The following is a 144,179-nucleotide window of genomic DNA, read 5'->3' as shown; positions in this document are numbered from 1 at the left end:
CCAGTCCTCTTCCTACACTTCTGTGACCTGAATGGCACCTGTCCATTTTAGAGTTCCAGAAACTGAGTTCCACAAAAGGCTACTGGCCCAGAGTTCTACAGCTAGTTAGCAACACACCTCAGCCCAGAGCCCTGTCTCTCTGGCCCAGTGTTCTTAATCACTCTTTAAGAAGCAAAGAGAGAAAAGCCAAGAGAAAAGAAGGAACTACATGGAGGCTTGGGGTACAGAGGGCTCTGAACAGTGATTTATGTTGCAACCACCACTCTTGTCTGAGATGAATTTTATTGAGAACCTGCCACCCATATTCCTAGCCTTTTGCTAGGTACCATGCAGCACTTTCAATATTTTTTATAATTGATAAATAATAGATGTATATATTTTCAGGGCACACGTGATAATTTAATACATTCGTATGATTTGTAAAAATCAAATCAGTGTAATTGGGGTATTTAGCACCTTAAACATTTGTCTTTTCTTTATGCTAGAGCCATTTGAGTTATTCTCTTCCATCTATTTTGAGATATGTAATAGATTATTGCAAACTATAGTCACTCTACTAATCTATCAAGCATGAGGTCTTATTTCTTTTATCAAACTTTTAATTTGTTTTTTCTATGTTTATTTGGACCCATTAATCAACCTCTTTGCATCTGCCCCTCACCCCTCTGACCATTTCTGGCCTCTGGTAACCACCAATCTACTGTCTGGCTTCAGCTCCCACATATGAGTGAGAATATGAGATATTTGTTTTTGTGTGCTTGACTTGTTTTACTTAACATAATCACCTCCAGTTCCATCCATGTTTCCATAAATGATAGGATTTCATTCTTTTTGATGACTAAGTAATATTCTGTTGTGCATATGTATCACATTTTCTTTATCCATTCATCCACTGATGAACACTTAGGTTGATTCCATATTTTAGCTATTGTAAATAACGTTGCAATAAACATGGAAGTGTGGATATCTCTTTGATATATTGATTTTCTTTCTCTTGGGTATATACTCAGTAGTGAAATTGCTAAATTATATGGTAGTTCTATTTTTAGTTTTTTGAGGAACCTCCATACAGTTTTCCTTTGTGGCTGCTCTAATTTGCATTTCCACCAACAGTGTATGAGGGTTCCCCTTCCTCCATATCCTAGCCAGCATCCATTATTCCTGTCTTTTTGATAAAAGCCATTTTAACTGGGGTGAGATGGATGATATCTCATTATGGTTTTGATTTGTATTTCTCTGATAATGTGTGATACTAAGCATTTTTTCATATCTCTGTTGGCCATTTGTATATATTATTTTGAGAAATGTCTACTCAGTTCTTTTTCTCATTTTTTAATTGGATTGTTTCAGTTTTTTTTTTTTTGCTGTTGAGATGTTTGAGTTCTTTATATGTTCTAGTTACTAATCCCTTGTCAGATGGATAATTTGTAAATATTTTCTCTCATTCTGTGGGTTGTCTCTTTGTTGATTATTTCCTTTGTTGTGCAGAAATTTTTTAGCTGGATGTAATCACACTTGTCTATTTTTGCTTTGGTTACCTATGCTTTTGAGGTCTTACACAAAAACTTTTTGCCCAGAATGATGTCCTAGAATATTTCCTCAATGTTCCCTTCTAGTAGTTTTATAGTTTCAGGTCTTACATTTAAGTCTTTAATCTATTTGATTTTATTTTTGCTTGTGGTGAGAGTTAGGGGTCTAGTTTTGTTCTTCTGCATATAGTTATAGAGTTTTCCCAGCACCATTTATTGAAGAGGGAGTCCTTTCCCTGTTGTATGTTCTCAGTGCCTTTATTGAAAATCAGTTGGCTATAAATGAATGAATTTTTATCTGGTTCCCTATTCTGTTCCATTGGTCTATGTGTCCGTTTTTCTTTTTTTGTTTTTGGCTTTTTTTTTTTTTTGGCAGTACCATACTGATTTGGTTAATATAGCTTTGTTATATATTTTAAAGTCAGATAATTTGATGTCTCCAGCTTTGTTCTTTTTGTTCAGGATTTTTTTTTTTTTTTGGCTATTTGTGGTCTTTTATGGTTCCATGTACATTTTAGGATTTTTTTCTATTTCTGTGAAGAATATATTTGTATTTTGATAGGGATTACATTGAATCTGTAAATTGTTTTAGGTAGTAATGTCATTTTAATGGCATTAATTCTTTCAATCCATGAGCATGGAATATATCTTTCTTTTTTGTGTGTGTCCTCTTCAATTTCTTTCAACCGTGTTTTGTAATTTTGCTTGTACAGAGCTTTCTCTTCTTTGGTCAAATTGATTCGTAAGTATTTTTTGTAGCTATTGTAGACAAAATTGCTTTCTTGATTTCTTTTTCAAATTGTTTGCTGTTGGTACATGTAAATGCTGCTGACTTTTGTATATTTATTTTATATCCTGCAACTTTACTGAATCCATTTATCAGTTCTAACAATTTTTTGGTGGAGTCTTTAGGCATTTCTAAGTATAAGATCATGTTGTCTTTGAAAAAGGCTAATTTGACTTCTTTCTTTCCAATTTGGGGTGCCCTTTCTTTTTTTCTCTTGCCTAATTGCTCTGGCCAAGACTTCCAGTATTATGTTGAATAAAAGTGGTGAAAGTGGGCATCCTTGTCTTTTTCCAGATCTTGAAGGAAAGGCTTTCAATTTTTTCCCATTCGGTATGATGTTAGCTGTGGGTTTGTCATATATGGACTTTATTATTTTGAGATATGTTCCTCCTCTATCCAGTTTTTTGAGGGTTTTAACATTTTAATTTTATGGAATGCTTTTTCAGCATCTATTGAATTGATCATATGAATTTTGTTTTTGGTTCTGTTAATGTGATGTATCATGTATTAATTTGTATATGTTGAATCATCTTTGCATCCCTGAGATGAATACCACCTGATCATGGTGAATAATCTTTTTAATGTGTTGTTGAATTTGGTTTGCTACTATTTTGTTGAGGGTTTTTACACCTTTGTTCATTGGTAATATTGGCCTGTAGTTTTCTTTATTCATCATGTCCTTGCCTGGCTTTGGTAGGAGGGAAATGCTGGCCTTGTAGGATGAGTTTGGAAGTATTCCCTTCTCTTCAATTTTTCTGAGGAGTTTGAGTAAAATTGGTGTTAGTTCTTTAAATGTTTGGTAGAATTCAGCAGTGAAGTTATCAGGTCCTGGGTTTTTCTTTGTTGGGAAACTTCAATCTGGTTACTCATTATTGGCATGTTAAGGTTTTCCATTTCTTTATGGTTCAATCTGGGTCAGTTTTATGTATCCAGGAATGTATCAATTCATTCTAGATTTTCAAATTTGTTGGTGTATAGTTGTTTGGAATAGTCTCTAATGATTCTTTGTCTTTCTGTGGTGTCGGTTGTAAGGTCTCCCTTTCCTGAAGATGGTTTTGATTTCCAAGGTGTGTAAACTATCACTGGAAAGGTTAAAAGATTGAACCAGTTAGTTAGGGAACAACATAAGAAATAGTCAAAGGTACTTATTATGCCTCTATTCCCTGCAAGAGCACTTTCTTGCTCCTGGAGAATAGCAGTAAACCAGACAGATTGCCAGCCTTCAAAGATCTTACATTCCACAGAGGTGACACCCCAGAACACAAAATGGTAATACATCAATAAGATAATTTCATGTACAATGAGGTCCTATGAAAAAGACAAATTAGAGTAATGTGGTAGAAACCTTACGCAGATAACTGAGAATGTGAGAGTGGAGAGGAACTCTGTGGAGGTGACATTTAAGTTGAGGTCTAAACAGTGAGGAGGGAGCCACGTGAGGTCCTCAGGAAAGGGCATTCCAAGCAGGAGGAACAGCTGTTGCCAAGGCTCCAGGGTGTGAACAGGCATGTCTGAGAGTGCGGGTACCTAAAGATAGAGAATAAATGGGACAGTGCAGGGAAATGAGGCCCAAGGAGCATGAGGGGTCAAAATATATAGGACCTTGGAGGACTCTGGATTTATATTTTGATTGCAGTGGGAAGATACTGAAGGTTTTTTTTGAGACAGAATCTCACCCCATTGCCCAGGCTGGACTTGAGCCTCTAGGGCTCAAGGGATCCTCTCACTTCAGCCTCCCAAGTAGCTAGAACTGCAGGTGTGCACCACCAATCCTGGATAATTTTTGTATTTTTTGTAGAGCTGGGCAACACAATGTTGTCCAGGCTGGTCTCAAACTCCTGGTTTCAAGTGGTCTGCCTGCCTTGGTCTCCCAAAGTGTTGAGATACAGGTATGAGCCACCACGCATGGCCTGGTATTGAAGGTTTTAAGGAGGGGAAAGGAAGGGTTTGGATTTAAGATCCAGAAAGATTTTCTCGTTACTGTGTGAAGGATAGGCTGCTGTAAATAGGGCAAGAGGGGAAACTGTGAGTGTAGCTGACAGACTGTTGCAGTCACCCAGGTAAGAGATGGTGGTAGCTGGAATAAATTTTAGCAGTAGAGGTGGCAAGAGGCAGTTACCCTGGTAATGTAGTTTGGAGATAGAGCTAACAGGACCAATTGGTGAATTAACTTGCAGTTTCCCTTCTGTCATTTATAGAGATGGGGAGAACTTTGGGGAGAAGATTAGGGAGCAGTCATGGAACAATTCTGTTTGGGCCACTTGATGTTTGAGATGCCTTTTATCTTATTATTATTATTATTAATTTATTTATTTTTTGAGATAGAGTCTCGCTCTGTTGCCGAGGCTGGAGTGCAGTGCAGTGGTGGGATCTCAGCTCACTGCAACCTCTGCCTCCCGGGTTTAAGTGATTCTTGTGCCTCAGCCTCCTGAGTAGCTGGGATTACAGACATAAGCCACTGCGCCTGGCTAATTTTTATATTTTTAGTAGAGAAGGGGTTTCACCACGTTGGCCAGGTTGGTCTTAAACTCCTGACCTCAGATGATCTGCCCACTCCGGCTTCCCAAAGTGCTGGGATTACAGGTGTGAGCCACACACCCAGCTTGATATGCCTTTTAGAAATCAATATCTCTCAGAGTTCAAGAATTCAACCAGAGAAGTTGAACCACTAGAACATATATATATGTATGTGTGTGTGTATATATGTATGTGCATATATATATAGTATGTGCATATATATATATGTTTATAAAACCCTTAGATAGATATATCCTGCAGAAGCTGGGGCCCTTTGTCCTGGATCTAAACACACACACCAGATTCAAGAGTCAGAAAAGCTGAAGAAAGATCCCAGGGAAGATAGTGCAGTTGCAGGCCCAACTGCTGCTTCACACCAATGAAGTGAGTCAGCAGATCAGCCATAATATCTGTGAGCTATAAAGTGGATGCTGCTTTTGTGACCTTCCAAAATCTCCCAGGAATCACCTTTGTAGCCCATCCTAACTAAAAATACACAGATGGTCCCTGACGTCTGATGGTTTGACTTACTAGTTTTATTTTACTCTATTAAAAAAAGTTGCCAGCCCATTCAGAACACAGAATTCCTTATGATTTTTGACTTTATGATGGTGTGAAAGCAATACATATTGAGTAGAAAATACTTAGGGTACCCATATAACTATTCTGTTTTTCAGTTTCAGTATGGTATTCAATAAATTACATGAGAAATTCAACACATTATTATAAAAGAGGCTTTGTGTTAGATGATTTTGCCAGCTATAAGCTAACGTAGGTTGGGCACAATGGCTCATGTCTATAATCCCAGCACTTCGGGAGTCTAAGGCTGCAGGATTGCTTGAAGCCAGGAGTTTGAGACCAGCCTGAGCAAAAAAGTCACACCTCGTTTCTACAACAAAGAAAGAAAGAAAGAAACAAACAAATAAGCCAGGTGTGGTAGCTGGTGCCTATAGTTCTAGATATTCAGGAGGCTAGGATAAGAGGATTGTTTGAGCCCAGGAGTTCAAGGCTGCAGTGAGCTTTGATCATGCCACTGCATTCCAGCAAGGGCGAAAGAGCAAGACCTTGTCTTTAAAAAACATATAAATAAGTAAGTAGGCTAATGTAAGTGTTCTGAGCACATGTAAGTTAGGCTCGGCTAAGCTATGATGTAGGTATATGCAGCTATATGTTAGGTATATTAGACGCATTTTTGATTTATGATACTTGCAATGGGTTTATCAGGATATAACCCCATTTTAAGCCAAGAAGCATGCGTATAAGAAAGGGAGTGCTGAAAAATGTAGTTTAGTCTAGCCAAGCTGACAAATTACAAATCCACCACAACATCCATGTGGAGCTGTTGAGTGAATTGTTGGAAATATGAGTTCAGAATTCAGAGAAGAGGTTCAGGCTGTGGGTAGCATTTGGCAGTTATCACAAAGCCATGGTTCATAAAATCACGGAACCATATAAGATCATCTAGGGAGAGAGGTGGACAGAGAATGAAAAGAACAAAGGACAGCACCCTGGAGTACTTCAACATTTAGAGATTTGTTAGAGAACAAGAAATCAGTAAAGAATTTAAAAAGTCCAGTGACGTGTGAGAAAAACTAGGCAAGTATGTGTCACAGAGGTCTAGAAACAAAAGGAGGAAGAAGCGGTTACCTCAAATACTTCTGAAAACTCAAGGTGGATGAAGACCGTGTCAGGACTCTGCAAAAGTAATATCCAAGTGCCACTTAGGATGTCATCCAAGTATAAATACACTACTGATCAAAGGGGTCATGGGTGACCAGGAGTGGAAAGAATCATTCCGAATTGATTCCTGAGTTATTGGTGGGAAACCTCAAAAACCAGTTGATGTTTGAGAAGGGCCATGAAGGTCTGATAGAATTGAAGTATCCATGATGAATGTGATCTGCAGGAGCTTGTTCATCTTTAAACATTTTCAAGAGCAATTTAAAAGTCACAAACCCTGAACCATCTACCCACAACCCACAGAGAGACCTCCCAGTCTCCTATGCATAGCTAAGAATAGCCCACTTGGCTGCAGTTGGCCTGAAATTCTTGCTTTTTGGGTTAAAACAGTTGGCCACTATTTTCAGTCTGACACTCCCTTTTACAAATGAGAAGAGATGCCACTGCTCATTGGAAGCATTCTCACTTATTTGCTGTTGGCAGAGGAATGTGTCAGAACCTGGACAGTAAGTCAAAGAGTTTGCTGAGAGGAATCACTTTGGTTCTCTGCCTGTGGAAGAATCTTGATTTCAGTGGCTCAAGAGAGACAAAAGCAGGATTAAAAGATTGTTAAAAACTTTTAGTTTATTTGGTTTCCAAGTCATCCAGAAATCTTCCAGGGAGCTTTTCAGAGAAAAGGAATCCTCAGTTATAAATAGGAAACACCTCTAATCTTGAGGGAAACCATTTCTGTGTAACTGAAGACTGTATGAGACAGAAGGAAGCAGACCCACCCTCCCTTATTCTAAATAAGTCACTTGGATGTACTTTGGCAAATGAATTTAGCACACTTAACTTCTGTTTGAAAATGCTGGTTTTTGAAGGATTTACAGAATGGCTGTGTTACGACTGGGGGTCAAATGGGTTGTTCTGTTATACATCAGATGTGTACTTTCTTATCCTTCTAGAATTTTGTGGGGAGAGGGTTCCTTGTGATCACTGCTACTCAAAGCACGGTTACATGGGGACTTCCATGGACCCTTGGCACCTTGTCTCTGTGGGCCCCACCCAGCATAAAAAAAAATCAAAAATTCTGTTTTACAACTGCATTAGTATAAAGACAAGTATATTAGGATTTTATGGTAGAACATTTTCTTTGACCTAAAAATGTATTTATTTTTCTTCTGAAAAGAAAATAAAACATTTTTTTGTTGACCCCTGTGTTAGTTTCCTATTGTTGCTGTACCAAATTACCACAAATTTAGCAGCTTCAAACAATACAAATTCATGATCTTATAGTTCTGGAGATTGGAAGTCTCACTGGGCTGAAATCAACATTTTGGCAGGTCTGGTTCTGTCTGGAGGCACGAAGTGGGAATGCTTCTGCCTTTCTGAGCTTCTAGAAGATGCTCATATTGCTTTGTTTGTGGACTCTTCAGAGCCAGCAGATTCACATCTTCAAATCTCTCTCTGACTCTCTGAATTCTGCTTCTGTCATCACATTTGTTTCTCTGACTCCTTGCCTCTCTCTTAAAAGGACCCTTGTGTTTATTTTAGGCCCATCCACATAATCCAGGATAACCTCCCCAATCTCAAGATCCTTAATTTAATCACATCTGCAAAATCTCTTTTGCTATGTAATGTCCATGGTTTCTGGGAACTGGAATGTAGATATCTTTGGTGGGAGTTGGGGCATTATTCGGCTACCACAACCCCTAAGTGTATCCTGGGGCTTGGGCACTGTGCCCACTGTGACTAATAGATAAGCCGTGCCTGCCTTAACATGCCAGTCCAGGAGGTGCTTGCACCAGAACGTAAAATGCACTGCTTCCTTCATTGAGAAAGTCTTACTGTGAAAAAACTTAGCATCTCAGTGTATTCACCTTCTGGTGCCACCCTCTAAGCCCCTAGCTGACTAGTAATGAGTGATTAGTGGACTGATCACTGTAACAAGTTCTGTCTTAAATAGCTAAAGAACTCTTTCTGTGAATTTAATTCCTTGCTTCCTTTCCTGTGAGCATACTTTGTCTTCTCCAAAGTAGATTGTTCTGGTCATGACTCATGATGTTGAGGGGCAGGACTGAACTCTGGTCACTGCTGGACACCCAGTGGGGATTCCGCAGAGTTGACTTCTTGTTGAATGACAGGGTGGGTGGAGGGATGGATGGGTGGATTAATTCAAATTAATGAAATTCAAATATCAAGTGACCCTGGGCCCATCAAGGAAGTTGACTGTTTATAAGCTGGTCCCCAATGGAATTTGAAGAGAGTAAATGAGTAAGAAGCTCTGGGAGCCATGTGTTATGGAGAGGGCCAACTTTTAGTTGCCTGAGTTAGAGGCTGTCAGTGTGGTGGTGTCGGTGCAAGAGTATTTGCAGCTCCATCACCTTCTTTCTCCACGTGCATGGAAAAGGGCTCCCCAGTCTCGCGAGGCAAGCGGTAGTAGACTGGAACGTGGTGGGGAGCTGGGACAGGAGAGGCGGCGGCGGCGGCGGAGGTGGCGGCGGCCTAACGAACACGTAATTTTCTTCTCACTTCATGCGTCCCTCTCCATCTGACATGGCAGGTGTGCTGAGGAGGAATGGTGTGTGAATCGATTTGGAGAGGATCAGTGACACGGCAGCGAGCCGGGGCCGCGCCCCGAGCCATTGATCGCCTCCAAATCAATTTGCACACCGCTCCCTCGTAGGTCACCTGCCATTTCAGACAGGGAAGAGAACAGTGAAGTGAGAAGGAAATTATGCCGGGAAGTCTGGGGACCTTCTTTCAAGAAGGTGGGGTCAGCCTTCAGCTGCCCTCCCATCAGCAGCCTTTGGAGGGGACAGTGCTCCCCAGCCCACGACCCACTCTGCCTTGCTCACCCCCGCCCTGGAGGGAAGGGAAGCCGGAGACTGGAGCAAAATGGGGCTGCTCTGAAAATCTATCAGCCTTGAGCTCACCTCTGGGGTTTGGGCTGCCACAGTCATATCCTAAGAGCTATTTTAGAAAACCCAAATTGCCAACAGTAATAATCTCTCCGCCGCGGGACTGGTTTTCATTTGTGCCTCTCAATGCACTTCACAATTAATTCTCACCAACCTCTGTCTCCCGCGAGCCAGGAGCCCAGGGGGAGCCCAAGGCAAGGCTGAGAAGCTTCATGGATCCCCATCGAGAGTGCAAAGGGCTTCCCCACTGGGAAGACACACATACACACACAAATACACACACACAGCACACACACACGGAGGCCAAAGTCTTCCTCAAGGAGCCAATGGCGCCAATCTTCTCTTTTGAGGGGAGAGAAGGGAAGGTGGTATAGGGGGTGGTTAAGGAACTAGAGGAGGTCTCTGGCTCCTGACATGGCCAATAAGCCTCAGCTGAGGCAAGAGGCATCTACTCGCTTACCAAAGCCTAAGGCCTGACTGGCAAGCAGCTGGTGAGGACACTGTCCATCCAAACACGGATTGTCCTGTGGACATCCTGTCTTCTCTGGAGTTACAGAGCGAGTTGGGTTCATTGCCACCCTCATTGGGTCACAGAAATTCCAATAAGATAAAATGGAAGATGCTACCCTGCCTGAAAGTGCCCAGCACGGTTCAGGACGCCGATGGGTACTCAATAAATGGACACTACAAGTTGACTTAGTCCCCCTTCCCAAGTGGGCAGTTTAGATTCTAAGTACATTCCAGTTGGCTGAGCAGATTTTCCCAAGAAGTAGGCTCCTTACTGTTCCTGATTTCTTTTGTCTACCCCATCAGAAGCAGGATCCTGAACAATCAAGGCAGGTCCAAGAGAGAACTCATGGCAGGAGCAAAGGACATGGAAGGATGCATCTGCCCTGATTCTACAGAAAATAGGAAAACCGGCTAACCCACTTCATGCTTCATGCAAGTCTGAGATACATCTCTACTGCCTTCCCCACTGCTAGGGAAATGCTACTAATGTTCTTGCTGCCCGGCCAGGCCCCTCCTGTTCGTGCCTCAGAGGTTCATCAGAGATCTAGGATAGGGACTGGGGTTAGGTCTTGTATTTTTGGAAGTTATTGTTTATACATTAGTCCTTAAGGGTCCACTTTTGTGTCTGGGAAATGGCCAAAAAAAAAAAAAAAAAAAAAAAAAGGATTGTGACTCAATAAGCTCTGTCTCCTCTGCTCTCCTGATCCCTAAATCAGATGCTCTGCTCCAAGCAGGCAGGTGAAACAGGGTTCTTGAATGCTCACTGCACAGACCCAGCCACATACATGTGTGCATGTTCACACACACATGTGCATGCTGTCACACACACATGCACACACATGTGAATACACACATTCCCTTCTTAGGCCAAAGCCATGTTTTCCCAGCCAAGTTAAATTTTCTCCTCTTGGGGGAGGCTTTCCCAGCCCTTTGCTCTCCCTGCTGTTAGGACTCTAGCTTTTTCCATTTGGCATGCAGATTACATCTACTTTATCATCAGGAGAGACTCTCTAAGCACCTAAGGCAGCCCTGCTGCCTATACTCCTTCCAGCCCAACCTCAGGAGTGCTGAGCTTTCTGCCTCAACATTTTCTGTGACTCTGCAGAGCACTTCCAGGGTAAATAAATAACAAGTTTAGGGTTCAGTTTAATACAGTGCCAGGTACTCTACCAGGCTCTGATGGAGGCGTTGGGAGGAGATCACAAAAAGGATGATAGTGCTGTCCCTGCCTGGAAGAGCTCCACTGGTTCAGTGCATTTACCTTGGCTCCTTGGCCAGATTTAAATGCTCTAGGGGGCCATCCACAACAAGGCCCAACTCTGCAGATACGCCACAGAATCAAGGCTCTGGTGATTGGAAGTAGCTTAAATGTAATCAATTCTAACTTGGTACATGGCTCTAGGTTAAATTTGTTGGAATAATTTGGACTTAGGCTAGAGGATGGGGTGGAGTGTTTAGGAGAGAAGATTGGGTTGGAAGGAGACAGAGCATCATTTCTGAGAGCTTCAACTCTACCCATGGCTTCTAAAATAAGCCAAAGGGTAAATGCTACTTTTCTGCTATCTTTCCGGGGTGAGCATTTTCTGAGACAAACATAATAAGAGGAATTTATTCTATGGTAAGAAGAGTTTGGCCAACGGAGTCAGGACAACGAAGACATTTTCTGTCCTCACCGAGACTGCAAAAGCCTCACCTGCTGAACTGGGTCATTCAAGCTGAAAACAAAATTACAAAACAAAACAAAAAACCCTCTTCCTGACCAAGCATCCTTTGAAACATGGTTTAATTTCGTTTCTGTGACTTGTGGGTTGTTAATGTACTCAGGGTCCCCAGAAGGCAGGGACTTGGCATTTACTTACCTTTGGCTCCAGCAACATTTGCATATGGTACATACCGCAGACTTTTTTTTTTTTTTTTGAAATGGAGTCTCACTCTGTTGCCCAGGCTGGAGTGCAGTGGTGCAATCTCAGCTCACTGCAACCTCCACCTCCCGGGTTCAAGAGATTCTAGTGTCTCAGCCTCCCCAGTAGCTGGGATTAAAGGCGTTTGCCACCATGCCAGGCTAATTTTTGTATTTTTAGTAGAGATGGGGTTTCGCCATGTTGGCCAGGCTGATCTCCTCCTCCTGCCTCGGCCTCCCAAAGTGTTGGGATTACAGGCTGAGCCAGGCGTCTGGCCGACACATTTTATTTAATATATCTTTAAGTTGTTAAATGCTTTGGTTTTGAGTAGGTAATATGTGCACATGGTACAAAAGTCAAGCAAGTCATGAGCTACCCTCCTAGGTCACCAGGGCAGGTACGGTAACCACTTTATTTTGTGACATTCCAGATATATTCCACGCAACTACATCACTAAATATTCTTGATCATGGTATTTTTATTCATTGTACATAGACAAGTCTGTCCATCTTCTACTTTTTCTGCTGGCGCCGGCTCAGTTGCCTTTATTAAAAGTGGTTCTGTGTTCACATAGCACTTAGTATACAAAAGAGAACGCACTGCAACAGTACAAGCAGTCGCGGCCACGATGACACCAACGTTTCCGCGGAGCTTGGAACCACGCTTGGCGGTTCGCACCTCCGGGCCTCCGGGGGCGCAGTGTCCAGCTCAGGCCGCACGATGGCGCCCGCTTCCTGCAGACCCGGCCCACAGTGGCGGCACAGACAAAGGCGGACGCTGGGCCTCCCCCGCGGGGCGGTGGAGGCGGCCGGCGCCCCGGGTGGCCGAGGCCGCCCCTGCGCGCCGAACCGGGCAGCTGCCGTCCGACTCTTTGTCCTGCGCTGCTCGCCCTTGTGCTAAAGGACAAGGAGAGAGGACGCGGGGCGCGGGCGGCTCCGACCAGGCATTCACCCGACTCCGCTCTCTGCTCTCACACCCCAAAGCCCGGCAGGCGCGAGCTGGGGTGGCTACAAGCGCCTGCGTGGGGACGACCCCAAAGGCCTGCCCAGGAAGCTTTCCTCCCCTTCCACACCTCTGTAAAGAATTAGCCCGGAATTCCGCACTGTGGAGGTTTTGCAGCACTGCCCTGATTCTCTATTTGAAAGGCTATAGGGCCAGGGTGTCCCGGGTGAAGAGGAGACACCCATTTAGGTTGACTGCAAACTCGTGAGCTGTTTGGGCCTGGCTGTTCCAAGCGCAGCTCTGCAGGGGTCCAGGAAAACTTCCCTCCTCTCATGTCCTGGCACCCTCTAGTCCCGCAGTCCAGTAGAGTTTACTGGGATGATGCAAATGTTCTGTCTCCACTGGCCAATATGGTGGCCACTAGCCACACGTGGCCGTGGATCGCTTGATGTGTGGCTGAAGAACTGAATTTTAAAGTGTATTTAATTTTAATAAACTTGAATTTAGGTGGTCACATGTGGCTAGTGGGTTTTGTAGTGGGCCCTGCAGTTTTAAGGGCTCAAGTTGATCTGAGCACTTGAATATGTAGTTACGTTGTTGACAGTAAAATTTTATAAAGATTCCCATAAGGCATGGAGCATGTGCCTGTTCCACCCGAAAAGATTCTGGAACTAGGTGTGGGAGGTGGGCTGCGAAAGAAAAAGTGGTGCCAGCTGAGTTTATTTTGTCTGTTTGGGGAGATGGTTAGGGGGTGCCCTGCGTGTGGAGTAACGTAGCATGAGAAAGAAGGTAAAGATGAAATAGGTCCTTAAAATGCGAATGGGACTGCTTAATCTTTGATCTATCGTTACAGAAAGTTCGGGGCTAATCACTGTCACCTATTAAGTGGCTAAGTATATACATCCCACACCTTGGGTTCTTGGGACAAGATCATTCCACCAGAAACAATTTTGACGGAACCTGGGATCTTCTGTGGTCTTATGTGCTCAGGAGGAGGCGTGGAGGAGGGCCGGTGTCTGCACAAGCTTGACCATCCAGCCTGAGGTTATGTTACTGCTGTTTTCTCTGGGCATGTGATAAATATGAAACAATGGCAGTATCGTTGTGTGTTAGGGTGGTGTTTATCTGTGGGATGCAAAACAGTCCTGGGTAGGGAAACTGGGGATTGGAAGTGTTTTTCTCATGAGTTGGAATGTCTTGGTGGCAAGCCAACTTCTCACTCATCATCAGAGCAAAAGTTGAACCTAAGATTCACAAGTTACCTGCAGCAGCAATCATCAGGGTTCTGGTACCTCAAGAGTGCCTTGTCACCTATCTCCTCCAAGAATGTAAACCAATCAGTGACTTCCATTTATTTTTATTGAAAATAAACACGTATACCTTCTTGTAGGTTCCTTGGTCTAGTGTATTGAATCTTTCCAATAAGCAATTCAATTATGTGACTGTTTTCTAAAATCTGAGGTGGATGCTACCTTTTAGCATCCACCTTTTAATCTTGCAGGTAACATTTGTGTGTGTGTATGTATGTGTGTGTGTGTATAGAGGTACATGGTGGGCAAGGGGCAAAGATAGACCAAGAAATATTATATTCTCCTTGGAGATTCAGTATACCCTTTTATCTATTCTAAAGCATCCAGAAATAGACCTGTGAGTGCTGACATCTTATTGCCCTACAGCTGAGATGTCCTGACAAGGCTCCTTGCTCTTAGTAGGCATTCAATAAATTTTTGGTGAGTTTTATGTAAGAAGGGAAAATGGGCCAGGATTCCATATCCAAACTATTGTTGCGGGCTGTCCATCCATCTCTTTTTGTTTTTGTGTTTTCCCCTGGAGATGTTCCCGACCACAAATAAAGAACAAGGGGGAAAATAGTTAAGCACACCTAGAGCTGCGTCCAAACAAAAGAGGAAAGAGACTAAACAAACCCAAGGTTTTCTATTTCTCCCTGAGCCAAGTAATCCCTTTGATTACATCTAATACCTGCCAAAACCCAGATGGTGTGCCCACCCATCTCCCGTGTGATAATGCCACATTGTGAAATCTACCCATTAATATTAATTGTCAGCTAGAGAATCTGTCTGAACTACTAAAGCTTGAGATTGCCTTGAGAAAGCAGGCCCTGCTTTAGCAGGGATTTTAAGATAATTCTCATTCTTTCATTCTGTATCTCACATATGTAGAATGTTAAATAATAGCCTGAGAATGCTTTTCTAATTTCGGCACATGCCTGCCTCTTACAATCCAGGTCTTAAACTGTTCATTTGGGGTCTACACCTGCTGACCAAAATATTACCTTAAACTGCTGTGGGCTTGCCAGTGACATGTAAGCACACACTGTTCACCATATAGAGAGAATTTTAACTCCCTGGGAGCTGTTTGAATTGAATGTGCCCTAGCATGCGATGCTCAACTGTTTCCTTTTTATTTTTCTCCCTCTCAGCAATTGACTTGGTAATCCTTGAAAAGTATTACAAAATCTCAGTTTTTTCAATTATTTTATGGGTCTTCCTGAGGTAGGAATGCAAAGGCAGAAGAGAAGGCCTGGGAAGAGAACTTGATGTGCAGGCAAAGCTGTCGCATGGTAGAACACAGGGACCTTCAGGGGCGCTGCTCCTGGCTGATAATCCGGTCTGTGATGTTTGATTTGGACTGTGATCATGAACATGCCCAGGTCAGCTCCAAAATCCGATCTGTCCTTCCAGATCTCCACAGTGAAATGTTTCAATGTTGCAGTTTCTGCTGCATTCACAGAACTTTTTTTTTTTTTTTAAAGCCACAAAATTTTAGAATCCATTTATGCCTGAAATAGGTATGAAAATTTAGTAGGTGTGAGATTGAGTTTTTCCTCTGGAGTCTCCCCCCTTTATTCTCATGGGTTATGCTGCAATTGCCTTTTGACAGTCATTCTTATAGCCAACACCTTAAACTTTATGAGTAAATGCAAAATCCAGCCCACACAGTGTCTTTGTTTTTGCCAGGAGCATACAGGGCTTGTGAAATGAATTAATTCAATATTCTATGTTCCTCGTTCAAGGAGGTGGCTCTTCATCATATCTTGAGCTTGATGTCCGGCTGTGGCCAGAGCTGCAGCCTTGCTGGGTAACTGACTGACTTTGGCAGAGGGACACCAAGCAAATAAAAACTGGCAATGTTCTGTTGTTTTGGGTACATCAATGAATGTTTACTTCAAAGACCTGACAGTTCTTTTATTAGCAAATATTAATTTCAACTGAAAAAAACCAGAAGACCTTCATGGTGCAGTACGTTTAAATACACATTGAGATAATTTTTAAAACACCTATTGGTATGTAAAGCAACCTTCCTCATGAAAAGAAGTCACTGAACAAGTGGCAGAAGCCAGTTGGTAGAGCTAAATATTTTGATTATTTAATTTATTGCCATTATTTTACAAAACATAAAAAAAAAAAGCAATTGAATTGCAATTTTGTTCCCATTCCTGCCCAACTTTGCAATGCTATTTTATGACTGCTGCCTTTGGAAAGAGATAAGGGATGAGGCAGCAAATGGCTTTTTATAGAGAAAGAGGTGGGTCCCCTTACCTACTTAGTCTTCTGTTTCTACAGGGATGGTAAAGGTGAGTTAAGGCCCTCGGTGGGAGGAGACAGACCTCAGTGGGTGTTCTCAGAAGGAGCTGTTAAATGCTGGTGCGTCTCCACCTCTGTCCCGCCTGTGGATATTTTGCAAATTGTTTCTCTCAGCCTCCTTCGCAGACAGCGTCAGAAGGGAGGCTTGTATCCTGGGAGAGGGGGCTGGCTCCCTCTATCCTTTCCTCCCCTCTCACTCGAAAGTTGCTTTTTGATGCCAAAGATGGGGACAAGTTGTTATAAAGGCACCCAGAAGGCAGAAATTAGCGCTTTTAAACTGAAGGTGAATCACAAGTCCTATTTCTGCCTCCAGGGCTTCTGTTCAACCATTAAAAAGACCCAAATTAACTTTGAACACATCTATTCTTCGCATAAATAAGAGTGGGAGGCACACCAAATCATTTTGTAAAACAGAAATCCTCTTGGAGAGTTTATGTTTCATGTGTGCATATTTTTAAATGCCCAAGATTCAGGTTATTATGGTGTTTGAGAGAATTCGCTTGCAGGATCAGACTTTAACATTCCAAGCTTAGCTCTGAGCAAATTTCTACGACTGGTTTAGAGACCTTTGAAAAATACACTTAATTATAACAAGGCAGCATTGTGCAAACATGCTAGGGTGATGTTTACCCTACCCCATTCTTATCAGTTAGAAGAAAAACAACAAAAAATATTAAAGAGCAAACAAGCCGAAATCAATGTGAAAAGAAAGTATGCTTAAATGAAAAAATATGTGTGTGTAAATAATGTAAAGATTATAAAGTATCACCACACGTAATATGTGTGGTGATTTTTTTTTTTTTTTTTTTTTTTTTTTAAGAGACAGAGTCTTACTCTGTCACCCAGACTGGAGTGCAGTGGTGCAGTCTCGGCTCACTGCAGCCTCCACCTCCCGGGTTCAAGTGATTCTCATGCCTCAGCCTCCTGAGTAGCTGGGACCACAGGCCTGTGCCACCACACCCAGGTAATTTTTGTATTTTTAGTAGAGACAGGGTTTTGCCCTATTGGTCAGGCTGGTCTTGAACTCCTGACCTCATGTGACCCACCTCCCTCAGCCTCCCAAAGTGTTGGGATTACAGGCGTGAGCCACTGCGCCTGGCCTGGTAACATTCTTATTATCATAATTACCTATAAGCCTTACAAGATAGCACAGGGCATGACTGGAACAGTTTCCTAATTGAAACTGTGTTGAAGCTTTCTGATGTTTCCTGTATTTATGTATTTAAGTTGCAGGACAATGAGCCATTTTAAACTTCTATGTAAACCAGTTTCTATCTTCCTTTTATTCTGTGCTGCTTCAAAGAAATCTCCAAAATCTTGCAACATTTCAAATGTTCCTCATGAGAACTCTGGATGGTAAAGTCAAAATAAATCATAAGTAGTTTCAACTAAGCATTAGTTTTCAGGGAACAGAATATCATGGATGGAGAAGGTCAATTTGAAAAACAGTGTGGGGTTTTATAGGAAGTGGCCTTATTTCTGAGTCTACAGGTGTCATCTAAGCTCCACCCCCCATGCCAGTTTATGCGATTTCTTCTGTAGAGGTTACCTATCTTGGGGCCAGGCTAACCCCTGCCCACATCCAACCACTGCCCTAAAGCCAGAGCCCAAGAAGCAAAATTCAAATGTCCTGGAGCCCTTAGGTCTTTAAAATATTAGCTTACGGTTCCCACTCAGGTGGGAATAGAACCCAGGGCCTTTAAGCTGATACCCTAGGGGTTCCAGAGGCTCCTTTACCTCCAGCACGGATCTGCTATGTTCTTATAAACACAAATGAAAATAGATAAATCTCTTTTGGTGTCTAATCTGTAGTATCTGAAACCAAGCTTCCTTTTGCATAAATAAATTGAGGGGGTAAAAACTTTGAAAATTACCTACTTCTTTTCAAATTAGAAAAACAGACATGAAACAGACTGCTTTATTTCATTGCCTAGGACCTTGAAATTTTTAATTGGCTAAGAGAAAGTTATTTTAAAATAATGGGTAGGGCAAAATAAATACATAATTTGATAGTCTGTTAGCAACTCCTTTACTTATTGTAAGCAGAACACTTTCTCATTTCCCTTTGATTGTAAACAGAAACCTAGTTTATTAAGCAGAAACATAGATTTTTAATAAATAAACCACTTGATGCCTGTAAAGCACTTTGAGGGTGAAAAGCCCCTACTAAATGGCAAATATTATTATTTTTATTGCAAGCTAACGGGAGGAAACTAAGCTAATGAATGCTTACAGAGCTTGGAAGTAGTCATCACACTCAAATTGCCACATACTGCAAACTATTAAACTTGTTTCTTAGATAGAGATGCTTTTACATTTTAAGTTGATACTTTTTAATTTTTGCCAAGGATGAAAAGCAATGCTTATGGGCCTGTAATTTAAATAAGAATAACTCAAGGGTATAATCACTTTTTAGTTGAACTAGAAGTTGTCTAAAAGAGAAACTATTTTTGAAAGTACAGCTAGCAAAAGAAGATAAAAATAAAAGACCAAAACTAATTTTCTGAGTTAAATCTCAGAAATATAGCTATTTATGAATATCTCTTCCCTTGAGTAATATCATATGCATGTACCAATTTACATTAAAATAATACCCTAAACAGATAAAGTGAAGCCTGATGTTTCAAGGTTCAGGCTGAAAGGTATTTTTTTTCGTGCCATGACTCTTTGGCATTTGGCCTTGACACTGTGGTGTAAGACACTGATATGTAAGACAAATGAAAGCTTTTACTGTTTGATAGTTGAAATAGGGAAGAATATAAAAATAATACCAAGTCATAATTAAGACTGGAAGTAAGAATTTAAGTCTGATATTCCTAACATTTTTCTAAAGTAAGACTATAGGTATTCAATTTTGATACCATAGGTATTCAATTTTGATATCTTCCCATGTACTATATATTTCTATGTATTACCTAAAATTTGCTGATATGCATGTGAACATGTGTTTATATAACTGGATCCACACATTTTGCTCATTCTTATTAAGAGATTTTATTTAAACAACAACAAAGAATTTTAACAGACACTTGTAAACATACAGTAGAAATTCCTTTGTTTAAGTCTAACACAAATATATATTTTAACTAAATCCTGTAGGAGAAATTTTTGAGTTACTTGAGATTTTCCTTACTAACATGTCAAAGCAGTCTTCATTCTCAAGAGAACTAGGTTCTGATCTGGGATCACAGCTAAGGTGTGCTAAGAAGAAGGCATTTAAAGACAATTGTTTTGTCTCTCCACCCTCCCACCCCTCTAAACACACACACACATTCCAGGCGTTTAAAACTGACACCAATTATGTTCCATGCCCAGGACTGAAAAACAAAATCTCCTCCTGTATGACAAGATTCAGCCTGCAGTGATTTTAGCAGCCAAGATACGAGATTTTTAAATTAGGGCCTTCAGTATATTAGCAGAGCCATATTAAAACAATGCTGGCAGCCCTTATGATGATACAGGGTAATTTTCTAATTAGCAGAAGGCTATTTGAAATGCAGCATGGTGTCCCATTTTTCATACTGTTATTTTCTACTGGATAGAACTAGAAAAGTAAGACAAAAGCCATGAAACTTCATGGTTAAATTTCTGTAAGTTGTTCTCTCCAGCCCTGTAAAAACAGAATCTAATTTTAAAGGATTTTTAATTTATAAAACTTAGCTTTGTTGCACCAGGGATGTGTTAAAAACCAGCTCACCATCCAACCAGTTAACAGATAGCAATTGCTACTCTTTAATCATTTGATTTTAGGTAACATTTAAAAATTTATAATGGCGTGTATTATTCATCCTTGTTTTCTCAATATCTCTATTTGGGTTCATTTTTTAAAAGAAGATTCAGCAAAAGGTTGTGTGTATAGTGGATGCTGAATGAATATGACTATATAGTGGGAAGGCTTAGATATCTTCAAATGTTTCTTTCTAGAGGTAGAGAAGAGGGATTTTCTTCATAAATTTGAGTCCTACCTTTTGGCAAATTGGGTCAAGGGAAAGGGTAAGGGTTAGAGGTAAAAACTTTTGGGGCCCCCACAGGGAAGAATGAATTAGGTTCTTAGACAGTCCAAATATAGAAGCATTCAAAGAGTAGACTTTCTATGAGAAGATTCAGCCATCCTGTGTATGTAAATAGAAATCACTGTCAGAAGCATCATCGTCAATTATGGAGGAGAAGATGGTGAATATTTCATTCCTGGTGAGATCCAAATCACTTCATTTGCATATGGGCCACTTCCTCTGCAGATTGGCAAATAGAAAAATAAGTTGAAGGGCAGAGAACAACTTGCTTCAAGCCACTCTCTAAATTGCCTCCAGCTTTCAATTTTTTCAAAGAGCGTGTCACCCACCACCCCTACTCCAAAACCTCTCATGACTTTCCATTGCCTAGAGATTCAGGTCAAGACTGTGAATAATGACATTCCAGGTTCTCCCCAGACTTGCCCCAACCTCCCTTTGCAGACATCTTCCTGTCACGCAATTGTGCTTCAGCTACACCAGGCAACTTGCAGCCCCCAAACTCACCAAGCCTGCCTGAGCCGCTTGCTCTCGGGTCAGCCAGGACTTCCACTCTGAGTGCTCTTCTCACATCTTCCCATGTAGTAAAGGCCTACTCATTCCTCCCCAGCAGCTGAAAATTCTCCCGCTTTGGGACACCTCCCTGACCTCTTGTCTATTGCCTGTTCCCCAGTCAGACTTGTATGTGAGTCCCTCCCCTGGACTCTGATCCATTCCACAACATGGACCTTTTCTTGTTGTTAACTTGTCTTCGGTTCCCTCAACATCTGACACAGGTTTCTGATACTCAGAAGCACCTGGTATTGAGCTGACTCTAAATAAGGGACCTGCCTATTTCACATTATATACAGTATTCAATATTCTATATGTTTAGGGAGATTGTTTATGAATGAAAAATCAAAACAAAAGTAGCAGTGCCATGTTCAAGGAAATATACTTTGAGTAGAAAGAGAGCAGCTGATGTTCAAGGTCATCTGGAAGCATTTTTTGACCAGTTAGTTCTTCATTTTCTTCTACCCAACTCCAACATGATGAAGTAACTTCCTCATCATTCCGGGGGCCTAGGAATTTACACCCTCATTTTTACCTGAACTGAAACTGAACAGTGACGATGATAGGCATGACAACATGACATCATTTGGCTCACTCTTCCCTCCCCCTGGCAAAGGGTGATTATTGTAGACACAACTTATGAAGTTCTGGCTTTTTGATCATGGTGCCAATGTCTCTTTATAAGAAAAATGAGGCATCCCCTCCTCCCTAGGCAGTCAGAGTTTTCTTCTCTTAAAGAAGAAAACAAAAACAAAAACAAAAACGAAAGAAAAATGCATCATATTATTCTGTGAGTAATAGAATTGGATTTCTTTATTTTTAGGATGCTTGAAAATCAACTTGCATTATCTGTCATGTGGAAGCCTGGGATATGGTTTTAAAAACAGGACACTTACCTCTCCATCAGATCTTCTATTACACCCCCTGTACTAATGGCTCCTGGCTCATTATCTTCATCGCTTGAATGCTTACAACTTGGTACATCCTAGATGATCTGTATTCTGCCGTTTCTTCTACTGGGGGAATAGTAAGTTCCACTGGGTCCTGGATGCCAGACCATCAGCAACTGCTTTCAATAGCCCTCGATGGCAGATCCACCTACCTACTTTCTTTCCCACAAAAAGATAAGATAATTGTTTATCATAATTCTTTGTATCTATATATCTATTTGATAGTTGTGCTTTTCCCTCCAAGTCTGGATTCATGGAGGCTTTTTTTCTCCCCCCCCCCCCCCCCCCCACCGCCCCGCTCCCAGAGGATACTTTGAATGTTCTTACAGGTCTCTGGCATAGTTGACACCGAGGACCAAATTGGGGTTAATGCACAATGCAGTCTACTTTATCATATCAACCCAGGGACTTAGAGTCCTGATAAACAAAGCTAAGCAGATTTGCACAATATGTGGGAAAAGCACTAGAACCTGAATCTTTTGATAGAACATATGTAAGTAATTACGAAAAAAAAAATTGCACGTTTGAGAAGGTGGACTCACCAGGCAGTTGTTGAACTATAAAAATGCATTAAGTGTAGTCAGTTTCTTTTTTAAATTATTCAGGAATGTTGTTTATGTTATCATGAAAAAAAAAGAGGTGAGAAAATATATTCGGCAATTTTTGGTTTTCCCCCATTTGAGCAGATGGCGATTCGTAGTTCAAAATTTGTAACTCAAATTATTTCACATTTTTATTAATCAGTACAATATGTTTTTAAAACAACAAACTGCACTTAGAAATATCAGTGTAAGTTCCCCAATTCTCCTAGTTCCATCAGAGAGCAGTTTGAGAATTAGAGATTTTGTTAGCAATACTGGGAAACAGGGCATTCTAGTTCAGTGTTTCAATAGTAATTATTTTTATTCCAGTGTTCAAAGTGTCTTATATGGGGGAGGGGCAGTTGAAAATAGTACAGAAAATTGCCATGGGGAGCTGTAAAAAGCTGGGAGAATCTGTTTCAAGATGTTTGCTTTTTTGGTAGAACAAAAAGTGCATTTTGTTAGAGACAAATATTTTTGTGATAAAAAAACATTTTATGTGAAGTGTAGATTGGACTTTTAATATAAAAAAGAAATGTTAAGACATTCTATTTTCGGAAGGTTTGGCGTCTTAGAATGAAAGCTGTTAGAACTGCATATATTGGAATGTTCTCACAACTGTTGTCGTCCTATGTTCCTCTCCAAACCTGTTAAATTACATGAGTGTAGAAATAAGGGAGCTTTTTTATTATTATTAATTGACACTCATTTTTAGCTGGCATGTGCTGGCAGGTCTTTCCAGACAAACCTCAGACCGTACAAGGCAGAGCTTCAATCTGAAAGTTTGGGGACTATTCCTAAAGCTCTGTAACATGGAAGCTAGGAAGTGTAATATTAAAGTGATAAACATCTTAGATTCAGTGTAATTCACAGTTTCTTTCATTCTTTTTACTATCTATAGATCTAAATCAAAACAAATTCCATAAAAGAGGGGGTTATTTTCAAGCACATTTTCCTTCAGAGAGCTCTTGAATATTTTATCATATCTATTTCTATACATATGCTATACGTTTCTAGATCCATGCTGAACAAAATCCAAGGTGATGATATAAAAAAAATGAGACTATGACATTAGAATTCCTAGGAGATACAAAGTTAGCCCTTGTAAATGAAATAAACTTTGTTTTGGCAATTAAGGAATATACAGGGATATTAAGTCAAAGAGCAGTATGTCTGAACTATTAAATTGGCTTTTTCCAGGAGGTTATTAAAAATGTATTTCAAATTACCAGAGTGGCAGGAAAAAATAAAAAATAATGACTTAAAAACGGTTACATTTTCCTTCGTTCTTGAGAAGGCATATTAGATTTCATAGAATGTGATTTCTAAGTAGAGTCTTTTCAAGCAAATATCCACTCTAGGATGCACCAGAGGTTCACGCTGCCCCTCACTTCCCCACCAGTTCCAAATAGTAAGAGCTTTTGAGCTGTCACTACAACAAACTATGAATGGGTGAGCACTTCAACTGTTGTCTGGCAATGGGAATATATGGATTTTCCGGGTGTCCCTCCAATTGTGCAGAACCCCGGGATTCAGGCAAGCTCTTTACAAGGTCAAACAAAAACCAGACCCGGATCACGGTGCCGCTCAGGATCAAATGGGGCACGAAGTATAAGCTTATGATGTGAGGATGGAATCTCTGGTGACTGAACAGCGTCTGCGTCCTCAAATGGTTAATTCCCCAAGGCTGTCATATTGCATAAACAGATCTTCCTTTAATAAAATTAATTAGGTTCTGAGCTTTATAGGGTGATGCCCACTGACCTTTACACGCCTATTGTTCCTAGATTCAAGAGAAAGAAAAAAAAAGAGAGGCTGCCCAGTAGACAAGAGAGAGACCCAAGTTGAAAGATTAGAGATCTCAAGTAGGATCTGGGAGGGAGTGGAGGAAGCTAGGTAGCGTTTGCTTTTGAACCGAACTGGGGAAAAAAAAAATCCCCAGGAAAAAACAACAGCGCGGTGGTGGGGTTTTGTTAATTTCGCTTTTTTTTTTTTTTTGCACGCGCCACGAAATTCAGGCTGCGTTTAGTTCCTGAGAAACATCCAGAGTAATTGCAGATTGCGGAGACGCACAGCGTTAGTTCAAAAAAGACCCGAGGCATTGGGGCAGGGTTAGGTGGAGGGCACCGGAGGCTCTGCACAAGAAAAGCAGGAACCTGCAAACCCACGTAGATTTCCACTACACCCTTCCCTTTTCTTCCGGCTAGCCACCCAGCACTCTCCATGGCATTGCATGGCACAAGTTGCTTCTGATAGTCTTTTAAGTTTGCTAAGGGAACTCCTTGAGGGTGGAGTGGGGGCTGGGGTAAGGAATGAGGATCCTGGTCTTTTTCTTTTTTCTTTATCATAAGGAGCTTGAGGTTCCCATCCTGGGGATTACGTGAGCTCATCCTGGGCGCCTCTTGTCGCAGATAATACGAGGCAGGGCAGCAAATACTGCCTGATTTTGTCGGAAAATTTTTTGAAAGGGAAAGAAAAGGAAAAAATCGTCGTAGACCGGATGTTTCCAATTACAGGGGAGCCAGAGAACAGAAAGTGTGTGTGTGTGCGCGCGCGCGTGCGTGTGTGTGTGTGTGTGTGTGTGTGTGTCGGGGGTGGGGGCGCGCGGTGATGGGGAGGGATGGAAGGATGGGGCAAGATTTGGAGAGGGTGTAGGTTGGAAGTGGGAAGAGACGCGGCAAGGCAAAATGCAAGAAATGAGGCTTCTGTGAGGAGAAGAGGAAAATAGGAAAATGAAGCAGAACTAGAAAAATGACAAAGTGTTGAGTGCTGATTTATTGCAGAAGCCTCTGGTCATTTCCATATATTGAAATGCGCCCAAGCGGCCAGTCAGTCAATTTCTTTTGAGCTGCTGCCGCCGCTGCCCACGGGCTGCCCACGTGACTCCCCCTCAGTCAGCCTCTTTACCACCCAGCCCCTGATACAGAGAGAAGAGGAGGAAAGAAAGAGAGTGTGGGGCAGAGGAGGCATCTGTGTACTCTAGTGGGTGATCTGGAGAAGCAGACGTCCGTGTGGGTCTTCGGGAAAGGAGGAATGTGGCCTAGGGAGGGGAGAAGAGGATTTCAAGCTCCATTCAAGTGTTACATCGTTACCTCTCTCTGTTTGGCATCTTTCCATCTGTTTCTCTCTCCTCTATGTCTCTTTTCTCTGACTTTCCTCTTTCCCTCTTTATCTCTCCCCTCTTGATGGTTAAAAAAGGGGTCAGAATTCAGAGATGGAGAAACCCATCTATCTAGAAATAGATAATGAGGATGGGTGTGGAGATGTAGGATATTCAAGTCAGATTTGATTTTGGTATCTTTGATACTATCCATTTCTTTGGTAGATTTTTCTTAAAGAAAGGCACATGTGCACACATGCACACACACACATACACAAATCCTAGATAAAAGCCAGTGAGTTGTTAAAAATGAATTTGCAGCATTAGAGCTGTTAGCATCATTCAGCAAGCAGGAAGCTTGATAATTTCCAGGTGTTGGGGAAAGCCGTTGTCCGGGAGCTCTTACAGAGCTTATAAATCCCTGTTGGGAGGGAGAAAAAAAATCTTCGGAGGTGAATGAAATATCAAATCACAAGACTCCTATGTAGATTTATGATTGCATAAGAGGCTTGATCATTTCCATATACTGAAATGTGCTGTTCTCCTGAGTCTGCCTAGCCCTTCCAGGAGACGAGGCGCTCCGTTCTGCCTTGATCAATGTTGACTATGAAGCAAAAAAGGAGGGGGGGGGTAGTGGAAAGCAGGCTGGCACCAGATGGAGCGGGGTCTCGGAAAAGGTCAAGGTTAGCCCAGGCTGCTATTGAGTCGGTAGCAGCCTCACAGATAGATCTCTGCCTCGAAGGCACCCACTGGGGCTTCTCAAAATCAAATCTAATAGAAAAGGCAGTCACAGAATGAAATCGCTTCATCTGAATGCTAAAATTGTTATTAGGCTACATTAGAGAGATATCAGGCACGTGGTTACCAAAAAAGGGAGCATGCCTAGCAGTTTGTGTCTGAAAGAAAAGCTATGAATATGTTGATAACATCAGTAATGGGCAAGTAGAAGAGATGGATATCTTTTTTTTTTTTTTTTTAATCTGAAGACAGATTAACATATTAAACGAATATTCCCCCCCACCCTTTAGCAGGACTACCTATAATTCTAATTGCTTAGAGTTCTTCTTTGGGGGGGGGGGCAGTGAAAAATCATTCATTCCAGCAATAGTTGATCCTTATTGATCCAGAAGTTTGACTTACTGGGGGAATTTGTTGAGGTTTTTTTTCCAGGTGTGTGCCTTTGGAAATTTATTCCTTAGGCATTACATGAGGGGTTGACACTGGCTGGAAATCAGTCTTTCTGGCTTTGGACCATTGGAAATCTGTTAGAGGACTCCTTCCCTTTCTTCTTCCCCCTCCTCTTTTTCCTTTTGCATTGTTTTCAGAGACTGAACTGTTTCTGGAGAAAATTTCATTTTACAGGCAAACCTCAGCCTCGGAGAATGCCTGGGATCAGACATCCATAGCCTGTAAGGGTAGCCACACTAGTATTTTTCAGACAGTCTCTCCCCCCAATTATCATAATGAAACCCACATTAGCTGTTTTTAACCTACAGCACAGCCATATCTTAAAGAAGGATTTAGTCTTGTAAAATAAATGCGGGCTACACTAGATTAAACATGATGACTGCACTCCAAGGGTTAATAAATTTAGAATTAACAGATCATCCCAGCTTGATACAGCTACTATAGATGATTTAATATGCAGCCTAAGCAGGTTGACAGTCAGCTCACAGATGCAGATAAGATCAAACAGTCTCTTGATTCAATAGATTGAATGGTTGTACGGAGTGTCTAGAAGGTGAGCGACAGAGCATATATGGCAGGGGTTCTGGGAAAGAGGAGCTTCCATTCCAGCTGCTGTTTTGTGCATGCTGGTTTTCTTTTTCTAACAGTTCACCTTCTGTGGCAGTAAAACCTGGAGTAGGGGTTTAAAAATTCTCCTCATCATATAGAGTGATGGGTACTTGTGTAAGTTTTGGGTAAGGAAAGGATTGGTACCTTTAATATCAGGATCTATTTCTAATTAGTTCTGCCTGGTAAAAGCATCCACCAGTTTCTCTTCCTTTCTCTCCTCGTGGGCCCTCAGGTCAGAGCGCAACACACAGGATACAAGATTCCTGGATGGTGCAGATAAAGGCAGGCTCATTGCTGAAATTACATAGGTAATTTCCTCAGTCCTCTACTTTGTTGTAGCAGTAAAGATCTGAATATGGAAAAGAAGTACAGAGCTAAGTTGAAATTCAAACTTCAGTATGTAGCCACGGTGAGATGTTTACACTAGGAGAGAGCTTATATTCCTAAAACTGATGTTAAAAAATAGCAAAATTAGGGAGCGTGGGGCCTTGGGGAAGATTGAGGTGAGTCTAACAGAAAAACTTGAGTGTCTTTCATCAAGGCTTGCCTTAGTGGCTCAGAATCTAGAGTTTTTAACGTACACCTGAGTTTCTTTTGGTAGGTTTAATTTCCTTTTATCTATTTCCACTTTAGAATTTAAATAAGACAAAAATAAATACCCAATTTCAATAGAAGTATATGTGATTTGATGTGATAGACAAGTTTTAACAGTTTTTATGATTTGATCAAGAGCAAAGACTCCTCCTCAACCCATTAGCTTCTGTCATGTGAATATATATTCAGGCAATTTAAAAATGCATATTATGTATTCAATAGACCGTCACAGGTCTGAATTGTAACATATTATTCTGTTCTGTCAGCTACCCCCCGCCCCGCCCATCTTAATATGAAAATCTGTAATAGAATGACTATAGAGCTATGGCCATCACTTTTTCAATGTGCCTAACTTGGTTGTTTCATTTATTTATTTTATTTCATTTTATTTTGAATATCAAAATGTCCAGTCTACACTATAAGCTAATGGGTCACAAAATTTTCTTTTAATAGATAAAGCCATTTAAAGCTGTGTAATATCTGTACATGCTGTTAACACTAACTTTTCCCTTTCTGTTTTAATGTCCTAGTAAGTGGCAGGAAATTCTTCTAATTCAGAATTTGTTATCGTTAGGTAACCTCTAGGAAATTCTTAAAACATTTCATTCTTTGAAAATGCTGTTTGGGATCCTGGTGAGTTTTTTTTTTTTTTAAACCTATCTCTATGTAACATGCATCTTTAAAGGGTTTGAGATAAAAGCAAATCTTCCAGATTTTAGGCTGAGGAATGTTTAAAGTGGAATTGTGGCTGACGAGAGGAACTCTGAACTCAGGTATGGCTGTTCCTGGAGCAGGGGAAGTGGGCATTTATTTCACATATTAACCAGATCTAAATGCTTCTGAATTTTATTCTCCCTTTCTTGGACAACCTATGATTGCAGCAGGGGGCACCACCAACATACGAATTACTTGAAAGTAGGAAGCTCTGGCTTTCCTGTTTCCCTTACTACTTGGAGGCATAACCACTGAAAACAGTTATCTCTCAGAAATTTGCATATTTATAGTGCCTCCTGCAGGTTCCTGTGATTGCTTTACAGTCAGGAAAGGTAACAGAAAAATATATATCCTCCTTTAAAACATGAAAAAGGATCATATAGGAACAGTGACTCTAATAGGAGACTAATCCTTGCAAAGCCGGTAGCATGAAATTTGTTTCCTGAATTTTTTTTTGTTTTGTTTTTGGATTTGAAAGGAATATTCTGAAAGTTACAGGACTAAGTCCCTGATTCCTTGGAAATAGGTATAGGAAAATACTTAATGTTTTGAGAAAAAAATTAGCATAGACTTACTTATTCATTGAATGACTACCTCTAAAGAACAGAAAATTCCTTACAGTTAAGGAAAAGCCATGCAATAGATCATTTAAAACCCTAGTTCCATGGCACATACATTTTTTTAGTTCTCGTCATAAGCAAAGAACAAATGTGCAGTGAACCTCTGGATATAAAAGTTAATTAGGTCTCAGAAGAGGATAGTTTCATTTTTATTGGCTCTGAGTTCCAAGGATACTTTTGATATACCTTTTCTTTCAGCCCTTCTTGACTGACCCTCTTTGTGGAAGCTGTCCATGGTCCAGACACTCAGGCCTGTTTGGTTGTGGATGCCAGATTTTTGTTACTCAGCTTGCTCTCTTGAAAACCATTCCACCAAAAATCAGCACCATAATTGAAATTACACCCAGAAAAATCTAATCTTATCTCCACCTCAGGACCAAGGTGCAGTTAATCTGCTGTTTCACCAGGGGTTTCAGTTCAGTGAGAGATTTCATATACTCTTTAGTTGGCGATACTTGGACACAGGAACATTCAGGGAGGATGAGACTGAAGCTTTAATTCTGAGTCATCCTGCTTCCTCCCTGTATCTTTACCAGAACCTCTTTCTTATTTTATCACAAGTCTATTGTACTTAATTTCCTTTTCTTTTAAAAGGCCGGTGTACACGGTGCTAATAGAACTGGTATCAGCAATCATCAGCACATCCTTCGTGATAGTGGAATTCCATAAGATATGGCCTTCGCTGTATCTTACCCTTTCTGTGCAAATGCCTATCAAAATCAAGAGGATAAAAATAATTTTTCCTGCAATTAGGTTTTATGTAATAAAGATACCATGTAGTAAAAATAATATGTGCTATCAATAATACTGGAGACACAAATGCCCAAACAGCAAGCAGAAGGATTCTCTTATCACCCATTAGTCACCACAGCACTACGTGTTCTTATATTCTACCTCTCAGTGTAACATTAGGTGATCTCTCTGCTTGTTACTCTGGCTGGGGAAATTTTCAGTGAAATAATTACTGCCATCATCTTATTATTTCAGTGCAAGTTTACACACAATGTTTAGGCATTTGGTATTATGTTGAAAAAAAAATGTACCTCAGGATTAATATTTGTTTCCTGGCTGCTGGTTAATCTCATCCCTAAAAAATTAATAAAAGATACCAACTAAAATCAGGATCTTTTTTCCCTTTTAGCATCCATAGTGACAATCTTCTTCCTTCTAGAATGTTTAAAAATTGGAAGTATTGAAGCACTACTTTTTAGCATTGTCATAAATGTATTAATTTTGGTTGTTACTACAAATCAGATATCATGTCAATCTTACTGAGGGTAAAGTAGCTGAAAACACAGTCTGGACCCAGCATTTGAATTTCTTTCTTTGTCACATTAACTTAAAGAGATCTAACCCCTTACATGTGAAGATCAGTGGAAAGAAACGATCCATCTTGGAATTCTGAAGACGTTACTAAAGCTAAAATCATATCATTTTTTTTAAAGAAAGGAGTTCCTTTTTGGTTTGAGGCTGCTTCTCAGTTTATTTATGCTAAAATAAAAGAAAAAAATGGAGAGCTGCATGTTCCTATGAAGGAGAGTTGATTTCTTATAAAACATGTTTTTAAATGAGCATATTTAAAATTTTCTAGAACCTTTAAATCAATACAAGCAGAAGATCTATAATCTTCAGCAAAATCCCCTTATGTGCTTAATATTCAAATAATGTATATGCTTCCCCCTAATATATTTGTAGTCAGAAGCTGAGTTTATTTTAAAAATCTACTAATTTTGTGTTTTCTCCTACTAATTAAGCTCTGAGTTCAAGATTCAATATTTTGAGAAGAGGAGGTCATACTTCTTTCTTCATCATATGTCAAGAGCACATAGTGATATTTCCCTTGCTCCCTGAGCCAGGACAGAAAAAATCACTGTTTGGGGGTGTATGGGAAGGGGGTTGCCCATATAAAGCTCTGTGAGCTTTGCCTGTTGCAAATGAAAACCAGCTAGACAGGTCTTGATATTTAAAGAACGTAGTGTCTGGAGAATCAGGCTCCAGAATTAGTCTCTCAGAGTTACTGTTATGATGCTCTTGAAATTTGGCTCTTTGAATATTTTGCTGCATTTCAAAATCTGAGAATTGAGAACAATAAAAAGGACATTTTGTCTATGGTAGATAGGATTTTGAAGTTCCTGGGAATCTAAGTGGTTTACTTTGTAAGTCTTTGTTCATGTACCAGACATTTTCCTAAGGTTCTACTCTGTGCTGAGGGAGAGAAAGATGAAAATGACAGAGACTGTGCCCTGTAAGCCCTAACATCTTAGGACTTGGGTGATGTGGTAGCTTTTATGACATATATACAAAGATATTATACACACATATATACACAGATATTATATGAAATATACACAGAGAGACATGTAATTGTTTCCCACTGATGGAAGTGGGTGTGGAGTTTATAATATGCAGGTTAAATAGCAGTGCAAATGGCCCATGTTTCTTAACTATTTAAAAAATGAAATAAAATAATTTTCTATTATTGAGTACTTATTAGTGAGCAAACGCAAATACCCATGTCTTTTTCACTGGCAGCAGCAACTGAAAATATATCTGTGGAATTCATTCCTTGATTCAGCAAATGTATTAAGTGCCTACTATGTGTTAGGGAACCAAAATAATGTCACTTAAAAAATGGGCTGGGCGCAGTGGCTGATGCCTATAATCCCAGCACCTTGGGGGACCAGGCGGTTGGATCACCTGAGGTCAGGAGTTCAAGGCCAGTGTGGTCAACATAGTGAAACCCCGTCTCTACTAAAAAAAGTACAAAAATTAGCCCGGCATGGTGGTGGGCACCTGTAATTCCAGCTACTCAGGAGGCTGAGGTAGGGAGAACTGCTTGAACCTGGAGGCAGAGGTTGCAGTGAGCCAAGATTGTGCCACTGCATTCCAGCAGCAACAGAGCGAGACTCTGTCTCAAAAAAAAAAAAAAAAAAAAAAAAAAAAGGCACATTCACAAATACATGTTAGGAACAGTCCATAATATTGCCTACAAAACAAGTGGTAGCACAGAAAGCTCATTTCTCAAAAGTAACTAGTTAAGCCATTTGAAAACATTATAAAAACTGTGATAGTGATAGATGATCACAGGTATCTATGACCAGACCTCATTATTTACCATTCTCATTTAAGGGAAATCAAGTTTTTCTCCAGAAAGTACAAATCTGGTGTCAGAGTGACCAGATCTGTGTTGCTTCACATAGATCCTTGCTATAGGTTTAGAACCCCTTAAATCAGTAATATGAAGCTAGGGCTATACAAAATAGGATAATAGTGTGCATTTGTATGGCTTTGGCATGTATGACTGGTGAACTTTATGTGAAATGCTTGTGCCTATGTATGTGTGTCTTAGTGCCTTAAAAAACAAAACAAAACAAAACAAAACCAATCATCCAAAAGCAGGGACCACATCTTATGTTTGCACAGTGCAGTGCTCCATAAAGAAGGAAAGAATAACAATTCTTAGGACCAGATTCTTCATTTTATAGGAATCTGGAGGTTTAGATAACTGAACTTGTGCAATGATTTTTTTTAAGAGAAAGAGAAAACAGGCGGGTTGTGTGCAACTGGGAATGGGAGAATAGAGAGATTTGTTTATTCTCTACTAAGCTACCAAAGAAAGATGACAGAGGGATAGGTATTTTATCCCAGAAAAGTTCCCTTTGCTGAATTTGACAAGAAAAAAAAAAAAAAAAAGACTTTTGACTATCATGAAAAAAAAAAAAAAAAAAAAAGTCTTAATTTCTAGAGAAGGGACCAGAATAGTCTGGGTTGTGCAGTGCCCTCTGGGAATGACTGGCATGCAGCTGGAGTGGTTATGGGGCTAGGCAATTGTGGAGTTTATGAGACACTGGTAGAGAAGGAACTTGAGCCTGGTGACATGTTTTGATGACTGCTTCCCTTTTATCACCCATTGAATTCCAGAGGAGACCAACTAAAGCTATTGTGAAGTGAGAATGATCAAAGCCTGTGGTCCTCAGTGGTCTAATTTGGTGGTCTGATCCCAGTCAGAGGGAATAGAGGAAAGGAACTGCTCTTCTGAAAGTGGAAAGATTTCTGAACGCACATGTGGTTGCTGCAGAGCTCTTGGTGGGCCTTTCTGTGTGAAGTCAGTGACCTTAGGGGCTGCCAACAACACCCAGCCAAGGCCACATCTTGGTGGAGGGGCCATGAGCTCATGCATTTAAAAACTTCACTTTAGGCCGGGCGCGGTGGCTCAAGCCTGTAATCCCAGCACTTTGGGAGGCCGAGACGGGCGGATCACGAGGTCAGGAGATCGAGACCATCCTGGCTAACGCGGTGAAACCCCGTCTCTACTAAAAAATACAAAAAACTAGCCGGGCGCGGTGGCCGGCGCCTGTAGTCCCAGCTACTCGGGAGGCTGAGGCAGGAGAATGGCGTAAACCCGGGAGGCGGAGCTTGCCGTGAGCTGAGATCCGGCCACAGCACTCCAGCCTGGGCGGCAGAGCGAGACTCCGTCTCAAAAAAAAAAAAAAAAAAAGAAAAAAAAAAAAACTTCACTTTAACTTGTCTGCCACCTGATCTTTATTATAGAGTGGCTTTTCTAAAGCAACAAGATTTGGAGAAACAATGTGTTAGAGCTTCTAACCTTAGCCCATCTTTCATCCTATTTCTACTGCCCTCTGGTGGACATGTTAATTAGAGAAACTGCCACTCCCCAGCCTGTCAGCACTACCTTCTCCACCACCATCACCACCAGTATCATCACTGCCACCACCGCCACCCCTATTGCCACCATCATCATCGTTACCACCACCATCCTTTTTTTCCTCATGCACATAATCAGCATCAGTCACATCATCACCCATAAACATTAGTTTCATATTGTGGTGATACACCAGGTTAATAGTACATATTTCAAAACTCTGGTCCATCGCATAATACAAAGTAAATTCTTCATCAATCTGTCAACAATCAAAGTCAAGCAGAGAAATACATGGTGTTTGTGTACAGTCCTTGGGTAGCTCAGGGATGACTGCACCATGCTATTGCCTTCCAAACAAACCAAGTGATGCTGGGAAAGCTATACCTTTTACGAAATAAGATGTGAATACTAACTCTTATTTTTACCACACAGTTGATAGACAGGATTAAGATGATCTGAGGTGCTTTATTTTTCCTTTCTGGTAAGTTCATACTTTTTCATCAGAAGGTAGCACAGAATGCATACCTCTGTGTATATGTATGAGGTCGCAACATTCCTTGGCATATAATCTTGATTTTTAAGTTGCTTCTTTCTGTGTGTGTGCCTATATATATGTAGGAACACACACACCCACACATACATACTCCAGGACAAAATAATAAAAACTTATAAAATCGCAAAGAGTACTTGTCCAAATAAAGGACTAACCGCCTATAAAATTTCCTTTTAGACAGTGAAGTCATAGCTAGAAGCTGGCAATAAGACCATCTGAAACTACTAAAAACATTCTGAAATGTTCTGGAGGAGAGAGAGGGAGAGAGAGAGAGAGAAACAGGAGAGAGAGAGAGAGAGAAATGGGGGGGGGGGCGGGGAGAGAGAGAGAGAGAGATCGATCCAAATCCAAAAGCTTCCTCAGCTGAGTTATTCTGCCTTTTATAAAACAACTTCACATCTGGACTGATAACTTGAATTCCACCCAGTGCCATTTAAATAGCCTAAGTTATAAACCTCTTAAACTTGGGGTTTATAATAGAAACACTGACAGACCCTTAACTATAGTGCCTCTATAGTAATGAAAGCACAACTATTTCATTATAGCAGTGTCTGGCAGGGCTGCTATAATTAAGAGTCTGTCAGCGTTTCCATTATAAACCCAAATTTTAAGAGGTTTTTAACTCACATTGTTTTAAATCACACTGGGCTGAAGCTGGCTGTACAAAATGTCAGACCAGATGTGTGTGTGTGTGCATTGCTTTTCTTTTTATTTACGAGAGAGAGGCATATAGGTGAAGGTTGTTTTTAAGGTTGGGTTTGAAAAACATGTATTAAAAAATTATTCCCTTGCTAAAGGTAAAAGATGCATGGGGTGGGGAAGCATAGAGAATCAAGTTTGGAATACCTTTTATTTTAGATTGTTTTGATTATATATTTTTTTCCTTTAAAAGTAGTCTCATTTGAGAAAGCAGATTTGTACGTATCCAAAAAGGAATGTTAAAAGAAAGAAATCATTTGATAACAGGTTATTGATACTGGCTTATTTGGAAGATATTTGATAATGTATGCTACTGGAGATGATGGAAATATCTTGTATTGTTACTTGTTCAGCTGCTCTGATATTCGAGATAATCTTTTCTGAGCTCATCCTTGGTGGGAATCACTTTTATGTTTAAACACACTCTTGGAATAGGGTTGCCTGATCAAAGCCTTATTAGTTTTTGGGGAAAATGAATAGAATTTGGATGGTTATGTTGGTTTCATGTATGTGGTGATAGGATTTATTAATTTCTTATTTATCAAATTATTGTTTATCAAATAAATTTATTATTTTTCAAAGACCATTTATTGAGCATCTACTGTGTGCTGAGTATTGCACTAGGAACTCTCTAGTGCAGTACATTCATTGGACTGGCAGCATTGCCCAGCACCTACGTGTCTTTGATGTCAATATTAGGAACCTAAACTGAGCATTTGTCATTTAGTAGTGTTCTAACTAGAACTCTTTGTCTCTTCCAAGGGGCCCCTTACTTATGTGGTAAGACTACTGCTCCCTCTTCCCCATACATTGTTGACTTAGCACACAGCAGCCTCGTCTAGAGGCAAGTATAGACTTAGAGTAGATTCAGCACCTACCTTCCTTCCTTCCTTGCTTCCTTCCTTCCTTGCTTCCTTCCTTCCTTCCTTCCTTCCTTCCTTCCTTCCTTCCTTCCTTCCTTCCTTCCTTCCTTCCTTCCTTCCTTCCCTTCTGCCTTCCCTCCTTCCCTCCCTCCCTTCCTTCCTTCTTTCCTTTTCCTTTGGATGGGTTCATTCAGGTATTTGAAGCGCTGACTGCCAGCTAGCTAAAGGCCTAGGAAACCTGGAGAGAAAGATGCCAGACTAATGGTTCTCCCAGGAGCCTCCTTGGGGGATGTCTGTGCCTTTATGGAAGGTATAAATACTGTCCTCCAGGGACCTCCCAGCCTCTGGGTCACACTGGGAGTAGAGGAGGAAAAAGAGGCTCACCCTCTTCCACAAGCAACTCCCCAACATTTTTATTATTATTTTTTTGAGACAGGTTCTCACTCTGTAACCCAGGCTGGAGTGCAGTGACATGATCTTGGCTCACAGCAACCTCTGTTCCCCAGGTTCAAGTGATTCTTGTGCCTCAGCCTCCCAAGTAGCTGGGACTACAGGCCTGCACCACCATGCCCAGCAATTTTTTGTATTTTTAGTAGAGATGGGGTTTCACAATGCTGGCCAGGCTGGTCTTCAACTCCTGACCTCAAGTGATCCTCCTGCCTCAGCTTCCCAAAGTGCTGGGATTACAGGTGTGAGCCACCGCACTCAACCATCCCTAACATTTTAAAATTCATTTTTCCTTTGTCTCAACAGCAGCCTAGCACTCCCATCCTTGAGAACCCAAAATACAAAGCCTATGCCAAGCATAGAATCCAAACCTAAGTTTTATTTATATGAAGATGACTGCCTGTTCTCTATTTTGTGACCTGCTGATTAGGAAAAACAAAACAAAAAATAAAAATAAAATAAAAGAAATAAAAAGAAGAAAAAAGGCTAACGTAAAAATCAAGAAGGGAATGATTGTATTTTTAATCATTCATTCAGTCATTCACTTATTTATCTTTAAGTCTATGAAGGTGTTTCCCCCTAAAGGCAGACAGCGAATATTTTATTTTAATCTTGTAGTTTCCATCCTGACAGACCTTTTAACCCTTCATCTTCCAGCTCAGCCCGAGTCCCTCGCGCCAGGCGATCCTCAGTCCGAGGGCTGGGACTGTATTAAGTCTTCCTCTTCGAGCTGTTTGTTGACCACATTCACGTTCAGAGCCCTGGAGCTAAAAGCACTTTACACCATAAAATAAAAGCACTGTCTTTTTTTCTAAAAGGTTACGTCTGGAGGCCACGCGGCTCATACTTCATACCGAAAACTACTGAAAGGACTATGAAATCCTGTATGATTTACACTCTCTCACTGCATTAGGGTATAGATCTACTCAACTCTAAAAATACGGTGGGTTTCTAACTGACGTGAATATATGTACATTATTTCAGAAAGTCTGTTAGAAAACTTGTCAACACATTATAAAGCATAAACTAGGACTTGGCTATTAAGTACGGAGATCAGAGGCAGAATATATACTGCAGGAAGTCCTGGGGCGTCTCCTCCGCGGGCAAGATAAAAAGGGGGAGGAGGGAAGGGGAGGGGTCGTCTGCTGGCCTGGAGTTTACACGCAGTGTCGTCACCAAAGGTTTGGGAAAGAGCCCACGGAACGTAATTACCCTTTCAATGGGAGCAGCAACAGCTCCACAGCTCCAAACGAAGTTAACTGAACGGCCAGAAAATAATTTTAACGTTGTCATAAATTATGACTTTCTAAAAGCCACTTCTGGAAAGGTAAATATACTTACTGTGTATCCAAGTGTGCGCATTTAAAGTGACCTTTCACCCCCTCTACAAAACCACCTGCATCATTAATCAATACTTATGTAATATTTTAAAATCTCTTAAAACGACACATCTTTCTTTAAACACACATACAAACCCTCCCCTCCCCCACTTTCGGGCGCTTTAGTGAGCATCCAGCAGTGCTGAGGGAGGGGGTGTCACCGTAGAGGAGGGCACCAGGGGCCGAGGAGGGGGGTCAACGACCAGGAGGGATCAAATGCCGACACACAGCCGTGGTTTTCTGGACTGGGTGAAATCTGGCTGGGGGAGGGGCGGAAGCGGAGGGCACTTCCCATTTCACCCTGGGTATATTATGATGGTGAAATTAAATATATGTTAATCGGGGAATAGTCACTGCTTACCTCTCCATTGGCACCCAGGGAAAGCTGCTGCAAAACTGGCTTTTTAACGTATGTTTTAAGATGTGGTTTCGGAAGGAACCCCCGGAATCTGAAACAAGTGCAATAACATAGCAGACCTACTTGTAACTAAGTGCTTAATTTCCTATGATTTTTTTTTAAAAAAGGAAAATCAATAAAATGTTGCCAGTTATTTATTGGAAATAACCACAGATAGCGGCCCTGATAGGGTGCCGTCGTTAGAGCGCACACAATTGTGTAATGAATTGTAATTCAGAAGACTGTTAAATGTGAACCACAGAACCTTTCAGAGGTAATAAAGTCATTACTTTTTACACTATAGCCAACCCCGAAAAGCTTTATACACACCATTATATATAAATCACACACACATATATATATATTTCCACAACACTCACTCGCTCATTTCTATATCTTCGTCATAGATGGATTTTTATGGATGGGTGGGAACAATATTCAAATCTGAAAAGCCTGGTTCTGAAAGAATCTGGCTCACTATTGTTACCTGAAGGGGCTTTTCTTTTATTTATTTATTTTTCAAAGGCCTCCCAGTTGCACTTTCTTCTTCCCTCTCTTCACCTTCCCTCCAACTGTCCCCCACTTCGTCCTCCCCCGCCACCCCCCAAGAAGACATTCTTTTGGTGACTCCAAGGCTGGTTTAACAAGACAAAAAACAGACTGTGATGGAATAGAGATGCTGACCTGCTCTGAAGAACTCAGTGAAAAGGGGAAATGGTGTCACACACAAGCTACAGAGCTTAAGTTCTAGTGAATCTTCCCGCTTCTTAAACAGAATTTGAGGTCTCACCGCCCCCCGCAAACTGGAGGGAAACAACAACAAACAACAAACCACATTGAGACAATCCCAGTCCAGCCCACATCACTCTCAATGTTGAGCATCAAAACCTCCTTTTCTTCCTTAGAGGGGTCCGAAGCTCCGCCGAGCTAGGCAAGCCAGTCATTTTCTAACACAGTAGACTTGAAACTTTACTAAGACGACACAGGAATAAACAGCCGCTTGCCGGTAGGGTTGCGGGATGGGTGAGCGCGTGCAAGCCCGGGACCCTCGCTTAAAACAATAAAGCCCCCCACCGGGTGGGTGAGTTTCCGGAAACGACACCCCTTAGACTGAAGAGGGGGATGAGAAGACGGGGGTTGTGGAACCGCTCCGAGGAGAGGGAAGGAGGGCTCCTCGCTCTGTAGACACACTCACACATATCCACCTGCAGCTCAGGGTCTCGCGGGCCGTGGCGACCCGCCTCCACCCTGCACCCTCCGCATCTCCCTTGGACCTGAGTTCATTCTCCTCTCCCCCCAGCCCCTTCCCGATTTGGAATCGGACCGCGATCTCCCCGGCGGCGGCGGCGGCGGCTGCAGAGTGGTGCTGGCAGGCAGGGAGGCTGGGAGGCGGGAGGCGCCGGGGGACTTTACAGGCACGTTTCTGAATAAACTTTCCAATCGCAGGGGGTGCTGTTGCTGTACATTTTACGTAAAACTGAAAGTATCCCACGCCAGAGTGAAGCCCGCTTTTTGACAGCGGCAGCACGCGCGTGTGTGTGCGTGTGTGCATTAAAGAGACAGGGTTTTATTTCCAACAGGTCTTCCCTAATTTCCAGGGAACGTCTGCAGAAAGGCGAGAGGGGGCTGCTGGCTCCCGGGTGTGCGCCTTGGCGGGCGGCGCCTGGGGAGCGCGGCGCTGACCCGGGGCGGTCATCTCACCACCGTGGCCTCCCCGCTGCTGCTGCGAGCCTGTCGCTCTCTCTCCATTCCCCATTTTCTTTTTCCCTGGGTAACAGCACAGGAACAGTTGTGCTCTGCCCGTAAGAAACATTTTCTTTCCATCCCTCTGTGCTTTTGCAGTTGCTCTGGAGTGGGAGGGGGTGTGTCCCTCCCAGGGACCCGGCTCGGGGACCTCCCGCGGCGCCGGGAGCACATTCCCAGGGACTGGGACTCCCGGGATTGCCCGCGCTTTGTCCTCGGCCGCTCAGAGAGGTGGACGCCTCGGCGCCTCTCTCGCCCAGGCCCCCGGCGCTCCCCTCCGGGGGCCAGACTCTGGCTCCTCGTTCTTTATTCCTCGTGCTCTCTTTCCGCGACCCTTAGGAGCCGGGGACTCGGCACTTCCAGTTGCATTCAGACCCAGTCGCTTGGCGGGGCGCTCAGATCCCGGGTCCCTGGCTCGGCCTTGGGGGCGCCCTCGGGCCCTGGCCTGCGCCACCTCCCTCTCCCTGGTCCCCTCTTTCCAGGCCGCCCGGGCTCCTGGAGACTCGGGCGCTGCCCTTCCGGACCTGCAACCCTCCAAACTTGGGCTAGATTCCGCGTTGCCGTGCGCTCCCTCCCGTCTCCCCTCGCCCGCTGCGGAGCTGTAACTTGGAGGCTCAGCTCTCAACTTCGGGTGATTTTTCTTTGCTGTCCTCTCCTCGGGCAAAGTTTCCCGAGCGCAGCCGCGGGCTCGGGGCTTTTACTTCGGCCCCTGGCGTCCGCACGCGGGGAGCAAGCGCGGCGGCGGCGGGGAGGGGAAGTGGGTGTGCGTACGGAGGAGGGTGTCCGGGAGCAACTCTACCTGGCTTCCCTCCGCCCGCGCTTCCCCAGCCCGGGGCTGCAGCCTCCCGGTGCACTCTCGCTCTATTTTTTCCTTTTTTGAATAATCTTTCATTTTAGGGCCCGCGTGTGTGGGGGGGAGCAGGGCGCACGTCTTGCTCCCCCCCCCCCCTTCCCCCCCCCCCCGCCCCCCCCTTCTTCTCTCCCGGCCACGCCACCGCCGCGGCGCTCGCTGCGGCCACTGGTGAGCCTGCGGCCCCAGCGCCCCCTCCCCTCGGCCCGCCCCTCCCCCGGGGGCCGCGTCTGGCGTCCGCGGAGCCCCCCGCCCCGCACCTCCCCCGCCCCGCACTGGCCATTGGCTTGTCCTGGTCTCTTTTTCATGTCCAGCCCCTGATGTGTGTCCATTGGTGTGAGCTTCCCCTTCCCTCCTCCCCTTCTCTCCTGCTCGCCCTGCCCATGTTTTGTGTGTCTCTGTCCATCCAGACTCCTGACGTTCAAGTTCGCAGGGACGTCACGTCCGCACTTGAACTTGCAGCTCAGGGGGGCTTTTGCCATTTTTTTCATCTCTCTCTCTCTCTCTTCCTCTATCTCTCTTCTCTCTCTCTCTCTCTCTCTCCCTTTTTTTTTTTTTTTTTTTTTTTTTGCTTAAAAAAAAAGCCATGACGGCTCTCCCACAATTCATCTTCCCTGCGCCATCTTTGTATTATTTCTAATTTATTTTGGATGTCAAAAGGCACTGATGAAGATATTTTCTCTGGAGTCTCCTTCTTTCTAACCCGGCTCTCCCGATGTGAACCGAGCCGTCGTCCGCCCGCCGCCGCCGCCGCCGCCGCCGCCGCCGCCCGCCCGCCCCGCAGCCCACCATGTCTCGCCGCAAGCAAGGCAAACCCCAGCACTTAAGCAAACGGGAATTCTCGCGTAAGTAACCCAATAATAGTAATAATAATTATTAATAATCACGAGAGCGCGCAGGACTAGAAGCAAAAGCGAGGGGGAGAGAGGGGTGTGTGCATGCATTTTTAAATTTTTCACGAGAAAGACCTCCGAGAGTCGAGGTAAAAGAGATTAAAGGGGGAAAAACCCTCATCCCATCTCGAACAATTGCCGTGTATGCACTTTTGAGACAGTACGCACCTTTTAATTTTATTTAATTTTACAAAAATTTGACTCCTCCTCTTTCCTCCTTTCCGCTGCTTTATTTCTCTTTTCGAAAAGGAATGCAATGATTCCACCGCCACCCCCCCCAGTTTTGCAAAATAATGAACAATGCTAAGGATGCGAACAACTCACATGCAAACCTGGGGGTGGGAGCTGGTGGGGAAAGGGAGGTTGCTTCCCACTCACCGTAAGAAATTGGCGGGGTGGGGGGGGAAGTGAGTGAGTACAAGTCTAAAAAACGATTCCCGGGGAGAAAAGAGGTGAGACTGGCCTTTGGACACCAGCGCGCTCACGGTCAAGTGTGCAGCGTGAGGAAAGTAGTCATCCCCACAATAGTGAGAAAGTGGGACTGTGGAAAGGGGCCCCCGGCGCTCCTGAGTCCGCCGAGTCGGGAGAGGGGCCGCGGCGGCGGGGAGAGCCGTGGGACCGGGAAGGACAGGAGACGCGGCCGGCACTGCCGCCTTTTGTTCCGGCCCGAGGTGGGTGTTTGTCCCGCTGCCTTTTGTGCCGGCTCCTCGCGCTTGCCCTCCCGCGCCGCCGCCGCCGCCGCCGCCGCCGCCGCCGCCGAAGGGCAGGAGCCAGGGCCGGGGGAGGAGGCGGCCGGGGGCACGCGGGAGAGGGAGGGAGGGAGCCCGGACTGCTGCCGCCTGGGTTGCCGCTGCCCTCCCCTCCCGACCGAACCTCAGAGGCAGCAAGGAGAAGACTGGCACATAAACAAACAAATACATAAAAATAAAATAAATAAAACAAGGCAAGAGAATGTACAATTTCTTGCCCCCAAATCGAAGCCAAACGCTCTGCCAACCCTTTTCTGTGACGGCCTTCTCTTTGACTCCCCCACCAGCCCCCCTGCAAAAATCTCACAATCTCTAATCCAGAAAAAAATTTACAATCACCCTGTTCCCCAAAACCCCTTCAGTTGCAAACTTAGGGCGCCGGCGGCACGGAGAGGGAGAGAGGAACTCCCTCCTCTTACTATTTTTTGGAAGATTTTCAAAAAAAGTGGAAGTGGATTTTGATTGGGAAAAATCTCGTGTCTGAATGTTTACAAGCACCGCGTGTGCGGGAGCCTCCTGCCAACAAACAGACAGAGGACCGAGCGCGGCGCGGCAGCCCCGGAGCAGGCGGCGGCGGCGGCCTGGCCTCGCCCGGGCCTTGCCCCACCTCACCGCGCCCCAGACCAGCCCCGGATCGCCCACCCGGTGCCCGCCGCCCACCCGCCAGGCACGGCGGCAGGCCACGCAGTGACTCCGCGCTAGCCTGGCCCGCGGTCCTGGTCTGCCCCCAGCACAATGCCCAGACCTCTTCTCGACCTCCCAGACTGCGAAATCGGCTGGGTGAAACTCGGCTTTGCAAAGCATTTTTATTTTGCAAAGCAACTGTAAAAGCGCGTTCTGCGCCTCCCCTCCCCTCTGCCCTGGGTACTCTCTCAGATGTCTCTTGTCCACAGCTCGGGACCGCGAGGAGGTCACCACGTGCTTTCCCTGCCCACCCCCCACCCTGCCCGGTCTGGCCACGAGTCCCCCTGCTCCCCCAGCACGGCCAGGCCAGGTGGCGGGGTTGCCGGGAAAGGGCAGGGCAGAAGTGTGTTTGAGTATGCATTTTGAGGGTGCTGGATCCTGGGACCCCGAGCACTTCACCCTTTGGGGCTTGCCCTGTTCCCCAGGCCTGGCTGGGTCTGAGGTTCTTGTGAGTCTATATAAGAGGTGGTGGTGTTGGCTGTCTCCCGCTGACTGCGCCTGAAAGGCGGGCGGTGGGCACTTAGGAAAGTTTGGCAGCAAGGGAAAGAAAGGCGTGAGGGCCCACATTCCCCCCCTACCCAATTTATGATTCTTACTTTAAATTTTTGATGCAGTTTTAAAGGACCACCTATACTTGGTTCTGTGTTTTTTTTTTAAAGGGGTGGTGGTGGGGGGTGCGCACAGGGAATTGAATTTTTCACTGGGCCCTGGAACTTGTCACACACTTCGGAAGCTCCCCCGCCCCGGCACGTTGCGGGGCCCTCCCTCTCCCCACCCCCTCGCATCCCTCCCTCGCCGCTCTCCCCCGCCCCCCACTCCCCCGGCCGCGCCGGATGCGGATCAGACGCGGCGCGCGGCGGTGTGAAGTTACAGCCCGGCCAGGTACCGGCGGGAAGGAAGGGCAGTGTTCGCAGGACTCGGGAAAGTCAGGCCCTTCTTCGGAAGGATGCAGTGGGGGCTCAAAGGACAGACTGGGGCGCGCAGTCCAGGCTGCTCCCTCGTACCCCTCTCCCTCTTGGGTCCATCTTGGGACACTCTAGGCAGGGAGGGTTAGTTCCCCTTCCTCCTGTCCCGGGGTTAAAGGGCCAGTTTGGGAGGGGATGAGGGGGCTACTTTCTCTCCTCATTTTCTGGGTGCGCAGAGGGGGCAGGAGCCATCCCGGTCCTCAGGACCACCCCCCCGCCCCCCGCCTTTGCTCTGTGGGCTGAATGAGCCATTCGGTCGCTAGGAGGCAGAACAAGATCAAGAAAGCTCAGCGAACTTGAACCTGTACCAGAGCCTCCCCCACCTCCTGCCCGGCGATTCTCGTCCGGGGAGGAACAAGCTTTGCGAGGGTGGGGGTGGGGGGAACGAACGGTTAGGCAGAATTCCCTTTCTCTCCCCCATCACCTCGTATGTCTTTGTTCTTCATTTTGACTTTAAAAATGCTTCTGGCAGGGGCCGCGGAGAAGCGACCGGGCGCGCGGCCGACACCCCCGTGCGCGAGCTGAGACCAGCGCGCGCCGGGCTTGGAGCGGGGTGCAGTTTTTGCTTTCTTTCGCGGCCGGCATTTTTGGTAGGGAGGAACCGGGAGTGCGCGCTCTAGGGCTTCGGGGCATGGCCAAAGAGGGAGATATGGCAAGTTTGCACTTGGTCTCCAGGCTCACTTCTTCCATCCCCTCACCCCCATGGAAAGCACAGACCTCGGTGGCCTCGGCTGGCTTGCTCGGCGGCTCTGCAGCCCGGCACCCCCCTCCCCGCCTCCCGTGGCTCGCCTCGGAGCTCGGAATCACAATAGTAATAGTTATCATCATAATGATGGGGGCAAGCAGCTTCATTAATAATGAATAACCGCAGCCACCTCTGCGCGCACACCCAGTGCTCAGAATTGCGGGGGAAACGCATTTGCAGAGATCCCCCAAAGTAAAAAGTGTAAGCTTGTAGACACAGAATGAATTTCAGGACCCGCACTTGAGGTGTGTGCGGAGATACTGAGACTGCACCAGGTTAACCAGCCGGTTTTTCCAAACCTCACTTCCTTTTTCACCAACTGGCGGGCCCAGGGAACCGTCACCCCACGGCCGAGCTGGACGGGCATGGAGGCAGCAGTCAGGGCCCCTGGCTGCCCTCTGTCGCCGGGCCCCCGGGCCCCAAGACCCCGCGGTCGCTGCTGCACGTGTTCGCAGCAAGCGCGGCGGGAGCCTGCAGCCAGCACGCTGCTCGCTTTGTGCCTTAGAGTCCCTGCGCCCAACTTCACTTTCTGCACGGTCCACCCCTGCCGGGCCCCCTGCCCCGGGCCCGTAGCCCCCGGCTTTGCTTTTGTTTCTTTGCTTTTCCTCTCTGAATTTCAGCCTCCTTTTGCTTCTTTACCCTGTTAAGACAATCAAGGGGAAGGACTTGGAAAGCAAACTTGAAGACACATCTCCCTTTCCCCCTCCCCCTTCGCTCCTCGGCAGCTCTCGTTTCCCTCGCTCCTTACCAACATTTCTTATAAGGATTATTTTTTTCGTTATATTTATTCTTTTGCAACTACACAGAGAGGAAAGAGATCTCAGTCTGCCACCGAGAGACATTGAGACGTTCCAGGCTGTCTTGCTGTTTGAACGTAGAAGCATTTTATTTTCTATTTCTTCCTCCCCTCGTAGAAAGAATTCGCGGCTAATTATTATGATTATTTGCTCACTCCCTTACACTTCAATCGAGGACTCCCTGCTTTGTAGCCGGAGTTTAGGCCGGAGCTTAGAAACGTTGGTATTATTGGGGCGAAGGAGGATGGAGTTGAATTGAGGGAGGGGGTAAAATGGCTGAGGTTAGGAAGGTTTTTAGGGAAAGGGGAATTTGCATTAAAATGCAGAGAAATTATCAGATGCCCAGAAAGGAAATGTTGATTGCCACTGAGAAAAGATGTCAATGCAAATCAGTAGACTACACTATGAGAATTGTGTTTTCATATTTTCTTTGTGTCCCACTTTGTCTGATTTTTAATAATATAGCAGCAATATTAAAACACAGTTTGGTATTTCTCTGAACATCACTAGCCAAATGTTTTGCAAGGAGACCGATGTTAAACGTATTTCATACATCAGGATATAATTCTTGTTAATTAGCAATAATTTACGTTAAGAGCATAGAAAATGTTGAGGTTACAGGTTTTATATCTGTACATTTGATCATCTTGTTATTTTCAAGAACTTTGCCTCCTATAAAATTAATTAGGTGAAATGTGGAGGTGTAATCAGCAACCTCTGAATTACCACTTCATTTCCCGGTTTTGATTGTAAATCAGTTCAGTCACTACATTTAGAAGACTTTAACCAAGTCTGTTTTGAACCACATTACTTTTAACTATTTGATACCTAGGAGAATATTTCCTTTTGCACCTAAATAATATTCCCACTTTTAGAAATGTGTCAGGCCTTGGGAAAAAAAAAAGAATCTTAACGGTGGAATTAAAAATTTTTTTTTTTTGCAAAGGTTCTGTGTACTACTAACTTTGATAAAATAAAATATTTTCCTGAGTCTTCCTTCAGTCTGAAACCTCAGAACTTGCAGCTAATGCTAAACAAAAAAGCCACATTTATCAATGTGTACTTAAAATCCTTAATTCAGACAACAGAAATATTTTGAGAATGAGTTCCCTATTCCTCACTTGGTCAAAATAGAAGCAAATGTAAGAGAAGAATGACATAAAGGCACAATGCAGAAGCACTTCCGTTTGTCTTCTTTTATTTGAAAAGTATGCATATGTATTCTGTATTTATCTTTTGGCCAGTATGTTGGGCAAAGAAACATAAATGCTTACTTTACTGTCTTTATTAGTAGGAATATAACCTTCATATTCCTGTGGTGACCTTATGTTAAATTAGGAGGAGTACCAGAGGCTAGAAATTATGAGATGTCCTACTTGAGCACAGGTGCAGCTAGGCAGGGCTCTCTCAATATTATTTCACCTAGCACATCTGGGAGTTACTCCAGATCTTCCCCCTCAATATTCAGCCTGGGTAGGGTTGAAATAAATTTAACCTGAGTTCACTGGATTTTTGCACTTTATCAAAATCTGTTCCAATATTCTACACTCAAATTAAAATCTATTTTTTGATTCTCTGTGGCTTTAAGTTCATTAAATGTGAAATTGGCAGCTTGCTAAAGAAGGTCAGACTGATTAACTGTTTAAGACTTGTACATTTTCTGCTTCAGTTTTATTAACTGGCAGCATCCTGGATGTGTTTTGTATTTTGTGATTTTTTTTTTCTTTTGATAGAGCAAGCATAAGATTTCATAAGCAGAGACTTACCAACTCTCTTTTCCCCTTTGGAAGGTTAAAAAATGATAGAAGCTGGTAAAGTAGATGCTGGAGTATTTTAATACAAAGTTAAAAAAAAAAAAAAGCCAACAGGAAAAAAAGACATGGCTACCTTGTTATACCATCCGCTGGTGATTATGTGTGCAGAAATAGTCACATAATGAAGCATTTTGGAGCTCATTCAGAAAATTAGTCAACTTTGACAACATTAGGTGAAGTATTTCAAGTCTAAAGAAAGGACTTCTCAGCCTTGCTCTGAAATGTGGTGTTTGCTTGACCATTCTGATTTTTATGTCATGGATGCCACCAAGTACAAACATATTTAGAATATTTTAGGCATTCCGTTTCTCAGAATAAAAAAAAAAATGACTAATTGGCTTATTTTCTTAAGTACTCAAAAGTATCCCATTTAGCTAATGTGTCTGAGAAGTATTGCCAGTGAATTTGGTATTTCTTTGATTTTGTGGCACTGCTGAGAGTGAAAGCAGAAAGGTTTTTGGCAGTGTGAATTACGCTGCGACATGATTATTATTTAGATCCGTTTCATAGGTGCATGCAGTCGTTTTCTTATTACGGCAGTGTAAATGTGGCACATTTTTCGTGTGACATAGTAGCTTTCTAATTTATGAAGCCATGTCTATTTACTTAGGAGTATATACATTCACACACAAAGGGTGTGTGTGTTAATTCACCTCTCCTTTCATTCTTTGGCACAATGGACAACTTAGTGTATAGGAAAAAAGAAACAAATTTGGTTTCTCTCCACTTTTTTTTTTAACCAGTTTTTCTTGTAGTTATTATTTAAACTTCCTTTATGTTCCCTGTGTTAACTATTTAAGTAGCATTCTTTCTAAACTTACAAACCAGACACATTTGTTGCTGTGTGTGTGTGCATGTGTATATGTGTGTGTGTGTGTGTGTTCTCTGGAGTTATGCAAGGAAGACTGTTTTCTATACATATATGATGATTTGCCTCATTGATAAATTTGCTCTCTGGTTGATAACCTTCACATCCTTGTACATCTTGTATACTCACATTTTCTGGGTATTACATAGAGAAGCCTAGAAACACTTTACATGATGTGGTAGGATGGCATGGGGTTGAGATGTGCTTTTCCCCCTTTCTCTCCTCTCTGGCACTCTAATAATTGTGCTTTTGTTTCTCCAACCACAGCCGAACCTCTTGAAGCCATTCTTACAGATGATGAACCAGACCACGGCCCGTTGGGAGCTCCAGAAGGGGATCATGACCTCCTCACCTGTGGGCAGTGCCAGATGAACTTCCCGTTGGGGGACATTCTTATTTTTATCGAGCACAAACGGAAACAATGCAATGGCAGCCTCTGCTTAGAAAAAGCTGTGGATAAGCCACCTTCCCCTTCACCAATCGAGATGAAAAAAGCATCCAATCCCGTGGAGGTTGGCATCCAGGTCACGCCAGAGGATGACGATTGTTTATCAACGTCATCTAGAGGAATTTGCCCCAAACAGGAACACATAGCAGGTAAATGAGAAGCAAGGAGAAAAGCTGTTTGCATGTTTTCTTTTCATTTTCAGAGGTGCTGTAGCCAAGCAGTAAGGAGTGGTGAAGTGCTTTCTCTATTTCTCCATGTGACTGTCCATGACAGCCCTGTAATGTTAAAATAATCATTTCTGTTGCTTACGTCCAGAACACAGAAAAATAAATATTTTCCACCTAACTGAATCAGATGTAGGCAGGACAGGTACACACACCAGACACCCTCTCTCTGGATCTGTCAATTTTGGATTTCTTTTCTTTCCCATCCCCACCTTCTCATTTCGAAGTATTGAATTTTACTACACCTAGTCCAGTTCCATTGTCCATTTCCAGACTTGGTGACGTGTCAGAGGCAAAGTGGCCATATAGGCATTTGCAGTTCAGCTAACGACTTGTTTGACTCAGAACATCTGGCCAGGCCTCCTTAGGGGTTCAGCTTGTTCTCAAGGCTTCCCTGAAGTAGACTAGGCTGGCAGGGTAGTTGGAGGAGGTGGAAAGAGTTAACTGAGCTTCAGGGCTAGCCTTGGATCCATATTGGCTGTCAGCCCGGATGGGGCTGTAATTAAACACAGCCCCGTGGTGGGATGACACCATGACCTTGACTTTAAGATGCCATTTTCGACTGGCCAGGCCAGAGTAGAGAGGGCAGTTGCTGAAGCGCACAGACATGCTTACTCGAAAAGTTTAAGGGCATGTTGGAAATTTCAAAAGGTTGGTTTGACAGGAACGGCTGCTCCCTGCAGCCTGCCTCCTCAGCTAAATGATAAATGCTTCTCTGTGCTCTCTCTTGTCTCTGATGTGGTTTTGACAGATGTATCTTGATTTTGTTTGTGGTTTACACAGCCACATGTCACCCTTACAAATGTCCAGTCCAGACTCCACTGTTTCTGCTATAACACAATGTAAAAATTTTCTTGGAAAAATCCACACGCATATTCAACAGCCCTCCCTCCTTCGGTTAATTTTAGCAGGGAGGTAGCTAGGTGTGTGGGTTTCTCGGCAGCTTAAGGGAAAAGGAATTAAAGGCTAGCAGTGGGACTTAAATTCCCTGCTCTAAGTGATAAACAGCAACGCTATATAGTGACCCTCAAAACATTTTTTGATTGAGCACATTAGACAAAGTCGATACAGATTCTGTGATGACCGACATGCCATGCCTGTTGGTGGATCACTTTCTTCCATCTGCCCCCCACCCAGCTCCCGAAAGGCAAGAGGTTTGTTCAGTTTTAGGAAAGGTGGTGCATATCATCAGTTGATTCACTGGAACTTGTCTCTCTGACCTAGTTTGACCACAGAGTTGAACCATAATAGGTCAGTGGTCCAGAGGGGATTAAATGTCATATTATTTCTCCTCTCCCCCTCTAGAATTTGATCATTAAAACCAAACGTGGCATTTTCTTTCTTTTTTTAATGCTTTCTGTAATAACACTCAGATACACTCCCTTTAGTGAAATGGGAAATCTGCTACTGGGGAAGCTGCATTTGCAGAGTGTATTTCTTGAATCCACCACATTTACCTTATGTGACATGTAGGTGAAGATTTTATCTTCCCTACCCCCCAGTAGGATGTGGGAATGACCATTTCCATGTGTTGTCTTGTGACTGGAAGGAAAATGAACAGAAGTGTAAGGCATGATTAATGAAGCAAGAGCAGGCGGAAGGGGATTTGTCGTCTTCGGAGATCCAAAGCCTTGCTAAATCACCAAATATGGAGTAACACTTGCGTGATGTAACATCGTATTTACATATCGAGCTGCTCGTTTAAAAGACAAAACACAGTGTCTGTCAAGCAAGAATTAAAACCACACTTCTTACTGAGGTCCCAAATAGGTTATTCAGTCTCAGATTAACCAGCTCAAAAATTCTGTGCCTCTGTATTTGGAGGAGGAATCTAAAAGCTGGGGGGAAGGCCTTATGTATAGTTAAGGCTTTTACTGCTATCGTTGTGAATCTATGTAGGGAAATAAAAGATATTTGCTTGAACTCCCTGGTTGTCTAAAGGTTCTGTTTTTTTTTTTTTTTTTTTTAAAGAACAAGTACAATAGCAGAACCTGGAGAAGCCAAAAGCAAATTTAAAATATATTTTGTAGAGCTAATAATCAATTGTTTAACTGAGACGAAAAGCTCTCTAAGATGTCTAAGATATTCAGTGGGTGCACAAAAAGTGCTGCGACCCAGGTGAGGTAAACCTTTCGTGCATGAATAATTACAAAGTCTTGATTTCTTTCATTGTGTTTAATCACCTGTTCCCACCCTGGAACTGGCTGAACATAAATAGTGTGGTCACATCTCAAAGTGAGATGTCAGTAACTAGAATCACGACTTCTCATAATTCACAGTAATGAATTAAGAGTTTCCTATGGTGAAATTACCATTCTACCATTGCACATAAATTCCGATGCTCTGGCCCTCAGGTGCCCCTGAAACGAAGTTCTGGAAGACGGCTCTGTGTGTACCCCCAGCCCATTTCTCTAAAACACGTCTCTGCAATTCCAAGTCTGCTTTTCTTTTTATGATGAGGAAGGAAACAATAACAGTAATCATTCAGTAGATATTTGAATTGTGTCACAAAAAGAAAAGAGAAGCAATGCTTTTGTATTAAGGAAAGAGATATATTGATGAATCTCTAGAAGAATATGTTTGGCAACCACATAAAAGATAGTCATTTAAGCGTGCTGGGTAGGAAAGCCTTTATTAAAGTGATGTAAGTTGGATTTGAGTTCACTGTGAGCCTGTACCATTTTATAGGCAGGAAGCAAGAATAAAACAGTGACAGATTCTTCCTAAGATAAATAAAACTTAGAATTCTGGGCTTTCAGATAGGAGAATAAGGCAGAGTTCTTTACATCTTGAGTAAAATGGTATGCATTTTCACTGTACTCAGGCCTCTCCAAGCTGAGGTTTTTTTTTTTGTTTTTGTTTTTTTTTGAGACAGAGTTTTGGTCTTGTTGCCCAGGCTGGAGTGTGGTGGCATGATCTTGGTTCACTGCAACCTCTGCCCCTCTGCCTCCCAGGTTCAAGCGATTCTCCTGCCTCAGACTCCCTAGTAGCTGGGATTACAGGCACCCGCCGCCAAGCTTGGCTAATTTTTGTATTTTTACTAGAGACGGGGTTTCACCATGTTGGCCAAGCTGGTCTTGAACTCCTGACCTCAGGTGATCCACCTGCCTCAGCCTCCCAAAGTGCTGGGATTACAGGTTTGAGCCACCTCACCTGGCCCAAGCTGAGTATTTTTTAGAGAGGATTCTTTTTACCTGGTGAGTAGATGGGTATGTGCTCCCCCATTTCATCCATGTACACATATGAGCTGTACACATAGTTGTTAATCAGGTTGATTTTTTCATTTTATTTAAATATTCAAAATATTGTGTGATTGTGACCCATTGAGATAACTGAAGTAGTATTAATTTAGCTGGGAATTAGCAGCTTATGTTGTGTGGGCCCAGTTCATCAATGTGTGTGTCAAATATCCACCCTCAGATATCAGCAGCCTTTGACTTGCAGTCAGAGCTTTCAATAGGGGTTTTGTTTTGTTTTCTTTTGTTTTTAGTCTCATATGTTATGATGGGGGAAATATTCATGGAAGATGACTGAATGTGAAACTGCTGTTCCCTTATAGAAAAGACCCAAGCATGATCCCATCATGTCAGATTTAAGGTTTTGGCTTATTGCACATAGGAATCTTTACATTAGGTTTGGGCTGTCATAAAGTTCACTTTTTGAGAGACTAGTGAAAAAATATGACAAATCCTATAAAATGTAGTAAAGTCTGCTCCTGTTCATATGTAACATTTTTTTCTCTTTAAAATCATAACATAGACATTTATATCAGGGTATTTAAAATTATTTGCCTAGACAGTATAGCTGGTATTTAAATAATTATATATCAGACAGATACTCTAAAGAAGGGAGATATCTAATTCAAAATGGAAATACATTAGCATGCTACTTAAAAGTAGATCAAATATAATATGCTTTTCAGAATTTAGAAAATTAACTTACCTTTTCTTTTTGTATCCATTCTGATTCTCTCCTAGCTCAGACTGAACTGGAGGATGTATTTGTGTAACTTGTGGTATAAATGTAAATGAGACTATAAATTATAGTATGCTGTTATGACTACTTATTTTTCTTTTCTCTTTATTTATGTGATTCTGAATAAAAACGACTGACCTCTGAATTTTCAGCATGGCAGTTAAAACAAAAAAACACCACTACCACAAAAACAATATACTGGTGAACATTTTATTTACCTTCAGAATCCAGAGAGTAGAGAACATTGTTTCCTAATAAATACCTAGGATTTTCATAGGGAGCCTATGTTTGCGAGGCCACTATCCAAAGACTCAGGTTCATGAAACTGGGAGTCCTATATACAAGCTGTATTTGTAAATAAGACAGAGAAAGGTTGTGAACTGGCAGCTTGGATGTTTTGTCAAAGTACAATGTCAGAGAAACTCTTTCTAAGACAAATTGTAAATAGAACTGTCACAGTGATTGCATGATTGAGCCGCAGAAGTGTCCTACAATTGTTGGCATTGTCAGGACTTTTGAAAGCTTAATTAAACACAGTGGCCCGCATGGCTGCTAAACTTACTAAGGAAAGCCAAAAGGAAAAAATATATATATCTAAAATGTAGCAGATCCTAAAGATCCCAAACTTCTTTAGACATTACCCTTGTGGTGACACAGAAAAGATGCATTGTGCATTTTCCTAGTCGTCTTTTATAAATAATAGTTTTGAGAATAGGTCCACGTGATATGAAGATCATCCTGTGTGTGATGTGGAGATTGTGTTAGTTTTTCTGTCTCCTGCTGTTACAGACAGTTAATGTAAAAATGGCCTTTTATTGGAAACACAAATATGTATTCACTTCAAGAACAGGAGCAGAGGGGGACAAAGTTTCCCTCCCGTTCTCTGTGTTTATTCTGTGAAAGCTTAAAAAAAACAACAACCAGTGCTGTAATTTCTTAAATCACCCCATTCCTTGTTGTGTTGCAAGTTGTGCCTTTACTATAAAGGATCTGAAATATGTTTTGCACACCTTTCTCTTAGTGAATGTGGCATTTAATTGTGGAGCTGCACATGGACTGGAAAATGCAACTGGGTGTAGAAACGTGCAGGCAGGGTCAGGACAGGCAACCTTCAGCTCAGGGAGGAGGCGAGTTGGATGCATATTAATGGCACCTTTTAGAGTCCTGGAAAATCATTAATTTCACACTGCAGCCTCCATGTAGTTTGGCTAATGTAGGAGTACTAAATTGGGGTACATAACAAACATGCAAATCCTAGGGAAACATTTTTTAGATTTTTGTGATTTCTCAATGAAAGTGTTTAATAACAGAGAATAGGTGAATGGTGGCTTTGCGTGCTGGTCAGTAAGAAAGGAAGAAAGTTTGGCTTTCCTTTGTGGGGAGATATTAAATTTAACCAAAGTAGAAAGCATAGCGAGGGAGATGCACCAAGATTGCGTCACTCGATGTTAATTTAATCTACTTTGGTTGGTCTGTGCACACCCTTTATTGCACAAAGAAATCATTTGACAAAATTTACCCCAAGTCCAAGTCTGTTTTTAAATACAGTAGTACTAGCTTTGTGCAATAAAAAGCACTTAGCATCAAGCTGGACCCAGCCTGGCACCTTGCCACTTTTTTAGCATGAGATTTAATCACCAAGGATCTTTAGTACCTTTCTGCTTGTTCAGATTTCATTTGGGTCATGGCTATGTCAGCAGTGTTGTTATTTCAAGGATTAAAAAAAATATATTCTAACTTAGAGCCCACTTTTAACATTATTTCAAATCAAGCAGGTTTGTATGTTATGTGTCAATTTGGATGACATTAATAAAGTTCATAAAATACGTTCAGCCTATATAATTTAACGGATAATGACTACTATTTTTATTTGTAATACAAATAGGAAATTGACCATTGTCTCCCTCCCTTCTTGGTTGTTTTCTCCTACCCAGGTAAATGAGCATCCTTAAACAGCTTCTTCCTTTTACGACCAGGGTACAGAGCACTGGCCAATATCAGTAAATTTACCTTTGTAATTTGCCACGTAGTTTTTACAACATGACCTAATTAATTTGAGCACGAACCATATTATTGCTGCTGGAGTCATTTTCTGTCACAAACTTAATTTCCAGGAAATGTAACCTGACAAATAAGAATTCTTTAGCTCTCTCCATGTGCTCCTAGAGACCAAAGGCAGATTTAAAATAATAATAATTTTAAAAGTGCCAGCATTATTAAAGCCAGTATGCTTGATGCCAAACTCAATTTGAAGCCAGTAAACATCAGACTGTATTTCTAATCAGTTTTAGAATGTAACGTATTCCATATTGGATTCATTGGAATTTGTCTCCTTGCTTTTTACTGGCCAGCTGCACTCCCTATGCATTTTTAAAACATTTCAGCAAAGGCTTTTGCTGTTCTTAGCAGGGTTAGTAACTTGGGGTCTATTTCTGAGCTCATTCGTCATTCTGCAATGGCATTGAGTTAGGTTGGCAAGGGAAGGATTTGAGGCATGGGGGGTGGTGAGGTCACTTCTGATCCCAGCAGGGAATAGGTGAGCTTCATTTGCCTTTACAATAGGTGCACAGTTACTGCACCTTGGAGGAGCTCTCAGGTGCCGCTCAGATGGGCGCATGTAAATGCCCTGTCAGATGTGGAGCTGGAATATTAATGCTTCTTCCACCACCGCACCATAATAAAGCTGTACACAGCAAGCTTAATATGCAGCTAGTCTGGGGAATTGTATAAACTTAGATAGCCTAGTGTGAAAGACAGCAATGGAAAAATGCTCGATATGCCACAGTTTCCATTCTTGTTCTCCTTTGATCTATAGCAAAATGAAAACATCATCCTTTTCTTCTCTTGGAGTTGTCTCCCCAACTCTGCCACCTCCCAATTCACCACCAGAATTTTTTTGCATGTGCTGGTATGGAGAAATGCAACATAATTTGTTTCATATGGTTAATTACAGGCGTTTGAATATTTAAAATTTTAAATAGCCACAGTTCCAGCTTTTCCTGTTAAAAGTATGTGATTTGAACAAAGGGAGTACAGTGTAAATATTTGTGGTGATTTGCAACACCCCTCTTTCCCCATTAAACACACACACACACACACACACACACACACACACACAGAGAGAGAGAGAAACATTCAGTTTAAATCTAGTACTGATCTAAAGGACTTCTGCACCTTCATTTGTACTTTTTTTTAAAAAAAAACTTTCAACTGGAATTCCATTAAAATATTTCACCATTATATTTTTGAGTCCACATTGCTTGAGGTTTTAAAGAAGATTTTTATGTGTTCATTTAACAGAATCAACAGCTGTCAGAAGCAGTTGTGGTAGATCCACAAAACATATAAAGAAAAATACATGTTTCCTGAAACAAAACACTTGGAAAAATAAGCTGCCAAGAACTGGCGAATTAGAAGTTTGCAGACAGGGAACTGAAGTGTCGTCTCTTGGTTCACCCTGGAGACTGATGTGAGCGGATCTGATGCAATGCTGCTGGAAGATTTACCTGCGCAGGTTGCTCCTCTAAGGCAATGCGCAGTGCACGATTGACGTGTGCACCAGAGCTAAGCTGGGCCTCAGCTCACTCCATCTTCTGCCCTATTTTTTCCCTTTTTGATCTCTTTAAATAGATAAAATACCAAGTTCTCAGAGTGCTAAACAACAAATTATATGTACCTAAAGGTGAGATGATCAGGTTTAAACTTCCTGTAAAAGAGGTGAGAAGGCGCCTTGCACACTCTTTTCCAGATAGGGCTGGCAGCATGTTATTCAGAACTAAATCGGTCTCCGCCAGGGAATTCCCAGTGGGAACCTGGAGCAGGTATGTTGATGAAGGGGATACCTGGGGACCTTTGGTCACTCACAATGAGTTTTTGTTTGTATTCTGACTGTTGTTAGCATTGCCGATGAACAATTACACCTACAATTTGATTTTAGTTTTAGATAGAGGTGAATCTACTGATTAAAAACTCCCATTAAAATAAAAAATGGAATTATGGTGAAACCTGCAAGGGTGCCTTCAAAAAGAACACCGGTGTTGTTGTGTACCTACCTCGCCTTTCTATTTGCTTTTTGAACATTCTAAAAAACACAAGGAAGCTTTTTGCTAAGCATCAGGGCATTTAAATTTATTTATATTCATCAGTTGTTCATTTTCTTAACATGTAATGATGCATAAAAAAGCTGCAAGGAAATCACATCTGTTAATTTTTAGAGAAATAAGGTGTAGCTTGGATTCTTATGTTGGAGCACAAAGCACTGTGTGCCAAGTCTGATCCTGTACGTTTTAAATATAGAGTTTTAATATTTGGCCAATCCCCCCTCTCTCCAAACAAAAACAAACCTCAAAAAACTAAGAGAACCAAACCTGAAGTATTCTCCTTCACCAACTCAGGGTATACCTTGATTTTATGATTTATTTACTTTTAGGGGGGAACTCGTCAGTGAACCATTTACTCCCCATTTTAACTTCCCTGCCCCAGATCTTTTCAGTTCCCAGTTAGAACAATGCATTAACCAATGTTAAATCTTAAATCACATGAGTTTCTCTCTCATACTCTATTGCACCCTAAGATTTAAAAAAAAATTATTCCTTTACATTTAAAAGTGAACATTGGCTACTGAAGAATGATTTAAAGGCTGAAAAAAATTTTAATAATAAATCGTAACCTTCTCATGTTATGTTTTTGTTATGTTAAGGGGAAAAAATCAATAAGGAAAAATTTAATTCTGATAAAGATACTCTTGGATCTTTGAAAACAACTGCTGTCCTTTTAACTAAAACATTTGAGCAGCTTCAAAGACTATGTATTTCTTCTGATCTTGGAGCTGTGTGACTGGTAGCAAGAAAGAAAAAAAAATCTTATTCTACATACAAGTGGATTGCTTAACAAGTCAGCACAGACACGTACTTGTTTGTACAATAGAGATAAAAATTCCTGTATAAAAATAATTCAGCTGCTGACAGCAGGCATTGTTGTTGGACCTGTCTTTTGTGCTTGTCCCAGCTCTGGGCCCCCCTCCCCTCCTATCTGCTTGGGGCAGCCTGCTGCCTGCACACTCCTGACCAGAAGTTAATTGCTATATATTAAGTATATAGGTATTGTATTTAAAGAGGACTATCTCAAGGCTTCCTATATGCATTCCACTTTACTTTCTGATGTGATTGTGGTGTTGCCAGCAGGGGGGTGGCAGGCAAACGCTCTAATAGGGAAAATCACTTGAAGGCAGTTAGGGGAAATTTGGCCTTCAAGTCCCATTTGCTCTGCAGTGTAGCATTGGTTTCTAAACTTTTGTTTTTAATCTAATTCTGATTTACCCTGTCACATCCCATATCAACCCTCGTTGAACTCTACTCATGTAGAGTAACATTAGTGTCAAACGGAATTGGTCAGGACTGTGGACCTGTGGCTCATACAGTTGGTTGTGGATGTGGATTCCATGCAGCTCTGCATCCTATCCTTTCTAATAAATGTTAAAATGTGGCACATTTCTGAACAGCGCCCAAGGATAAGAGAGTTAAGAAATCAGGGAGTAGTACCTGAGATTTTCTCCCTTCTCTTTCCCATTTCCTTGATAATATCCACATTTCTGGTAAGATCAACTCTAGGAGAAAGTCTGAGGCTGGGGGAGAGAGGGGGAAAAGGGTGCGGAGAGAGGTTCTTGGAATATTCTTCGATAGCAGTTCAAATGAAATCCCCACAGCAGAGAGCTTTTGGGTCTAGCAGTGGAGCGGTAAGCTCGGACACGTGGCCTTTCGAAGCTGTTATTCTCAGTCTGACTTGCACACCAGCTGAGATAGGACTTAACATATACTTTCTTGCTTTCACCTGGGTTGGAGAGGTTCGGATTGGGTGGAAGAGGAGTTCATTGGGAATTCTGTCACTAGAATTTTTTAAATGTCAGGAGGTTAGCAAGGTGTGGGTTAGCATTCAAGCAAAGGATTCTTCTCCAGACTAGTAATTGGAAAGCCTGAAAATCCAGGTTCCCACGATACTCTAATAACTGGGGTGGGATGGTGGTGGTGGGTGGACACCACGGCTTTCTGAATGTCAGCTGATGTCTGCATGACCCGTTCACCATGGATTCAGTGTGGCTAGTGCTGAATGGGGGAAATCAGAAAGGTAGATCTCAAGCAACAGGATATGCACTCCTCAGAAGTAAACCAAACCTTGCTCCTCTCCCTCCTGTGCCTCTCCTTTCTTGCTGGTTTCCCTTTGGAAGCAGAAACTTCTAAAATTAATGCCACTCCAAGCCAGTGAAAAAGCTGTTTTTATACCACAGTGGATGTTTACACAGGAGAGACAACTTGAGGGGGAAAAGGCTTTTTGGGAGGGTGGAGGGACTCGAGTTAATCTGTTCTGTTGGAGGACTGTGCAGTATTGCCTATGAGCGACTCTGGGCTGTTTTTGATAAATTACCATGTTTAGAGATAGGTTTGGCTCTTAAGGGCTTAGTTTTATGAACAAAGTCCGTGACGATGTTTGCAGCCTCTGTTTGTCTCGTAGCCCCTTTGGCTTGACTAGAAGCTCTATGTTTAGTTTAAGCTCAGTCTGGAAGATATAACAATTTTGCATTAAAAAAATGAGGAAATCATAGGAAGAAAAACCCTTTGCTTTTTGGATGAATCTTACTGATAATTTGCTAAAGCTCATTTGAATTTTAAGCACTTCTTTAATCTTCAAAGGCTAAATTGCTTTATGAATATGCATGGTGTGGGCAGACTTCAGTTCATTACCTAGTTGTAAATTCTAATGACCATTAGGTCCTTCCAGTAATTGCGAATTGTTTTGCATTTTTGATTGGCCTATTAACATGTACATTCGGTGCACATCAGGCTGGCCTGTCAGCCTGCTGAAGGAGAAAAAAAAGGTGAAAATTGTTTATAGCACCAAGATTCTTAGATTTTCAATCTTGCAAAATTGATGATGTAAAAAAATTAAAGCAGTGTTTTTTCTTCTCAAGATTGAAAGTTCACCAAGAGATTTGACATATTTAATTTACATGATGACTTTGCACTCCTTCATTAATGCAATTTGCATATGAAGCTGTTGTTAATCACTTTTGATCATGTTTTGTGTATTAGCTGCCTCAGTGGCTCTCCTCCTCAGATGCCCCAGTAGAAAGGAGCAAAATGATGCATCTTCTTGCCAAGTTTCCTTTAGTGAATTGAGGAATTAGAAGTCTAACCTTGAGTAATTACATATGTTTTATCCGTTTTCTTTTAACGTTAAGTACAGTTTGTGAACGTGTTGGCTGGAAATTGTTCTCATTTGGGGAGAAGACTGTAAAATTTAAGTATATGATTGAGGCACTTCCAGATACATAGAGAAATATGTATTGCCTGTTTCTGTTCCCCACGAACGTTGCAGGGCAGTTTTATTGTTAGCAGTTTGATGGCAGGAAGCCTTGGCTATTCCAGTGTATTAAGACATCAGGTTCCTCCTTGGGAAGAGGGAAGGCTACAGAACTACAAACCTTTCTAACAATGCTTTAGATTTCTTCTTTAGATAGATGGCTAGCACCTAAAGAACTTGGGCCTGGGTTTGGCTGACTCTTTTATCTTTTAGATCAAGTAAGTTTTCCCATTCAGCTGCTGCTGTGAGCTACAATGTGTCCTCCCCTCATCACCAAAGTATATCCTGGTCTCCAGGCTCCCTGGGCTCCCAGTGTCTCCCTCAAGGTACACGAGTGCCCTGGTCATGAAAACAAGGTGCTAACTAATGGTTTCCAATTTTTGAGACCCTGTGATTTTGGTGTTTGCCTTTGCTGTTGAATAACCTGTGCTGTATTATTGATGTTCATCTTGGGTTTGTGAGTTTATCACTGGTTAACAAGCAGAATCAGAACACTGAAACTGATATTCTGATTAAAAGGAATGTTTAATGAAAGAAAATAAATTGTGATGGAAAATGAACAGTGTGTAAGAAACATAACTCTAATTTTAACCTCCGAGGGACCTAGCACTGCCCTACTGCGACTTCCATCTATACCATGCTAAAAGCATGCTTCAGTTTAAAGTTGTTAATATTCAGCTGGGAAACAGTATCCAGAACACAAATAAATTATTAAGTGCATGAACTTTTTAGGCAGTAAGATGAACTGATGGGGTCCATCTGTGAGATCCAGGGGCTTTTTATTTGTGTGTGTCGAGCGATTCTGCCCTCTCCGACTTCACAGCCTTTGGTCTCCGGCCAACTGCATGCATAATTGATTCCACACGCACTATCATTTTCTTGATGTAATTGCTTTACTAAGATATGATGAAATCTAATGGATAATTTGCTATTTGAAAATGGGCAAAAAAAAAAATCTTCATACTTTATGTGGGACTGAGTGGGCAGTAGAGAAAGGGGTATTCAGCTGACCTGGTATTTAAGAAAACAAAACAAGCAACACTGACTTATGCATGCTGCTTCAGTTGCGTTGGCTGTGGATAGGAAGGTCTTTGTGACATATGGAAGCCAGTGTATAAATCTCTCTCCTTCTATCTTGCATCACTCCCTTCATTTCTTCTCTCTTTCTCTCCTCTCTCTCTCCCCCAAACTTTACAAGAAAGGGATCCTAACAAGGTAAAAAGTAAACAATTTAGTCATCACAAGCCTTATTATTCAGTCTATCCAGGAGTTTTGCCATGTCGGTTTATTTAACTTCCAGGAATGTAAACACTGACACAGCCCTAGAAGCAGCAAGAAAGATTACAGTATTAGAGTTAAAAACATGAGCATGGAGGAGCTGTGCTTTATACTCTGCTATAATAACACTTTACATTGAAACATAATGGTAAGTCAAAAGTGGACTGGAAACTTCTGCTTATATGGAGTACAAATTTCATTCTAATAGATTGGCATAATCTAGTGTACCCAGGGTAGATTGTTATATAATGGAGAAACTGTATAAATGTCAAGGACACAAATAATTCTACAGGAAGTAAATGAAAAGTATTAGAATTTCTTAAGTCACCATTAAATTTTGTTGGTGGGACAGTCTCATTAGCTGCTTCAAAATCATATGGCTTTGCATAAGTCTTTCGAAAATGTATTTTCAGGGAATTTAGACGGTGAAACATTGTTTTAATCCAAACCAGTTCATGCTTTAAATATACCTTTAAAAAAATTGTACGGTTTTTCAAAGTACTTAAAGGGAGTGGAGGGGTAGAAAGCATATAAGTGAATCCATCTCACTGTGGCAAACTGTTTTTCAAGTAAAGTCATAATAATGAACAACACATGATCTGAAATTTGATCAGCAAACATATACTTATGCCAAGGAATTTTCTTTCTTTCTTTCCTTTTTTTTTCTTTTTCGCCATTCACATAACCAAGGTTCTGTAAATCAGTAAACCAGGCAGAGAGTAACTATTGTAAGGGGGAAACCAAACCATAATACCCAGAATGGCCCAGAAGCTGTCCTTCTGAAGAAACATTAATGCCACTACCACCAAAAAAAGAAAAACCAAAAACAAAACAAAATAAAACCTTTTTACAAAACTGGAAATGACAGAATCGTTTTAAAAGAAAAAAAAAAACCACCTTCTGATGCTCAAAACTTCAAACTATTAATAGACCACCAGTGAGATAGACTGTCTTTGTGCCTTGAAATGCAAAATGAGGGAAATAATTAGCAGAGGAACAAAATTCTCAAAATTTGAAGAACTTCTGTGATTACTGGGGGTACAGTGAAAAGAAAATGCAAATTTCTTCCTGATCTTAATTAGATTCGATTGTGCGGTGGGTGTGTTGGATTTGGGGGGAGGGGCAGGGGCAGGGAGTGCTGGGGTGAGGCGTGAGGCAGAGTGTTGTGGAGACAGGTTAGCAGGGGCCTGGCGGTGTGGCAGGAACAAAGGCAGCTTCCAAGGCTGGTGCAGGATTCCGTGCCTTAACCCAGATGCTCATGGTGCCCCAGTCTTGAGTCCTTCATTTAGGTGGGCTTATTTCCCACTGGGTCTGGGGGATTTCATTTGTCTTTTGAGGGGCAGGGTGGACACTGACAGAACAGCTGCCTGGGGAACCTAGGAAGAGGGAAGCAGCCTGTGGGTAACTTTTCCTGATCACATGGGAAGGCTAAGACGTTATGGATCCTGCCTTGGGCACTGGGGTCAGCGTCTCCTGGTGGTGTCTGCACAGGGCCCCCCAATGCCAGGGTACTGCCAAAACACGCTCTTGAGTTTAATGGTAGTGGTTGGTCTGAGTCCTGCCGAAGTGTATGGAGCAAGTTTCATTGGCTGGACTTTCCCTTTGCATGAAATAATAAAAGACCTGGCCAAGGCTTATGAATCTATTTTTGTTTCATTAATATTATTTATTATGTATTTTATTAATATTTTTAGGAGGGACTGCGCTCTTATTTGACCATTTGTAGTTATAATTAATACATTCCGTACTGGTTGTAAAAAGTGTACTTGCATTTAATTGCAAGTCAGGGTAAATTAATGGATATGATTTAAAACAAAACTCACTTAAAATATTCTTGCAGAAAGCAAAGGAGGGGGCAGTCCCAGTATTTAATTTATTTTCTGGGTTAGTGTCAGTGGTGAGAGGGTCGAAAAGGTTGTGTGGGTCCAACGGGATTTGTGTCTGTGTGTGCAGGACGGTGGGGGCAACACACAGGGAGGAGGAAAACCTGGGCCGGAGGAGGGATAGCCAGGAGCTCTTTTTTTTTTTCTTCCTCTAATTTCTGAGGTTGCCAGGAGGGGCTTAAGCAAAGTGGTCAAGTCCATCTGCTCCGGAGAAGGTGGTAAAGAAAAGAGGTTAGTGGCAACAGGGAAGGAGCACAAAGGGAAAATTGTACATTGGGAGCGTTACTCTCCCTGGCCGTGGTGTAGCCAGACTGGTTTAGCAGACAGAATGATAGATTGTTTTGTCAGGGGTCCCAGGGTGCGCCCTGAACTTGAAGCACTTTGTTTATCTTGAATAGAAAGGGAAAAGCGCAGACATAATCGATGTCTAGTTTTTAGGAGCTCGAAAGAGGTAGGAGAACAGAGAAGACTCGGGAGGGGTAGTGGGAGGTGGGGGAGGTGCGGGCCTTGGTTGTGGTTGTCCATTAACAGATGAACTTGGCCGAGGGCCAGGCTTTAGATGAGAGCGTGTCAGGGCCCCAGTGCAGCCAAGCCTTTTCAGTGTTTTTTTTTTTTTTCCTTTTTCTTTCTTTCTTTTTTAAATACCTGCTGACTGTACATCAAATGCTCCCTGGTCTTTTGGCTAAAGGCAAAAAAAATAAAAAAATAAAAAATAAAAAAATAAAGAGACGCACAGCTCATTTTTTTCCCTCCTCTGAACCAGTTGAGGCCAGTCTTTTGGCTACACACGCGGGTTCTATCATCTTTCCTGGCTTGCCATTGGGAAAAAAAGAGTTGTGATAACGCCAGTAACCCGAGGGCCAGATGGGAAGGGTTTGGTTGTGTTCAGGCGACCAGGTGTGAGAGCTCGTGGTGCAGTAGGGTGTGGCGTGGCCGGCGTGCCTGCGTGTGCAGGTAGGAAATCAGTGGAAACTCTTTTTTTTTTTTTTTTTTTTTAAAATGGCTGAAGTTTAACTTGTTGGAAGGGGCCTGTGAATTAAGCTGTCGGTGGCTGAGAATAATATGCAAGGAAGGCTCAGGAAAGGCCAGGGGTGGGGAAAAGGTGCTCTTGCTAGAGGCACAGCCTTTCCTGGGCAGGACCGATGGCAAACCCATGTGTTTGGGCTTGTTTTGTTCTCGATTTTCTTATCTTCTTGGCCTCTTCCTGTGTTTTTTCGTTTACTGTGACATTATGCATTCATATATGAATGTTGGCAAGCAAGAGTCATCATCCCAATAACTTCCTGACATTTTTAGCTCTTTTAATGTGCAGTCTTTGCCCTCCTGCCACAAGTGGCGAAGTAATTGAATTTCCCTGTTACTAACTGGCAGGAGGCATGTTCTAGTTCCCACCAGAGGAGCTGCTGGGGCTAAAGCTGGGTTCATAGAATCCCACCTAGGGGACACCAGGGCTTTCGAGTGGTTTGGGGACCTGTCTGAAATGAGATTCACACAATATAAAATATTTTTCCCATCATAGACTTGAAAATCACCATTGTGCACATCTATATAAAATGTGATAAAATCACATTTACTTCTCCTGGCTGAGGCCTCATAAGGGAGGCGGGATTTTCTTCTCCTTTTCTAGTAGCAAATAAAAACTGGGAAAATTTGGGGGCCTCTGGGTTTATCCCATGGATACCCCCCCAACTCAGCCAAGCCCTTAGAGGCAGTCTTCTCTCCCACCTGGGTGTCTTTGTAACCTGAGCTGGTAAGAAAGGGAAGAGGGACTGAAAGAGGGGAAATATGCCCTTAACATATGATTTCTCTCCTTTCTTTTCTTCTTCCCTTTGATTACACGAAATAAAATGGTTTACGCTGAGGGTAAAGAAGTAATACCATTTCTAGTTGTGTGACCTTGGGCAGATTTCATTCCCTAAGCCTCTGTTTCCTCAATCTGTAAAGTTGGGTGGATCACGGGGCTCGCTTCATAGGGCCTTTGAGCATCCTATGAGAGCACGTGGGGTGCTGGGCTCAGTGCTGGGCACATGGTAAAACATGTCACAAAAGCTCATTACTATTACGGTTATGACTCATGGCTTGGAACTGTGTGCTCCTGGGGTCTCAATGTAGTTCCCCCACTATGGGGTGAGCAGGTTGGGATGAGAGAAGAGCAGGGCAGGTGGGGCTCTAAAGAACTCAGGGCCTCATTATGTTTCTGGTGGCAGTTCCCTCAGTGGGTGGGAGTCCCCTCTCCCCATAGGCATGTGCTGCCTTGTGAGAGGCTTGTGCCTGGGTGTGTGACGCAGTTACTCTGGGTTCAGATTTCTACATCACCGCTAACTGGTTGGGAGAGTCTGGGGGAATCATTTCACCTCTCTGTGAAATGGAGACAACTCAAGGTCCCTTACCTTACAGAGTCCATGTGAGAAGTAAATGAGGGAAAGCACAGACATTACTCGCTCCGGGGGCTGCACCTCCAGAATTGCTGTTGTCATTACCATGTGTCTGACACATTGATATTCCATCCCACAACAACCCCGGAAAGGAAACACTCCCATTAGCCTCATTTGGTAGAGGAGAAAATTGGAGTTCATCAAGGGTTAAATGACTTCACTGAGGGTCCACAGTTGTTCAATCCTTTGGCCTGCGGCCACCATCCTCTTCTACCGCCTCAGTACGTGTGCAGCTTTCTTCGGCGGCACCAGGCAACAACTGGGCAGGAAGCTCTGGTGCTGGACAGTTGTCCCTCCCATGGGTTCTGTGGTCAAGTTTTTCAATCTTCTGGGAAAGAGAAGAATGTTCCCCTCCAGTTCGGGGCATATTGAAGGAGCACAGAACTGTTGGGAAAAGTTGCAATGTAAGGAATTCTGCTTTGCAATTAGTCATTTCCCCATCTGTCCAGAATGAGCCAGAAATCGAGTGAGGGTCCTGAAAAACAGAGGGAGGAGGTTTTACTGTTTGTGTGTGGCTTGGTTAGGAGACTGCAGTGGGCTGAATGAGAAGCCAAGCTAGGACTTTTAAGGAGTGGTGAGACTTGGCCTGCAGCAGTTCTGTATGTTGTCTCTGTGGCATTCACTTCTCGGATTGTACCTTCAAAGGGTGGGGAGAATCAGAATTATACAGGGAGGGAGAGACTGTGTGTGAGTGAGTGTGCATGGCAGGGGTGCTTCTGAGGACGATGGGTACTGGGGGATCATAATCTGCTTCGAGGAGGTTTTCATTTCTGGCTGAACAAGTGCTGTGGTAAGGCAAGTCCGGAAGGCATGCTGGAAACTTGAGGGAAGTTTTGAATGGAAACTGCAGTCAACAGCTCCGTATGATCCGCATGTGGCTTCCCCAGAGGCAAGTTTTCAGCTGCATGGTGGCCTCTCCCAGTCACTCCACAGGCTGCCCTGACACTATTAATATTTGCTGAAGCAAGACCTGAGATTCGTTGCAGATGGATTACACAATGTATTCCAAAAGCAAATGTCACTGTTTTCCTGTACTCTCCATCCTTTCGAATTGGCCGGGCCATCATAGACCTCCACTGATAGAATTTCAGAATCATTTGGTAGTTGAGAAGCGCCTACTGCATGTGGAGGCCCCGTGGGAGGAGTAGAAGAGTTGGCCTCGGCACTGACGAGTGTTGGATGGGAGCTCTGCTCACTTGGTAAGTCCTTCTGCTAGAACCAAGAGAGGCTGTTCAGATCCATCACAAAGAAGTTGTCGCTCACATCCAGGTTGTCTTCTGAGTTTGAGGTAGGATGGAGGTGGCTGCTGAGAACCCATGTGGGTCAAGAGCTCCAAAGCTTCACTTTCACTTCGCACTCTGTCCCGGGGCATGGATGTCCTCAATGGAGGTCATGCAAGCCCTTCCCTCTCACCCCTTCTCTTGGCCCTCTTCGTTGTCTCTGTATACCCCTGGGTCAAGAGTGTAGTGGTTCTCCTTTGTCACCCTGGAGGAGAAGCTCTTAGTTTTATTTGCTGAGTCTCCTAGACTGAAATGATAAAGCTGAAATGATAAAAAGCATATCATGGCCTTAGAACCCTTCTTATTTCCCTTGCTCGCACCCCCTAGTTTTCCTTCTCTTCCCTTGAAAATCAGTGAAAATCAGGCCACATCTCTGATGATGGCCTTTTGTTTCTTTTTCTTTTTCTGTTTCTGCCTTCGTTAGGTAAGCACAAATTTAATGTCCCAAGAGGCAGGCCGGTGACCCTTCAGGCCAAGTGCCTGGATGTGGCAAAGCTACAATAAATATCGAATGGTGAGAGCAATGGAAATTTAACAAAGCCATAACCAAGGAGACCTCAGAGGGGCAGTGGACTGGTTAAGAGGCTGTTGGATGAGCCGGGTAGTATTTCTACTTCAACCTGATTGAAATGTCGACTAAAAATCAATGCTGTTGACTAGTGATAATTTACAGCGTTCCTGGTGCTAAGTAGTTCCCCGCTTAAGAATGCGTTTGCTGGGCAGAGATTAGTGCAGGGAGTTGTGTGTGTCACAATGAATCAGACGCATTATAGGTCAGCCCTTTATTTGTTTCATCATGACTTTTACACAGTTGTCATGTAATTTATGGCTGCTTTCACGTTGTCAAACATTTTCATTGCATCTTCTTCTTTAACACACTCCTGACATAGACACACTGCACTTGAAGGCTTGGTATTGTTTCATAATCCGAGAGGAGGCCTATAAACCATCAAATTACACTATCTTTGGGCTAATCTAAATGCGCTGCAGATTAAAATCAGAGCTCATTTGTCCCTGATGCAAATTATTAAGTTCTAATTATAAATATCCATTTAATTACCCCATACGTTTTTATTTTGCGGACCCTTTTGAGCACTGCTGTCTGCCATGCGGAGGGGGTGGGGGGAGATGCATAGGAGACAATCTGCGTAATTAATGTACACTTCCCAAATGGTAAAGGATAAACATATGCTGCTTTGTTTGTCTTATTTATTGATTGATTAGATGTATAGAGACTTTGGCATGGGCACAATCTGAAGTTGAAATCCTTTTAAAAATGAAAACTATTTAAAAATCTTTTGGGGAAGAAAGAGCAAAATATAGCCAACCAATGGCTTTCTGCTAGAACACATCATCCCAAAATATGGGATTCTGAATTTGATCAAATCACCAGTTTCTGAATTTGATCAAATCTAGATTTTGCAGAAGTTCAGGGTGAGAGAAACCATGCCTGTTTTATATCTAGAAAGTGAAATCATTGTTATAGAAAAAACCTACTGTGGTTAGAAAAAAAACCACATTCTTTTTTCCCAACTCTGCTGCCATTCTCTACCAGAAAATAACAGTATCTGCCTGTAGTATGAAGACCTTCCAATTGAGAGCATTATGATAAACTATTTTTGATTACCAAACACGAATGAAGGAAGAAGATAACATAAAAATTAGTAAAGGCCTTCCAACTAGACATTTACCCTTCTGTGAAAACCATGGAGAAATTACCAAGACTGGTTTGTGGGGAGGGCATTTAAGGTCTTTTGGGCATTACAGATTTTCTAGAACCAAACTTTGACTTTTAGTGTTAACAGAGAGACACTGATCTGAAAACCAGGACACCTGAGTTCTGACCCTTATTGTGTCGTGCTGTGAGATTTGGGGCTCCCTTCACCTGTTAGCATTTGTTTCCGTGTGTTGTAAAGTAGGTAAAATAGATGGTTTGAACTGGGTGGGCCTCTAAGTCCCCATGACGTTCTAGCATAGTATGAACACCACTGACCAGTTTCCTCCCTGCTATATTTTGGAATCTAGTTGCTGAATGGGGCTCACCTGCAAAGACGGCAGAATATTTTCTTGATTTGCCTCAAAGATGGAAGCTATGGTGGAGATTAAGGCTTGGATTCATGATTCCCCAACAGAAAGCTTAAAGGCATCTTTCAAATTGCTGGAAGCAAAACTGAAGTGCAGTATAATGGAATGGTGATAATTCACAGAAGTTTCCAGCCTTACAAGCTTTCTCCATCTTTTAATTGTTGCAAGCTGTTTTTTTGAAAAACTCCAAAGAATGTAATGTGTATTTTCTCCAAGTTTGCTTTTTTGGGCAAATGTAACTACATCAAAATAGAAGTACGTTTTTGAAAAAGAAATAGTTGAATTCAAACAACCAGGTATTTTAAATTCAATTAACTGACTTAATTCAGTGATATTTTCCTCCTTCCTCCTCCCAAAAGCTGGTTTCTCTGTATGGACATAGCCTACATATGCTGAGTCCCTGGAGTTAGGAATTTTTGCTTGTTAAAGGCATCCGATGCAACATGTTTAGAAGAATTCTCCCTCTGTTAGTGTTGAAGACAGCATAAATTGAGGGAAAATGTTCTTTTTTTATTCATCATGTAGGTAAAAGCATATGGCCTGTTCTGGGACATGCGATCTTTGCAATCCATTTTTTAATCTTGGTGTTTACCATTGGCTTTTAGGACGGATGTTTCTGTTTTCCACACTGTCCAGCAAATACCATTTATATGTGGCATTGAATGAGATATGAAATGATGTTTTCAGAAGCATGCTGAGAAAGGGCATTCAAAGTTATCCTTTGGATAATGATGATCTAAAACTTTCTTTTATTATCCCATGTGCTCAGAGTAAGGGGCAAATGAATCAGTTGTGAAATATGTGTTCCTTGTAGGACACAGGCACTCTTGAGATCTATAGCTTCAATAAAAAAGTAATTTATTTAAATTACTGCCTCTTTAATTTATAATGTTTTGGGGATTTTTAATAGGCGTGCTCTATAAGGGCACTGATAATCAGCTGTTTCCGATTTCACATGCTCTTCTATCTCTGGCAAAAAAGTAAAATCTTAAAAAACAAGAAACAAGAAAAAAAAAAAAAACAAAAGCAAGGAACATGAAGTTTAACCCTAACCCAACGCAAAAGCAAATAACAGGCCAAATGAGTGGCAGTCTCCCAGAGGTTCTACTTTCCCCTTCCGTTATTACCTGAAATAAAAGCATGATAACATTCATGCCAGAGATAGGTGACAAAATTATGTATTCAGATATGAAGTTTAGGATTTCATAGCCCGATGTTCTCTCTTCTCCCCCCCCCTTATTGTGATTGTGTAAATGTATCAGCCGTTGTATTGTTAATGTATGATAAGAAGCTGCTGCTAGGACAGTCTTGGCTCACTAATGGGGTCAGCTATGTCACAATGTGATCTATGGATTATATTTACCATGGCATATTTTGTTTGCAAGCTGGGTTGTGAGATGGGAGTGGATGATAACTGAAGATACCCTCCAGTTTTCACACTAGTTCCTGTGGTCCCAAGTCTCTAAAACAATAAAGCACTCCTGATAATGGAGAGGTATTTATGGGAACATAATTGACTTCAAAGTTTTAGATCTCTGGCTGAAGTTTAAGATGGGATAGTCCATGACATTAATATCTGTGCTTAAAGCTCCTATTTGTCTTAAATAAATTATTTAGGGTTTACTGCTAAAACCTTGGTTAATTCTTGAATTAATTCTTGAATTTGGGCTAGTTAAGTAACTTTCCAGGGACTTTCTGTGCCTTGGTGATTCATTTACTTGATTGAGTTCCTGTGTGCTCATATGATTTCTAAATTTATTTCTCAAGTTTTGTCTGGCAATGAATGATTTTGCTTACTGGAGTCTTGTGTGGTACACCTATACAAGGCTTATTATCTCTTTTTGAAAAAAAAATACCCAAACATATCAACACTGTCATCATAAGATAAAGCATATATACATATGCATCTATATACACACATATGTATATACATACTACATATATACATATGTATATGCATGTATGAATATATGTATTGGTTGTGTGCGTGTGTGTGTGTGTGTGTGTGTAGAAAGGGAGAGAGAGAGAGTAGGAAAGTCTTTAGAATTTACCACGATTCCATCAAACCAATATAAAAGTTTTTGAAAGCTGTCCATGTAGAAACCACTTTTCATCAAAATCTGACTTAAGCAAATTATCTCCATACTGTTTATCTGAAAGTCTATTTTTCACATAGCCCTGGATTGAGGATCATAGTGGTTAATTTAGGAGCAACAGTCCCAAGCAGGAATCCTGGATGGCAGGCTGTCCTTTGTGCCTCCCCTGAGTTGAAGAGACTGGTGTTTATTCTTTCTCTAGGTTGCAACACGTGTTGCCTTGAAATCTCCCATCTTTACAGTTCTGCCATGAGTGTATTTTCTGTGACCTGCCTCTGCATCTGGTTAAATGGACTTCAGTAATCTGTACACAGTTACTTCTTACTTATTTTATGTCCTGAAAGATATTAAGTCCAGCAAGCTTTTACCCACAGAGTCTACAGAGAAAACGGCCAGGCAATTTTTGTTTCAATCTCTGTGTCTCTCTGGAGCACTAGTTCCAGAGGCTGATCAATAGGTTTTATTGTAGACCTCACTGTCTCTAAAAGCATTGTGACCTTATCCTGTCTAAAAATAGTATTTGCTCTTGCCTGCAGAACCTTGACCTGTGAAAACCCATTTGGAACATAACTGACATATCTAGTCAGCTGTATATCCAAGACATGCTCTGTGAATGAATTCTGTGCAGAACCGTCCAGGAGAACACTTTCTTCCAAGACAAATGAATTCCAGTTCTGAACACTGGGAGTGCACCTGCTTGTCTGATGTGGTGATGGGCCACATGGTGGGGAATGAGGGAGACACAGGGCCTGTGGGGCAGTCGATGTGGGCAGACTGTCACAGAGACTCTCAGAGGGTGCATTCAGCCCTGAATAGGGCAAAGGACTGCAAGGGGCAGGAGCTTGGGCTGACATGCAAGGTGGCTTTCCACAAGGCCCCTTTTAGAGAGTGTGATTCTCTGAAGCTTTTCTTGGCAGCTTCAGTCTTGAACCTCACTGGAAGGGATCCTCCAAAACATGACCCAGATGGAAAGAAGTATTTCTAAGTTTAAAGTAACTCCCTTATTTGGTAATGCAGGACTTTATTTGTCACTTTATTATTTTTAGGTGTGATAATGGTTTTGCGGTTGTATTTAAAAGAAAAAAAAGTTCTTGTGTTTAAAAAATACATACAGAAGTGTTTACTGATGAAATGATATGATGTCTGGGGTCAACTTAAATAATAAAATGGGCTAGGGAGGCGATAGGGTTACAGAAGACAAGAATGACTGTGAGCTGTGGTGGTTGGAGCTGGAAGATGTAGACTTGGGGACTGATTTATAACATTCTCTCTACTTTTGTAGTATTTGAGATTTTTCCAGAAAATAAAGACATTGCCTGACTGGTAGAGAGCAATATGACCTTGTTTAGTTGGTGTTGCTTCTTCACCAAGGGTTTGGCTCAGAGGAAGCAAGGGGACAAGTGTCATGTGGGCAAGAAAGTACCTGTCAGCTCCAGTAAGTTCATTGTGAAGGGGTCATTTCAGGGTCTGTACTGTGCACTGTCGCCCATTCTCGTGGAAGAACAGAGATCCCTTGGCTTTTTCAGTGCATAAGGCAGAGTCAGATGTGGCGTTTGCTTGAGTTTCAGCACAGGTGCCTCTGTGCATCGTGGTGGGCTCAGGAAGAAGCAGCTGGGACGTGCTCACTTGGCTGGTAGTGTTGATGAAGACAAGGCTCTGGGACCTTCCTTTGGCCATTTGATCCCTGACTATTAGAGAAAGATGGTTAGCCTGAGAGGAGATTGACCACACTCTCAGAAAGAAGGGGACAAAGAACATGTCAAGGGTTAAGCAGCCTTCCCTTTAAGGGAGGACTGGGACACAAGATGGAAGATGAAAGGGAGCAGAGTGACAGTTGCAGAGCTGGAAAGGGGCATTTTGTTCTTTTGGTTAGCAGAAGCCAGGACTGTTGCTGTATGACTTGAAAGCTAGGTCACTGGTGGGCTTCGTGCAGCCCATCACGCGGGAGCCATGGTGGGCCTGGTCTCTGCCGTATCTGCTGCCTGGAAGCTGAGAGTGGCCTAACCACATCATGCTGTTCCCAGGCCCAGGCCCAGGTCCCTCTGGTTTTACAAAATGTCCGCTCCCTCTCGCTTCACACCGAGGCTATTATTAGCAAGTGTCACTCAGTTATCTGAGAGTGGCGCTTTTAGCTGCCATCTAAGTGCCCGATACTTGGGTTTACAGCAGATTAAATTAAATTTTAGGCTGGTTTGGCTTCACTGGCAGTAGACAATGGAAGGCAGCTGTTGTAGAAATGTAACCTGGCACCCTCAAGGATGTGTGTGAGTGTGTGTGTGTGTGTGTGTGTGTGCACGCTGACCACTAGGCTACACTTTTCCTTTTCCTTTCCCCCTCATATCATCCATTTCCAAAAAGTGTTTAGACAAATAGTTTCCCAGACTTGGTTTTATCATGCTGGGTTTACAAAGGTTGTGTACAGAGCTGGAATAATTTTTTCTTCTGTCTACTGTTAGCACATCAATATCTTTTTTCTGCAAAGAAGGGGCTGAGCTTGCATGAAAACACCGGTGGGAACCCACTGGAGAAGGGTATGAGTGGTTTTTGGTTCAGTTGGTGGCTGATCTGATGGGTGGTATAGGCAGAATGTCTGGCTGCCCCTTCGGATTCCTGTAGGTTCCGTAGGCGACCAACATGGGGTGGGGGTGGGGACTGTCTGCTCTTTTTGATGCAAATATCTTCACTCCTTGGTGCTTCTGTGGTTGTGCCTATGAATTTAGGACCTTATGCCTCATAATGTTGAGTCAGAGCAAAGCAGTGTACCTCAAAGGCCACTTATTTAATTTTCCTCAGAAAACTCTGTGAGGATAATTTCTCCTTCTTATAAACGGAATGCAAATGTGTACATTATCCCACCGAAGGGTGATGCTCTTTACTTTTATAATCTAGATTTTTAAAAATTTGGTGGCACTTGATTTCAGGTCCTCAGACTCCAGAATTTATACTCACTGATTAGTAATGCATTATGCAAATAATTCAGTTTACATATCCAAATACTGTTTTGCATCATTCACACCTCATGTCTTGAAAAAAAAAGTGAAATGTTTCCTCAAAATAAACAAAACCTGCAGGAGAGTTTATTGTAAGGGTGAAAATTAAAGAGGCACCCATTTGCCTGGGAACTTTTGAGGAAAATTTTAATACTCCTGCATAAATAATTTTGCAATTATTTTTGATTCCTACCCAAAGGATGTGCCACTCAAGGTATATTCTGTTATCTTTGGCTTTCTGAATTTTTCAATTTTCAGAAAAAGAAGCCATAGTACTACATCATACACACATTTGTGCATAAATATATAGGCATAAATGAAAATTTAGGCCGAGTTATTTGAAGAGGATACAATAATTGCTTGCCAGTGACATGATTCTCCTGCCAGAGAGGGGAGAATAACTAGGTGCAAACTTTTAACACTCCAAGTCTAGAGAGAATTATCCAAGCATAGCCATGAGTTCCTAAGTTATGGATTGGCAAACGGCAGTGCCCTACGAAAACGATCTCTTTGTCTTCACTGAGTTTTTATTGTCATTGGAGTAATTCAAGAGAATACAGGATGTGACCTGGAGCCCTTTCTGAATAAGCACAGTCCCATGCCCACGTGAATTCCTAAAACAGTGGCTCCCAGCTTCGTGTGTCAGAACAGAATTGGCCTCAGAAATCTACAAGATTCCAGTGGTTCCAGCCTCACTCCAGTGGTCAACTTACTGCTGTTGCAAAGCATGTCAGATTTCAGGAGCAATTTCCCTTGTAAGGAAAGAAGGCAGGCAGGCAGGCAGGCAAGCGAGGACCTTATTTTTTTCTCTGCAGCATGAGTGCAGTCACCTTTTTCCTATGATGCTCCACACCCATCTCTCCTTACAGGTTATAGACACATTTTTGGCACTGCGTAAAGTAAGCGTTCCAACGTGTTTTTAATCTTTAACTTTTACGTCATTAAAAGGCTGATGTACTGACTTTCAACTGCCTGGAGACAGTTCAGGGTCCAGCACCTGACAGGTGTAATGTTCTGTGTTTTATGCCTCTCAATATGGAGGTTATAGAATCAAAAAGACCGCAAAATGCCTTAAAGGTGTTGATACCCATAGACAGAGCTTGCATAGTCCTCAGGTTCCCTTTCTTGCCCCGCTTCCACACCTACTTCTTTTTTTGTAGCACCTGTATTTGAAAGGGGTTCCTGGTGTACTTGGGAGAAAAGAAGCTTCTTGGTTTGGTATTACTTACCAGAGACTTCCTGTTTCCTGCTGGTATCAGGATTGAAAAATCCCACTTCTCGGCCGGGCGCGGTGGCTCAAGCCTGTAATCCCAGCACTTTGGGAGGCCGAGGCGGGTGGATCACGAGGTCAGGAGATCGAGACCATCCTGGCTAACATGGTGAAACCCCGTCTCTACTAAAAATACAAAAAACTAGCCGGGCGTGGTGGCGGGCGCCTGTAGTCCCAGCTACTCGGAGGCTGAGGCAGGAGAATGGCGTGAACCTGGGAGGCGGAGCTTGCAGTGAGCCGAGATCGCGCCACTGCACTCCAGCCTGGGTGACACAGCGCGAGACTCCGTCTCAAAAAAAAAAAAAAAAAAAAAAAAAGAAAAATCCCACTTCTCTTCATTTTCTCTCAAGAGTTGAGAGATGTGTGCCATCTCTCTTTTAAAGAAGGAACTCTCCTTTTGCTGTGGATTGTAGGGAGCAGATTTGGTGCTTATTGTGGCTTCAGGACCCACCTTGAATGAGAGAACGTCAGTAACAAGCAGCCCCAGGAAATACGGCTGGTGGTGAACGACTGTCTCTTGATCTTTGCCCATCGAGCAGCAGCATGTGGATGGGGTCTATCCAGCTTGACCTGAACTTGAATAGTAATTGATGAGTCCTTAAAATCTACCCCTGGCCCCCAGGAATGCCTTGTGGCATCCCATCCCACATTCTGATTCTGGATGGACTTTTAAGTGAACTCTGTAATGATGAGTAGGCTCTTAAAACTCTTTCTCAACATTCTCTGCTGGGTTTGTGTGTCACCTCCCATGCCCTCTCTGGCGTGTGGTGATTCTCAGATGTAGAGCAATGCTTCCTGTCTCGTCCCACCATGCCTTTGCGTGTGGGAAGATAAAATTCACATGTGTGATGCCCTCCCATGTGCCATTTTTACCTGGTCCCTTCTGCTCACTCTTTATTCATATTTAAATACAGGTGAGTTGGAATGTCATCTTACAGGCATAATCCTGAGTCTGCTCTAACGCAGACATTTTAAAAGCAAATTAAATGTTAGCACTAAGTAGTAACCAAATTCTCTGAGTCTGCTTCATGACAGGCTATAACACACTGGTATGGAACTGTAGGTCTAATCCTGTGACTCCTTTATCTGTGATGTTTTATGCATTATGGGAGCTCAGCAGACGTTGACAGAGGGAATGAGACAAGATGATTTTAGGTCTAGGTTTGATAGATAAAAAGCTGGGCCAAATATTATATTTTCTTTAAAAAGATAGCTAAATCTCAGTAATTATTTTATTTTGTTTATTAAGCTTTTTGTAGAGACAGGGTCTTGCTATGTTGCCCAGGCTGGTCTTGAACTCCTAGCTTCAAGCAGTCCTCCCTCTGTGGCCTTCCAAATTGCTGGGATTATAGGCATGAGCAAATGCCCCTGGCCTTCAGTAATTAAAGTCTTTTAAAAATTTTCTCTTCTCCCCTAAAATTGGCTTTTAGAGTAAGGTTCTTGTTCCTCTAGTCGACAAGAGTATCTGAGGAATCATAGAAGAAAGTACAACTCTTTGAGCATAGATAGTTTCCTTTGTGGAAAGGCAAAGTGAATACTTACTGAGCATCTTCTATGTAGACATAGACTTTTGAAGTCATATCATTAACCATGTCATTTTACAGATGAGAAAGGTTGAGGCTAACAGGGGAGTGAGTGCCAGAGGCTACTTGCTAGGCAGTGGTAGACTTGGCCCAGAGCCTGGGGCTTCCCACTTTTATTCCTGGCTGACTGTACTAATCACACATGGCCTCTCCATGGCCAGCAGGAGCCAGAGGTGGCCCGCATGTGCTTTGCAGAGGAACTTGCACCCACACTTTCATGGGTGATGACTGGAATGATTTTCTTAACTGAAGCTTTGTTGATGAAGAGCCTGGCAGTGCTAACCTGGGGAGCCCGTGATAAAACCCAAACAACAAAACCACCACCCAATCACCTGTGCTGTTGCAGAGAATGGTCATGTTCCTTTGCCCTTTCATCTTGCCTTGTTCCTTTCTCTGTTTTCTCTGCCCTGTTTCGGGGCTGGTCTTCCTACCACCTTTCCTGCTAGGGCTCCCAAAGTGTGGCCCTTCTGAGGTTTACATGGTGTGCCCAGGGAATAGCTTGGCTTTTTTATCCAGATCATTGGAGATAATGGAGTAGACGGAGTTGGGGTGGTGAAGGAATGTGAACCCTCTCAGGGGCAGATGGGCCTCCAGAATTGGCCAGCCCAACCACTTCCTCACCACCCTAGTTCTATTTTTAAAGACACCTTTCAATCACAGGAAATCCTTCCTTTCGTCTACCTTCGATCCCTTATGCTCCATTTTGAGCCCATTTCCTCTTCATTCCAGAGAAGACAAAGTATCTCATCACCAGCTTTGGGCTGAAATGCTTCATATTTTAGATTCTTCACTCCATTCTCTGACACTATTTCTTCCTAAATAATCTCTTTCCTGAACCTGAACTCATGGATCTATTATCTTGTAACCCATTTATTGTTTTTGTGCCTCTCTTTAGAATCTGCTGGTTTTCCAGCTCTTTTACTCAAACATTGCAGAGTCCAATGGCAAGATACCTTAGTGTTTTCCACATTCTTTAGTCTTATGTCTGCCCTCTTACATCCTGCTTGCTGTTTAAAAAACCAGTGCTTCATTGATGACTCATGCTTGGTGTCCACTAGGAATGCTAGATCTTTGTCAGCCATCTTTGAGGGCAGTTAAACTTTCACTCCCAGTTGTCCTGATGCCACATTTCTCCCATCCCAGGTGCCCCTCTCTGTCCTTGTCCATATTGAGCTTAGCTCTCCACTCCCGACACAAGTTCCCTGACTTCCTCTCTACTTCCCTGGATGACAGTGAGTTACGATCTTGTCTCCGAAGGTGCCCCCTCCCTCTTGGCTCCTCTCCCAGTGACAACTTCATGGAGGCTGAGAAATATAGTGAGTGGCCTTTCTTGCCTCACTTACTGCTCGGTAAGTTAGCTCAGGGGGAGAGCTGTTCATAACTTTACGCTGACATCTGGAGAACAAAGGTTTTGGAAGAGCAGAGCCCAGATTCACTGTGAGCCAGCAGAGCCAAGTCTTTTTTGAGTTTCCAGCAAAACCTGTGTTATAATAATAGGAGTGGGTCATTGTGTTTAATAGTACAACAAAACCTAAGTGCACATAATAAGCACATCTTTTCTGTGTGCTGGGGTGAGAAGAGGTGACAGTGAGTGTGTAGGATGATATGAAAAGCATTACAGACATGGGAAAGCATCTTAGAGCACACAAAGGTGGCATGAGTCATCACAGGCTTATGGCCACAAGGCTAGATTTTCAATCCCTGCTTCCCTTTTTCATACCCTAGTTCAATGAAGACGTAATTGAAGTGGTGAGAAGAGGGGCCACCGCCCTTCAGACTCCAGGGTATTTGTATTCCAGGACCCCTCTGTGGGTGTTGGCCAGGCGGTGCCCAGAGAATATCCCCTGATTGGATCTTTCTCGAATTGACTTGCTCACTTCCTGTTCTGCCCAGCCTGGTTGTGACTCGGTAATCCCCACATTAAAACCTCACAGTGGGCTGAGTGGCCTGGGAACTCAAGTCAGGGGCAGAAATGGGGAAGCTGGAAAGTTGGGTGATCAAGAGTCATTAGGAAGCCCCTGTGTCTGTGTCAGTCTGCTCACATATCTGTCCACCACCCACCACCAATTTCTCCCTACCTGAAAGCACTGGGCTGTGTTTCAGAGAGGTAGCTGGGTACCACAGATATTTATGGAGTGCTTGTTTCTGTATCTGCTTCCAGTGGACTGGACCTCCCCGGGCCATTTTTCTAGGTAACTAGGAAGGCGTGACTCTGTCAACAACTTGGCTTTCTTTGGAGGAGGTGTCACTCTGGGATTAGTTAAAAGGGGATCAGTGGTATTCACATTGGCTCGTGAGTGTGTTTTCTCCTCCTCAAATTATAACCTTTTGGATAGCGGGAGTCGTGTTTTATTTTTTGTGCTTTCTTGGTGCCTCACATAACGCTGGTTCACATGTAGTATTTAATCTGTACTTTGCTCAGGCTGCTTGATTCAACAGAAAAAGACCAGGCTTTGAATGGATCCCCAGTTCCCTGTCCGGGGAAGGTGTGAGGCTGGACAAGTTTATTTCCTCCTTTCTCCCTGTGGAGAAAGTGAAAAAGTGAAAGGGTTGGGGTTGGGATAGCGGGTGGTGTCTTTGTGGCCTTCACCCCATGGTCAAGCAGTGAACTCTGCTGGCAGCTTCTGTCTCGCTCACCTGGAAGCCAGTGTTGGGGGAAAGCACATGGGGGAGGATCCTTAGGTGTGGGCAACACTTTGGAGTTAGGGGGTCCCTTGGAGGTGTGGGCAGCTGGTAGTGGCATTCTGGAAACAGGCTAGAGCCTGTCTCACCAGAGGGAGAACGGCTGAGTTCAGAAGGACTGGGGCCTGCTTTCCTTTGGGTGGCTCTGACTGGCTCGTGGACGAGTTTAAAAGGTGATTTTCTCTCTCTCTTTCTGTTTGTCTTGTCTTTTCTTTCTTTCTTTTTCTTTTTTTTTTTTTCTGTTTTGGTGTATGTGTATTCAAGACCTTTGCTATTTGAGTAGGGAAATCCTCTCTTATCAATGGAATTCACAGCCTCTTATGGTGCCTTACCCTTTCAGTGTGTTATAAAGACAGTCAGACCAACTAGATTTATTTGCACAACTCTAATTTTTTTTTCCTAAGAAGCTCCCCCACCCAATTTAATTTAATTTTTTTTTTTTTTTTTTTGAGATGGAGTCTCGTTCTGTCACCCAGGCTGGAGTGCGGTGGCACGATCTCAGCTCATTGCAACCTCAGCCTCCCAGGTTCAAGTGAGTCTCCTCCCTCAGCCTCCCAAGTAGCTGGGATTACAGGTGCATGCCACCACACCTGGCTGATTTTTTTTTGTTTGTTTGTTTTGTTTTTAAGTATGGATGGAGTTTCACCATGTTGGCTAGGCTGGTCTTGAACTCCTGACCTCAGGTGACCCACACGCCTCGGCCTCCCAAAATGCTGGGATTACAGGCGTGAGCCACTGCGCCTGGCCATTTAATTCTGTTTTTAGATGGCTTGTTCTCCAAGTCTTAGGACTGCCCAGAAATGGGTTGCCCAGTAGGCCTCGTGGCTCAGCACTTCGATCCCACCAGTGGCCGGGGTGGTCCTTAGCCTTCTAGTTCAGTTGTGGCCCTTCTGGGATTCCTTTGCTACCAGTTTCCACCACACAGCTGGAGGTAGCCCAGCCTGGAAGCCTTTCAGAGAGTCCTTGGAGCGCTGCTAGCTGCATGTGCTCTCAGGAAAGTCCGCAAGGAGATGGCTGGTGGTGGCTCAGAGTCCTTGTGTGCTGCCTCAGCCCATGCCAGGCCACCTGTGACTGCCTGCCCTCAAGCCTGTCCTCCTTCTTTGACGATGTAGGACCATGAACCTAGAGAATTCAATGTAGTGGAACTAGAATCCAGGTCTCTTGACTCAATCCAGGGAATTTTGCTCACCACAAGCCAGGAACAGCTTCTCTTCCATGGAGGTGCCTGTCTGGAAGGCAGCGAATCTCTGGCATGTTGAGGAGAGCAGCTACCCTACAGACTGAAAGGTGTTCACTGCGTAGGACCCTTTGTAGGTGCTGACCCAGCTGTGCCCAGTGCTAGAGCTAGGACTCAGTTCTAATTTCCCAGAGAGTAGTGTGATGGGAGGCTATTTCTTTTTCTTTTTTCAGTCCTGATCAGGGACGAATCTGTGCTGTTGGGTTTATTTGTTTACTTTAGGGTGTGAGTGGGGAGATGCATTAGGTAGCAGGCCCTTGGAAGGGTGGGAAGACTCAGAAGAGAGAGGGCAGGACTGGGAAGATCCAGATAGGACATGAAGAACTGCTCCAAAAAGAGAGAAGCAGCAGGAGTTCTGGCTAGAGGCTGACCCAGCACCCACACCCGGCAAAGGGGCTCCCATGGGGTGGCTGGCTTGAGGGGATCTGGGTGCTGGTTTCTGCTGTGGACAGCCTCAAGTGGGGCATGGAGGCAGCATCTTCCGAAGCACCGGCAGATGGCTCCTGAGGGATCAGGGACTCCTTCTAGTGCCACTTCTGGGATTGAATTCCTTGTCCCCTCCTTGTCCCATATTTAGTATCTTGGAGCAGTGTCAGCTGCAGAGACTGGGGTCTGGGGCATGATGGGGATGTACCTGAAACCTAGTGAGAGTCATCCTGACTCTGGGGAAGAGCCTTTCAAAGATGAGAAAGAGAAAGTAATTTACCACCCCCAACCCCTCACAGGCAGCCATCCGTGGATTTTGGTGGGGTGGTGAGTCCTCATGATCCCTGAACCTCTCCTCAAATGGTGACTGTTCTGGGGGTCCTTTCTCCACCTTTCTCGGGGTAACCAGAGGTGGTGGTGTGGTCCAGTGTGACTTGTCAGCTGTTGCTCTGTGTGTTCATTTTTGAGAAAATATTAATCTCTGAGACGTCTAAGAGGTGAAACTCCTTTCTCTATGTCTCTTCCAAATGGATGCCATGTGGGTGGGCAAAGTGGTTGGGTTTATTCATTTACTTTAGGTGTGTATTGTAGTAAAACCTGCTTGTTCTCCTACCCGTCATCAGAGGTGACTCATAGTTGAGACACTAAAAGAGAATAAACCATCTTCATCAGGCTGTGAACGCCGCCAGATTGTGAACCAACTTCAAGTAACATAGGGATGCCTTGATAATTTTATTATTGAAACCATCTCCAATTAGATATGCAAAATGAAGTTTCTGGGGGCTTCAGTTTTCTTTAGACCAAATAATTTAGAGCTGAGAGGAGAGGCAGATACCATCTAGTCTCACTTTTTACAATTTAGCATTGGGTTTGTTGAGCATGTACTCTCTGCAGAGCATTGTGACAGGTTCTGGGTTGGGAGGGGAGTCGGGAAGGCAAGCATCCTCTCTCAAAGCTGACTTTCTCATTTGAGAGGTGAGTGTGTGTAGCACAGGGGCGGGTAGAAGGGGACAGATCCTTTATACTTGAGAGCAAGATGTGCAGCCAGGAAAGCTCAAGGACACAGGCCAAGGGAGGTGAAGTGACTTGCCCAGGCCACCCAGTTACCTAGCACAGCTCAGCCACAAACCCAGATGAATGATTCTGAGTTCCACATCAGCATATCAGGCAGCCACTGTGAGCAGTTCCACGGTGACAGGTGGGGCTCTAGGTGGCTTCCTTTAAAACGTCTGAGGAAAGCAGGCTTCCTCTCTGACAGCTCTCCGGGGTGGTGAGCACAGGGGTTCCTCTGCAGCTCCCCAGCTCTGGTGCTCCTTAGCCTTCCAAGTTGTTTGAATTAAGTTGCAAGCCCAGGTGGCTGCACACGTACTCATTTTGGAGTGACTGTGACGCTTGTATTTCCTGGGAAGCGTTACTGTGTCTTTGGCCAAGTAAGTATTATGCCATGAGCTGGTTCCCTTTCTTTTGCCTTTGAACACCTACATTGCTGAGAGGATACCTTAGTGAGTGTGCCTGGACCACTGGGCATAGCAGAGGAAGCACCTCATCATTTTACTGATGTATTTGAAAGAAAAAAGCTCCCCCCAACCCTTGCCTTCATAGAAACAGAATGCTGAAAGCTTGGAGAAGAATTAATGACTCCCCTGCCCCTTAGTGTCTTACATTACTAGCTGCTTCTTTGCCTACTGCATTTTCAACTTACTTCAGCTTTTCTATGGCTTGGAAAATACGTTGACTGAGTGATGATTGTTTTCATGAAATGGTGCAACATGTAAAGCAATGGTTGTCATTAATAGTGCAGTTATGTAGAGTGTAGCTCTTTGAGTCTTCAGTTTTGAATCAGATTAGCGCTCTGTTAACTTAAAATAGCCCCAAAAAAGAAGAAAGAAAAAAAAAGAACTGTCAGAAATCAGAGGGAAATATTAGCATTATGAAACATGTTAACAAGTGGCCATTAGCACTTTATGTCTGCATGAATAGCATCTTTAAGTGTTTTATTGGTAACAGAATAGAGTGGAGTCACATAGAATGGCATTACTTCCCAAATTGGCAAGTTCTTTTAATTCAGACTTCTCCTTGTTATTGCCTACTGGGGAGCACTTATTCACCTGTCAAAATGTATGCTAGGGTGGGAAAGGGTATTTCAGCTTTTCTGGCTGCATTCTGGGCTCTCAGGTAGAAGGGATATGTCCCTTTACCATGGCCGCCTTCTCTCCCGCCCTCCCCAATGCCCCTGCCAGGAGGAGGGAGAATCTGAAAGCAAGAACGGAGGGAGAGTAATGCCGTGGAGGCATCTGGGATTTGTGCCCGGCCAGTGCCCCTGCACAGTATTGGATACGAGTATGGGCATCTTGGTGTGCCTGGAAACGCAGTTGGCTGCACAGCCCCAGTGAGAAGAGCTCTGAGGAACTGCTGGTGGTTGGCTCTTCCCCAGGCTCTGAGCCCCCTGTCTTTCTAGAGGCTCCACCTAAGCCTTAGGAAAATGACTCCCTTTTGGTTTTTACTGGCTCCTGTCAAGGGTTCCCCCAAACCAGCTCAACCCCTCCATTTATATTATAATGCAAAACCTCTTCCCTCTGGGCCTCAGGGCCTGTGGGGAAAATGGAATTTGGCTCAAACCCAAGATCCAAAGCCAGAGTGCCCCCAGGTTGGGCTGCCTGATAGTTTTATAGATAGGGCATTGAGTGGCCTCCTGGCAGTTTGGAATTGTGAAGGTTTACTCATTCATTTTTCAACAAATATTTTGAACACCTGCCACATGGCTGGGAATGGTTCTTGGTGTTGGGCATAGAGCAGTGGTCAAAGCCTTAAAAACTCCCTGCTTTTGTGGTGCCCCCTTTCTAGCTGGGGAGAGACAGAAGACGCACCAATAAATATGTGAATTATATAGTATGGCAAAAGAAGATCAAACTGCCTGCATAAAAAAAGGTGGGGAATAGGGGTAAGGGGTGCCTGGTGGCCATGCTTTTAAATAGGACGATTAGGGGAGGCCTACTGAAAAGCAAAGGCTCCAAAGAAGTGAGGAAGTTGGCCATGAGAATTTCGAGAAGATGGTTCCAGAAAGAGTGGTAGAGAGCAGAGACCTTGTGTGTAATATACCTGGCTGCTGGAGGAGGAGTGAGGGCCCCTGAGGTCAGAGTGGAAAGGGTGCAGGAGGAGGAGGAGAGGAGACCAGCTGGCTCCTTGAAGGACGTAGAGCACGGATTTTTGGCTCTGACTCCAAGGGAGATGGAAGCCACTGGAGGAGTGATGTCATATGACTTGGGTTTCCAGAGAGTTGCTTTGGCTGCATTTTGAGACTTGAGCATGGGAAAGTGAGGCAGAAGCAGTTAGAAGGCAAATTCCAGGCAAGTGATGGTGGCATGGACCGGGGTGGTGGGGACGTGAGAAGGGGCTGGATTCTGGACATATTTTGAAGGTAGAAGCAGCAAGATTTGCTGACTGATGGGATGGGGGGTATGAAAGGAAAAGAGGAGTCAAGATGGACCCCAAAATGTGTGGCTTGGTGACTAGGGGAATAGAATTGCTGTTTATTGGGATGGGCTAGAAAGGCTGTGGAGGTGCTCAAAGGATGGGCATGTCTGGGCTCCTTCTCCACTTCAGGTCTTCGGTGGATGCTGGACTACTGCCCTGTTGAGGAAGATCATGAGGGGAAAGAGAGTATCCCCCTGATTGCGGCTGTTAGGAGAGCCCCAGTTGATTGCCTATAGCCGAGATGATTTAAGTCAAACTCTAACTGTAGTTCTTTAGGGAAGGCCAGGTGTTTTTCTTCTCCTCCTAATCTTTTTCCTTCTCTATTGTTCTTTAGCTACCAAAGACAACTTAATCTTTTGATCCAGAAAGATGCGCTTTTTTTCTTGCATTTCTTTCCCTTTGTTTGTTTCCTCAGGTCTCAGGTAGACCATCAGGCTGCTGTTAATTGGTGATATTTGGGAATGGGTTGGAAGCTGCATCTTTTCCTGGACTTCTCAGGACTCTCACTACCACGTGTCTTGTGCTTCCACAGAATGCTTTTCTGAGATGTCCGTGTGGCTGTGCTGTGCTCAGGTCCACGGTTAGCCCCTGGCTTGGAATTTCTTCTGGAAATCCGTTGTCCTCTTTTCCACAGGTTCTCCTCCTCTCTTTCCCCATTCCTGGAAAGAAGTGGGCTGGCAGATAGAGCCTTTTTCCTTGAAAGGAGAGTGCAGAGCCCTCTAATGGAAAAGGAAAAAAATTCCTGGAATCCTCATAACATCCAAGCCAGCCAAAGCTGAGACCAAGTAAATTATTGGGGGGTAATTTGCAAGAGCCTGAATCAAACAAATTGCTTTCTTGTTTCTCAGCTTGAATCTTTAGACCAGAAGCCTGTGATTTCGGAGTCTGACGAGAAACAGGAGTCAGTGTTTCTGTCTGAGCCACTTTTCTTTGGAGGAGGTCTTCTAAGCTTTAGCAATCACAGAAGAACCAGTGACAGGTTCCTTGTCATAGGAGAGCTCCTTGGTCCTCGGGACTCAAAAGACACCTTAAATAGCAGTGGTTAGAACATAAATTTAACATCCCTCAAGGTAGGCCTTAAGGTTTCCCTCTGTCCCCTCTATGGTGCTGGCTTTGCCACATGTAGAACAAACTCTTCTGGAATCATAGGTGACCCAAGGGGGAGCTCAGAGAGGAGTCCAGGCTGCCAGTGCAAAGGTCCAGCCCTGTCGCCAAGGAGACCCTCAGGGAAATGCACAGGCCTCCAGCTATTCCCACGGCCCCTGTAGCTGAGCCCCAGCTTCTTCCTGGGCCAAGCTGAGGCTGTTTCCTGCCGTGTCCATCCTCCTAGCAACACTTCTCTTTGGCCAGTTTGCCGTAGTACCTGAGGTAAGTTTTGTCCTTTGCCTGCCAATCAAATACTTTACATCCCGGAGGAAAGCAGAGTCCTCTTCAGAACAGGAAAAGTCCAGTGCGGTTCCACACTGTGCTATTCCAGAACCTCCCAGTGCATTCCTTTGCCAACTAGGTAATGTGCTAGGGATATTTGTCTTGCAGCAACTGGCAACCCCCTGTTTGGGTAAAAGTCAGACTCGGGGACCTGGCTGCAGTGCCTGCTCCTGTGGCCCCTGCAGGGAGTGTGGCCCAGGATGTAATGCTGCACACCCAAGAAGCTTCTCTGTCTCCTCTTTCACATCAGGCCTTCCCTGCGTTCTGAACCAAGTGTGGATGAGTTTGATTTTCCTCCTAGTTTTTATTTGTGTAATTGGTTGTTGTTGTTGTTGGGGGGTGGGTGTCGACAACGCTGGGCCTGTCAGCATTTTAGGTTGGTTCTTTGAGATGAATAACTACTTAGCTGTTTCTCAACTACTTTTGTTTGTGAAAGAAAGGGCAGTAAGCACCGTGACATGAGAGAATTTCAGGTTTATTGTGATTTCTTTTTTGTGTTTGCATCTGTCGTGCTCAGTTAGGGCATTATCCGTAACCCCATAGGAACCAACACCGAAGACCATATGATTTTAAAGCTTTAGAAATCTGCATGTGTAATATGTCTTTTGTGAATTTTTTTTTGTTCTTTTGCTTTAGAAACTGTAATAATAATCCATAGTAATTATCCCATAGTATACTGTCCTTTGTTACAGGAGCATTGGATTAGTGCAAAAACGTGTCCTGTATACAGTTTCAACAGCTTGATTTTACTTCTTCCCTTCGCCCCGCACCCGTTGCCTCCCACCCCACCCGCTTTCTGTCTTGTGCTATTTGGAAGACAATTTCCACATTTCTGCCATATGTCTTAGAAAAGCTGGGGACCTAGAAGCAGTAGCCGACTTAGGACGGCGAGCTCAGCTCAGGTGGGGAGGCAGCTCTGTGTAAGAGACTCTGTTATGCAGACAGTGATCTGTTGAAACAGCTGCATGTGGAAATAGTTCTTTCCCTTGCCTGTCCTCATTTCTTGAGAGACTCCAAAACATCTGAAAATGTACAAGCACTTCACCAGGTTTTAACTTTTCTGGCTTGAATGGAAGCAGCTTCAAGTCAACAAGAGCACAGCAGTCTTTGTAGGTTTTGGACACAGTTTTCTAGCTTTTCAAGAAAGGCATGGGCCCTCCCTCTCCCTCCTTCCCTCCCTCCCTCCCTCCTTCCTTCCTCCCTCCCTCCTTTCCCTTCCTTCCTTCCCTTCCTTCCCTTCCCTTCCTTCCCTCCCTTCCTTTCTTCCCTTCCTTCCTTGTCTTGTTTTGCATTCTGCTGAACTGGAAGAGCATTTAATCCTTGGCCCTCTGTCTGTTGGGATATTATGTTTTTTTAATAGTGCTTGTTTATGACTAAGGTCAAAGACAGTATTTCAGAACAAAAATTAGAGTTAGTTCATAATTGAGTACATATGTATGTTACTGTTTACTTTTATAGTTTGCTAATTTATTTTTAAACAGCTCAGTTACGCCAACATGTTTATAGCTCTGTTCATCACATGCCTTAGCAGTCAGGGTGTTAAAAGGCACATGCTTTTCAATAGTTTGGATCCCAAGTTAAATTAGATAATGCCATCAGGTAGCAATTTAATTACATTAATTGAATGTTTAGGCGGAAAGGTAGTTTTGCAGAGGCTATAATGAAGTCACATTTATAAGTACCCATGTATAAATCTCAGCATTATAGACATTATTTGAGGTTGCTGACAGAAAAATGGATATATATCAGGCGTTTAGAAGGAAACACGCAGGGGGCTCTCATCACTGGTAAATGCTGCCTTCGCAATTTAGGAGACTGCTGGGCACAGTCGTTTCCTCAGTGAGCTGCCTTTGTCATTAGCCCGCTAAGCAGCCATGCACAAAGGTGCTTGGGTGCTGTGTTTTGTATAGCCAGGGCTTTCCTGGGACTTAGCATGCCAGCTTGGGCCGGCTCACTGAGGCTGGAAAAATGAGACAGTCTAGTGAGGTCTTTGTTACCTCGGAGGGTCTGAGGATTGGTGCGCTTGGGTTGACCCGTGTGGCGTCCTCAGCCAGCTCTGTCCTGGATCTGAGGAACACTGTCTCAAGGTTTCCAGGGGTTTGACAGACCAGAATGGAGGCCACTGGCAGGGCCTCGTGGCATTAGATGTGGCAAGTCAGACCACAGCTGGCCTGTGAAGGTGACTCTTCCTCTGATGCAGAGAGAATTAAATGAGGAGGCCAGAGCCCTAGCCACTGGCCAACTGCCTCCCCTCCATGCCCTCAGACAAGGTGGGAGTGCTGGCATTTGGCTAATAGGACAAGCTATTTTGGGCCCAGGTGTTCTTTCCAGCCTCTCTGTGATTTCTATGGTGGGTGTCAAAGGCTGGCTGGGAAAAGGGGATTTTTAGGTGTGCTAACAACATCCCTTGCTTGTGAGTGATTCACTGTCTTCTTGCACCATCTGGTTTCACCCGGGCTGCAAAGCCTAGTGTGGTGTCCCATACCCTGCAAAGCCCTGTTTGGGTTATTTACCAAATGCCACCATGGCACCTCCACGGCGTCTGGCAGATAAACCAGGTGGGGCTGCTATTGCTTCTGGGTATTTTACGGGATGCAGATTTTTCTGCCCACCATTGTTTTGGGAGGTATTTCCCCCTCCCTCAGGTAGAGTTGTTCTCAGAGATACCTGTAATTGGCCCTTCCCGTTTAATAGTCAGCCACGAATGGCTTATTTTAAAATGATAGACCCAGGTGGAGAGGTTACCCACTCTCATCACAGAGTGGCCAGCTTGGTCCTGCCTCCGGGAGGTGGGAATGCATGCAGAGGGGTCACTGTTTCCTAACTCTCTGCTCTGGCAGCCTGAAGAGCTGTCTGTGCCCTGAACAAGAGCTTAGGGAGCTGGAGGAAAGAGAAGGAGGTGTGCATTTGAGGGAGAGAGGCCCACTGGGTTGGACAAGGAGGTAAGAGAGGGCTGGTTTGGCCCCTGAGGGAAGGACAGGAAAGCACTCGCTCATTCCCCTGTGGATGCAGTGTTTGTCCAGCTGAAGGCAGCCCCACTCGGCTGACTACCTGATGAGTGATTTTCCCCAAGCTGACAGCTGCTCCAACACATTTCACCTACAAGTCCTGACAAAGTGGTGTGTTCTTTTGGGGCTGTTATTACTGCAGCAGGCATTTGGAACAATCTGGAAGAATGGGGTGCCAAAGGACACCCTTGAAGCCATTTCTGAGTGTCTGTCCTGTCTCTTCTCTCCAATCCTCTAGCTTTTTTGGCTTATGAAAAATTGGGCCCATCCCTTTCGAATGTCCATTGTGCCGTTAATAATGAGGATAGAGATAAAAATCACATTTTTTTTTTTTGAGTAAGCCCTTTGAGGAGTATTGTCAAATGGAGCCTCACCTCATGAGTAACCCTGTGAAGAGGCAGGAGAAGGGCTAGTTGAAGCTTAGAGAGGTTAAATGGCATGTCTGGTCTCACGCAGCCGCAGGGGTAGACTAGGGATTCTGATCCAGAACTCCTTGTGCCTCTGGGTCATCCCCACGCTCCACAGCCTGGACACAGGGTAGGGAAGTCGCAGCTTGCAGAAGGCTGGTTTTTTGGGGGAAGCTCTGTTTTAATAGTTTGGAGCAAGGCAGCTGGTGGTGGGCGCTAACTGGTAGGGGAGGCATCAAATTGATAGGAATCAATTTGATCTTTAAGCATTTTCGGGGACAGAAATGTACCTGATATTCCACCTCTCTATATAATTTCAAGACTTGATTGGCATAGTCCCTAAGCACCAGTAGAAAGCTTGAAGAAGCTTCTCAGTAAATACAGCAGCTGTATTTCCAGGTGAGCAGTACCTGCTGAAATGCTGAGAGAAGGTTCTGACCAGGAGGGGTTGGGGGAGATAGAGACGGAGTTGGCTGTTTCAGCAGACTCATTCTTCTATTTGCTTTTTGCCTTGGACATTATTTTTCCTGGGTGCCCCAATGCTGAGCTCCCACTTTAAGAAAAACATTGGTATAAATTCACAAGCCATGTATAGTCAGAGGTTGACTTTTTTGTTCTGTTATTCCTTCTTTGGGAGAGCAGGCTGGCCAGGTGGAAGGTTCAAGTGTGTCATATCCTAGCATTCGGCTGGGTGGCCTCCTCTGCCTTTTCAGTGGGTGGCTGGGCTGGGTAAAACCCCACAGTGACTAAGAAAAGGAAGGGTGAACCTAGGCAGACCCAGAAGGTACTGTATCTTCATCATTGATTCTGCATGCGTGCCGGTAGGCAGCAGTTCTGGAATTACTGTGGAAAACACAGTGCAGCATGAGCCCTGGGGCCTGCTCTCTCGTGCCCGGCTGAACATCTCTGTTTTGTTTGGGGAGTCCTGCCAGGCAAGTGTGAGTCGAAGAGGAGTCCAGGGCCCTGTGGCACGGGGGCAGTGTTGGCTGAATGGTACTCTTCAGAGTTCTCAGAATGTATCACTCGAAGCCATGTGGGCTTCCAGCAGGCTTCTAGCAGGTGGGGTTTTGGCTGGGCCCTCACACTCACTGTCTTTCATTCCCTTTCTGCCCCCTCGTTCCTCTCCTGCCTTTCTTGCTTTCTTTTTTTTTCTAGAATCAATGAAGCAGCCAATAACCAATTTTGGGGAGGTTTAGATGAGTGTGAATTACTGTTTAATATACAAATTTTATTAAGATTATCAAGCTCTGACAAAAGATCCAGAATATCGTACCTTGCAGTGGGCTTTAGGGTTGCATCTTGGCTCCTAGATCTTCTAGGTGGGTTAAATTAGTCCTCACAAAATGTCACATTTCCCTGGCAGCTATAGGTTTCCAGGGGGGTGAACAAGGGCCATCTGGGTATTTGCTAAGGGCTTTTCAGTCCTGGGTAGGAACTGCTGGGTGTGGAAACCACCAAGGCTTTGTAAGCCTGAAATAGCCACTGGTATTGGGAGCTCGATCCGTACTCAGACCTGAGCGCCACAAATTCTTTTCCCAGATTTGGGCAGTCTAATGGATAAGAGGGAGGGTTATGCCCCATGCTGGGAATAGGTAGAAGAGAGGGTCCAGAGAAAATTGTTGCAGTGCTCAGAGGAAGCAATAGCCTGCTGTCTTCCAGGGAGATATTTGGCTCCTGGAATGCCTGTCTGTGCTGCGGTGGGTGGCATGGGTAAGGGTTTTTAATAAAAAGTCACAATCCCTGGAGAAGTGAGGCTCATTTGCAACCACCTGCCTTTTCTGTCTTGGGTCTCCTGGTTGGACCCCAGTCTGACTTTCCACCTGCTCAGAGCCTGCTGAGGCTGCAGAATGGCGCTAACATGACCAAGGGTGATATGGCTTCTCCCTCTTGGGACTAGGAGTGACCAGGTTTGGAGGAGGTGGACTCCTTCCTGCTCCCATTGCCAGGACAAATGCAGAGTGGATCTGGGTCTGTCCCTTCCACACAGACACCTTCATTTCAACACATTCCATGTGTATTAAAATGACAGACACGTTGGTTTTGCTCCAAGCCACTAGCCATCCCCCTAGACAGCCCAGGCCTTAAAAGACAAGGAGGTGTTCGGACAAGAGCAAGCAAGAAGTCTGGCTGTGTCTTCTGGGAGCCCCAGACAGACCAGTGTTCTTTCTCACTGGTTCACTCCTTCCCCAGCTCATTTTACCCACTCGAGACTTGACTCTCTTAGAGATTAAGTACCTCCCCTGGTCACATAGTTTCTGGGTGACAGGACTAGAATTGATTTCTTTTGATCACCAGTTGAGTGCTCTTTCTGCTGTACTGTGCTACCATGATCAGAGGTAAATTTGTTTTTCTCTGATGATGATTGAAAACAGTTTTATTAACATATCAAGAACATTACAACACAAAGAGTTTCTGGTTTAAAAAACCTCTTTTCACTGGTATTTCTTAAATTCATATTTTAATATTAAAGCATGGGATTGGGTGTGAATACTGCTTTTTGATGTCGGAGGAAGATGAGCGAAGGAAGCGGGCTCTTCCTTTAGGAGCAATACCTGAGATCCCGGAATTGTATGTACAAAGTGTGTGATGGCAGAGCTCAAATCTGTGCTAGCAAGAACCCCCTGCTACTCTTCTGAATCCGATGAAGAAGTCATTCTGTCTGTGCAGTTTTATGAGGCTGAGACTTTTTCCGATGGTTTGTTTTTCCGTTTGCTCACAGACTGTAGAGGAGAGCCAGGAGGGAGCTGACATGTTCCCACTGTCTACCTACTCCCTGACTTTGGAGCTCAGCAAATCTGCTGTCCATCGTTTTGTTTCACCAACTTTTACAAAGCAGGATAATAAGCTATAAGCTCATTTGGAGGGACCTGATCTCTGATTGTTGCTTTGATAAGTATCTATACAAATATTGATATCATTCTGACAGTCTTGAATTGCATTGTTACAACATGCAAACCTGTCAGTTTTCCAGGACTTCTGGTGGGACAGCTTCTCTGTGGAGTGAGGGATATTTTTGGTCTGGCCTTTCCTCCCTGAAGCTCTGTTAACCTGAGATTTCACCTAGTGCAACACAAGTTGTGTAGAAAGAAACATAATACTACTTTATTCCATAATTCACTAGTAAAATATTAGAATAAAAGGAAGTTTTGGAATGTAGAGAGGCAGAGGGGCTGATAGAACTTTTCAGAATGCATCTTCCTGTTTTCACCTCTTAAATTTTTATGTGAGATGAGCACATTGCTGTAATTAAGAAAGCAGTGTAAGGCTGGGCACAGTGGCTCACGCCTGTAATTCCAGCACTTTGGGAGGCCGAGGTGTGTGGATCACTGAGGTTGGGAGTTTGAGACCAGCCTGACCAACATGGAGAAACCTCGTCTCTACTAAAAATACAAACTTAGCCGGGCATGGTGGCGCATGCCTGTAATCCTAGCTACTCAGGATGCTGAGGCAGGAGAATTGCTTGAACCCAGGAGGCAGAGGTTGTGGTAGCCCGAGATCGTACCATTGCACTCCAGCCTGGGCAACAAGAGCGAAACTCTGTCTCAAAAAAGAAAGAAAGAAAAAAAAAAAAAAAAAGCAGTGTAAGTACTTGCAAAAGGCCTTTCACTCTTGCCACTCAGGGAAGCACCTGAAACAGAACTTATAAACCAGGTAAAGTATTTGGAAGTGATTAATCATATTACAAGAGTGTTCTTCATTTCCCCCAAAGGACCATGGCTTCCTGTGACACTTGCCTGTGCTCTTATAGATATTAAAGACAGAGCTGCTGGACTGTGAGCTCCTTGAGGGCAGGGATTGAGGCTCATTCCATTTTGTTCTGGCAAGTAGCACTACAGATTTGGACCAAATGAATGAAATTGGCTGCCATTGAATCAAAGCAGAACAAAGATAGTGTTTCTGAAACAATAATATAAATAAGTGCAAAATTGGATGTTTACCAACAACTTTCCAGAAACAGGTCTTGTTTCAGAAGATGTGCCAAAGATGTCTCATGTGGGCAGGGCTCCTGTGGAGACCTCTGTTGTTGAGCGAGTCAACCAGGAGGTTGGCTGAGCAGTTCGGGGTTCTCCCATTTTACAGAGGAGGATGCAGCGATCTGGAAATGCTTGCAAGCCCACCCAGCTAGGCTTGCTTCACGGACACTCTTTTAACCAGTTCCATCAGCAACCCCAGGTTGGCCATACAATGTCATCATGCACATTTTACCAGTGAAGAAACTGAGGCTTGGAGAGGTTAAAGAGCTGCGCTGAGGCATACAGCCAGGAAATGGTGGTAGATGAAGATTCCAGCTCATCTGTCTAACTTGGGAGCCTGAGTGTTCATCTTACCGACCTACCAAGGCTTGAAGTGAGGTGCCCCGACTCTGAGTTTCAGGTTTGGTGCCTACGGCCCATTAGCCTTATACCTTGTCTTGTACCTTAACTGCTGGAAGGTGCTGTCTCTGTGTAGCAGCCACCAGCCTGGCTCTGAACCCTGTCCTGAGGGGTTGGGAAGTGTGGGGTGTCTGGTTTATCCCATCAATACATGTAGTCTCTTCCATTCTTCCCCCATTTTTTCTCAGGGGCTTCCTTCCTTCCCTGGCTTTCTGGTAGGCTGCCTGCTCTGATGTAATTTCCTGCTGGGATGATTGCTCTGGCCAGGCCCCCAGCTGCTCCCCGCCCTTCTCTGAAGGCACATCTGTCAGCCCACAGAGGCGCGGTTCATGGGGGCGGGGAAGCAGAGGCAGTGTGTAATGGGGGAACTGGCCCCAGGAACCTCACCTGCCCTATCCCTACCTGCCTCCTGTCCCCTTTCCACCTGGGCTAGACTTGGCCAGTTTCACTCTCAAGACCACCCCTCTCACACACTGCTCCTGTGCTGCCCTCACACCTTTGCAGGCTGCTGGTTTTCCATCCAGGGCACAGCTGCAGGCCTCTGGGCACCCCAGCCCTCAGTGCCCAGGGAATAGCCCTGACATGCAATCTCACTGGCAGGCAGCCTCAGGCAGGCCTGGGCAGAGGACCGAAAGGAGGAGAGGAGGGAGGGAGCTACAGTAGAGCAGACAGGAGACAAACACCAGCTAAGAGTAAACAGCCTGGTGGTGGGGTGGGTGCCTGGCTGGAGGGGCTCACCCGGGCTGGCCTGCCTGGGAGGAACCAGGTCCGCGGCTGCTCTCACCGAATCTTAGTCCTGCTCGAGGTCTAGCAGCTGCTGGAGCTGCACATGGAGCTTGAGGTCTGGTGCTTATGGGTTAGGAGGAAGAGAAGAAGAGAGAGATGGCAGAGTACCAGGCAGCTTAGGAACATGTCTCCTTCCGCACGCTGTGGCCCAGGTGCTGTGCAGAGCTGTTTCACAGCAGCCTCTGCTCTCAAGGTTGAGCAGTTTCCTTCAGTGCTGTCCACCCCTTTGGTCCTGGGAGCCTCATGTTCCTGGGCCTCGCTGACACCTGCATAGGTCTGGTGGGGGGGGGGAGTGTGAGGGGTTGGAGGGGTCTCTTTGCTAGCCCTGGCCTGTGGCAAACACTGTCTTGAGAATGTGGGACATTGAAGGAGCTTGGACTCTAAAGCCAGCTACACGTGAGTCTTTTCACCTGCTGGCTGGGTGGCCCTGGACAAGTCGATCAAGCCCATCGGGCCTCAGGCTCTTTATCTATAAAATGGGGCTAATTTCCTTTTTTGCCCCTGGGAAGAAATGTACTCAGAGGAGTTACAGAATGTGCAATCTTTCCCAGGAGTATTGCTTCTGAAGGAATAAGGCACGATGGGCTTTGACTTCAGCCTCCAGCACTGTGGCCCAGAAGGGTATGGCTGGGCAGGGGCGTCACACCCCTGTGGCCCTGTGGGGGTGACGAAAGGGCGCTATCCACTCGCCTTGCACATGGCAGTCGTGCTTCACCTGGCCAGATACTGTTCTCCAGCTCTTTGGCTTGGGCCCCGAGACCAGAGAAGATAATGGCAGCCCAGAAACCTGAATACTAGGGAACACATTGTAGGGTGATCTCCTAGAAGAGCCAGCGAGAAATGGACTGTGGCTGTAGCATTCTTCCCTTTGGATGCCTGTGTGGGGACAGAATCAGTGGAAAGGAAAATGGAGAAGAAACACTGGCCCTGCCTCTCATCAGTGCCCCCCAACCGCCCACTACTACCACCTGCTTCCTGTTCTGTCAGACAAACGTAGTTTCTGGATGAATTGGGCAGTCATCTGAGTTTGATCAAGATTTACAGGTGATTCAAATGTATGTATAAGGTACATACATGTTAGTACATCCATCAAAGAGGCTTCCTTAAGCCACACAGTCTCTAGCTTCTCAGAGAATTGACAGTCTGACTGTCAATGGGGGGGGGGGTTGGACGAACTTGGACCTATAGATGACCTCGCTGGCTTCTCCTTTTGTCACCTCATCTTCCTGCTTCCTTCTCTTTACTGATCTTATGTGAGTAGATAGAGGGGTCAGATCACCTCTGCTCAGCTCTGCTCAGCACACTAAACCTACTTGCTATTAAAATTTGAAAAACAAATTCAGGTGCCAGAGGTGGCTAAATGATGAATGTCCCAGGCCAATTCTAGGAAGGGAAGTGGGTATGGGGCAGCCATTGCCTTCCTGGTACCAGGATGATGCAATGCTTGGAGGCTGTGAGCTCCCCACCTCCTCGGGGCACACCCTGTGACCTTGTGGGACCCCTCTGTCCAGCCCAGCCTGGGTGTGCATCTTGTGTGCTTGGTCAGCACTGATAGGGGTCGCAGTGGGGAGGAGTTGTCAGCACACACTGCTGCATGTCCTGTGAGCAGTCCCCAAGGCTGTGCCCAGCCTTCAGTGTCCAGGGCCTTTTCTGCCAGGGCCTGCTGGTTATCACTGTTGGCATTATCTCCGCTCACCACCTCTGTGCCCAGGGCTGCTGGGTCCCCTTAAGGAGCCTCACACCCGTCTACATAGAGGCCCTTCCTGCTCAGAGTCTGACCCAGTTATCCCCTCCATGCCTCCCTTTTCCCAGACTTTTGACTCACCCCAGCCCTGCTCAGAGTGATGTCCTCCCCCAAAGACAAGACCCCTGCTCTTGAGGGACTGCCAGGTGGGTCCCTCATCTCCCCACCTCCACGGGCAGTCTCTGCAACACCCTGACCTTTATGGGGTCATCCTCGGCCAATGAAGCATTGGGTCCAGGCTCCCCCTTCTATCACCTGGGTCACTTCCATCCGCAGAGGAAGCTTGGTTTCATTTAGGACAATGTGCAGGATCCTTTTGATCATTTATCTACTGGATCATCAGCAAAGGGAAAAATGAGACAAAAGAGGCCACTGAGTCCTTTGGGGGAAATATGTACCTATAGTAAGGTGATAGTTCAGAGAAAGGGAAGAGTAGAAGGTTGGTCCTGAAGGCTTTCCAAATAAAGTAAAAGATGTTAAATTGCTCTGGAAGATGCAAAGTGCCATCCAGTGAAAACTATTATTATTATTATCATCATAATAGTCATTATCATCACCATTATAGGATATGGCACTGACATAGGTAGTGACTGGTAGGAGCCAGTTGAATTTCTAGCTGATTCCTGATGTTAAGGGCTGTGAATCTGTCTACCTGGAATGTTCTAATTCAATTCAGGAGTGGGGGTTTGAGTCTAGACTTCAAAGCACTCTCATATATCCTTGGCCTGCTAACCTGAGGGCTAGTTTCTAGGGATCGATTAACTTGAAGACAGTTCATATATGCCTGAATACTAGTTATTCATATTCTGAAAAATCTGACTTGATCAAACAGAGCAGTTAAAGGCGATGCTTCATTTTACAAAAGATTTTTCCCCCTACTTTACAAAGGGATGCACAGTGGTATTCCTCTCGATGGAATGTTTCTCTAGCTCATTAAGTGTTTACAGGTCATTAACTACTGCATGGAAGGACTTTGCTAGAGAAAAGGAAGGCTGTGAGGAAATAGCTGTGGCTCTAGCTCTAGCTTAGGGGATGCTAGCTAAAGAGAATTAGAATTAGTTGGCCAACAGGTGTCTGCGGTGTACTCCCTGTCCACTCAGCACTGCGGCGGGGAGTGGAGAGCTGGCTTCCTTCCGTGTGAGAGCTTACAGTCCCTTTGGAATCCAGATTTATCGTGAAGTAATCGTGAAGACAGAAATTAAGTGCTAAGTTGTGTTCACTCATCTCTTATGACTGTCCATGGGGAAATGGGTCCCGCTTTACAGAAATTCAGTTTGCATGCTGCTTTTCAGGCCTATATCTGTGGCATCCAGTGAGGGAGATTTGAGGAAGGGGTTGATGTAAGACTCCTCTTGGGAGCATAATGAGAGAGAGAGAGAGAGAGAACTCACAATGGAACCCAGCGAGAGAGAGAGAGAGAGAAAGAGCGAGAGTGAGCTCACAATGGAACCCAGAGGGGGAAAGGCTACCTGTTGGCTGTCCTGGCATGTAAGTCTGTGTGGTCAGGGCTTGCGTTCCACAAATGGCCCAGGCCCCTGCTGGCTGCTGGGAGAGAAAGTCAGTGAGGAGAGAGGGTTGTACAAGACAGGAGAGATGTACTTACCAGGCTCTTCCAGAAGGGGTAACTGGCTCAAATCCTTGCCTTGAACCTGCAGCAAAGTGGAGGATGGGTGTTATCCTCCTCTCTTCCCTCTCTCCTGCTCCCGGCTGCTCTGAACTCACTTTTGCTGTGTGTCCAGAGCTGACCAGAGGACAGTGGCAGACTTATCGTCAGACTGGCAGCACCAGCCTCGTGCTCTGTCTCTGCCTGGGAATTGGTTTCACAAAGCTCCAGTTCTGCCCTGGACACTTGCCTCATAGGGCTATCCCTTTGCCCCTCAGTAACACCACTGGGATGGTCCACTCCCACCCTGTCCCCCATCTGTGGCAGTCTGTGTTGCCTTGTGGGACAAGGCATTCTGTAAATGTGTATTGGACTTCCATTGCTTACGTCATGATTTGTTTTTCCGACTTCCAGGACTTCCCCGGTTCTGGTTTTCTGGGATTTCATGAACAAGTCCCTGTTTCCCTAATCCATTTCCTTCCCATGTGCATTGCTTTCAATCATCTCCCCTCTGGTTATCCTAAAGCCTTCATCATCAGTTCACATAGGAGGGTGACCTCTGGACCACTTCTCTTTGGTTTGTTCTTATTTCCAGATCTGCAGTATGTTTCTTAGGTGTTTTAAAAAATATGCTAAGAAGAATGAAAACACCCTTGTAATTTAGAGACTCTTAGAAAAATGACAGCACCATTTAGAGCCTGGAATTACAGTTTGACTTCCCTGTGCCTTCTCTGCCCCAGGCTCCCATGGTGGCAAGGGTTTGGGTTGGGGGAAGGGATATTGAATTGCCTGTCTCTGAGCAGGAAAAGAATTAGGGTTTGCCAGGTACCTTTTGTGTATATGTGCCAATTGAGGGCCCATTTAGAACATTTTGACTTTTAAGGAAGCTCCAAATTCTCAAACCGCAGGGATCACAACACATACATGTGTTTGTTATGATGTTATGTGTAAGCATCATGACAGACAGAGAATGTCTGCACCCCACCCCGGAAAACAGCCTGACTGTCCCCCATGGGCAAACCAGACTTGTTTATAGGGGGTTCTGCTCTGAGGTACTGATGGACCCTGGGTCCTATCCCTGTGATACGGAAGGCAGCTAGACAGGACTTGGGATTTATCTGTAGTGAGATGGCTGAAAAGATACAGGGCTGGTTCTATGCCCCAGGTGTGCATAAGTAAGAGCAGATAGCTGATTCCAGTGCAAAGTCCATACAGGTAATAACATTGGCCAGAAAGAGATATGGCATCCACTCTTAGACATAACACACCAGGGTCAATACAACTTTGAAGCTACTCTAGTGCAAGCTAACAGTTGCTTTTATCACAGGCGCCAGGAAGGGTTTGGCCTCTGGTTAGGGTGGGGGCGTGGGTGGGGTGGAAGGGGACTGGCAGACCTCTCTGTCAGTGGCCGTTTGCCCAGGGGGGCCTCTTCCAGAAGGCTCTCTTGCTGATGGAGAATTGGATTTTATTTCTCAATGGGAATAAAATAATTTGTATGCCATGCTGTGTGGACTCTCAAAATTGTAAAGGAGGTGAAGGTTCCCCTGTCTGCACTCTCCCCTCCTCATCACTGTCCATTTATGATCTGTCGGTCTGTCCACCCATCCATCACATATTGGCACCTATGAAGTACCAGCTACTGTGTTAGCATCTGTGTTCCCAACTGACTTGCCTCCCCCTGACATCATATTCTTTTCCTTTTTCCTCTCCCTCTTCCCTTTTCTTCTGACCCAAACTGGGAATTCGGGAAAGGGCCTGATGACCTTGTTTGTGCTGAGGTGTAACTAATAAATACCAGGAGGTATGCGTTTTAGTTCACAAGCTCGGAGCACTTAACTCTGCTCTAGGAACTTTACAAATACGCACTCATTTTATTTTCATACAAACCCTATGAAGCAGATACTATTATTATTCCTATTTTACGGATGAGTCCATTTTTTAAATTCCAGCTGAAGAAAGAACATTTGGTGATGAATCATTAGGAATGAGCTAGGAGTTATTTGTCATCACAGAACCAGTCCGTGTTGCCCCAAGTCTGGCTTTGCCAATTGGAGATTAGGGAGATGGAATGAATACTTTTCCTCCCCTTTGATATCTCACCTCACTGAGCTCTGGGCCGTTTCCACTCTTCTTTCCCCATACTCCCATCTCGGCAAAAATTGCATAAGATTTATAAGACATTAGGGTATTGGAGATAATTTATTACAACCTCCTACAGAGGGGCAACCCAGGTCCAGAGTGGGGAGGTGACCAGGCCATGGTCACTGCCCAGTTTAGAGGCCATGCACAGCTGAGAAGCCAAACTCCCAGCTCCCAGCTCCCAGCCCACATCTTTCCACTCTCCCATATGGCCTGTCAGCATCATCCTCTCTCACTCTTGCTTAGCCTGTGTAGCTCAAGAAGGATGTATTTATTGCCCCAGGCATAAGAATGTGCTCAGGTGTCTTAAGTAATGTAGGTGTGCCTCACCCATGGGACTTCACTTTCTCTCTGTTTATTGCCAATAGTGGTCTCTGTTCTGTTTTGTTCAGTTTCTCCCCCTTGCATTGTTGTCTAAGATGGCTGTCCTGTCTTTTGTCCACTTCCCCTCCACTTCCTGTGCCTTTCTTTAATCAGCTTCCACCACTGCCTGGGGCCACTCAGCTCTGGTCCCACTGGAGGGCCTGTCTCCCCCAGGGGTCCTTCTGCTTCCTGTTCACCTCTGGTCCTCCAGCCCTGCCCTGGCTCAGCTGATGAGGGTGAGGGAGGGGGAATCTTAATTTCCTGCACCGCTGCTTTGCTGTCCACAGCACTGGGCAGCAGCTGCCTCCCGGGAGTGTTGTGTGAGACCTTGATGCTGTCTTTCTTCCCAAGGCCTTTGGCAAGGTAGAAATCATCCCCTGGACTCTCTATGCTGCTAATGGGGGAGGTCAACTAAGCCCATCTCTGAGCTAGTGAGGGTTCTTCGGACTCTGAACACCATAGTTAAGTTATCTCTGACCCAGAGTCCAATTCATTTGGCCTGAGTTCAAATGAATGCCCATTTTAAGAATGTTTTGGGGTATCTTCCCATCATTTCCTTAGAGTAGTGGAGAGGTTTCTGTTTGGAATAGGATGACATTTGGTAGCTGAGCCAAACAGATGACTGGGATACAGGTTTGGATTTGAATTCTCCAGGGAATGGGGTGGGAGGGGGGCAGCCTGGAGGATGACAAAATGAGGGCTCCCTGGACTCTCAAACTCAAAACATTTTCTGTGTTCTCTATGTGCCTTAGATATTTACCTAAGAGAAATGTAGATATACATTCCTATAAACACATCTACATAGTGTCTATTGTAGCACTGTTCATAATGGTCAAAAAGTAGTCACAATCCACATGGCAACCAATAGGTGAATGAATAAACAGCCCTACGGTGGAATACAACTCAACAGTAGAAGAATGAAAGAGTAACACACTCCATACCATGGATGAATCCCAGAATCATTCTGCTCCATGAAAGAAATACAAAAGACGACATCCTGTAAGAGTCCATTTATACCAAATTCTAGAATTCTCAACACTGTAGTGGTAGGTGGGGATTCAGTGGTTAGAAGGAAGGGGTCAGAGGGTTAGGGGAGGGGATTGACAGCAAAGGGGCAAGAGGGGGCTTTCTAGACTGGTGGATGTGTTCTGTATCTTGATTTTGGTGGAGGCCACACAGCTGTATACAATTGGCAAATTAAATCCAACTGTACACTTAAAATGAATGGCTTTTGTTGTATGTAAATTATACCTTAATAAAGCTAAAATGAAACAAAGCAAAATACCCATCACGGGAGTGGAACCAAGTCTGTCTGTAACCTTTAACTGTTTGGGTCTCCTCAAGACTCTAGCTGTCTTTCAAGGTAGCACCAAAGTACATTTCAGGGAAATGAGAATGCCCTTTGGATTCTGAGATTTTATAGAAGTTGGTAATGAGAGAGAGAGAGGCCCACTGAGATGGGATTATCCACCATAAGCACAGCATGTGGGTCTGAGAAGCGCATGAGCACTGGTGAGTGTGTGAGGAAGGAGAGAGTAAGGGGAGGAAATCTATTTTCCTGGAATTCCAGCAGGCTTCAAAAAGTAAAAAGGGAAGGGAGTACCCAACTAAGTTTTTTCTTCCCTAGAAGTAAATTTATTCTAAACATTACCCCAATTAGTTGTTTTTTGTTTGTTTGTTTTTGAGACAGGATCTTACTGTGTTGCCTAGGCTAGAGTATAGTGGCATGTTCATAGCTCACTGCAGCCTTGATCTCCTAGGCTCAAGCCATCCTCTCATCTCAGCCTCCTGAGTAGCTGGGACTACAGGTGCACGCCACCATGCCCAGCTAATTTTGTAGAGATAGAGGTTCTCTATGTTGCCCAGGCTGGTCTTGAACTCCTGGGCTCCAGTGATCTTCCTGCCTTGACCTCCCAAAGTGCTGGGTTTATAAGCAAGAGCGACCATGCCTGCCACCAACCCAGTCTTATTCATCAGTGTATCTTCTCCTTAAGTGGAGATGCTAACAGTGTAACTGGTGAATTCTTGTAAAGTAAGGGTTTTTGTTTTTCTTACATCCATATTCCTCTCCAGATTCCCTCTCAATTTCCAAAGTATTTAGCATAAATGCAATATCTGAACTTCATTCGTTTGTTTGGCAGATTTGTGTGCACTACCTTTTCTGAACCTATTTGGGTGCTAAGCACTGTGTAGATTTGGGTTCTTAACATGGAAAACGTCTGTGCCTGTGTAGTGTTGGGTCCTACCTGGCCACACGCCAGGTCTTGGCTCTCTACACAGAGTGAGGATTCCCAGGGTGTTTTGATGTAGACAGTCAGCTCAGCCTGGAGAACTGAGTGGAGCATTTCAAATGATAGTTAGGACTTCCCCTTACCATACTTAATGGCTGAAGGGGGCCGAGAATGTCCATGTCTGCTGCTCTCTGGCATCAAAATGAGGTGCTTTTTAGTAGTGCTGCATTTAAAAGAGCATTAAAAATATGTTTTTAGAACTTCACTTTTTGCATTGAGGATGCACAGGTGGCTGAGACTAACTTCTTTGCAGATGACCATGGTTGAAAGTCAGCTACAGAGTTGCACAACCATGTAGCTGGGCTTCACATATAGAAGATGTTGTTATTTTTTGGTAACTCAGTCAGACTTGACCAACCTGGCACACAATCTGGTTGGCACATGAACTTCACATTTGCTCTTCTCCAGGGCATGGGGTGGCTGTTTAAAGAGGGTGGATATTCATGCTAATCTTTGTGTAGCATAACATGTTACTGCAACTTGCTTTTTTTTTTTTTTTTTTTTTATCTGAAAGTTCAAGTAGATATCAGAAGGGAACTGTTTGTGGGTGCTAAGAAGGTTAAAATTACCATTTTGAACAGAAATGATATTTGGAAAAATAACTTCCCTTTTAGGAGGTAAATCAGTCATTTATATGCTATTTGTTGAATGCCTAGGATATATGAATATCATGTCACATGCTGTGCTGGTACTTTCAAATATAATAGAAGCAAGTAGGAGAAAGAGTCCCTGTACTTAAGAAACTCGTTGGGAAGACATGGAATTAATTAAAGGCATAGAGGGTTAACCAGCAACATAAGGCCTAGGTATGAGTCGGGGTGGTGCATGGGATGAGTGCTCTATGAGGTTGGAGAAGGATGAGATTGATTCTTCTTGCTAAGGTGACTAGGTAGGCCTTCAGTGAGGCCTTGAAGTTTGAGCAGGATTCCAGGAGGTAAGAGAACAAGAAGAAAAGCCAGGAAGGAAATGAGAACGGAAGGGATTTTTACTTGGGCGGAATATTTTTATTGATGGGTATAGGGAACTAAGACTGGAATAGAAAATTGGAGTTGGATTGTGGAGCTCTCGAATGATGGCTTAAGGAGTTGGACCACATCCTATAGATCAGAGAGGGCTGCTGAAATACTCTGATCAGAAGACAAAGGCAGCATGCTAGGGGATGTTAACTGAGGACTCTGCAAAGTGGGTGGATGGGTTGTTGAAATTCTCTGAAATACCCTTCATGCCTTGTTCTCTCCTGTTGACTTATATGTTCTAGAGGATGGAGTTGGTTGACTGTAGGGTTTCCTTTCACAAGCAGAATGGAACCAGATATTGTAGGAGCCTAGCACATGGGTCTGTTACTAATATAGAGGACTGTTTAAATCTTGGAAAACTTTCCTTTTGCTTTTGCCCCCGTTGCAGATGGGGAGTGAGCAGGAATGAAGTTCAGAATCAAGGGCCCATCAGGGTCTGTATTGGTCCCTTGTCCCTCTCCTCCAGTCTATCCATGTTGGGATGCTCAGGGCATGGACGGTGTTTCATGATAGCATGTATCATTTAGATGGTATGTGACAAAACAAGGCAGGCATCAAAATTCGTATCCCTGTGATCTCTCTTTAATAGTGTCCTTCTGCTTTGGGGGTTATTAAGCTAGCCTGAATTTGAGTAAACATTTTTGGATGGGGTGAGAGGGGTCCTGATAAAAGTGGTTGGTAAATAGACAGTTGGAAAGGAGAAGGGCCTGGGGGCTCAGGAGATGAGCCAGGGAACAAGGAAAGCAGAGACACTAGTGACCCAGAGTGTCCTAGAGGGGAACGAGCCTCTGTTAGATTTTCAAATATCAGACTTTCTTTTCAGCCTCCTTCAGGTGCTTCCTCTTCTAGTCAGAATTTTCTTTTGAGACAGGTGCTGGTCAAACAAGCTTTTGTTTGTGGCTGATCACTTGGCACACAGTGTGGCTCTTTGTCATCCTGGATAATGAGGCAGCTATTTTAATGGCAGGCAGGGCAGCTGTGTGTTCACTGCCAAGAAATAAGGGCTTCTAGGAGACTTGGTGGCTTTAGGAACAAACTTCCAGTGGCAGAAATTAGTTAGGAGGTAGAGTAGCACTGGGTTCCAAATGCTTCTATTATATGAATTTGGATATGTTGTGGGCAAAATGACATAAAAGAAATGGAATGAGAAATAGTGTGACTGACAAGGACCCCACTGGCAGGTGGACTAGTGTTGACTGGCTCCCACAGTGTGAATTTAGTTAGGTGTTTCCACTTTATTTTCCCCAAACTCTAAAGCAACAGAGTTTGCTAAGATATCCTTTAGAAACCTCTTGACCACCTATTATTTAGGACACACAGCATTTTTTTTTCTTTGAAGATAAATTTGTTTTGGGTATGGCTGGGCGTGGTGGCTTATGCCTGTAATCCCAGCATTTTGGGAGGCCAAGGTGGGTGGATCGCCTAAGGTCTGGAGTTTGAGACCAGCCTGACCAACATGGAGAAACCCTGTCTCTACCAAAAATATAAAAATTAGCCAGGTGTGGTGGCGCATGCTTGTAATCCCAGCTATTCAGGAGGCTGAGGCAGGAGAGTCGCTTGAACCCCGGAGGGGGAGGTTGCAGTGAGCCGAGATTGTGCCATTGCACTCCAGCCCAGGTGACAAGAGCAAAACTCTGTCTCAAAAACAAAAAACAAACAACAAACAACAAACAAACAAAAAAATTGTTTTGGGTAGCAGTGGCTTTAGGCTGTGTTTGGATCTTTGGCTATTGATATTGATTTGAAATTTTTTGTTATTATTTTCATGTTAAGCAAAACTAGAAAGTTTTACTGAATTCCCCTGCAGTACAATAAGTATTTTCTTTCACTGGGGGAAGCAAACTATTTACAGCCATAACAGGGTTTCCAGTGAATTGTATAAATAGTACTGACTTCTGTGTCAGCAAAAAATGAAACGAAAACTGATCATAGATGACATTACCTAAATGACAGTACCTACGTGTGTCCTTTCTTTCACATTTGCTGTAATCCTGTTAGGGCATTGTCCTATTATCTCAAGTACTGTCATCTTTAAATGCTGTCAAATTGTAACTGGATTGCCAAGGACAGAGGAGAGGAACCGGGGAGGACACAATAGCGATTCCCACTACACCAAAGAGATGGTCTTCTTCCCCCTCTCACAGTTTGAATTCTTGGAGAAATTGTTCAGTTAAAATCATGACTCAGGTATCTTTTACAGGCTTTGATGAAATAGTCAGATTCACTCCTCATGTTCCTAGAAGGAAAGGAAGAAACTCTTTGAATCGCCCGTGAGACAAACTCTTCCAGGATAATTTAAATGTTTCTACAAAATGAGAATACATTATAAGTGTTACTACGTTTTTTTAACCCAGGTCAAAAGTAATACCACAGAGATGGATCTATAAGCATTTAATATCTAATTGTTCATATATTGCTTCCCCAGGTTTGGATGGGGGCTCCATTCTAGAGTTGGGAAAACCAAGTCAGTAAACCTTTAGTGGCAGATGTTATCAGGGAGCTGGAGTTGGAATACTTGCATTTTGTGTTTGTGCCAGCTGTCCATGTTCCTCTTCATATATTTAGACCAAATTCTTATCCAGATTTCCCATTAAAGGTTCATAAATTTCCAGTTTTCACCTTTCTGCAGCTTCCTTAGATAGAATGGTTAATGGGAAAATTACTGCATTAAAATTAAGCCTCTTGCTTTTTACATGCTGCTGCTCATAAATAAGGGAGTGGGAAATGGTTACTTTGAACACCCTCATTAAAGGCTGGTTTGGTTGTCAGAGAATAGGGCTAACTTAAGGGGGATCCGCTAAGCCTTCTTTTTCATGCTTTTTGTTTTGTTTTGTTCTGGATTTTATAAAGGCGTCATTTAGTTTTCCCTTAATCTGAATCTGTATTCATTTTTTAATATCTAATGTTGATTAGTATGTTCTATTATTTATAGCCCTCCAGAAGGATCCCAAGGGAAGATAATCTCGATTTGAGAAGACGATTTCCCAATTTCCATACAGATGACGAAAACGTAACTGCCCACTACACCGCTCCCCCTGCTGAATTTTCTTCTTCCACTCTCGGTGTGTGGCATTGTGGGGTGCAGACACCCGAAAGCCTGACTGGAGATGTAACATGGGCTCCGCTGACATTAGCATGAAGAGCTTGGCTAATCGACTTGCAAAATATAGGTTAGGGAGTTTTATAGGATATCAAATTATCTTACTCTTTCATTGATTAAAGACAAAATATTACATTAGGTAGATCATTACGTGGGTAAAAGGTTAGAACTTCACACACTTAGGGGTGTCGCACTATCCTTCCCTCTCCTGCCTTGTGGCAAATCACAGGTTGGAGGCAGGGACACTCACTGTGCCTAGCACTCCTAAATGCCTGAATAGCAACGTTAGACTTAAAGGAGGGGCATTTGCCTTCGCTTTGAATCTCCTGATTCTTTTTTATTCTGATAGAATAGTAATCTTAAAATTAAATATTAATTTGTTCTGATTCCATTTTTGTTAGCAGGGGAAAGGGTGAATACATGAAAGGGCGTGGGCTGAGCCGTGGCCAGGTTTGAGAGACAGAGTGATTTGTAGTAGTCTTCCCAGGGTGTTGAGTGGGAACGTCTCCCTGAGAAGGGATGTGGTCATTCTCAGACTGTGGGCTCAGACTCTGTCACACTGTAATACCTCTGTCAGCCATCTAATGCTATCAGGGTCTTCTTGAGAGAAGTTTCAGGTCCAGTCCTGGTGTTGAGTTAGCATGTTCACATATCTGATAATAATCTGCCAGCTAATCCATCATGCTGCTCATTTCTGTGCATTATTTATCTCAAAACCAGAAGATCTCATGTCCACCATAGGACTGTGGTCTGTGGACAGGGAAAATTTCAAGGCTTTTCTGGACCTGATGTAGCCATTTTCTTTCAATATCTTAGATTGGTAGGTCTTTAGAAATTGTCTCTCAGAATGTGTGTGTGTGTGCCTAAGTATAGTTTTCTTGAATTTCTCACTTCAGTACTTAACTACACATATGTGCAGAAAGTGAACTCTTAGAATTTGGCTATCCGTTCTTTCTCATTGTGTGAGAAGGAGGCAAAGTTGCCAAATTGGAGGTGGGGCAAGGTGGGCCAGTAAAGCTGTGATTGGTGTCTCATTTTGATGTGTAGGAGAGAGAACAAATCACAAGTCATTCTCTGGAAAGGAGCCATGGTCCACCCACAGAACAAGGACCCTGAAATCCCCAGTACCAGTCTCCCTAGGATGTCTTGCCTTTCAGCAGCTGTTCAGTCAAATCCATTTCAGAATGGAGAACAGCTTGTCACAGTTCTCTACTCTTGACCTGCTGATAGAACAAGGGGCTTGGAGACTTTGGGTAGATATGGAAATAGATCCCTAAACATACTAAAAAGATTTTTTCGTACGTGTGGTGGGGGAGAGGAGAACCAGAGCAGAAGGTTGGAGAAAGAAAGTTGGGGAAGGAAACTAAAATGTGCAATCTCATTCCTCAGCCTTCTTGTTGAAAATGAGAATCAGATGCAGCAATGTATATTTCCAAGAGCTATCTGGTGATGGGATCCATCTGGTGAAGGGCTACTTCTGGGGGACCTGGAATTGCTGTGTGACCTTTGGGAAACACTTGCCTTCTCTGGGTTGAGCTCAGCCCGTAGTTCACAAGGGGCATTGCTGATATTTATAGACTGTGTTTGACAGTCCCAAGTGAAAGGCAACTTCACTTCTCACCCCAGAATAGCAAGCGTTGTTTCTCATATCTAGGTTGCTGGGACAGCTTCCCAGGAACCTAATATTCAGCAGCTTTGTGACGTTGGATGGAGGGTTTTTCTTTTTAAATGAGTTGATTGGCTTTTGCCACTTTACACATTATTTTCCAGGTCTAGGCTTATAGGTAGAATCTAAAAGAGTATGGGGTCTGCCCTGGCTCACACCATTCTGTTTTTGCAGTTAGCTTAAAGGCATGGAGGACGTTCCTGGGGCTGGCATCTGCTAGCCAAGAACCAAGATGACAGCAGCATGGCCGTAGAGGCATGGGCCCTGCTGGGGCTAGTAGCCTACTGTGGTGGCGGCTGCTGCTGCTGCTGCTGCTACTGCTGCTGTCCTTGGCATTCTTGCTGGAGTGGCTTTGCTCCACCCTGCCTGGTCACGGTGCCGTTCAGTCTGGGCTATGGCCTCTCACCCCACCTCATCCCATTGCATTTCGTAAGCCAGTAACTCCAAGACCAGACTTCCATTACCCTCTGGACGGCTGCATTTGGTTGCAGGAACCTCAAGCAAGAAGGGGCCTGTTTAGGGAATTGGGCATTGGCCTGGTGAGAAGGTCAGCTTGGGAAATTGTGGCTGCAAGGGATGCCTTTTTCTTGCAGGACTATGCCTTGGTGGTGGTGGGACTACAGGTGCTTGCCACCTCACCCGGCTAGTTTTTTTTTTTTTTGTATTTTTTAGTAGAGACGGGGTTTCACCAATATTTCCTATTTTGATTTAAATACTGTTCTTTTTTTTTTTTTTTTTTTCCAAAGTCCTAAGCAAGTGCCACAGAGGATTTCTTTTTGGCTTGAACTTGACAAAATTTGGAGCACACAAATTTACACACACACAGTCATGAACACATACCCCTTCTCCTGTCTCCCCAGACCCCCAGCACATATATTCCATAATGAGGTATTCCTAAGTGAGAATTCCTATAATTTGAGGTTTTACACTGGAATGGTGATAAGGGCAGGAAACCTCAGCCCATATACATTTTTGCTTGAGTGGTTAACCTTTCCTCTCTTTCTCCTTCTTTTTTCGCCCCCCTCCAAAGTCCCCCTTCTCTTAAGAAAAAACATGTGAGCCATGTTGGAAGTACGGCCTTGACCTCAGCCTCACCAGGTGCGGCTGCTGACCGGTGCAAAAAAATAGGAAATATTATTTAAAAGGCAGGGAGGGGAGAGTTTCTGTTCCACAATCACTGCTGTTTCAGTGAAAAGCAACCCGGTTTATCTGTAAAACCTACTTCCCTTTCTGGTGAATGTGGCTGTTTTTGACAGCAGAGGACCCCAGTTGTTGGGGACTAAAGAGAGGGAAGATGAGAAAGAAGATGCTGGAAACAGAGGTTGGAGAAAGAGAGGCAAGGAAGTAGAAAGGAGGAAAAGGGGAAGAGAGGAGGCAGGGGGAGAGAGGGTTGGAATTCGAGCTATTTTCAGCTGAATGTGAGTGCCGATTTCATCAGGCTTCTGGGCTGCAGGGAAACTGATGTGTGCAGACCTTCTGTGTAACTTCCTGTGAAGCGGCCGTGGTGACTGCATTTTCTGACACTGTCAGAGTCTGGACAACCCTGCCAGCTCCTGGAAGGGCAACCCGACAACTGTCACAGACAAAGCATCAAAAGCATGAGCTGTCGATAGTGACCTGCATTTGCAGAAAATCTGAGGGCTTTCTAATTAACAGAGGAGCTCTAAATTAGAGTAAAGCTGTTCGACAAGACCCCTCATACGCGGTAAGTGTCACAATGCAGATAATCATTACATCTAACAAGCTTCTGATTTTTAACAGAAGCTATGAGACCAACTCATATTTATAATGGTTCAATTTCAAAGAGGGGGAAAAAACAACCAAGAAAGAGAAAGAAGGAAAGAAAAAAGAGGAAAGGAAGAAAGAAAGAACAACCAGAAGAACAAAATAGGAAAGAAAAATAAAAAGAAATCCTCCTTCAAGTGCTTTGGGCGAGCGCTTAGACCCAGTCCCCAAATTCTTTCTTTGTTGCCTGCTGCAGCATCCAGATACATCTTCTGTTTTAGATTTTTCTTACTGTAATCCACGTCCGCTAATATGCCAGCTCATTCATTTGATGTTTCCTGGAGACGAGCATCCTCTCTTGAGTTATTTCTGACAATTGCAGCATTCCACAGGGTCTGAATTGTTGAACAGAGTGCCCTAACTTAAATGTTACAATCAAAACACATGACATAGCAGTTGATTTGGGTTCTGCCTTGGACAGAGAAACAGACCAGGGCTGAAGGGACTGCAGCTATACCTGGGGACTTGCCTGAGATCATTTGGGACTTGCCTGGTCTCAAGTCTCCTGACCTTGGCCAGGACTCTTTGCACTGGGCAGGGGAATTTGAGTCCCAGTTTGAGGCATTGATTTAAACCACGTTTCAAAGGCCTGAGTGGAGCTGATTATTTGTGTGTCTTCTTTTCCTGGTGTTCCCCTTGTCAAGACCATTTCTCTACCATGGGTTATATATTAGAGGGGAAAGGGCTGTAAACCCTGATTGTTGGCTAGCATTGTTCAGGAAGTGTAGCATTAAGGAGCAACACTTCTGTCGCCTGTGTTGATTCTCCTCCAACTACCCACACTATCCTTGCAATTATTCATGGGAAATAATATAAATCACACTGCCTGATTCTTCTCAAACATCTCGCACAGTAATCACAGGCGGAAGCGCAGGTTTTCTTGCAGTGCCTTTATCAGTAAATCAGATTTTGAGCATTTATCAGCAAAAGTTAGACTTAAGCATCATCATTTCTGTAATGTTTGAAAGAAAGATTTGTTTCAGTGGGGACTCTGCCAATCAATGATCTTTCAGCTCGACTCTGCTATCAATTATTGCTGCAATTATTTGTCTAGTTGGATATTTAAAATGTCATCAGAAAGAGATGATTACATATTCCAGAAAGCAAGGCACTGTATAATCACATGAACTGAATCCAGTTAAATGTAGTGTGGTACTAACCTGTCCTTCAAAATAGAATTCTTGAGCTACCACCGAAGCAGTCTTCTGCCCTGTTTTCAGGAAGCTGATCTTAACCTTGGGATGCAGTGTGCTTTCAGGGTCGGGCGATACTTAATTATGGAGAACTTTCCAAGTCTGAAAATGGAATTGCTCCTTCACATACACGAGAAGTGCATTTTGGTTATCTCATTCATCTGCAAGTCCATAAATAAGCAGTCCCTCTATTCTTCTTGCTTCCTGTGGATTTAAATGCCAAATCCTGATTTGTGGTAAAGTTGTCACATGCCCCTTTCCCACTCTCTATGCCTGGTGCCCAGGAACTAAGCAGTGGCAGTGGAAATTACAACTGTTTGGAAGCCAAGAAAAAAGCTCCATTTCTCACTTTTCTCCAGTTCCGGATATTCTCGGCTCTGCTCCATGTATCAGCCTCCTCCCCACACACCTCCTCCACTGCACACCCTCCTTCTGTCCGCTCCGTGAACAGGAAACAGAAATACAGCTCCAATTTTTTTTTAATGGAGGAAGAGAAACCACAACCCGAACAAACAACCCAAAAACTAAACTCCAACAAAACTAAACTCTCAAGATAGAATCATGAGAGATGCAAAATATCCAAAATGTCCTAAGTGGATCAAACCACCCTCCCCGACCCCTGCCCCTTAACAGGTCTGCCTCTCTTCCTGGGAGTCAGAAGTGACCTTGATGAACTGGATGTTAGGTCCGAAAGTGACAACCAAGCCCTCCACTGGGAAGCATCAGTCCAACCGCCTTGTTTTGACACCAGGACTAGAACAAACCAGAGGTTCCAGAGAAGGTCTCTATACCTAGGTGGGTTTCCTGAGCTGGAGAATTTTCCGTGGGGCTGTCTGTGTTGAGACTTTTCCCCATTCACTTTCCCAATTCACTTCCCAGAGAGCATGCTGAGCTCATTCCAGGACACTGTGATAGTCAAAAGGCTCTCCCACCATCACATAAAATGTACTGGGGTTCTGTTAGAAAATTAATCTCACCTGTGGAAAAAAAAATGCCTTTAAAACACTGGAGCCCTGAGTTGTGTGTGCTGGAGCATGTGGGAAAAAGAAGGATGTAGGGGGTGGAGCATTAAAAAAAAAAAAAAAGACAAAAAAATTCACGAGCCATGGAAATGGAGGAGAAACACTGTTTCTGCTGCAGTTTTCTTAGCCAGGGGCCAACCGTGGACAGCACTGTCACCTTGACCCCTGTCCTGCTTCACCTACCAGCTTGTGGCCTGGGTGGCTTCAGTTCTAGCCCTGGGTGACCCTCTGACTCTTGAGAACATGTGTATGTGCTTGTGGTGGGTGGGGTGTAGTGCGTTAAAGCCGCAAAGCAGAGGTGTGAAGGGCCTGGTGTAGCTCTTGGGAGACACAGAGAAGGCCCTAGGTTCTGAATGTTTTTACTTTTCCTAGGATCCCTGCTTCATTTTTGTTTTCAAGGTGTTACTTGTTTCTCTCTTCTTGCCTTCCAGCGTGTCCCAAGCAGAGGTGGGTGGCTAGGTTTGGGAATGGGGTGCTGGGAGGGGAGGGATATCCCATTCCAGGGCCCTTCCCAGTTTTTGGGCTGGGAAGCCTCAATCTCCTTGAGCACAGCAGGGCTTTGCCTTCTTCCCTGAGCTGTGGCCACCACTGGGTTGCACCAGGATCTAGTGCAACTTGGGTGACAAGGTGTGGGTGGCTGCAGGTGTTCTCCCTGCATCTGAGGCAGGGAGGCAGCTGGGGGCTTCCAGCCAGCCTGTAATGCCCCTCCCAGGGCTGTCTTCCTAGCCTTATTTTTAAGCCCTTTTAGTGGAGCAAAAACTATTTAGAACTATGGGTTCAAAAATAGGGATTATTCAAGCGGATGTACTTCACACTGTTCTTTCTCTTGGGACAGAGATGGGGGTGCAGGTAGGGGATGAGAATAGAGGAAAATGTGGAGGATTGCTACAGCAAATTGAGAGAGGAAGGAGAAAGGGACCCAGACTAGTAATTGAGACCAATTCATCAGAAGACTTAAGGAAATTTGACATCCACTGTAGCTCTTCTAACTGTGTAATTACACAGCATTTGGAAAGTGAATGATTAACCCGATTGTCCATAACAACCATTGAGCAAATACACTATTACAGATTGCCAAAATAGTACAGTGAAGCGATGGACAGCAGCCACTTTGAAGGGGCTATAATCCTCTCCTGGGTCAAGGCTGACCCAGAGGCTCCTTGGTTAGTGAATCATTTACTAGGGAAGGTTTCCCCAGGTCACTGCTGGCTCCATGGCCTGGTCCTTCCAGCCGGGTCATTTAGAATGGCTCTCCCGGAAGAAAAGTTCACTGCACAGTGCTTGAATCCTAAGTATTTATTGAGGGGGTCTTCTTTGCCCAGCATGGTACTCAGAGGTAGACCACTGAGACTTGGTTCTTGGAAGCCTTGAACTTTTAGTTGACAAACCAGTGGTAGATGCTTGCTGATTACAGGGAGACCTGGATCCAGGAGAAATGGAGTGGAGAGCCAGGGTCAGAGGAGAGACATAGCCTTTGCAGGCCTTTGTGTTATCTAGCCAGTGCTTTCATGTCCCCAGCCCCCTGGCCTCCAGCCCCTCCGCCCCCACCTTCCCCCCACTGTCCTTGGTGCAGAGCAGGGCAGTCATCTCAGTGGGGCCTCCTTCGGGGAAGTCCACAGCCTTGCTCCACACTGGAGGAGCCGCCAGAGTCAGCCAAGAGCCGCAGGCCATAAATGCAAAGTATGATTTAACAAAAGCAGCTTTTGAGTGAGAAAGCTGAGTGGAGTTGTCCCAACCTGTCAACTTCAGATTTCTTTCCTCCTCCCCATAAATCAAAAAACGGTTGGTGGAAGGGAGGGACAGAAGCGTTTCATTTTCAGATTTTGTAAGAAAATAAAATCAAATCAAAAGAACCTGCCCCACGCTGATACCTTACATGCCAGGTTTGAGCCTGAGGCAAATTTTTGTGGCCATGTAATAAGCCTCTTTAAAATGGTGACAGACCCTTGACTCTTTGCCTTGAATTACATTGATAAAAGACATTTTATTGCATTAGAGCTGGGGCAGGAATACAGGACGGTTCTTGCCTGGTCGGCCTCTTTGAAACCGTGTCAGCCTGCCGTCCACACTCTCCACCGCCTGACAGGGTTTGAGTGCGATGGCGGCTGAGATCTGTGGGCCGGTGACAGAGGGGGCTTTCTACCTAGCAGTCGAAGGTTGAGGCCCTGGAAGCAAAAGGATTTCAGCCTGAGGGGCTTGTTAAGGGAGAGTTATTCTTTTGTGTTCCTAGTAGACCTGAGAGATCTTGACATTGGTGGCCTCTGGTCAGCCTCATTGGTTTGGACTGCATGGAAATGCTAGACCTGAGAGACCTCATTTTCCAAGCAGTCTTAGAGAGACTCAAAACAAAAGATGATCCCCGGGTCCCACCGTGGTGTGTGGCCCCTGTGCCCACAGAGGCCAGGTGTCCATAAGGCTGAGTCCCCAGGTGGACCTGCTAGGTGGGTAGAAAGGAGTTGAGGATGTTGTGCTGTTGGATGGAGGAGCTTGGAGGTGTCTGGGAACATTGGATGTTACTCATATGGAATCAGCAGAATTAGTAGTCCCAAGAACAGACAGCAGTGCCCCACCCCGTGGCTGGACTGAGGCTTCTCCAGTGATGGCAGGTTGTATCTGTGGGCATCTCCGATTTGCTCAGGGAGCCCTTTCCAGATTGGTCAGCGGTATAAATGAAGGATTAGGAAATTGGGTAAAAAGCCAGGGAGGAGGGGGAAAAAAAACCCAACAAAGCCAAGGCCTGTGTTTTGTTCTGTGGGACTCTGCCAGAGAGATGAGGACTGAGGCCGGAGCTGGGCTGCTGTGTGCCTGGGAGGTGGGAAGGTGCTGAGGCACTGCAGAGAAGCAGCTGCCGTGTGCCCCGGGCAGAGGCCTGTTTCTGAAAGAAGGACTTGCTGTCATGGGAGGAGGCCTGGCCTCGCAGCACCAGAGCTCTCCTTCATTCAGCCTCACCTCAGGCGAGAGGGCAGCCTAGTTTTGTTCCTGAAGAAATGTTAGAGCCTGACCTGCTAGACCATTTTTTTTTTTTTTTTTGGTAGAGCTTTGAAGCTTTAAATTAGTTCTCATAATTTCCGAGCAGCTCTGTGTTAACCATAGGACATAATACGTTTTAATTCTGGAGAATGGCCAGTTCTGGTTCTCAGAATCTCTCAGCCAAGACTGTCACAGAGTATTAGGCCTGTGAAGTGCCTTCCACACTTCCCCTGAAGTCCACACACCACTCACTCAATAGTGCCAGAAAGGCAAGTGAGGAGATTGCCTGAAAGGGGCCGTAAGACCAGTGTCCAGACGACACGTTTCTGCCGCGGCCCTGAGGTGGTGGTGGGAGGGGGTTCATCAGAAGGTGGGCAGAGTTCTGAAGCCCAGCCCTGTCCTCCCTGCCCGCAGCAGGACACTTCTGAGATCTTCGAGTTCCTCACTGGGAGGTTAGGCTAATACCTTCCCTCATTCCACAGGACGACTGTGGGGGCAGGATGTGAAGAGAGAGTACTTTGGGAAGAATATAACGCTTTCCACCCAGCCTGGGCAACATGGTGAGATCCCATCTCTACAAAAAATACAAAAATTAGCCAGGTGTGGTGGTGGCGCGTGCCTGTAGTCCCAGCTACTTGAGAGCTGAGGCAGGAGGATTGCTTAAACCCGGGAGGCGGAGGTTGCAGTGAGCTAAGATTGCACCACTGTACTCCAGCCTGGGCAACAGAGTGAGACCAAGTCTCAATTTTTTAAAAAAGCTTTCCATAAAGGCTAGGACAGATGTGCTTCCTTAAGAAGGGCTGGACTTGGAGGCCTTGCCCTCCTCTGGGCTTATTGGCCTTGAGGGAGGCCTGAGAGAGCCTTCCTGGGGCTGCTCGTCCTTCTGGCCCCTTCTCTGTGCACAGACCAGTCTTGGATGATAAGTCAGGAAAGCCCTCCAGCTGGCCAGGCTGCAGTGTCACTGGGGCTGCCCACACCAGCTGACCGTGGCTCCCCACTCCCTTGTCACTCACAGCACCACTGCCCCTGTTTCCACAGTGCCCACAAACAAAACATCAGGAGTCTCTTGGAAACGCCATTTTTGGTTATTTCTTTATTTATTATTTATTTTACTTTAAGTTCTGGGATACATGTGCAGAACCTGCAGGTTTGTTACATAGGTATACATGTGCCATGGTGGTTTGCTGCACCCATCAACCCATCATCTACATTAGGTATTTCTCCTAATGCTGTCCCTTTCCTTGCCGCCCCCCACCCCCCGCAACATGTTTGGTTTTCTTTAGCTTATTCTAGTATTTTCTCAAGACCGAGTGAAATGATAATATAGAGGCATAAAGCACATTTGTTGTGAGTTGACGCAGATAAAAAGGCTCGGGGTGGCCTCTTCAGAGTAATTTGGGAGTCGTGTGTTCTGCTGGCTTTGATAGACAAGCCCTTCTCTGCCCTGGCAGGTGTTATCAGAATCAAACGTTTGCAAATGGTCATTCTCATCGCATCCATCTTCACAGCCCCATTCCTCTTCCTGAATGCTCAGTTGAAAATGCGTATTTCACCTTCCTCAGGTATCTAATACTTAATCTGGGAGAAACGCAAGTGTGGTTTGCAAGGCTTTCCAGGTGTCCGAATGATGACTTTCCGTCCTTTTCTTCACTTCTCGAGTGGGGTAGGGAGGCACTGGGGTGTTTGTGATACATTTGTGTGAAGCTGGACAATTCGGGTGACAGAAATATGTTCTGGGCAGCGTCTTTTATTGTCCCTTCTAACTACAAAGGCATCGATTGCAGTTGAGCCCCACTTTCAGAAGGCCCAATACACACAGAAATCTCATTAATGGAAACTGATAAATTAGAGAGTGATTTTTCACATTACAGAAAGATTGTTAACTTTTCAAAAGGTTTCACCACAGGGTTTCTTTAAATAGTGAGCTCCCCCACTGAATTTAAAGTGTTTGTTTACAGATCATTAACTACTTGACAGAAAGGATATTTGGGGTTGGGGGGAAGGAAGACACACTTAAAAGGTAAAATGTTAGAAGCCCTGCCAATTTTCAATGAGCCTGGAAGGGTGACGAAACATCTCTGAAATTATGTTGGTTAGCAAATGTGATTTATTTTACAGAAATTCATTTTACACATGGCTTTCCAAGAACTCCATGCTGATGGGGTGTGGGGGGAGGGCAAGGACCACAGGGTGCTGGGCTTTGCTGTCCTGGTTTGTGGTCGCCGGGGAGAGGACTCCCTTTTCTTAGAGTCCTGTGTGTGCCTTCGTGAGCAGTGGGTGCCAGGCTCTGGCATGAGGCCGAGCTTTGCTACTGGCCTTCTGGCATGAGCCACTGAGACCTTTTCCCTTGACATTTAGCCTGGGTTTGGGGAAGTTTCTTCCTGGTTCTCTGACCTTCAGTCTCATTGGCTCAGGACACACCTAGGTTTCCTCCTTGAAGCTCAGACAGGTGAACTTTGCAAGACTGTGTCCCAGGAGGTTGAAATCCACCATCAGGCTCACTCTCTAAGCCTAAGGATTAGCCTGGGGACCGAGCCCAGCCCCGAACTCTCGCATAAGGCCCTCCTCATCCAGGTCAAGGTCGTGAGGGGAACAGGTGTATCCTGGCCAGCTTCTAGCACGGCCTATCGTAGGTCTCTTGGCTGGTCCGAAGGAGGCCTGGACTGGCATGGGAGGCAGGAGAGAGAAGCCACCCATCTAATCCAGTCTTCTCCTTTTAAAGATGGAAACACTTAGGGCCAGAAAGAAGAAAGGACTTATTCAAGGTCACGAAACAGCTGGTGAGTTGCAGAGTTGGGGCTGCAGAACTTAGGTTCCTGACTTCCCTCTAGCAGTCTCTCCAGAGGAACAAGTCCCTGCTTCCTCAAGGAAGAAAAGAAACTGGGGAGTGGTGGCAGTGGGAATACATGGAGCAAGGGCATCTCTGAAAGTAGCTCCCAAATAACCTGGTAAATACCTTGGACGGAGGCAAGGCTACACCCCTCTCCCTGCCCCCACTACACACAGACATCCTCAACTGAGGATTCAGAGCAGGAGTAAGGGCACCCCTATCCTCACCATGGCTTTGAAAAGAAGAAAGAGGGCAAATTTGGAGGGATGGTCAAGTTGATGATTGAAGAGACAAAGTAGTGTAGGAAAATCTCAATGTTTCTTGCACAGTCATTTGTTGAAAATGTGTCAGCAAGTACAAGCCCATCTTAAACTGGCAATGAGACATCTGAAATAGATTATTTAAGCCAGGGAGGCAGTATTGCAAGGAAGAACATGGCTATCAACACTTGTTTGTCTGACTCAGAGGAATAAAACATAGTAAATTTTGCCTTAGCGGGCCACCCACACTCATTGGGGGAAGAAACAATTGAGGTGGGGGAAAAACAGAACAGATGAACCTTCATGGAGTTTCACAAGAGTCCACATGGCTGTGTCCCTTATTTTCAGAAAATGTGAAATTGGAAAATACGCACTTGTGAAAACGGAAGATGTCACAGAAATCTTCAGAGGATTTATTTAGATGGTCGTATCCTCTGCTGTCAACTGGATGAATCAATGTGCAATATTTTGATGTGAATGTAACCACCTATTGGGCCCCATTTACTCTGTGCCCACCTTGGGCTTTGCTTCTCTCTGAGCATCTTTACCTGCTTTTTCTTTTTATCTAGGAAATCCTTTCTCTTGGCTCTCCGGGTTTAACTCATAAGTTTTCCTCTTTCCCAAAGCCTCTCTCCCTCCCTTCCAAATGGAAGTAATTTATCTTCCTTTGAATTTCCATAGCAGCTCATCTGTACCTCTCTCATGACACACTTTCTGCATTGGGGTAGAGCAATTTCTGTGCAGGCTTTACCTTTTCTACTAAATGAAGCCTGCTGTGGGAGAAATCTGTGTCTGTGTTTTCTTTGTACTGCCCACAGTGGCTAGCCCATTGCTTTGGGCATTGTAGGCACTCAGTAAATATTTGTTGAATGAATGCATGAGAGGTTGAATGAATGCATGAGAGAATGAATGAATGCAATTTATCCTGGGGGACACACATTTTGCATAGTGAGGTATGTGATTAAACAAACAAAAAAAATTGTCCTAAGACAATTTGTCTTTTTTATGCAGCTGCCCTCTCAGTCTCCTAGATAAGTTCCACCATTCTAAGGCAAAAGCTTAAAGTATAATAAAAATTTATCTAATTCATGATCAAGTGAAAATACTTTGGGCCCAGAGCCAAAGAATATTATTGGAGTGAACTTTTTTTTTAACACCCTAAATTTAACCAGCTGGAATTCTTTTTTTAAGTACCATCCTATTCAACCTTTTGAAATGAAGGATTTGCCTTTTAGTGGGAAATCTGCATTTCAACACAAAGATGGAACACAATGTCTTTGGCTTAGTTACTCTTCAGAAAAGCAAGATTTTTTTTTTTTGGAATTATATGCTTTGCTTATGTTAAAGACACAGCTTGCAGAAAAATTTTGTTTAGGCCTGACAGATTGGTGGCTGGCATTTTTATAGATAAAGGGTCATGCAAAATGTCATCTCTACTTCCTCCCTTTATCTAGAAAAAGCCTAGGATGAGAACTCTTAAAAGGTGAAGTTAGTAACCCGTTGTTTGAATAATCAAGGCTCTGAGAGGATAGCATTGATCAAAAAAGAGTTTTAAAATGAGTGATTGATGTTATTTAAAGTCACTGGTGAAGTATCAAGGAATCTAAGGACCATGAGCGAGTTTCTAGGAAGAAATTCTATATTGTAGTGTCTATAATTATTGCTTTCTTTTGTTTTTGCAGAATACACTTTTTAAAGAACATCAGGATTTGGTAAAACCTTAGCCAGTAAAAAAGCAATGAAGGAAAAAAATGCTCATGTAAATGCTCATTTCTAGAACAAAAGAGAATGCGATTTTGACAATATCAGAAGGTTAATTAAGAAGTCTGTGAGTGATGATAAAGCTGGCACATTTTCATTACAGATTGACACAACTCAAGACACAGGCATAGCTAATGTTTGCTCTATAATACTCTGATAAGTCAGAGAATCTAAGCAAGAAGAACTGGTATCTATGGTAAACATAGGGTCAAGAGCTAGATGCGGCTGAATAGAAAGGACATTTACTTTGCAGTTAGATAAAGAAGCCTCTAGCTCAGACTAGCCGCACTGTTGTTATTTGTGTGACTTGAACCTAGTAATCGGATTCAGAACTGGAATAGTTCCTTCAGGGTACTTTACAAATGTTCAGGATGCATTTTAAGTGTAGTCTAGAAGGTCGCTACATGGAAGGGCTGAGGGACTTGAGGTTTATGGACCGGGAGAGGACTGTAGGGAGTCCTGTATTTTGGCCTGTCACCAATATAGAGATCCCTTCTCAACACAGTGTCATCCATTCTCTTTTTGAAGTCCCAGGGTGAAAGAAAGGGAGGTCACGGCGTCATGAGATAGCCCATGCCATGTGGGACAGCTCTACTGCTTTTGTGCCTGTCTTACTGAAAAAAAACAAACAAACAGGGAAATTATCTAAAAACATATGTTTAGGAAATATATACACATTCACACACGTACACAGACATGCAGGCACACACATATACACACATGCATGGACACGCTCACACATGTGCATGCACGCACATGCACACGCTCACACCCGCACATGCACACGCTCACACGTATATACACACATGCACACGCTCACACACATACGCACACATGCACTCATATACACACATACGCATACATGCACACACTCACACGCACACATATGCTCACAAACATACTTGCACGTGCATGCACACACACATACAGACTTATGCATGCACATGCTCACACACACACACGCTTGCACACGCACACACACATACTTTTTAGTGAATAGCACACATCTATATACTCCTGTGGAGAGTCCTGTGGTTTTAGTACCTGTTGAAATTGGGCTCCCAAAGCAGTCATTAAATGTGTTGGAATGATGCTTTTTTGCTTAGCTGTTTTGGCACATTTGGAAATCTGCAGTATTACCTATTGATTAGTAGACAGTAATGTGTCTGTATTATACACCCAGTGATTAGTTTCAGAAACAAATAGCATGTTAATAGTCAAGGAATCTTTGAGACGTTCTTGAGGAAACCAAAAAACTTGATTTAATGACCTTAAATTCCAGGAGCATCCCACTGGGCTTAGAGCTCTGGGTCAAAAGTTGGTATCCAATATATGTAGAAATGTAAAGTGACCAAATGTATAACATTAAATCAAAGCCATTCCCAGTTTGTTGCATATTTTTTAATGAGACCTGAAAAATAAGAGTCATTATTTTTTAATTCAGCCATAAGGAAACTTTGCAACCTAATAATGTGTAAGGCATTTCTGAGGCCCCAAGTGGAAATGCTGGGTCTAGAGAGATCTTTATGAAATAGAACAGGTTGAAACACCTTCCACCAGAAAAGTGTAAGACATTTGAAATAACATTGAGTCAGAAAAGGGAAATGTGTCCCATCTGAAAGACCAGAAAGGGAAACAAGAGTCCAGTTCCTGCTCTGTCCGTGCGGTTGCCACAGCTGCGTTCTCTGACATGTCGACTTTTATGGAAGCAGTGAGGACACAATCTGACACAAGCTGGTTTGGGTGTTGTCTCATGCTAAGAAGGCCCTGGAACTGATGGAGAGCCTGGACCTGTTCTCTGTCCTTATCAATGACAGACGGAGGGTGGAACCTGAGTTTCCTAATGGAGACACCCTTAGGGATTCCCTAAGCTTAATTTGATTTTGACTGTTCCAGTCCTAAAGGAGGTGGGGTCCTGGACAGGAGGGAGAACAGCCTCATGGCCCATGGGTCTCTGCGCAGGGAATCTCAAAGCTTCCAGCGTTCATACTTCCCTTCCCCTAAGACAGCAGTGCTGATTCAACTTGAGTGTGCATCAGAATCACCTGGAGAATTTATTCAACATAGACTGCTGCTTCCCCGCCCTCAGTTTCTGATTCAGTAAGTCTGAGGTGGTGCCCAAGAATTTGCATTTCCAACAAACTCCCAGGTGATGCTGATCGGGGGTGGGCTTGGGTCTGCATTGTGAGAATCACTTGCCTAAGAGCACCAACAAAGAAATAAAGAGGACATAACTAGATCACCCACTTCCTGGCCAGCAACCAGAGCCCATCTCTGGCTGGGCAGAATGAAAGTGAAGGTGGGAAAAGAAGAGGCCCTCAACCAGGGGCAGCTCTTCCCCCATCCCGCCCCCTGGCCTGGGAAGGCAGAGCTGCTCCTTGAGTTTGACGCTCAGAAGCATTAATTGTGATACTTTACTTTGTCTAAGCCGTGATGAAATAATTGAAGGCATCATAGCAAGAAGTTAAGCCCTAGGGAGGCTATTAACAATTTAGCATTTCCAGTTCATGTGGGAATGTCGATTCTACTTACCAAAGAGAATATTATGGATGTGTTTAGTGGAAGAAGCAGCAGAATCAGCTGGGGTCCTCAATTGGCTTTGCTTTGACCCTCTTCCTGGAGGAAGATAAATGCAAGGGTTAGTCCCACAAAGACAGTGTGCTTTTTTCTAAAGTAAATAGCTTCTTAGCCTGATAGAAATGGTTTCAGCTGTCTAATTCTGCAGGGGAAGCAGAGGTAGAGGGTGAACACAGCAAAGGTGAGGCCAGGAGGCCCAGGCAGCAGAGCAGGCCTTGTTTTCCAACTGTGAGACCAAGTCAGTTCATTGGCACCTTTTGAAAGCCCCATGTAACACTGCTGGGCTGGACCCTCCCCAGGACTGTTAAGTACTGCCTAATAGATCAGCAGAAACAGGACCTTCTTATTGGGCAGTGAAGACCACGGCAGTAAGAGCAGAGGGGAAGAGACAGATTCCCAGGAAAGATCACTGGATCAGGAGTCAGGAGATGAATTCTAATCTTCACATTGTGGTTAACCATCAGTGTAGCCATGGGCAAGTCGCTTAATTTCTCATGGCCTCAGTTTCCCCATCTGTAAAATGAAGGGAGCGACTTGATGATAGCTAAGGTTTTCTACAACTTAGAAAACAAAAACAAAAACAAATGATGCTGCCAGATACTCAGATGAGACCTCACTTTGCCACATGGTCTGACACTATAGAGCTCTGGTCCTACAGTCAGCTTGTTTAGGGCTAATGGGTTTGTAGACGAGTTTGCCAACCAGAGATTCATGCGAGGGGTTAAGCATGGATTAGGTCAGCAGTTCTCCCATTTCTTGCTGCAGGCCTGCTGAAGCACTTCAGGGTCTCTTCCCAGAGTAAGTGGCAGAGAATTTGAAATTAGATGCTCCCCATACAGGGATCCAAGTACCTGTTGCTTTTATGCTGGGATCACAGAGATACCCGGGTTGCGTGTGTTTCCTAAGAAAAGGATGTCTGTTTTGGCAGCAAACTTAGTGAACGGCTGAGGCAAAAACAAGTGCAAAAATGGATTCTCAGATTTCTCATTGAAAAATGCCATGACAAAATCTGTAGTAATTTTACACCACACTCTCAATTCAGTTGACATAAACAGTCAAATGTAGACATACTTGTTTGTTAAGTCCGGTCTTCCTGCTTGTGTTGGTTCACTTTGCGGTTGTTTATTTTGTTATAGGTCAGAGAGGATGAAATGTCTCTGTAGACGGTCTCAGGCTAGGTGGTGCTTCCACCAGGGCCTCCCTCTGCAGGCCTGGTAACAGCAGACCTATGCTGTCTGTGTAAGAGCCTTCTCAGCAGCACACCATCGTTACCCACCAGGCTCCTCACGAAAGGAAATCTTGTCCCAACTGCCTTGGCTGTGCTTGGCAGTGTGCTCTATATAAGGAGAACAGGATGTATTTTACACTTGAGACCTGCTATCCTAGAGTACAACAACAACTCTTCTAAGTGCTCTTAATATTAAGCTAATGGAAAACATACTGTTTATTCACCATCAAAGTCTGTTTTTCTTCTCTCCTGCCCTCCCCAATCATCACGAACTCCAAACCTCTAGAACACACAGAGCGTTTCCTGCACCATCTATCCTCCAGTCTGTCTCAAGATGGACAACTACATGGTTAGTTAGCTAGAGGAGGACTTGGAAAAGCTAGGCACTTACCACATAAACCATAAAATCCCCAGACTGCACAAACCAAATTTTCCTCTTCTCAAAAAAATCTCAGTGCTAGAAATGTTTTGTTGACTATCAGATTCATTTTATTAGTGTGAAAAGTCACTTGTCTTCACCAGAGTGCAACAAAGTGCAATAAAATGGTGAAGGTGGGCCAGGGTTTCTGGGTGCTGGTATTACTGGAATGCTGGTTCTTTCCTTGTCATGTAATGGCCAAAGTTATTTGGACCCCAGAAGTCTAATCTTTATCTTCCATTGCTTTGTATTGTGAGAAGCCACATCTGTACAGGGTTTCCCGTTGACAGGACTCTAGCATATGGCCCAGGTCAGTCCAGAAATGCCCAAGGTTCCCCTGTCACTGAAGGCTCTATCATAAATATAGCATGGGAAGAGGGGGGCAGAGGGACAGAGAAAGCAGAATGGGACTCTGTCCCATAAAAAACGGTTCACAAATCTACTCATTTCCTATCAGCATTTTGTTTTTTGCTTGGGTTTGTCTATAAAGTAAAGTTAATGTATGCATGTAAACCAGCCTTGCAGATAACGCCCACCCCCATGTTTCCAGGCTACCCACAATATTACCAGTTTTCCCCTTGCTGTTTACCCATCTCTTTCCACAAAACAATAATCAAACAACAAATAAGCAAGCAAATGAACCAAAGACCACCTCTCCCCATTCCTAAAACAAACCCTTTCCCTTTTGTCAAAAAGACCGAAATTGAAAACAAAACAGAAACTGTGGGAAATAACTCTCCACTCTTCTTTTGTTTCAGGCCTTGGGCCTGTTAACTATCTGCAAGGCTGTTGTAATGATGTTAATCTGTTTTAATGGAATTGAAATGTGATATCCTGTGGTTTATGATGCACGTTGTTTGTAGCTGTAGTGCTTGATTTTGGGTTTCTTTCACAGATAAACTTCTGCACTGGAGGGGCCTCTCCTCCCCTCGTTCTGCACATGGAGCTCTAATCCCCACGCCCGGGATGAGTGCAGAATATGCCCCGCAGGGTATTTGTAAGTTGAGCCTTATTTCTTCTACAAATGTCCATGTGTATAGAGATGACAGTTTCTGGAAATTGCCCTTACTTTTTAAGTACTGAACGGAGTTACTTCCAAAATAGATTGTCATATGTATTATTCCATTACTCACTTGGCAGACGCTCCCCACTCCACTCAGCCCCAGAGGGACTTCTTGCCTCCCCTTTTTCTTTCCTCACTGGAGGCTGGGAGCTGAAAGTAGCTCATCCCTGTGGGTCTTCTCCCCAGGGTCTTGTCTGGCTCCATGGCTAGTGATTGAATATGCCTGTGCCTTTGGAGCCCATTTTATTACTGGACATTCACTCCTGTGGCCTCATTTAGGACTTCGGGTATAGTCCAATGCACACATCTTTAGCCAAGGCCAGAATCAAAAGCAGTCAGTTTAGGGTTATTCCAGAGTTATTCTAATACATATTCCTTATGTATTTACATGTGTATTTGTACATAGTATATTTTATATATACATGATCACACATAATTTTGACTTATTTTTCTCCTAGTTTTAGAGGAAAATGCACATCATTTTAGTTAAAATGTGAAGGTTCTACTATCACCACCACCACCACTACCACCACCATCACCACCACCACCATCACCATCACCACCAGTACCATCACCACCATCACCACCACCACCACCGCCACCACCACCACTACCACCACCATCACCACCACCACCATTTACTTGTTCAAGCGAGCTTTTATAGTAAGGACCATTTTATGAAACTTAAATTTGTCCATTTATACAAATGTTTTCTGAAAGATACTGTTTTAGAAAGTAATACAGTTTGCTTCTCTGTGTAGGAAGAGATGGTATGAATCATGCATGGCTAAAGGGTTGGGGGGTGGGCAGTGATTCCACCCTAAACACAAAAAAGCAGGTTCAAGAAGAAAAGAAGTGTGACCTCTAATTTTTATTTGAAAGTAAATGAAAAATAACCTGCTGTGGAAAGAAAAGAAAAGAAAAGGAAAAGGGTCATGGAAAGAGAATAACAAAGAGCAAGATGCCAGAGTTAAGGCTCTAAGGGGGACTGTTTTTAGACGGGAGGGAAACGACACTTATCCATCTTGTAAATGGTATCTGAAGAGCAGGGCATGCACCCTGAGACCAGAGTCAAAGCCAGTTGTTTATTTTTGTTAACTCCTAGGTAATCCTAGGTAACAAAGAGTTATTGTGTGAATTTCATAAGCCCTCAGGTCCTGAGGGCTGGGTGGTTCAGGGGTTAAAAGCACTTCATCTGCCCCCCTTCCCCAAGCTGGGCCTAAGCCTGGGTTAGGTCACAGATTGCAGAGGGTTTAGGGGGTTGGACTCAACGGTTTCTAGTCCCTGCATGCTGGCTGGGTGGGGAGAGCTCTCCTGTTGCTGGGGGCGTCTGGGGCCTGCATGGGGCTGTGGGAATGGAGCCACTTTTGGAGGGAAGGGAAAGAAGGCAGTTGAGCAGTTGAGAGGAGGGTGGAGTTGAGAGGCCAAGGGCTGCTGGCCAGGGAAACATAGTTCTCTGTCTTCGGCCTGGTCTTCCTGAGGGCCGGGAGTTTGATTTGACTGGTAGGAAAGTCTGAGCTTGATAGGGAATCCCTGTCCTCTCCCACCTTCCCACAAAGGGAGGGTACATAGTTTACTGGTGCCCCTGCCGGCAGGACCAGTTTAGGAGTGACCAGAACAAGGTATGTGGAAATGGGTTGTGGGGGTCCAGAAAGCTCTAGAACAAATCTGATGCCCATTCCACTTGGCGGCATTAACCTGCTGCCCCCGGCTTCTAGAGCTCATAGCACTTCCCTTTGGCCGCCCTGCTGTGTGCCAGTCACCCCTGCTCTTTCACTACAGCCTCCTTTTGGCCTGGGTTAAGGCCTGGACTGGGACCTTCCTCTGGAAGCCGTGCGGGGTGTGTAATGTGGTTAGTCATTACCCTCAGTAATTAATCACCCCTGGTAGTAATGAAAATTCACATTCATGTTGGACCTGATAGTTTACAGAGGGCTTTTATATACTTCTGTCATTTGAACCTCCCAACAATTCTTTACAGGTACTGTTTTTATGCTCATTTTACAGATAGGAATTCTAAGACTCAGAGAAATCAAATGACTATCCCAGAGTTACATGCTGGTGAATAATAGAGCTAGGGCTCCAGTCTCAGGCCTCCTTGTTCTTCTGAATCTTGAGCCTTAGATCACATGACTTTTTCACATTGGTGACATACTAGAAATGGGAGTCATTCCTTCCTATAAAGTAAAATGAAATAAGATAAAAGTCAGTAGGTGGGCTAATAGCTGATTTTAACCCTTTTGATGCCTCAAGTTCCTATGCTTAGGGGCCAGGTGTCAGTTTATTGCTCTAAATCAAAACAATCCCTGTAAATGCCCAATGAGGCTCTCAAATTGAGAAGCTGATTTTCATCAGAGTAAATGAAGAATATTATTATATTTTACACATCAATAAATCAATGTAGCCCTAATTTTGCCACACAGGAAATCAATTCTGGTCTTTCTAAATCATCAAAGATGTTATGAACAAAGTAATTTCACAAATTATGGCAAGTAACACATTTATTGATGACTGCAGTTTAGGAATTTAGAATCTGTGAGCACTGTAATATAATATGGTACACCGGCACGAGCTGAGTGAAATACAGATTATATGGTGAAATTGTAATGCATCATTTGCTATTAGTGGACTGGTAATAATTACCAGTTTCAAAGCAGCTCTCTCCATGTAATCTTTAGTCTCAATCGTAACAGCCCTTCTCATTGACATTATGATTACACTAGCTGCCCTCATGATCTAGAATATCTAGTTGATGGGAATACTAAAATGCGATAGTGAAAACTGTATGTTGTATGCTCATTATAAGATAAAATGCCATTTTCTCTGACCTGATGTATGAGAGAGAGGGAGGATAACATCACAGTGTTAACATACTGTAGCATGATCACATAACTAGCTCTGAAAAAAAGTTTAGGACGCTCAGGGCAGCAAAATAAAATGGACTTTTCTCATTTAAGCCTTTTTGAAAGGATACAAATGAGATCCTTGATGTAGTGCTGTATGCCACAGATTTTGGCATTTATCAATGACTACATTCATGGCACATGTGAAACCAGCACCACTAATTATGAGTCCAGTCCTGGATTTCTATCGATTTTTTTATAAGGTAAAATATAATTTTAAGGCATTTGGAGTGATGAATGTGTTAAGGACTTGCATTATCAGACAAATCTTTTTACTTGCCCAACTCAGATTGTCGGGCTACATGGGTATGATAGTCACGCAGAGACCTAGGGAGGACAAGGAGGAAGCCACAGAGGATCATGTAGTTGGAACCAGATAATTTTTTTTCCAGCCTATTTGGGACCCAAGTCATTGTTCAACAACAACAAAAAATTTATGAAAATGCTCTCAATGAAGCTTTTTATTTCCCTTTGAAGAGAGGAGGCAAACAAAAATAGGCAGATAATGTGATACTAATGTCAGCGTTTTCTTTCAAAATCTTTCTGCCTTTTTTCCCCCTTCCACATTAGACAAATGTTTGAAATCTAATTTTGGTATCTTACCATCTAATCTTGTTTAAGAGATTTACCCAGGAGTGGGATATATTGAGTGGGATTATAAATGCATTGTAAAGTAAATTACAAGGTCAGGGCAGGAGTCCATTATTGAGACAAGTGCTTGAGCAAGGCTGGCTTGTTTTGGAATACCAGTGTTTGGGGGCTCCTGAGAAGACCCTGCCGGCTTTTCTTTCTGACTTGCTAAATGGAGGCATCATATAATTGATTAATTCCTCATTCTCACTATTAACCTCCCTGGTAGATTTTTATTTTTTTTTTCCCTTCTTAGAAAGTTAACTGACAAATACTAGCTGTGGCCTTAAGGAACTCTTGTAGCCTTTCTTTTAAAAGAAGGAGAAAAGTTTGTTATTTCTCAGTTGTATTTTAAGGTTTTTTTCAGAATCCATGGGAAGTTTTCTGTTTTTCTCATCCTTGTCCTTTGGCTACCATTACTTCTGCCCTTTTTAATGTTGTACTTGACTAGTAAACTGTTGGTTAGTTATTCCATATATATATATATATTTAATTTAGCTATCTCCCCATATATATTTAATTTAGCCATCTCCCCAAATGAAAGATTTTGTGAAGTCAAGCTGGCCCTTCTTTGCCAAAGTGGCATTTACCACTCTTGGGTTCTTTTCAGCAAGGGAAATAATGTGACTTAAGCAGGGCCCCTCTCCAGACGGCTTGGCTACTGGCCAGAGTTGACTAGCTGAACTGTATCTTTCTGTTTCTTTCTCAACTGGAGCTGAGTCTCAGCCGAGGGCGCAGGATGTTGTATAATTTGGTTCACGTTGTTAGCCTCTCAAAATAATGAGGAGGAGGATAGTGTAGCATTTCTCAGCCTGCTGCCTGTCATGGTGCTGGCTGCTTTAACTGTTCCTTAAACTAGGATGCTGTGTCTGCTTAAGTCGGCACCAGCCACTCCTCCTAACTTTTCCAGACTTGCATTTGTCTGACTGGGGGACAACTCCTAAAGATTGGATACAGCCTATCCATTAGATCTGAATGAAGTTTTTCTTTCAGATTTTTAAACATTCTTTGAGATAAAAATGGGCGCCCCCATGGGGTGTTGTGGAACCAAAATTGGGACTCACTGATCCTCCCACAGTCTGGGATGTGAGAATGTTGCTAGTCTTTTTTCCATGGAAGTATTTTATGAGTACCCTCTCATTTTAACAATATCAACAATTAGTGTGTTTCAGACTAAGACTGAAAGCATCTCTAGGGCCATATAACATTGTAGTGAGTTGACCTTCTCCCCTTTTTTTGAATCTCTATGAAATGTTTGCCTATTTAGAAAGTTCACCTGCCACCCAGGGGGGAAATAGAAAGCTGGGATTTAGGAAGCCAAAAAGTTTCCTTGGGTCACCTTGTCCAAGTTTCTCACTTAACAAACAGGAAACAGAGGCACATGGAGATGAGATGGCTTGCCCCAAACTACAGCTGATGGGACTGGAAAGTTTAGAAGACATTTGTTTAGGTGCCTAGAATGTAGGGACCTTCATTCTCAAGCCAGAACTGGCCAGGATTTTTCTGCTTTGGGGACTGGATATCAAATTCCTAGAACTGAGTTTAATGGCAGGAAGACTGATTGGACCAATATTTACTGGGTAGCCATGCTCAGACGTGCCAGGCACAGGGGTAGGTCAGTGAGGGTTTAGGCCTTGGGGTTGAGGGGTGCGGGCAGGGAAGGCTGGAGGTGGAACATAAATAAGCAATTGCTGATGCCCGCCTCAGTGATTAAACATTGATGTTGGTGTTGTATTATTTTGCAGGTAAAGATGAGCCCAGCAGCTACACATGTACAACTTGCAAACAGCCATTCACCAGTGCATGGTTTCTCTTGCAACACGCACAGAACACTCATGGATTAAGAATCTACTTAGAAAGCGAACACGGAAGTCCCCTGACCCCGCGGGTTGGTATCCCTTCAGGACTAGGTGCAGAATGTCCTTCCCAGCCACCTCTCCATGGGATTCATATTGCAGACAATAACCCCTTTAACCTGCTAAGAATACCAGGATCAGTATCGAGAGAGGCTTCCGGCCTGGCAGAAGGGCGCTTTCCACCCACTCCCCCCCTGTTTAGTCCACCACCGAGACATCACTTGGACCCCCACCGCATAGAGCGCCTGGGGGCGGAAGAGATGGCCCTGGCCACCCATCACCCGAGTGCCTTTGACAGGGTGCTGCGGTTGAATCCAATGGCTATGGAGCCTCCCGCCATGGATTTCTCTAGGAGACTTAGAGAGCTGGCAGGGAACACGTCTAGCCCACCGCTGTCCCCAGGCCGGCCCAGCCCTATGCAAAGGTTACTGCAACCATTCCAGCCAGGTAGCAAGCCGCCCTTCCTGGCGACGCCCCCCCTCCCTCCTCTGCAATCCGCCCCTCCTCCCTCCCAGCCCCCGGTCAAGTCCAAGTCATGCGAGTTCTGCGGCAAGACGTTCAAATTTCAGAGCAACCTGGTGGTGCACCGGCGCAGCCACACGGGCGAGAAGCCCTACAAGTGCAACCTGTGCGACCACGCGTGCACCCAGGCCAGCAAGCTGAAGCGTCACATGAAGACGCACATGCACAAATCGTCCCCCATGACGGTCAAGTCCGACGACGGTCTCTCTACCGCCAGCTCCCCGGAACCCGGCACCAGCGACCTGGTGGGCAGCGCCAGCAGTGCGCTCAAGTCCGTGGTGGCCAAGTTCAAGAGCGAGAACGACCCCAACCTGATCCCAGAGAACGGGGATGAGGAGGAAGAGGAGGACGACGAGGAAGAGGAAGAAGAGGAGGAAGAGGAGGAGGAGGAGCTGACGGAGAGTGAGAGGGTGGACTACGGCTTCGGGCTGAGCCTGGAGGCGGCGCGCCACCACGAGAACAGCTCGCGGGGCGCGGTGGTGGGCGTGGGCGACGAGAGCCGCGCCCTGCCCGACGTCATGCAGGGCATGGTGCTCAGCTCCATGCAGCACTTCAGCGAGGCCTTCCACCAGGTCCTGGGCGAGAAGCATAAGCGCGGCCACCTGGCCGAGGCCGAGGGCCACAGGGACACTTGCGACGAAGACTCGGTGGCCGGCGAGTCGGACCGCATAGACGATGGCACTGTTAACGGCCGTGGCTGCTCCCCGGGCGAGTCGGCCTCGGGGGGCCTGTCCAAAAAGCTGCTGCTGGGCAGCCCCAGCTCGCTGAGCCCCTTCTCTAAGCGCATCAAGCTCGAGAAGGAGTTCGACCTGCCCCCGGCAGCGATGCCCAACACGGAGAACGTGTACTCGCAGTGGCTCGCCGGCTACGCGGCCTCCAGGCAGCTCAAAGATCCCTTCCTTAGCTTCGGAGACTCCAGACAATCGCCTTTTGCCTCCTCGTCGGAGCACTCCTCGGAGAACGGGAGCTTGCGCTTCTCCACACCGCCCGGGGAGCTGGACGGAGGGATCTCGGGGCGCAGCGGCACGGGAAGTGGAGGGAGCACGCCCCATATTAGTGGTCCGGGCCCGGGCAGGCCCAGCTCAAAAGAGGGCAGACGCAGCGACACTTGTGAGTACTGTGGGAAAGTCTTCAAGAACTGTAGCAATCTCACTGTCCACAGGAGAAGCCACACGGGCGAAAGGCCTTATAAATGCGAGCTGTGCAACTATGCCTGTGCCCAGAGTAGCAAGCTCACCAGGCACATGAAAACGCATGGCCAGGTGGGGAAGGACGTTTACAAATGTGAAATTTGTAAGATGCCTTTTAGCGTGTACAGTACCCTGGAGAAACACATGAAAAAATGGCACAGTGATCGAGTGTTGAATAATGATATAAAAACTGAATAGAGGTATATTAATACCCCTCCCTCACTCCCACCTGACACTCCCTTTTTCACCACTCCCCTTCCCCATCGCCCTGCAGCCCCACTCCCTGTAGGATTTTTTTCTAGTCCCATGTGATTTAAACAAACAAACAAACAAACAGAAGTAATGAAGCTAAGAATATGAGAGTGCTTGTCACCAGCACACCTGTTTTTTTTTTCTTTTTCTTTTTCTTTTTTCTTTTTCCTTTTTTTTTTTTTTTTTCCTTTATGTTCTCACCGTTTGAATGCATGATCTGTATGGGGCAATACTATTGCATTTTACGCAAACTTTGAGCCTTTCTCTTGTGCAATAATTTACATGTTGTGTATGTTTTTTTTTAAACTTAGACAGCATGTATGGTATGTTATGGCTATTTTAAATTGTCCCTAATTCGTTGCTGAGCAAACATGTTGCTGTTTCCAGTTCCGTTCTGAGAGAAAAAGAGAGAGAGAGTGAAAAAGACCATGCTGCATACATTCTGTAATACATATCATGTACAGTTTTATTTTATAACGTGAGGAGGAAAAACAGTCTTTGGATTAACCCTCTATAGACAGAATAGATAGCACGGAAAAAAAATCTCTATGAGCTAAATGTCTGTCTCTAAAGGGTTAAATGTATCAATTGGAGAGGAAGAAGAAAAGGCCTTGAATTGACAAACTAACAGAAAAACAGAACAAGTTTATTCTATCATTTGGTTTTAAAATATGAGTGCCTTGGATCTATTAAAACCACATTGATGGTTCTTTCTACTTGTTATAAACTTGTAGCTTAATTCAGCATTGGGTGAGGTAATAAACCTTAGGAACTAGCATATAATTCTATATTGTATTTCTCACAACAATGGCTACCTAAAAATATGACCCATTATGTCCTAGTTAATCATCATTTTTCCTTTAGTTTAATTTTATAAACAAAACTGATTATACCAGTATAAAAGCTACTTTGCTCCTGGTGAGAGCTTAAAAGAAATGGGCTGTTTTGCCCAAAGTTTTATTTTTTTTAAACAGTGATTAAATTGAATGTGTAATGTGCAAAAGCCCTGGAACGCAATTAAATACACTAGTAAGGAGTTCATTTTATGAAGATATTTGCTTTATTAATGTCTCTTTAAAAATTCTGGCACCAAAAGAAATAGATCCAGATCTACTTGGTTGTCAAGTGGACAATCAAATGATAAACTTTAAGACCTTGGATACCATATTGAAAGGAAGAGGCTGACAATAAGGTTTGACAGAGGGGAACAGAAGAAAATAATATGATTTATTAGCACAACGTGGTACTATTTGCCATTTAAAACTAGAACAGGTATATAAGCTAATATTGATACAATGATGATTAACTATGAATTCTTAAGACTTGCGTTTAAATGTGACATTCTTAAAAAAAGAAGAGAAAGAATTTTAAGAGTAGCAGTATATATGTCTGTGCTCCCTAAAAGTTGTACTTCATTTCTTTTCCATACACTGTGTGCTATTTGTGTTAACATGGAAGAGGATTCATTGTTTTTGTTTTTATTTTTTTAATTTTTTCTTTTTTATTAAGCTAGCATCTGCCCCAGTTGGTGTTCAAATAGCACTTGACTCTGCCTGTGATATCTGTATCTTTTCTCTAATCAGAGATACAGAGGTTGAGTATAAAATAAACCTGCTCAGATAGGACAATTAAGTGCACTGTACAATTTTCCCAGTTTACAGGTCTATACTTAAGGGAAAAGTTGCAAGAATGCTGAAAAAAAAATTGAACACAATCTCATTGAGGAGCATTTTTAAAAAACTAAAAAAAAAAAAAACTTTGCCAGCCATTTACTTGACTATTGAGCTTACTTACTTGGACGCAACATTGCAAGCGCTGTGAATGGAAACAGAATACACTTAACATAGAAATGAATGATTGCTTTCGCTTCTACAGTGCAAGGATTTTTTTGTACAAAACTTTTTTAAATATAAATGTTAAGAAAAAATTTTTTAAAAAAACACTTCATTATGTTTAGGGGGGAACTGCATTTTAGGGTTCCATTGTCTTGGTGGTGTTACAAGACTTGTTATCCATTTAAAAATGGTAGTGGAAATTCTATGCCTTGGATACACACCGCTCTTCAGGTTGTAAAAAAAAAAACATACATTGGGGAAAGGTTTAAGATTATATAGTACTTAAATATAGGAAAATGCACACTCATGTTGATTCCTATGCTAAAATACATTTATGGTCTTTTTTCTGTATTTCTAGAATGGTATTTGAATTAAATGTTCATCTAGTGTTAGGCACTATAGTATTTATATTGAAGCTTGTATTTTTAACTGTTGCTTGTTCTCTTAAAAGGTATCAATGTACCTTTTTCGGTAGTGGAAAAAAAAAAAAAAGACAGGCTGCCACAGTATATTTTTTTAATTTGGCAGGATAATATACTGCAAATTATTTGTATGCTTCAAAAAAAAGAGAGAAACAAAAACGTGTGACATTACAGATGAGAAGCCATATAATGGCGGTTTGGGGGAGCCTGCTAGAATGTCACATGGATGGCTGTCATAGGGGTTGTACATATCCTTTTTTGTTCCTTTTTCCTGCTGCCATACTGTATGCAGTACTGCAAGCTAATAACGTTGGTTTGTTATGTAGTGTGCTTTTTGTCCCTTTCCTTCTATCACCCTACATTCCAGCATCTTACCTTCATATGCAGTAAAAGAAAGAAAGAAAAAAAAAAGGAAAAAAAAAAAACCAATGTTTTGCAGTTTTTTTCATTGCCAAAAACTAAATGGTGCTTTATATTTAGATTGGAAAGAATTTCATATGCAAAGCATATTAAAGAGAAAGCCCGCTTTAGTCAATACTTTTTTGTAAATGGCAATGCAGAATATTTTGTTATTGGCCTTTTCTATTCCTGTAATGAAAGCTGTTTGTCGTAACTTGAAATTTTATCTTTTACTATGGGAGTCACTATTTATTATTGCTTATGTGCCCTGTTCAAAACAGAGGCACTTAATTTGATCTTTTATTTTTCTTTGTTTTTATTTTTTTTTTATTTAGATGACCAAAGGTCATTACAACCTGGCTTTTTATTGTATTTGTTTCTGGTCTTTGTTAAGTTCTATTGGAAAAACCACTGTCTGTGTTTTTTTGGCAGTTGTCTGCATTAACCTGTTCATACACCCATTTTGTCCCTTTATTGAAAAAAATAAAAAAAATTAAAGTACACATTGTAAGCTTCTTGTGTCCTCATTTGACACACTCTGTAAATTACTTTCAAGAAAATAACAGGTTTTAAGAGAAGGCCAGTCAGTCTTTTTCAGGATTATTTCTATGGGCATTCTGATGCGTGTATTATACCCTAAAGGAACATAAAGTACTTACTATATTAAAATAGACATATCTCAAACCCTGGACATAGTTTTAAGGCTTTACAGTTCTAGAATAGTTTTAAGAAATGGAAGGTGTTTTCAGTCTGATGTTAAAAACTTACTCCATCTCTTAGCAGAAATCCATTCAAATATAAGTGAAAAAACTTGCTGGTAATAGCATCTTAAACTTTTATTTCCTTTAAATTTTTTGCTGCTCTTGTCTAAAAGTTCTTTTCTATTCTCCCATCCTTGCTTTATCTTAGAACATAATGTAAAATATATATATATATTTTTAAATCAGCTCTTTGGTTTCCATGTAAGAGTCTTTTCTTGTAACAAAATAACCCCACTTTTCAAATCTAAAAATCTGGAAACAAAGGCATCAGGTTTTGTTTTTTGGTTTTTGTTTCTTTTAAAAGGGGAGAAAAAAAGAGAGAGAGAGAGAAAAGCAAAGAAAGCAGCCACTAGGGGTTTAGTCAGACATAGTGAAATCTTTGGAATCAGCCACTGATTTCCTGAGATGAGTAGTGGTTTGCCTTGTGGTTCTGAGATCCCAGGAACCCTAGATGCTACAGATTACTTTAGGTGTTTTGATAGGGTCTTCCTGGATGACAGCAAATAAGGGTGGGAATACCCTTCAGTTATCTTCTGACCAGCCAGTTAGGTCTATTTTAAAAATCCTTCCTTAGAAATCTGTGTTGTCAATTTTACAAATACTGCATGTTGCAGCATCTATTTGCTTTACTAAACACATACCTCTGTGATATCGTCTCCCTGTTCCCAGTGTAGATGAACGAATACGACATTGTTCTTATTTTTGTAAAAAACCAAAACAAAAGCCATTCTGTTGTCTTCTTGTGGTAGCATTTTTTGTCGCTCAGTTCTTATGCCCTAGTGCCTGTGAGGTGGCCTTTTCATGTCATGCCTTTTATCTGAGGCAAGAATAGTTTTATCTTTGTAAAGTGCAGAGAAAGTCAATGTTTTCTGAAAAGCCAGTTTTGGTGGGAAGGAGAGAGTGGGGCTAGAGGAATCCACTGCGAAAGGATGTTGGAGAACATTACACAGGAGCTGGGGTGGGGCTGGCGTGCGGTACCTTGAGAACTTGATGTTTGTCACTGAACTTAGAAAAGGTTTACTGTATGCGTTTTGGATTAGGTTTCTCCAAAACTGAACCCAAAATGCTGCTCAAGACAGATAGAAATAATTCCCCAGTGCCATGCCAGCTTTAGATGTGGTGACTTCAACTCCACCATATTAAATGTCCATAAAACCTCCGTGTGTCCCTATTACTCTTTTATTAGGAGCTATGAGTGCAACTGTGCAGGTTTTATATACAGTATTCATTTTAATTTCTCAGTATATGATGCTCTTAGCATAATTAGGTTTTGCATCCTGACAGACAGAATTAATGGTGGATATTGTATACTTGTCTGTTCAAATTTCTTAAATCAAATGGGGAATGGGGAGGAGTGCAAACATCTGGTGATAAATCACAGATTATGTTTGATTTACATGGTCCCAAAGTTAAATAAATTTATTGGGAGACGGGTTCTTCAGGTTACTCAGTCTCCTAACTTATTGAAATCTTCTGATAAAATATTATTTCTGAAGCTGATGAACAATAGAAGCATGAGAACCTAGCCAACATGAATATCACTTATAAATGACACTTTGTATCCAGAACTCTAAAATTTAAAACCTTAATATAAAATAACATAGAAATTTCCAACAGTAAGATGAATTCATGATCTATTTTTTTTAAATGAGGAACTACTAAGAACATTAATGTCTCTTAAAATCCTCAAGTAAGTTTTTGTAACAGGCTTGACGTGCTGATGGAATGTTTCCTACATACCTGAACTCCTGATGCTTAAAATGTTCTTTTAAATTTTCATTTGAGAACAACTTAATAAACAGGAATACAGCAAATTCTATTTCTCACAGATTTTAAATCAGAAACTCTTCCAGTGCCTCTATTACCTCCTTCCTGAACCCATTTGCTATCCTTTCTTTGTTTAGGACCTACAAAAGGGCTGGAACCAACACGTTACAAAGGTTACTAAGAAGTGAGGTGAACACAGTTCTTCATTTGCACTGGCCATGGCAGGAAGTGTGAAGTAGTTGAGTTTTTCCCAGGGCATTCTGTAGATATAGAACTGTTTATTTAAATACCATTTTTGTATATGCAATAAGTACATATTGTATATATTCATAATGCTAGAAGTGAGAATTTGAAAGGAAGTGGCGGGAGGTGGCTTAGGTATAATTGCAATTGGAGAAATAAGGAAATGAGGTGGTTTATTCACAGACACAGTTTGCTGAAAAGTACTGGGATTATTTCGGGCCTTCCTGAAAAGGAGTTGAGAAGCCTCAGGCCCCATCCTCTCCTGCTTGTAGCCCTTTGCTCACAGGGACTGAGGGAGGAAATACATTGTTTTCTTGTTTTAAGTCTCCTTCCCCCTCCGTACACACACGAACATGACTTCTTATGACTGTGTTGTAACTGTGTGTTCCTCATTACAATTCTGTTACTCCATTGTCCCTGGGCCTGGTGTGTTCAGGAATGTACCCATCCCATTCTCTTTTTTTCAGACAACTTCCTGTGAAAAAAATTGTGGGAACTTTGCCGATATGAGGATGGGATTGGCAGAGTTCTCTCAACCTACTTGGAAAAATGTTTCTTAAAAGACTGCTAACTTTTAAAAGGCATGAGCCATCTAGCAGATTTTCCTAGGTGTCTCCTAAAGCCCTGCATCTTTCCCAGTTGAGAATAAACAACCCTTTGTTAGAGAAATGGACATCAGAACACATAGAGGGAATTGAGATGATGTGTATTTACTCTAGGGCTGCTATAGCTATGAACTGTGGACATGGGTTGTCGGGTCTGCACTTCTGCTTGCTGGCATCTCGTTATCCCATTAGCCTGCTGTTTCATTTACTACATACAGCACATGGGCAGTGACTCAGCCTTTAGAGGGATGGGACTGTCTCTCTCTCTCTCTCTTTCTCTCTCTCTATTTCCCAGTGTCATCTACAGTCATGGGATACCATTAATTCCTCCCTTCCAAATGGGAAAGAGACCAATCCAGTTCACACGGGTCATTGTACTTAAGAACCTAAACTTGGCTGAACACAGCTCGATGGTTGATCCAAATACTGTTTTTCCTTTCTGTAAAGTGGCAAAAACTATTTCAAGGGAGCACGTGTATCAGATCTTTCATAGGGATGGTAGAAGAGGCAAATTAAGCCATTTCCCCAAGTGTCCTCTAAAGCGGGAGCCCCTAAACCCTTAGGGGGCTGTGCTTTTTTAAATAGCTGTGAACGTGGTACATGCCCATGATACACTTTGTCTATTAGGGCTTTGAATATTGGTAGCAGGTTGGACGAAGGGGTTTGATTGGGTTTCAGCTAAAGGGGCCTCGACGACAGTGACTTAGCGCTGGACTGGGAATGGGATTCCCCAGAACCCACCTGGACACAGCATGCCCCTCAGCCCAGGTCTCCGCTGCTCTGCTCAGGGGTGGGATGCGTGAGAGCAGCTGAGCTCCAGACCCCGGGCCTCCTGCGGCGCCAAGTCAGGGGAGAGGAGGCCCCAGGCCCCTGCTTCGGGTCGCCATGGCAACGAGGCCTGGAATGCCACAGTGGTAGCCCTCTTCCTCGGCACATCCGGACTCCCAGTTCTGCTGCTTCAAGTCAATGTCCACAGCAAGGGAGGAACCCCGGAGGAAAATAACCACTCCCTTCTTCCCTTCACCATTGCCTTCCCCCTTCCAAAAAAGAAAAGAAAACTGCATGTTTGAAAGAAACTACAGGCAGTTTTTGGTGCAATTTGAGAGCAACTCTTTTGGGTTCTGGTTTTCTCTTCAGAGATTTGTTCGCCTCTTGTAAATCATTGGCTGCTTTGACGTTGAACTTGATGACATTTCATGTTTTCGTTGTGCTGCTTTTACATCAGTTTTAATTTTTTGTTTCTTTATAATTTTATTATTATTTTGAGAAGGTGTCCCTTTTCCCTCCTCCCTCTCCCGCTCTCCTCAACCAAAGGACTGTTTCTTACTAAGTTTTCTCAGTCATAAGGGCAAGTGTTTCCTTCCAGGTGTGTCCCGAGTTTATTAGGACTATCATACAATTGGGCAGGGGTGGGGGGACCTGGGTCCTCCTTGGGGGGACGGAAGGGAGGGAGGCGTGGGAAGACCACTCAGAGGTCAGAGATACTTGGGGAGGGGAGACTGAGTTTGAAATCATGCTTAAGATGCCAGTGGCTCGACCTGTGGTTGGTTTAAGTTCTAATTTTTAAAAGCTAGTTAGAGAACAGAAAATCATTGGGCCAAGTCACACCTGTACTTTTTTTTTTCCCCCTCCTCTGTCTCCAACCTCTTTCTAGGTTCTTCACACACCCCCATTCGGCGTAGTACCCAGAGAGCTCAAGATGTGTGGCAGTTTTCGGATGGAAGCTCGAGAGCCCTTAAGTTCTGAGAAAATTTGAAGCCCCCAGGGGCGGGGTGGACGCGTGCCGCCCAGTCGACGTCAGCGTGGTCTGTCATCCTGCTAGTTTGTGATGTTTTCTGACAGTAGCCTCCAAGAAGCCGTTGTGCGAAGACAGAGTCCTGCAGAGTCCTTCCAGCCTGGACCTGCAGTGCCATTTTATTTATATTTTTTAATAAAAAGTAAAAACAAAAAAACAGACCCACATTGGAACGGTGAATCAGTCCCATAGAGAGGGCCCGTGGACCATCGCTGTCATGAGTGATGCCCTGGCCCTTCTGAAACCAGCCAACCTAATTACCCGTATTGTGGAAATGCGCATGAGTCCCCAACCCCTTGTTTCTATACATTCTATGTTGTCTTTTAAAAAGTGTGCTTAACATTGACACAATAAATGTTGGAGCTTTAGGTGGTGTTTGCTTGTTCTTTAATTTTTAATGCTTATAAGACAATGCGGCTGCTTATGACTTTGTATTTCTGTACCCGTTTCCTACAGACACCCATCGGGTGGGTAGGAGGAACAGATTTGAGAAATGGGCAGGAGATGTAGGAGGGGAACTAGGTTACCACTTATCAGATGGCATAAATTTTCAAGGAGAATCAAAATGCAAAACTTAGGAATAAATCATAGCAATATCATAATTAATGTAGTAGTAGTAGTGTTGCTGTTTATTAATGCTGAAGGGTGGTTTTCCTAACTGTCTGACTTATAATTTGCATACCATTAAATAATGCATAAAATGGCACGCCGAATCCTGTTTTTCAAATATATGCTTTTGGTGGTTACCATGCAGGATTTGAATTTGTCTTTTAATTTAGCTTAGGAAAGATAACATCACTGGGTGAGCGGTAAATCCTAAAGAAGGTGATAAATGTCAGTAGATGCTTATTAAATATTCTAATTTTAGGTTCCCAAACCTTCAGGAAATATATCTTAATGCAGACAAACAAACATAAAACTTCTTTAGTACTTACATCAGGAAATTTTGGGCAGATTTTAGAGGGGTGAAATTATAGGAGGAAAGAGGTTCACATCAGAACAGACCATCGTAATCATAGTAATGCTCCATTCCTTAGAAATTAGTGCCACAAATAAGTTACATCTACAAACAGGTGGAAAAAATTCTTTCTGGCCCAGTTAATTTGCACAGAACTTTTCTCAGTTTGGTATTTTTTACTGCTTGGAGATCCGGAAGAGAATTAGAAACAATATAGCAAATTAAAATAGATTTGTCAATAATAGAGCTCAGACACCTGTGTGCTGTAGATTCACATACAGAGCATGCACCTAAGTGGGGAAAATCTTACCCATCCACCTTCTGGCTAGATTACCTAGCTTAGTGAAAAGATAGCTAAATAATTGGCATCTGAATTCTTTCCTGCTTATTCATAATAAATGATGACTCCCTACAGTAGTGAGCTACCTTATACTTTAATACAGTGCTGTCTCGTGCATTATTTCACCTGCTCTCTGGGACAGAGCTCACGAATTCCACTTTTTGGAGGTGGAGACCGAGGCTCGCCAAGGTGAAGGGCTTGCCAGAGGCCACATCAGTAAGAGAGAAGGCAGGGAAGCCAGGTTTTCTGGTTTCTCGTTCGGCGCTAATTTCACCAAACTCTGTTTAACTGATCAAAGGGAGTGTCTTTTCCTGTGTTAGCACATAAGTCATAAATGTTCACAGACACACACGTGTGGCTTACACATACAGACCCAGGATGGCCTTTGGTAAAGGCATGCAGAGTTGCCTCTTCCTACCAGCAGATGTGTGCACCGAGAAAGGGAGGTTGCGGCCTCCTTGCCATCACCTTTCCCCTGTGGCTTTTCCGCGACAAATAACCCTGATTACACAAGTGGCCGGTTTGTGACTTCCTCTCTCCTAGTTGAGTGTGAGACTTCTAGACAAGAAGTTATTTCATAAAGAAACCCTCTCCCTGCCCCGTTCTCTACCTATGTGTTGCTGAAATATAACCATTAGGGTTTCTGTGATGGCATCCTCCCTAAATGTGCTGAACTCCTTGCTGATGCCTCGAAAGAGTGGCACCACTTCCAAAGGGAGGCCAGAATTGAAACAACAATCCTGGGTCTTGAGACAAGTTCAGCCTTTGTAACTGCATTTGGTGGTCACTACACTTTCATTTCTGGTCTGTGTATCTACCTCCACTTTTTATTTCTTCTCAGAGTCAGTTTGTAAATAAGTAGATATCTCTAAAAGTGGGATTTTTAAGGGGCAAGAGGATAATGGAAGTGGATAAAAGATATCTTTTTTTCCTCCGCACTTTGGAGAAGAACCCCCCCCCCAGAAAAAACAAACAAAACAAAAAGACTGTCTTTTCCCATGGCTTTTCAAGTTGAAAGACAACAAAAATTTATTTACAGAATTTATTAGGAAATGGTATTGCATTAGGTCTAGCCTTTTTCTTTCTTTTCTGTTTTCTTTCTTTCTTCCTTTCTTCCTTTCTCTCTCTCCCTTTCCTTCCTTCCTTCCTTCTTTCCTTCCTTCCTTCTTTCTTTTCTTTCCTTCCTTCCTTCCTTCCTTCCTTCCTTCCTTCCTTCCTTCCTTCCTTCCTTCTTTCTTTCTTTCTTTCTTTCTTTCTTTCTTTCTTTCTTTCTTTCTTTCTTTCTTTCTTTTTCTTTCTTTCTTTCTCTCATCCTTTCTTCCTTTCTTCCTTCCTTCCTTCCTTCCTTCCTTCCTTCCTTCCTTCCTTCCTTCCTTCCTTCCTTTCTTTCTTTCTTTCTTTCTTTCTTTCTTTCTTTCTTTCTTTCTTTCTTTCTTTCTTTCTTTCTTTCTTTTCTTTCTTTCTCTCGTCCTTTCTTCCTTTCTTCCTTCCTTTCTTCCTTCCTTCCTTTCTTTTCTTTTCTTTCTTTTCTTTTCTTTCCTTCCTTC

At 43.8% G+C, this 144,179-nt stretch overlaps 1 protein-coding gene across 9 annotated transcripts; it reads left to right on the top strand.

Moving 5' to 3' along the window:
* Positions 1–41,429: 41,429 nt before the first annotated feature.
* On the top strand, positions 41,430–142,038 carry BCL11A (B cell CLL/lymphoma 11A). Of its 9 annotated transcripts, XM_025354875.1 has the most exons (6): positions 41,444–41,612; positions 41,648–41,731; positions 48,669–48,998; positions 125,987–126,088; positions 131,433–133,175; positions 141,194–142,038. In XM_025354875.1, exons 1-6 carry the CDS (start codon positions 41,537–41,539, stop codon positions 141,283–141,285), a joined length of 2,427 nt encoding a protein of 808 aa, XP_025210660.1. In that variant the 5' UTR covers positions 41,444–41,536; the 3' UTR covers positions 141,286–142,038. The 9 variants fall into 9 exon arrangements, with proteins under 9 accessions (XP_025210666.1, XP_025210664.1, XP_025210662.1 ...); XM_025354881.1 differs by having other exon boundaries at positions 41,430–41,731; positions 131,433–131,575; XM_025354879.1 differs by having other exon boundaries at positions 41,430–41,731.
* The last annotated feature ends 2,141 nt before the right edge of the window (positions 142,039–144,179 follow it).

This window comes from Theropithecus gelada, chromosome 13, assembly GCF_003255815.1.
Source record: "Theropithecus gelada isolate Dixy chromosome 13, Tgel_1.0, whole genome shotgun sequence".
Classification (NCBI taxonomy): domain Eukaryota; kingdom Metazoa; phylum Chordata; class Mammalia; order Primates; family Cercopithecidae; genus Theropithecus; species Theropithecus gelada.
This window is presented reverse-complemented; position numbering and strand designations above follow the sequence as displayed.

Coding starts and splice junctions, on each gene's coding strand:
- BCL11A (XM_025354873.1), top strand. CDS start 48,590: ATGGGGTTGAGATGTGCTTTTCCCCCTTTCTCTCCTCTCTGGCACTCT. Junction 48,999..125,986: donor CAAACAGGAACACATAGCAG/GTAAATGAGAAG, acceptor TTTCTTTCACAG/ATAAACTTCTGCACTGGAGG. Junction 126,089..131,432: donor ATATGCCCCGCAGGGTATTT/GTAAGTTGAGCC, acceptor ATTATTTTGCAG/GTAAAGATGAGCCCAGCAGC.